Source organism: Oryctolagus cuniculus, chromosome 6 (assembly GCF_964237555.1).
Source record: "Oryctolagus cuniculus chromosome 6, mOryCun1.1, whole genome shotgun sequence".
NCBI classification, from domain to species: domain Eukaryota; kingdom Metazoa; phylum Chordata; class Mammalia; order Lagomorpha; family Leporidae; genus Oryctolagus; species Oryctolagus cuniculus.
The window spans coordinates 136,564,631-136,708,809 of NC_091437.1; the positions used below are offsets into that span (position 1 = coordinate 136,564,631).

General features: G+C 37.5%; 1 long non-coding RNA gene across 2 annotated transcripts; it reads left to right on the forward strand.

Annotated features, from left to right (window-relative positions):
* The first annotated feature begins 3,973 nt into the window (after positions 1-3,973).
* LOC103348115 (uncharacterized) lies at positions 3,974-120,384 on the forward strand. Of its 2 annotated transcripts, XR_011389506.1 has the most exons (4): positions 3,974-4,338; positions 33,491-33,550; positions 106,567-106,631; positions 119,395-120,384. It is a non-coding gene; the product is annotated as an uncharacterized lncRNA (long non-coding RNA). The 2 variants fall into 2 exon arrangements; XR_011389507.1 differs by lacking the exon at positions 106,567-106,631 and having other exon boundaries at positions 119,377-120,384.
* The last annotated feature ends 23,795 nt before the right edge of the window (positions 120,385-144,179 follow it).

The following is a 144,179-nucleotide window of genomic DNA, read 5'->3' on the forward strand; positions in this document are numbered from 1 at the left end:
TGAGAGTAACTTGATCAGTGGATTATAACATTTAAATAGAAATGCAAAACAACAAAAAGAACAAATATAGTCTTAGAGAAAATGAACATATTTGCTGAACTCTCTATTGCTTTTCTACTGAAAGTTTTGTACTTAGCTTTGCAACATCAGTATTGTGGGGAGCAATTCGGACTAGACTAAGTTACTGGAATTAAGACTTACTCTATGCATCTGCTCTCCCACAATATGGCGCTGGGAGAGAAGAAAACAGCTTTTACACAGCTGCCTCCAGTTCAACCAATAAACTGTAGGACTTGCTCCTGATTGGAGAGCAGCGTACTCGGCGTGTGGGCAGCCGAGTTGGGATTGGCGGAGGAGGACTATAAAGGAAGAGAGAGACGGCATGCACCAGGAACATCTAAGGGGAACATCTGAGGGAACACCTGTGCAGCCCCCGAGAGAGCCGGCCGGCGGAGTGCCGCTCCCCTGCGGAAGTGGGGAATGTGGCAGGGGGAACCGCCCTTCCACGGAGGTGGAAGGGACAGTAGCCAACTCGGGAAGAACCAGCAGCAAACCCGGGGAGGGCCGAGCAGACAGGAGAACAGCGCAGGGTCCTGTGTCGTTCCTCCACGAAGAGGGGGAGCGACATAATGGTGCCGTGACTCGGATATGAAGCCTAGGCAGGGTTTAGTGTCGTTCCTCCACGAAGAGGGGGAGCGACATAATGGTGCCATGACTCGGATATGAAGCCTAGGCAGGGTTTAGTGTCGTTCCTCCACGAAGAGGGGGAGCGACAAGTATCATCTTTAAGTTTTTTAGAAATGTAGATTTCTAGATATTTAATCAGAATCTTCATTTTAATAGGAACTCTGGGTAGATTGTGTATGCACTAAATTTAAGAAACAGGGCTTTATCAGATATTTGGAGTTTTATAAACTTGAATAATTAAGACCACATGATACTTGTACAAGGTTAGATAAATGACCAATAGAACAGAGGAAACAGGGCACAGAAGTAGACATATGCAGATGCCAGTGCATGATTTATGACAAAGGAAGAGGGGAAGGGGTATCCCACATCTTGTGACTGGTCAATCCAGGAACACAGACTCCTGAATCCCTCTCAACATTGGATAGCTCTGGGGCTGGCGCTGTGGCGTAGTGGGTAAAGCCTGCAGTGCCAGCATCCCATATGGGCGTTGGTTCAAGTTCCGGCTGCTATACTTCCAATCCAGCTCTCTGCTATGGCCTGGGAAAGCAGTAAAAGGTGGCCCAAGTCCTTGGTCCCTTGTACCCATGTGAGAGACCTGGAAGAAGCTCCTGGCTCCTGGCTTCAGATCAGCACAGTTCCAACCATTGCGGCCAATTGGGGAGTGAACCAGCAGATTGAAGTACTCTTTCTTTCTCTTTCTCTCTCTCTGCCTCTCCTTCTCTTTCTGTGTGTAACTCTGACTTTCAAATAAATAAATAAATCTTTTAAAAGTACTGGATAGCCCTGCAGGACTACCAAATGCAGAGAATTTGTATTTAAGGACTTAGTGTCAAGGGATCTCAGTTCAGTTTTTCTCTGTGGCTAACTCTTATTATCAATTTGAAACTGAAAAAACATTATATCTGTCCCTGAAAGATGCCAATAAAATTGGTGGTATTGATATTGCTTGTGGGTCTAAAAGAGAAGAGTTTTCTTAAGTCCAACACCATGGTCTCCTTTGCTCAACTCAATGTTAACTGATGTCTGTTGAAAGCATCATGAAAATTTGAGTGAAACTCTTCCAATGGACAAAGTGGGTTTCCTGTAAAGAATGTTTCTATCAAAGATGTTCATTGTGGCAACTTGGCTAACTGACGGCAAAAACAACCCATGGATGAAAACAGCTGGCTTTGCTTCCTAGGTGATTGTTCTGAATCGTCTCAGCCAAATTCAGTTCTGGCTATGTCACACAGCTCATAATGCTTTCAAGTTTGCTGAGCTGAAGTGAAAATTGATCACCATCTGATATGGAGCTAGATGATAGCTCCAAATTCTTGAAATCTGCTCTTGCTGCCATTATCAGAGTGGTAACTGGCAAGCCCATTTGTGTTGAGAACGTCTCTGAATATCTTCTTCTGGGTGGATTTGCTGTTTGTGATATGAGACAGAGAGTTACTGAGACTGTCATCAAAGTGTGAACAAGAAGGCTGTAGGAGTTGGCAAGGTCACCAGTCTGCCCTGAAAGCTCGGAAGGCTAACTTATGGTTATACGTAACACCTGTCATCTGTTTTTTTTTATTTTATTTTATTTTATTTTATTTATTTATTTATTTATTTTTTTGACAGGCAGAGTGGACAGTGAGAGAGAGAGACAGAGAGAAAGGTCTTCCTTTGCCATTGGTTCACCCTCCAATGGCCGCCGCGGCTGGTGCGCTGCGGCCGGCGCACCGCACTGATCCGATGGCAGGAGCCAGGAGCCAGGTGATTTTCCTGGTCTCCCATGGGGTGCAGGGCCCAAGCACCTGGGCCATCCTCCACTGCACTCCCGGGCCACAGCAGAGAGCTGGCCTGGAAGAGGGGCAACCGGGACAGAATTCGGCGCCCCAACCGGAACTAGAACCCGGTGTGCCGGCGCCACAAGGCGGAGGATTTTTAGCCTAGTGAGCCGCGGCGCCGGCCTACCTGTCATCTGTTTTTATCAGTGCTGGAAATAATTTTTTCAGAATTATTTGGATCAATTAACCTTTTAGGTTTAAGGCTAAAAAGGGATTAATGAGAATAATGCATCATGAAATCTCAGAAGTAAAGGAGAATGTTTTCTGAGGCATTATGTGTGAGGACACTGTGGAAGTTTAAAATTATTAGTTTTTAAAATAAGTAGTTTTGAAATAAAAACTTGGCCAAAAATCTGTTTGAACTTTGAGACCAATAGAAACAATGTTTTATCAGAGGGAAAAAAAATCTTGCTTTCAATACACCAACTCCTACTCTCACCTCAGCTTGCAGACTGAATGGCTCCTGCCTCCTCCCTTCCCTGGCTCAGGAAAGATGATTCCAATGCTGGTTCTCCCTTCCAGCTGAGCGCAGCTACTTACCTATCCAGATGTGGATGTAACACAAAATATTGAGAAAAAGCACATTTGTTTCAGTGACTTATTTATAATTAAGTGATGATCACATATTGTTAACAATTTTTGAAAATTCATTTAAATTTCTGTCCTGCAAAGAGAAAAACAATATGAAAGCAATATTTAAAGCCTCTCCATTTTCCCTATTTTTGCTCATTTATTTGTACAATCTTTAATGGGTACCTGAGATTCGAATATATGTAAGAGCCAAAAATCATTCAGCTGTTCCCCAATATCTTTACCTTCTAACATTTACATTCAGGGCCTTCAAAAAGGAATTAAAATTTCAGCTACCCTGGCCGGCGCCGTGGCTCAGTAGGCTAATCCTCTGCCTGCGGCGCCAGCACCCCGGGTTCTAGTCCCGGTCGGGGCGCCGGATTCTGTCCCTGTTGCTCTTCTTCCAGTCCAGCTCTCTGCTGTGGCCTGGGAATGCAGTGGAGTATGGCCCACGTCCTTGGGCCCTGCACCTGCATGGGAGACCAGGAGGAAGCACCTGGTTCCTGGCTTCGGATCAGCGCGGTGTGCCAGCCGCAGCGGCCATTGCAGGGTGAACCAACGGAAAAAGGGAAGACCTTTCTCTCTGTCTCTCTCCCTCTCACTGTCCACTCTGCCTGTCAAAAAAAAAAAAATAAATAAATAAAATAAAATAAAAAAAAATTTCAGCTACCCTGAGATGCAGTGCTAGAGACAGTAAATGGCATTTTCCTGAATGGGAGCTGTCCAGTATCTTCAATCTTTTCCCCATCTGCCTGTTTATTCTCTACATCTCTGTCTTGAAGAAAGTGCCCCAGCTGTTACTGTGGTGCACCTTCCTTCTCCTCAATACAAAAAAAATTATATCACCTATGATGCCTATGATGTCATAATTACAATTTCATTACCTCATCCTGCTGGGATGAACAGAGGAAGGAGAATTTCTTCAGGTTCACAAAGTGTTCTGGGTAGAGATAATTAACCAAGTGGGAAGAATCAGCAATCACTTCTAAATCCTGGATGTATAAAGCTTGAGACAAGCCTGAGGCTGGAAGAGGTACTCCTGGGACTCACAGAAGGACACTCAGAGCCTTGGCCTACACTTCAAGCTGTGCATAGGTTGTCTGCCGATTAAAGAGACTTTCCTTCAGAGAGGGGACTCTAGAGGACAGGGAGAAGAGCAACTGCGAGGAGACTTGGCTAACAGGAGGAGTATGAATAGCCAGGAAAGCAAACAAACAAAAATATAGCTTCTGAGAGCAACTACCCCTGTCCATCCAAAAAGGAGGTAAATCTTATGTGTAAACTTGATCTCTCAGGTTTGGTTTTCTAAGAACCATAAGCAGTTGGATGCAGGAGTCATGTAAAGTAGCCAACTGAAAACTGGAGTTTGGAGCTGGATTGCTTGCTGGCTGATTGGCACTGAAGACCCCCTCATCAGTGGTGGTTGTATCACTGACAGACTATGTGTGGCTTGTGGCAGTGGTGTAATTACTAAAAATCCATTACTGTTGAATGGAGATGAAACACAAGCAGAAAGGAATATGAAAAGTGTGATGGTTCAAGATTTTGGAATTTACATAAGAATTAGCAACAATAATTTTATGGAATCTAATGGATGTTGCTGAGTTCAGTGGATGTTTCAGAAGGGCTGGGAATGATTAATTTCCAATCAAAAACTATGAAGGCCAGATGGCATCCTTGGCAGCATAGAAAGGCATGCTCATTCCCTGAATCTGGAACATAGAGAGCACCTGGGATCAGGATTAAGATTTAATTATGAGGGAGCAGAGCTCCTGCGAAGGTTGTACTTGCAATCGCAGTAACATGTTACACTGAAGTCGGGGGCTTGATAAGAAGGGCTCTGAGGTTTAGTGCAGTTCTCTTTGCCAATACAACAGCACACCCTCAAATCTCAGATTCACCTGGCAGCTTTGCACCTGCAGAATGTTTCAATTCTGTTTTAAAGCATAAGAATCACCACTTCCTTGAAGAAATTGCAGATATCACTTTTCTTAAATGAAACATGTGCTCCCTTCATTGCTGACACCCTCATCTCTTCTAGAACACAATTTTAACGGTTATCATTATGCGAGAATTAGTTTCCTGTGGCTGTTGTAACAAAACAAACTTGGTGGCTTAAGACAATAGACATTTATTCTCTCACAGTTCTTGAGGTTAAAAGTCTTAAATCAGTATCAATGAACTGAAATCAAACTGTAGGACTTCTGTGGGCTACTAGTGTTTTTCCACTTTCGGTTTTACACTGCTATCTCACCTTGCTTTCCACTTGTCTGCCTGTGTTAATGCACCTTCTCCCTCCATTGTTTAAAGATGTATGCGATTATATTTGAGACCCATCAAATCTTTAGTCAATATCTTTAACATAATCATATAAACAAAAATCCTTTTGCCTCATAAGTTAGCATTTATATGTACCATGGGTTAGGGTTTCCTATATTTATGTGGCCATTATTTAGCTTACCACAGGCAATAATTCACAATACTATCCTATATGGAGAGGGATAGATACATTTTCTTTTCTAAAAAATGGAATGGGGGGCCGGTGCTGCAGCGTAGACGGTAAAGCCACCTCCTGCAGTGCTGACATCCCATATGGGCTCTGGTTTGAGTCCTGGCTGTTCCATTTCTGATCTGGCTCTCTGCTCTGGCTTGGGAAAGCAGAAGATGGCCCAAGTTCTTGGGCTCCTGCAGCCACGTGGGAGACCCAGAAGATACTCCAGGCTCCTGGTTTTGGATCAGCCCAGCTCTGGCCATTTTGGGGAGTGAATCAATGGATGGATGACCTCTTTCTCTTTCTCTCTCCCTCTCTGCCTCTGTAATTCTGTCTTTCAAATAAATAAATCTTTTAAAAAAGTAGAATAACATATGCCAGGAATGCACTTTGGATCCTAGTTAAGAAGTACTTGCAGGAGAAAAGATGAGATTGAATCCTGAAAATGCTGAATCAAGAATGATGGGATGTAAGCTTACTTAAGTAGAATTTTCTATTACATAATACATTTCCATGATAGAGCAAAAACCTGATGAACTATGCTTTGACTGTCCCATGAGTACTTCAGATGTCTTTTGTGTCCAGGGGCCAGATCAGTAACGAAGTCTCTATCTAAGCAAGGGTGATTACATCTGATCAGCGGTCAGAGGTAGTACTACACTTAGATCACGACAGCAGTGTGCAAGGTGTAGAATTAAGGTGACTCACATCAACATCCCTTAGTATTTTCTTGACTACTTGTAAGTGCAAATGCATATGCACAGTATTCTTAAGCATGAGAAAAGTATCGTCACTAAGACCTCAGATCAGTAAGGAGCAGGGTTTGCGTTCCATCACCATAGAAGAAATCAAAACACAAAGGTGTTAGAAGGGAGTCAAAATTTAGAATAAATGATAAAGGAAGATGATGAGGACAAGATGTGACCCTGGAGACAACTGCAGAGCTGAGTTTACATGTCCCTAACCTTTCTCTTCTAATTCCACTTTGGAAGAACTGCTCCCATAGATATGTGGTGAAGTGTATGTTTGCAGTACCAAGAGCTTTGAATCAGAGCAAAGATATTTTCATGTTTCTGAAGGCCCAGGGCTTTCAGAGTAAAATATGCAGGCAATCTAGGTTAATAGACAGTCGAACAGCAGCCCTAAGAATAAAATATGTCTGAGACATATATCAGTTTATCTCTTCTGAGCTATGTGCTTACATTTCAAAGAAAGATAAAATCCCTAGACATGAGTTTATATTCCAAAGGATTGCAAAATGCTAGGGACTTCTCTCAGAGCAGATTTGTTTACATTAGGGAAATGAGATTTCTCTCTCTTTCTTAAAAGGAGAAGGTGGCAGCTGTATAGCAGATCCTGCATAAGCCCTCAGATTTTTCACTCTAGGCTTCTTCTCTGTAGTACCGGCCCTGAATGTGCAGCTGACAACTGATTGCTTTGCCCCAGGGAGATGAGATAAGGTTAAATGATATTGCTAGTGCAATAAGTCATTCTGATCTCTGATCCAGAAACCTCATGCTTTATTTCAGAAGAAAATCAGCAAATATAGATATAGAAATTTGCCAGGGGTAGATTTTACCAGCCAATGAGATACACTGCTCAGATGTGTTTTCAAGAGGATCTAGTGTGAACAGGGCAGTTGGAAGTCACCCTCTGGCTGCTGCATGATTACTTAACAAGCAGTGCTCATGACAATGGCGTATTCTCTGTTGATTGCCTGGAGGTAATGAGTAAGCATGACAGAAACAGATTTGGGTGGATCCAGCCCAGTATTTTACTCCAGGATGGGACATTCTTTCCTCTGAGGTTTTACATCTGTTTGATTGAGATTTTTTTTCATAATTTCATGACAGTCTGAGACTCTTCCCACAGAATCCTTACTTTCTCACAAATAAAATTGAATAATGGTTCACTCTGCATATAGATGAGATCCTAAACAATATACATTTATGTTCTTGCCCCACTCTCTTCCTTCTACCATCATAAGGTCTGAAGAAGTGGACTATAATGTTGGTCCATTGCAACAATATCACTGCCTTTATTCTCCCAGTGAGAAAGAAGTGATGACCAATAGGTTAAAAGTTTTGATAAGACATATGTACTTAAATGTGTGGAAAGTAAGAAAAAGTTTCAAGGGCATTCATATTTAGTAAAATATTAGAGTCTGCTGTGTATCTCACTTCCCATGTTGGATCATTCTCTCTCTTTTTGATTCTATCAGCTAGTATTCACAGACACTATTCTTGTTTATGTGATCCGTTTGGCTCTTAGTCCTATCATTATGATCAATTGTGAACAGAAATTGATCACTGGGACTAGTGAGATGGCATTGGTACATGCCACCTTGATGAGATTGAATTGGAATCCCCTGGTATGTTTCTAACTCTACCGTTTGGGGCAAGTCAGCTTGAGCATGTCCCGAATTGCACATCTCTTCTTTTCAAATAATTAAATTCTTTATATCTTTTCATATCCCAGTGATCAAACAAGGAATACAAGGGTTTTTTGGTTTATTTTTTTCTTTACCAAATTCATGTGAAATTATGATGTGTAGCCAACATGAATTTGTTTAGAAAATAATGCATATCCAAGATCATTGGCTTTCTACCGTAGAAATTGGAATGTGGGGAAATCTTCACAATAAATGTTATATCCAGTGCCTTCATGTCCATAAATGGCCTTAGTTCACTTTACATTTGAGACATAGAAATAATCTCTAGGTGTCACCTAGACAACTAAATCATAATTAGGAGTTTAGAGCACTCTTACTTGCAAAATTCATATCATTGTTCTAATTTTGCTCATTAGCCCTAGTACTTGGTGTTATTTTTCTTGAAGCTTAGAATTTTGAGAATTTTAGGATATTTGATGAATCCCATTGAGAATGTCCAAATATCAATGTCCTGTGTTCTATGAACTCTATTTAGTCAAGAATGGTCTTTTTGCTTCAGTTGTATGAGTTCCAAAAGCACAATTAAGTTAACAAGAGAACATTTGTTACTTCAATTTTGCCAACTCAAATTTAATATTTTTATTTTCTCCAAAAAATATAGTAGACTTACTATCTTATTGTAATCCCACCATTTACTTTATTTTGATGAAAATACCTGAACTCTGGCATACAGTGTGGGACCCTTCCAGATTTTTCTCATATTTATATTAATCTGAAGACAAAGACTAATTCTTGTTTCCCTAACCCTTGAAGAGGTCCCACCATCTGCTTCAGAGTTTATGTGACAAAAATACTTAAATTTGAAAAGAGGAAGATAAGTAGGGTGGGACTTTAAAACCAGAGAGAACATCATTCTTAGGATTTACAGCTTTTTATCTTGGGGTTATCTCTTTTGACTGCTTTCCTAGAGCTTTGTACTGTCCAGATTGATAGTCTGTCAGGCATTTGACTTGGATATAGTTAATTCTCAGAGTTTAACTTTTTGTGCTATTGAATCAATCTCTTTTTACTTTTTATTAATCTCTACTAGGACTTCTATGGATTTGAGGAACTAGTTTTCCAAAGAAAAATACAGTGATCAGTCAATTTGTCTCTGTCCAGACTATGTAACGCATTAGAAAGAGCGGGAATTGGTCGCTCAGCATCTTTCTCGTTAGTCATTTCTCTAGGAATTTCTACCATATTAACTCTGTCTCTGTGAAAACCTGTTTTAATGTAGAATATAGATCTCATAAAGTAGATTTAAGATGCTAATTTCTATAGAGTTCAAGAAAAAAAAATCAAGTGCTTCAGAATATCAGCCCCTAAATGATCTATGTAGTAGACTAAAGTACAATTTCCTTCTTCCTATATTTTTATTCCATAATTTTTGATTTTTCAGGAAAATATTAGTACTCTATACTTGAAAATTATAAACTGTGTTATCTTTTATCAGTCAAAAAAGGAATAGAACAGAAAATAAAAATAAAGATACAAATGGCATTCAGATGTATATGACTATACTTTAAGCTATTACCAGGGCATATTGTCACAGAGGTCCCTAACAGCTTCAGCCCTAACTGAAGGAGAAGAATTTCCATAATGACTCTCATTTGTTGATGGTGGGAATGCAAAATGGCACAGTGACTTTTTTTAAAAAGATTTATTTATTTATTTGAATTTCAGGGTTGCACAGAGAGAGAGAGGAAAGGCAGAGAGAGAGAGGTCTTCCATCCGATGGTTCACTCACCAGTTGGCTGCAATGGCTGGAGCTGCACCAATCTGAAGCCAGGAGCCAGGAGCTTCTTCCAGGTCTCCCACATGGCAGCAGGTGTCCAAGGACTTGGGCCATCTTCTACTGCTTTCCTAGTCTATAGCAGAGAGCACCCTTCACTGACAAAACTTTCTACCAGTTAGGATGGGGAAAACAGCACTTCCAAGGACTTAAATACATTTTCACAAAGCAGTGTAAAAAGATGCATTTGTTGCTGAGAGGCATTACATTTATAATCAGCAGAATCATGAAATACCAAAACTCATTATTCTGATAATTAAACTTCTAACTAATTTTTCCAGAGCACCATAACCTACACAACCATAACTTACAGATATGCTTGTCATAAGTAGCATAGACAAATCATGCATGTCCTGCTAAAGCCATTCCAGAGAAGAAAATGTTCTATTAATAAAAGCTATCAAGAGATTTAATTAGCATATTTACTAGGAGATTTGACTAATCCATTTTTCCCAGGTGTCTTTAGGGGAGGGAACAGATTACAGACCAGCTGCTAATCCATTTATTTTCAATTGATCATTGGGTAACAGCAATAGTGTCAACCATATACAGTTTGAATAATGCAGACACTTTTGAATTAGCTATGGACATTATGATCAGATTTTGACATTTAAGATAAAAAAACTTGAAAAATATCTAATGGGAGAGAGGCAGAGTATCATTGCAGAATATGTGGGAAAGTAGATGGTAAGAAGATTCTTTAATACTAATTCCTAGAGAGTGGAAACTTGGTGCAGTGGTTAAGGAACTAATTCAGATAACTATATTCCAAACGTGAGTTCCTAGTTTAAGTACCTGCTTTTCTGTTTCCAATCCAGCTTCCTGCTAAAGGGCACCTTGCAATGCACCAGAGGATGGTTCACATTCTTGGGTCCCTGCCACACAAGTGGGAGATATGCACTGAGGTCCTGGTTTCTGGCTTCACTCTGCCCAATTCTAGCTATTGTGGGCCTTTGGAGTATGAATCTGTGAGCAGAGACCTATTTTCTACCTGCTTTGTGTTTTTGTTTCTATGCCTTTCAAATATAATAAAAATAAATTAATAAAATAAAAACATTTAAACATATTATGTATTTCCCATAATCAATATTTACTTTTATTTTCATTATTACATCAAAATATAATTTTCTGCTCATTTTCCAAGGTATACATTTTCTACAGTTTTAAATGCTTTTGGCATTGACCAAATTATTTTTTAAATGTAAATAATTCCAGTTTTATAAATCATCACATTATATTTTGTATATGATACTAAGCACTGTCACTGCTCCCTGTATATTTTCCTAAGTAATTATAGGCAATCAGTACAAATATTTATTTTTGATATCTAAGGAACTATGGTTATTAATGCCAATATGCAGAAATATTGAAATCTAGGTCTTAGTGACACAATGACCCAAGATATCATAAAACAAATTTGGCTTTACAAATTTTACCAATTGTGGTGCAAATCTTTGCTTTTGATTGACCAAAATACTTATGTAAATTTAAATAATGTCAAATATATTCCCCCAGTAAATAACTGAAATATTTTCCTAATATAATAAAAATATAATTTGCAATACAAATCAGAGTATATGCAAATGTACATGTATTTGATTTTATTTTGCTGTGAGCAACCAAGAAATAGCATTTTTTGCAGAAACTCAAACATAATATCTATTTCTCTGTCTAAAGAACAAAATTTGAAAATCTCAGCTGATTTATTTTTAAGTTTGATTAATTTAAAAGTCAGAGTTATAGAGAGAGAGGGAGAGACAGACAGACAGAGATCTTCCATCCACTAGTTTGCTCCCCAGATAGCCGCAATGTCCAAGCTAGACCAGAACAAAGCTGGAAACCAGGATCTTCATTTGGGGTCTCCCACGTGGGTGGCAAGAATCCAAACACTTGGTGCCTTCTTCCTCTGTTTTTCCCAGGCCATTAACAGGGATCTGTATTAGAAGTGGAACAGCCTGGACATGAATCAGGGTCCTTGCGGGATAAAGGTGATAGCGATTTGGCTATTAATATTTCCATCTTAATAAGCCGTGTGGGCTCCTGCAAGGTATTCAGAGAAGAATTCTGAATACTGACAAATAAACCAGGCAACATGGTAAGTTTTAAGCTTTATATTTATAGAGAGAAATGCAAAGAAGAGTGAGGGCGTTAATCTGAACGAGAAGGAAAATCTATATATTAAGGTGGAATCCATACCAAGTAGAAAGCAGGCTTAAAGCCACATGCAGCAAGTGTTTGGTTTTGGGCAGATACAAACAGCTTATCACAGGCAGCAAAGCGAAGGCAGAGAATGATTTTAGGATGCTCCTCATCTTTTATATGATTTTCAAAGGGGAGTGATTACATGGTCTGGTGGGCAGGTGGGTGCCCACGTGTGGTCAGATAGGGACATGAGATCACACAGGGGGTGTGGTGAAGGCGTGGTCTTCCAGTTCACAAATCTGATCAATTTTATCCTAAATGCCTGCCTACATCAAAGGCATCCCAGGAGATGGCTTCACTCATTATACCACAATGCTACCCTCATCTGGTTTATTTTAAAATTCTTTGTGTTTATAATAGAAAGAAGCCAAAAATGATTATTTCTTGATGTTGATGAATAAAGAAGAAGGATGAACCAAGCATAACTGCTGATTTCATATGTAATATACAATTATGATTTTTAATGTGATTTGTAATTAAAGAAGACAAAATTATATAAAAGACCTCCAAATGCAATGATGTGCTGGCTCTCGGAAGGTTCACGCATGCTCATTTTGACATATGAGTTATGCTTTCTTGACTTTGTCATTGGCAATCACTCAGTGGAGTCATTCTTTACCTAGAGGTCAACAGCCTATGGTTTTGGTCACAATAGTAAGATATTAGAAGTAGCAATCCAAAGATGTCTACTTTCCTTAAACATTTGCAGGAATATTACTAAAATGAGGCCTACTATAGAATGGAACTTATTACAAACTCTGCAATTACTGTGAATTGTTGCACTGCATATATCTCATTTAGGTCAACTTCTGCCACATAGTAAATCACAACTTCAGTATGTTAAATGGTGCTTAGTACCTTGACAATGTTAATTAACTTCCATAGAATTTAACTTATTCCTAGTGGCTGACTTACTGTGAGAATGTTGCTGATTATGGAGTATTGCAAAAATCTATTACTATTAATAATAAAAGTAATTATGTGATAATTATTTCATGATTTGACATTAGCTTGTGTGTTCTAAATATATAACACACAGATTAAGGCTTCCTGAACAGCAGGCTGACATTTAGTGCCTAGAAAGAGGTAATTTACTGACTAATACCTGATGCCTTAAGACTTCCATATCTCATGGAGATAAACTCTCTATCCTTGGAATATTTTTCTTTCATCCATGTTTATCATGGAGTTACAGCTAGTATTATAAAAGTAAAACATATAATTATAGCTCAAAACTTCAGTTTATCTTTTTTTTGAACATTTGGTTTTTATATTTCAGGCAAAACACACATCTTGCTATTATATTGTATTGCAAATTCATTGTTTTAGATAGGTTTTAGCCTAAATTGCTAAATAAAGTTTTACCTCTTGTTATCTCTATTATACAAGATATAGAAAAAAAATGAAAACTTTCTAAAGACCCCAATTGTTTTTGTCTTGTCTACTTTTTGATTTTGTCTTTTACAGAATAAGGATTTAAAGATTGACACCTATCTATAGCTTTGCCTCCTGCTAGACTATCCTCGCATTATTTAATATTTAATATATTCTCATCTGAAATATCATGCCTTAAGTATTTTAGAAAGCACAATTCAGGTTTTTTTTTTATTATCACAGTTGCATACTAAGTTTTTTAATAGGGGAGTGTATATTTGTTATATTAAAAGAAGAATTTGTTTCTGCACTTCTATATCAGAATGGCAGTGGCATCCTTTTTCACCTAAATCCTAAACTGTGCCACAGACCCTGAATAATCTTTGCTGTGGCCAATAGCTCAATGACACAATATTGAATAGTCTAGGGGCTACTGTGGCGCAGTAGGTTAATCCTCACCTGCGGCATCAACCAGCATCCCAATATGGGTGCTGGTTCTAGCCAACCCAGCTCTCTGCTATGGCCTGGGAAAGCAGTAGAAGATTGCCCAAGTGCTTGGGCTTCTGCACACACGTGGGAGAACCAGAAAATGCTCCTGGCTCCTGGTTTCGGGTTGGTGCAGCTCTGGCTGTTGCAGCCATTTGGGGTATGAACCAGTAGAAGGAAGACCTTTCTTTTTGTTTCTCCCTCTCACTGTCTGTAACTCTATCTCTCAAATAAATGAATAAATAAAATCTTTTAAAAAATTGAGTAGTCTAAACTTGTTCTTTGTCAAGATATTTTCAGCATGTATACTCCTTTTTTTATGTCTAAGTATAAAGTTCTGTTTGGGATTAGAAATCTTAAAATTTGATTGCTTTCTCACTTATCAAATTTCATTTTTTTCATAGTTATATATCATGAATGTCTGTTAAAAATCTGTAGTTAGTTCTATGCTAATTTAAAATCAATTTCTAAAAGAGTGAACCAATACTAGGCATTTTACGGACTACAAAATTTATAAATATATTTGAAAAAGAGACTTTACAAAAAATTCACTGTCAGGCAATGCTGGCAAACACTAAAAATTTAATTACAGCACAGTGTTATGAGTGAAATAACAGAGAAACTATGAGATGGTATAGATATTTATGATCAATCTGGTAAGATACTAAAAGTTAAGAAACTATGTATGATCTTAGGTCTTCATCAATGTAAGACTACACACTGTATTTGATGAACATATTGAAATTCAGGATTATTTCTTACATAAAATAATTAGAATGACTAGTTGACTTGAATCATAATAGCATTGCTATTCTGCCCTTTTTTCAAAAAAAAAAAAACATATCTAAATGTTTCAAAATTGCCGTTGAGTCCAAACATTCCTTATCAAGCTATCCATGAATTTAATCTTACAGTTTACAGTTAATTTTAACTATAATTTTTCAATTTACATTATCATACTCATCTTAAAATTGATTCTCTAGCATTTGTTTTGCCTTAAACTCCAGAAAAATGGCATCAGTTTCAGAATATAGTGAAGAAATTTTCTTCGTATTTGGTTTTCTTTGTTAAAAAGCTTGCTCCTTTCCTCTAACCTCTGTTCTGTGGTTTCAGAAAACTGTTCCATATTTTCCTATTGTCCCTGTGGTTGGTGATGGATTTTATTTTCTTTTTTTTATATTTATTTGTTTATTTATTTTCTATGAGAGAGTGCCTGAATTTTCTGGAGCCACAGCTGAAAGGTAACAATAGAACCTGGTGGAAGAGGCTATTCTTGGAAAGAAAGATATATGAATTTTCATAGAACATATGTACCACCATCTAGAGAACATGTGTTTAAAGCCTTTAGTACATGAGCCACTTCTTACCTATTATGTTCCATAAAAATAATGCCATGGTTTGTGTTCTTAGAAACTCGTGTTGAAATTTAATCCTATTAAGAGATATTAAGAGGTTGGATTAGGTAAGATCTTTAAGAAATGATTAGGGTTTTGTTATCAAATTGAGTTAATTTATTCACATGATGAACAGATTAAGGCATTATCTTACACATGTATCTACTGTCGAAATCAGCATGTTAAAGCCTCTCTGGTGCTTCCTGTTTCTTACCATGCAATGGCCTGTGCCACTTTGGGAACTCTGTTAGCAAGAAGGCCATCACCAGATTTGGCCTTTCACTTTGAACTAGCACCATGAATCAAACATAAACCTCTTTTCTTTAAACCTTACCGAGTCTTGATATTGTGATTTTAGAAGCAGAAAGCAGACTGGTATAAGGAATCAAATGATTTTCTGTAGGATGGCAGACAGCCCAGATCTCATTGTAATATGGAATAAATGGGAATATTAACAGCTTTGATTAAAACAGTAAATGAATGTTGAATAAGTTGACTGTCTCACACTATAAGTGGTTTTTATGTCCTTTTTATAGAGATGGAAAATATTCACCAAACAGCCTCACATCATGTGTAGGATGCCTTATTAATCTCCTGTATATAGATTATCACATCCAGCCCTGTGGCTGTGAGCAGGCTACTTGCCTAGGAAGGGTTGTGCCAGTCTATAATCTTCAGTTTTCATCCAGCTTGTGCAAGAACAAGATCAGTTAGCTGAGTAGAGATATGACTAGGACCATAGTTCCTACATCCTTCAGGTGCTCATATCATCAGTGATGACTCTAATCTACTACCCTACCTAGTGTACAGCACTGTTTTTAGTGTATTTCATTGGCCTGGGCTGAAGACAGTTTCAGTTTGTGTATATTAATATTTTTTTTATGTTGCTGTCACTTTTATCCCTTCTGACCCATGCTGTTCATGAGACGCTCCAAGAATTTGGATATAGTAATTTATCTCTTCTTGTTCTGCTAAGTGAGTGCTATCTCCTGGACTTTATTTCTTTTGGGGAACAACATTCTCTTAGGTAATAATGAGATGGCAACTCTTCCTCTGTCAATGATTCTGCTGCCATCTCGCTCACACATGCTGATAACCTTGGTGAAAATTGTGTCTTCCAGGTCTTCAGCGGAACATAGCTCCTAGAGGCTCTTCTGGTCTCTCCTACAACATCCATTTATGCATACCCACTCTGTTGAGCCTCTGTATTCCCCCTTGAATGCTGGGGTAACTCTGTCATCTTCACTTCAGCAGGCAGAAGTCATTTATTCTTTTTTGGCTCTAACAACTCATGGCAGCAGTGATTTGTTTCTACTTCTTGTGTTCCTTTGCAAGGATGTTAACTCCAATATCCCAAAAAAATGCCAAGTCAATACATTCTTGCTTATCCAGTCTTACTGAAAATTTAATCTCATGCACATTGCTCTGGCCTATCCATAAATTTGCTAACAATTCTGTAACACCCACAACAGCATGACTGTTTCTTCCGCAGGTATGTCCTGTTTATGCTGGAATTTAACCCTACTTAATGGGCTTGCAGTCAAGAGAAGGAGTAGGGGCAATTCATGAATACAGCTACTGCTATATCCTATTAGGAAAGGATAAGGCATCTACAAACACAGAAAGAACATCCTGAGAGCATTCTTCCTAATAATCTCTATCTTATGCTTAAAAGTTCCGGGTTGTCCAAATCCAGGTTATGATTTTATCATAGTAGATTTGCCTTGACTATATACTTAGGTGATGGGGAAACTGAAAATATATTGCAACAACTCTTCAATCTGTTAATTATTTACATTTAGCTTTTGATTTCAGGAAAAAGACAGCTTGTTAGTAAGCTTCAAGAGAGTCCTCCTGGAGCTCACACTGAGTATATACATGTGTGGTAACCATAGACTTCCCTACTGAACCTCAGCAGGGTGATGGTGCAGCTTAACAATTACTCACTAGCACTGCTGTGTGTTGATGTAGTGCCCTACATTATCTCCCCAATGCTGAAGCATTGGACTTCAATGCCTTTTCCTTCCACCAAGACATTTTCGGCATTACTTGGATTGCTTTCTAAGAAGCAGACTCTCATACTGGATAAGACCAACAAAAGATTTATTGAAGAAAATTCTTCTGACAGTAAAAATGGGTAGTCAAAAGACACTGAGAGAACTTTCAGACCATGGGAAATGTTTAATCCTCTTAAGGAGAACAGTAAAGAATTGGGTTGGGTCCAGCGCCAGGGCTCACTAGGCTAATCCTCCGCCTGCGGCACCGGCACCCAGGGTTTTAGTCCCAGTCAGGGCGCCAGATTCTGTCCCAGTTGCTCCTCTTCCAGTCCAGCTGTCTGCTGTGGGCGGGAAGTGCAGTGGAGGATGGCCCAGGTCCTTGGACCCTGCACCCTCATGGGATAACAGGAGGAAGCACCTGGCTACTGGCTTGGGTCAGCATAGCTCTGGCCCATAGCAGCCATCTGGGGGGTGAACCAATGGAAAAAGGAAGACCTTTCTCTTTTCTCTGTCTCTCTCTCTCTGACTGTCTAACTCTGCCTGTAAAAAAAAAAAAAAAAAAAAAAAAAAAAAAAAAAAAAAAATTGGGTTGGAAGACTCTCAAATTCCTCTAGCACAAATCTAAGAAATATTCACCCAAATGGATGAAAAGTCCGGTCACCAAAGTCTCCCATCAAAAAAGGTTTGCATTTTGTACCTTCAGGTCTGTATTTGTGCATCTTCTTACACTCAATTATTAGCTTCATGCAGCTTGTGCAGAGTGTGGCTTCAGCATTAACATGTTAACATGTTAACAGAGCACAGAGACATCTTATCAATTTCCTTCCCAAAAGCAGGGAATTGGAGTTGACATTTTAATTCCTGCCACATCATTTCATAATAATCCTCAAATATGTGAATTAAATAAACACATAGTAATTGAAATGTTCAGGTTATTGTTTATTGTTTGAGCATTACATTTTTCCTTGTCCTCCTGTCCTTATTTTGAAATGACAAACAACATTATGCTAACAAACTATTATTTCTTGAGAAAGCATAGTCTATCAGCTCCCCAGTTGAATATAAATTTGATTCAAAAGGAATCCACTGACAAAGTTCTACCCTCAAACATAATTGAGATGACATAAATCTGAATTGGTGCACCTTGTTTTCTTGCACTATTGTCAGGTATATAATACTACTAACAACAACACTCTATATTTCACATGATGCAGTAAACTTGGGGTTAGATGCGCACACATAGAAATAATATTTTTGCCATTTTCCATCTATGGAACCTGAGATGAAATTTATTTCTCCAAATCCCAATTTAATATAAAATATCTAACAGAAGGATTTTTAGGGGGAGAGGAGGATTTTATGGGATCAAATGCAGAATCTTACAGGTACTCAGTTTATATTACTTTATTGATCAGTAGATAGCAATATTTACTAAAAACTTAGTCATTATATGGAAGCTAACCAAAGACACTTTTTTCATGGACTTTGGTTTATATGAAAAATTACATTAAGACACCACACACATCACATTTGATTTGATAATAGTTCTGCTACAGAAGACTGCAGTACATTTTATTAAAACTATAACAATACTCTTAATATAATAAACATCAATTTAGCACTAAATTTCAAGTCTGTCTGTGCATCAGCATCATTGTGTGTCAGTTAAAGCTATCCAGAATGTTGAATTCCAGCTCAGAAAATTTAAAGGGAACCTCTTAGATTGAATTCTGAAGTCATGCTCAATTAATCTTTATAGCACAGTTCTACATTAGGGTGTGATAATCATTCTTTTAGCATACTGAGTAAATGAAAAAAAGGATACTGTCATTAAAATTTATAAAGTATTAATTTTCATTTCAGTAAGGCCCAACTTTCATTTTTTGATTATCAAGCCAAAACAACATATTATTTCTGCATAAAAATAAGGAAGACACTTTAGTAGTTATCTAATGGCACGTAACAAATTATTTAAAGAATTACAGATTACAGACATTAAACAGCAACAACCTTTCTCTCACATTTTCTGACAGCAAAGAACCGGAGTGCAGCTTGAGTAGGTGTCATTGACACAAGAGCTTTCAGAAGTCTTCAGACCCAGGCGTCAGTTATATCAAAGTTTAACTTGTGTAGGCTTTGATTCCAAATTCAGTCATATGGCTGTTGCAGGCCTGGGTTTCCATTGGGTGTTGCTTGAACATATCAATTCTTTTTCCCATGGGCCTCTCTATAGTTCAGTTCACAACTGGTTTTCCGCAGAGAAAGCAAGTAAGAGATTAAGAAACTGATTGAAGCTAGAAACTACAATTATTCTAAAACGTAGTTGATGGTTATCTTCTTAGAAATCGACCTATGAAATCAGTTTTCTATCTATTAATAAAAATAAGAAAAGCCCAAAAATGTTTAAAAATAGTTACAGAGTGACATTTCATAACTTCACTTAGAAATGTGTACATAAACCCAGCCTATAGTCAATAGGAAAGTATTACACAAGCATCTAGAACAGCAGGAGTTGAAAATTACTGGGGATCCTTTTAGAGGCTGCCTACCAATGCAACTGCCTTAGATTCGACTCATTTACTCAGTTTAAATTTTATTCATTTATCAAGGTCTACTAATGAACTACATGTATGAAATACTTGAAATTTATATTATGTAAATAAAAATAATAATAATAATAAAAAGAAACAAGCTCATTGTGATTTTATGCAACCAAAATAAATATGATTTTTATTTTGATTGTTCTAGGCATAGTAATTATGTTGTCATGAAAAGTGTGACATGGATGAGGCTTCTGGACTTGTAGTTAAGACACTGGTTAAAACACACATTCTCCACATTAGGGTTCCTGTGTTCAATATCCAGTTTCGTCTGGTGATCACAGTTCTCGTATGTGGAGCCTGAGAGGCAGTTGTGAGAGTTCAAGTAATTGAAACCTCATCTACATGAGGGACCTGTTTTGAGTTCCTCTCAGTTTTGACCTTCTCAGTTGTCAAAGGCATTTAGGGAGTGAACCAGTAGATGGAATGTCCTCTCTCTCTCTCTGTCTCAAATACATTTCTAAAAAGACAAATATGTTGTGCCTGATTAATTGATCTCCCCATAAATTGTGAACCTAATTATTTCCATTGTTTGACTACAAGCCAGAGACTTGATTATTTTGGATCTATTTTCAAGAAGCCTGCATTATTGAACACAATTCCTACTGTACTCTTTAGTTATATCACTAAAATATACATGGGGAAAATTCAGTTTTAATATAAACTATGTTATCCCTAACTAATATGCCGTTCATCCTTAACTCAGTTGAAATAAATCGGGTGTATCAAATAAGGCAATCTATTGCTTTAACAAAAAAAATGCTTGAAATATATATGAGAAAATTTTATCTTTCATAAAGTCCATAAATGCTTCTGTTTGGTGAGTAGCTTGTCCAAGTAATGAATCATAAACACTGAATTCCATAAATGTGCAGTTTTACTGTCTTCTAAATTTCAATTTCGAGGTCATTGTGATCAAATACTACAAGCCAGATGGAAGAAAAGGAACATGGAGGAGTATGGCTAGCAATTGTATATTGGTCAGTATTAAACTTCTTCATGTATCCTCCATTCATGTGTTATTGGCTAGAACTCTCAAAAGGAGTAATTTCAAATAATTTTAATATATTTTTAAATCACTATCACTACCTACAAGTTAAATCGTATTATTTTCTTAAGAAAAAAAAGAAGCAAGATTATATACCAGTCAGTAGAAATTTTAAAGGAATTTAAGTCAAATCAATATGACATTTGCTAAAATTGTATTTTAAAATCACAAATGTACAAATTTGAGGAATAAAGATTGATGTGTGTGTGTGTGTGTGTGTGTGTGTGTGTGTGGAGTCCCACGTTGTTAGTCATTAAGGAGTAAACTCTATCACCACTGGTAGATTAGATAAAAAATAGTTGGTCATGTTTGGTGACTACCTTATTAACAACTATTTTGTGGAAGAGTGTTGATGAATGGTAAATCTAAAGCCTTAAAGGTAATGTAAAAGAATATATGCATCTATTATTCACTCCACACAGACACTTAATTCTAAAGAGAGAAGAGTAACACTGAAGAAGCCTAGAAATTCCTATCTTACACTGAGTGATCAAGTTAACCCCATTCATAATTGGAAAGATAAATGTCATCGGTTCCCTAGTAGGTTATGCAATGCCTGCCAAATATGCAAAATCTGAATCTATTTATAAGGAAGCTGTCTCATTTGATCCCATGGGATTTTAATTTATGAAAATGACTGAGTGAGTGTTGAGGAACAGAAGCCAATGCACTGGAAGCAGATTTTTGCTGCTGATATATTTTTGGAGAAGACGGATGGAAAAGTATCAAATTTTGCAAAGTCACAGAAGCAAGAGGAAAGGCAAACCTGGATCAAAATTGTTATTGGTACTTTCACAAGAAAGGCAGAGATTTCTAAAAGATGTAGAATTGGCTAGTTCAAATAATTCTGATGGAGATGGGTTACAGGAATAGTTTGTAGTTCCCTGGTATATGGTCTATCTTGATTTAAGGCAAAAGGCATGGTTAGTGTGTGAGAGATTGATAAGGATCTAGATTGGAGTAAGATTTCCCAAGGTTGGTTTACAAATGGAAGGTGTGCTCCAAGCTGTTTCCTTGCCCATATCTAAGAATTATGTAGTCCTGGAAGAAGACACTCTATCAAGTAAGAGAGTATAAATGCCCGAGTATAAAGAAAATATGGTACCTCTATGCAATGGCATACTACTTAGCCATAAAAAGGATGAAATAACATTTGCAATACCATGGGAGAGACCAGACATCATTATGTTAAGTGAAATAAGCTATGAACTAGGAGTCAAGTGCCACTTAGTCTCACACATATGTGGAATCTAAAGAAGCTAGGATGCAGGTTCATCCACATTTCCCACATGAGTGAAGGACCCAAGCACTTTAGATATATTCCACTGCTTTCCCAGGCACATTAGCAGGGAGCTGGATCGGAAGTGAAACAGCCAGGATTCAAAATGGCACCCATATGGAAGCCAGTATAGCAGGTGGTGGATTTCCCTGCTGTACCACAATGCTGGCACCATAGAAGTGTTAAAGTTTTGAAGAAATGAATATGCATACCCTGAATGGATACTATATGATGTACCATTGTATTGAGACATCGCATGGCACCCCATAGATAACTTTTTTTAAAAAGATTTATTTATTTATTTGAAAGACAGACTTACACAGAGAGAGGAGGGGCTGGGAGAGAGGAAGAGAGAGAGGTCTTCCATCTAATGGTTCATTCCCCAATTGGACGCAATGACCTGAGCTGCGCCAATCTGAAGCTATCAGCCTCTTCTGGGCCTCTCACGTGGGTGCAGGAGCCTAGGGACTTGGGCCATCTTCTACTGCTATCCCAAGCCATAGCAGAGAGCTGTATTGGAAGTGGAGCAGCCGGGTCTCAAACCGGCACCCATATGGGATGCCAGCGCTTCAGGCATTAACCTGCTGCAACACAGCGCCGGCCCCAGATAACTTTTAAAAATTAAAAAAATACAGAAAACAAGGAAAGTAATGTTAGGACAACAGAGTTTGCAATGAATGGAGATCAAATAGACAAATAACAAATTCAAATAAACTCAATTGGAACAGAAGCACTAGTCAAATTCAAGATACAGGATGTTGTACAAGATAAATTCCCTGTATCCTGCAAAAAGGTCAAGTCATTAAAAACAAAATAAAATGGGGGCACTATTTTAACTTGCAAGACACTAGTATTTTCTTTCTGGCACATGGAGTGGATTTGCCTTTATGAACATTCAGGTGAAGATAAGCAGAGCTTCAGCTCCTTCATTCGATTACACCTCTACTTAGACATGCTATTATTCTAGAGAGAAAACGTGGAGATAGATGGCATTGGGAATGAACAAATAAATGTATTTAATAAGACCTATGTATTGTACTCCCACTTGTGTCAGATGAAATGAAACATGCTTGGTTTTGTTTTGGAAATGTGTTCCAGAGTAAGGGCTTGTCAATCTAGCTCAGGCAGATGGATTGTGAAGCAATGACAGTAATTTTTATGGCCACTTGTTTCACTGGTGTGAAAGCGGAGGAAGGCCCTTCATAGTAGACAGCTACCAAAGATAACTTGGTTGTCAATCCTCTGTTTAGGAAGGATTGTCTATAAGACTTCCCGTTCCTAAAAGGGTTAGAATTGATTCCCCTGATGAAAAACCTTGATATGCCTTAGCTCCTGAGGCATGAGGAACACAGCAGTCACCTCTTGCTGCAAATCAAGGTGGGACGACAGAAACAGTGACAATATTTTAGATGTGGACAAGAAAATCATACTTCATGTGTTTGTCACATTAATCATATATGCTCTACAGGCATACATGTTTACAACAGTAAACATGACCTCTTTGACCATGAGACAAAGATTCCAACCTTAAAATAAATGTGACAGAATGTCATCATTGAAGGTTACATTAATAGCATTTGTCTTAGTGGTAGTTATGATGATGTTCAATTATGATAGCAAAATGGGAATTAAAAAGAATAACTTTCTGATAAATCTGGACTGCTGACTTTGATAAATTAATCGGTGTCAACAGAACTGGATTCATACCACACAATATCTAGGACCAAATATGCCTAAAAATTTAAAGAATCTGCAATGTAACTGTATGGAAAAAAATGATCTGTGAACTGTTCTATCTCTAAAATAAATTAGCATTTAATCAACAATGAACCAAGATTTTCAGAGTGAAAAATCCTGTATTTGGGGTGAATTTGTAGCACAGTTTTGGAAGCCTCTTGATCAAAATAAGTTAAAATTTATCAGTGTTAAGAACTTTGTCATTTAATTTCATGATGTTAAAATATTCAAATGTTTTTTTGAAATAAATTTGATGAATATGTTCTAATTATATACGTTGAACATAGTTTTAATACTATTTTATGGTTACTTGGCATTGAAGTCAGTAATATTATTATTATTGAAAACTTTTAAAGATAAAGTCCATTAAAGAAAAATTAGAGACTGCCATATGAAATTCAGTACAGATTTGTTTTATAACCATAAATGCATTAGGCTGGAAACCAAAACAATAATGCAATTTACCTAAATGGTAAAGATATCTTATGAATTTTCCCCTTTTATGACTTAACTTTCATTGAATCAAGATCTCTCTGCTTTGCACTCCTCCTTTCTCTGTCATTTGCTATCTTCTCACCTTCCTCATGTTTCCTGCAGGCTCAGTATTGTCAGGAGTTGATAAATTGGTGCTTTCACTTATAGCAGCTCCTTTGCCCTCTAAATCCCCAATCTCTCCACTCCTGTCTCTGAGCCTCCACAACAAGGTTTCCTAGGATATTCTGTCAGCACTATTCAGCCAGACTGAACAAGACAGGTCTGCTACTTAAAAACTTGTGAGCATATAGAAGACTTTAAAATTAATTTCCTTTTCTTTCCATTTTTTCAAACAGTTCCCTTCAATTCTTCTAAGTGTAGTTGCAATGTACGGCTTTTAAAGTTTACTTAATATTTATATAATATTGCTTAATGATGGATTTTTTCCTCAACAATGCAGCTCAGCGTGTTTCATAATGACATTATTTGGGTAATGATATTTTGCCAGCACAAATGGATAAACATGAAAATACAAAGATATTTTAATTGGTTGATTCATTTACTTAATTGAAGAACACATGCAGTGACTATTTGAGAAAAAGAAAAAAAATCACAAACATGACTGTTTAGAAAATTAAATAGAAATTGTAATGTATAAATATTGCTAATCCTTTAGTTTTGGTAATAGTTGGACTAAATATTAATGGTTCACTTTTGTGAAGTAAATAATTTATCTTAATCAAGCAAAACTGGTTTAGTATTCTTATCTAAGACACTACATAAAATATTTAATTATGAATTTACTTGTACTAGAACACAAAGCCCTATACCATTAAACATATGAGTTTTGATTGGGAAAAGTTTAAACAATGAATTAGAGATGCCACAACTTATTCTTGTTTTAAAATGTCCTCACTCAAATCAAGTTGTATCTGAAAGACAAAGCCTTCAATTCAATCTTGGTGAGAGGAGAAAAATACTTATGATAAAATTGAATTTTCTTTAGGCACGTCATGGTTGTGATAAATTGTCTATCCTCCGAAGTTGTTTTCTTCCTTCTATTTCAATATAAGAAAATTTTTCTGGATATTTATCATAAGTTTTCATAATTAATATTTATTTGTTCAGTGAGCATTTACCATTGTTTCTTGTACAAAGACACTATAATCTGCTTTGCAGTCAACTTCCAAAGAAATTTTAAAATTCCAGTTTATACTTATTAACTAATCAACTAGTAAATGTTTAAAAAATATAGTCCTCTAGAAATGTGGCTATATCCTCCATTATCTGTAAAATACTGCTTGGTGTTCTTACTTTTGATTCTGTCTATGACTTTTTGTTTGTTTGTTTGTTTATCAGCAGGGACTTCCATGAATTTATCAAATCTCTGAGTTACTGGAGTGCTAAAATTCAAATACATGAACTGGTAAAAATTACATTGAAAAAGTTTGTGTGTAGCTACCATATGATCAGTATTTACCATTTAGTTCAATTAAAGCTCCAATATTTATTTTCCGTGAAATACAATTGCCACTGAAAATTTGAGCTGACATAGGTTAGCTATCAAATGTGTAGCTTTTTTTTTTTTTTTTTTAGAGAGAGATTTGTTTTATTTATTTGAAAGGCAGAGTTACATAGAGAAAGAAAGGGAGAGACACAGAGAGAGGTCTCCCATTCAATATTTCTTTCTCCAAATGGCTGCAACAGTTGGGCAAGGCTGAAGCCAGGAGCCAGGAGCTTCATCTGGGTCTCTCATGTAGGTGCAGGGCCAAGCACTTGGGCCACCCTCTGCTGCTTTCCCACATGCATTAGCAGGGAGCTGCACAGGAAGTGGAGCAGCTGAGTCTCGAACCGGTGCCCATATGGAATGCCGGCTCTGCAGGCAGGCGCTTACCTGCCACACCACATCACCAGCCCCCATACATGCATACTTTTGAGTAATAGCAAAAATACAGATAAAATGATTCTTACGAATTGAAATATGGAAAATAACTTTGGTGTAATTTAAGATTTCTAAAATGTCAATGCATGTGCCTGAGATATCCATTTTCCTCATATTATATACATCTAATTTCCAATAGTTATTAAGGTTCATTCACAACAATGTAATGGAGGATTATTTTCTAAAGATTAACTGAATATACTTCAGGATGATTCAAAGTGTTTTGGAAGAAAAAATAATCAGAGAAATCTTTTGAAATTGATGGATTTGTTTAATGCACAGGTAACCATTTCAAATCACATTTATGCTATAGGAAATCTTGAAGATATTTTCTGTATAATTTAAAACAAATAAAATATCAGTGATATTCCCTTGTTTTTTTATTTCTAAAACATTTTATGGATGATTTTTTTCAATTCAGGTGAAATACTTTTTTCTTCCTTGTGTGAGACAAACAATTTAAAGCAAATTATTTCCCTCGGTCTGCTATGCAGAGTTCCTGTTCAATCATTATTGGTCCTCAGAGTATCCTTTCAGCTCTCTCCTTTGTCCACTGAGTATTTGCCAGTATGAACCACAGCCTCCACACCAAGATTCCACGACCATTTCAAACCTCCGAGGTAACTGAATGAGATCACTGCCATTTGTTGCTCCCACAACACTCAGTAATTTCTGTTATTTTAGTATGCTGTAAATGTCAACTGGTTTAGATGCCCTTGAGACAATATATCTTATGATTCCTTTATTCTGGGTGTAAACAACCAATAAATCTCTAATCTGCTTTCTATGTGTAAAGGAGCTTTAAAGGAAAAACTGCGATTGGATTAGTCTTACTTTACTTCAAGGAACTACCATTATGTTTACAAGGTGCTTTCTTAAACTTTATCAAGTCACACATTACATCTGTCAGTTGCTAAATATGGGCAGATGTATATATTTAAAAACCACAAAGACATTAACGTGTCAAACAAGCACATGAACACATACTTCTCAGTGAAACTGTGGACATTTAACTTCTGGTTTACTCTATTGATGCTTTGAAGAGGAATGCAGCAAAAAAGTTAAAAATAATTTCAAAAAAGATGTATAAATTAGAGGAAGTGACATTTTGTTAATGGAAATCTAGGTGACCTTTGTAATCCTTCTATTATAAAAATATTTTCCTTGAAATATATAATTGATGTTTGCAGTCAACCTGTCTCATGTTTTAAATTCACCAAATTAATTCATTTTCTTTGATAATATGTGCAGCTAGTTCTACTCATATATCAAGAAGATTCAGCTTCACCAAGGCATCAACTTAAATAGCATAAATCAGTTGTACCTAACCAAAAAAAAAAAAAAACCCTTGGATTATATACTATTTTTGTCAAATTTTATTTGTTTTAAAATATTTATTGGAGCTAGTGCTGTGGCATAGCTGGAGGGGCCACTGCCTGTGGTGGGTTTCAGCATCCCATATGGGCACCAGTTCCAGTCCAGGCTGCTCCACTTCCCATCCAGCTCTCTGCTGTGGCCTGGGAAAGCAGCAGAAGATGGCCCAAGTCCTTGGAACCCTGCACCCACATGGGAGACCCAGAAGAAGCTCCTGGCTCCTGGCTTCGGATGGGTGCAGTTCCGGCCATTGTGGTCAATTGAGGAGTGAACCAGGGGTGGACGACCTCTCTCTCTGTCTCTACCTCTCTGTAACTTTACCTTTCAAATAGATAAATGAATCTTAAAAAAAAAAGAAAGAAAATATTTATTTACTTGAAAGTCAGAATTGCAGAGAGGGAAAGAAAGAGAGAAAGAGGGGGAGAGAGGTATCTTCTGCCTAATAGGTCATTTCCCAAATGCACACAGCCGCTGGGGTTGGGACACGTGGAAAACACATTAGCAGGAAGCTGCATCCAAGCAGAGCAGCTGGCACTCAAACCAGCACTCCAATATAGGATGCTGGAATATCAAGGCACCAGTTAACCCACTGCACTGCAATGCTGGCTGTGTTTTTCTTTCTACAATTTGGCAGCCAAAGAAACAACCTCAGATATGCGAAATGATCAGGCTAATTTCACATATCTGTGAAACTGCATACATGAACAAGTTAACCCCAGTATAGGCCCTGGCCAGAATTTTGTTGTAATTTCTTGGATTTTTAACATCAGAGAAAGCTGGAGTAGAATCGGAATCTAATAAAGCTTGAATCAGTTCAGCTTTCCTCAGCAGAACTCCAGGTATGGACCTTGTGGCCCTCAGATATCATGTGTGATATTCTATGTAAGCTAATTAGAGGAATGAAGGAAATGTGTGCTTTCAGGTTGTTGAAGTAATTATAAAAAACCTGAAGCAATTAACCAGGATAGAAACCCAAGGATCACCCCATCAACCTAACTTACCTTGTACTTTTGATAAAACAGACTCTATCTAGTAAGTATCCACTCATCCTGGCAGAGGTAAAAGATTGCAGGGTTACAGTTTTCACTGATTACTGATGTAGCTACTCAACAGTGTGATATCATTCCATTGGTGAAAACAATTCATGTAGTCAGGTGTGGGCAAATAATCCTCAAGAGATAAGGCATGGTTGTTGGGATGCATATGTGAAATTTAACACCTCATCTGTTTCTTCCATTTCTTTTTTTAAAGCCACTGTCCACCCACTCATCTAGAATTATTGTTGCAGGTTTGCACAAACTGTCTATCCATATATTACTATATTTTAACTCATGGAATGTTTATCTTTTATTTTATTTTTCTTATCAGCTGGGTTAGATTGAGATGATATGTGTCCAAATGAGGCAACCAAAAGTTATAGCACCTGCTTTCCTCTCTCTACATTTTATATTTCACATTTTGAGAGACTAGGCACATAAGAAGGGGAGGATATGGAGGAGCAAGTGACTATATTAAAGATACCTCTGAATCTCAGATTTTCTGTGAATAAATTAGTCATTCTTGACCCACTATATTGTGATTATAGGACTTGTTGATTACAATTGCATATCCTTGCTTGAACTGAGTACTTCAACCACTCTTTTTTTTTTTTTTAATTTTTTGACAGCAGAGTGGACAGTGAGCGAGAGAGACAGAGAGAAAGGTCTTCCTTTGCCATTGGTTCACCCTCTAATGGCCGCCACGGCCAGCATGCTGCAGCCGGTGCATCTCGCTGATTCGAAGCCAGGAGCCAGGTGCTTCTCTGGTTTCCCATGGGGTGCAGGGCCCAAGCACTTGGGCTATCCTCCACTGTCCTCCCAGGCCACAGCAGAGAGCTGGCCTGGAAGAGGGGCGACCAGGACAGAATCCAGCGCCCCGACCAGAACTAGAACTCAGTATGCCAGTGCCGCAAGGTGGAGGATTAGCCTAGTGAGCCACGGTGCCAGGCTCAACCACTCTTTACTATAAGCTTTTATCATTAAAGTTATTTCAAAAACCAGCAATGATATATAGATCTTACTTTGATGCCAATACACTGTGCTAGAAGGACATATAGAGTTCAGTTTCTCATTTTAACTTATTTTTAAGATTTATTTATTCATTTGAAAATCATCAGAGTTAAAAAGAGAAGGTGAGAGAGAAAGAGACAGATCTTCTATCCACTGGTTTACTCCTTAAATGGACACAAGGCTAGACTTGGGCTTTATTTGGGTCTGTCATATGGCATTAGGGGCCCAAGCACTTGGGCCATCCTCTGCTGCTTTCTCAGGCACATTAGTAGGGGGTTGGAGGGGGAGCGGAGTACCCAGGACTCCAATTGTGCCTGTATAGGATACCAGTGTCTACCTACTACACCACAATGTAGACCATTTAAATTCTTAACAAGGCTCACTGATGTTACATAAACAGTACAATGAATTCACAATAGAAGTAATCAATATAACTAATGATCAAATTCCAGAAGTTTTTTGCCATCAATAATTTACTAAAATAACTGTCCTTGAATTGTGAAGAAATTTCTGTGTCTACAGAGTAATTAAAATGTCAATAGAAATTCTTTTCATCATGAAGAAATAAAGGCAAAACATATGGTAGGTGCCTGTATACATTTGTCTTGAAATTTGTTTTTAATAAATAATCTCTATATCTTAACTTACATTTCTACTTTGTGCATATTTGACTATTTTGAACAATTAAGCACACACACATATAACAAACACAAAGATTCATACATCTTTTCTTTCAGAATACATATCTAAATCTCATTTCCTGACCATATGAATTTAAGTCTCCCTTTTTTTCTCTTGGGGAGATAAATACGGCAGATACTCTTAGTGATTTATTTCTTGTATATATATTTATTTATATGAAGGGAATACATTTCACACTATTCATAGTTGCAGTTTTATGAATGTATTGATACTTCATTCACAACATACCCTCCTCCCTCACTCACTCCCAATATATATCCTTCTTCCTTCCTTATTTTTCTTTTAATTTTTGCAATGACATATTTTGAATTTACTTTATAATCACCAGCTTAATCCTCCACTAAATAAAGAATTCAACCAGTAGTGAAGAGAAAAAACCACTGTCCTTAGTAATATATAGAGGTCTGTAAACAGCAATAAAATCTCAAAATATCAATTTCACACAAATACATTACATTTTTGTACTTTTTTATACAATTTACCACAAATCAGAGAAAACTTTGGTATTTGACTTTTCGGTACTGGTTTATTTCATTAAGCATAATGGTCTCCAATTGCACCCATTTTGTTGCAGAAGACAGAATTTCATTCTTTTTGTTCCTAAATAGTACTCCATCATGTGTATATGCCACAATTTGTTTATGCAGCCAACACTTGATGGCATTTGCGTTGAGTCCATATCATAGCTGTCATGAATTGAGCTTCTATAAACATGGGGATAGGGATAACTCTTTCATATATTGATTTCATTTCCTTTGGGTAAATTCCAGGAGTGGGATGGTTGGGTCATATGGTAGATGTATTGTCAGATTTCTGAGGAATCTCCATACTGTCTTCCAGAGTATTGTACTAGTTTACATTCCCACCAACAGTGTATTAGGGTACCTTTTCCCTCATATTCTTGCCAGCATTTGTCATGTTTCTTTTATGTTTGGATGATAACCCTTCTAAGTGGAGTAATATGAAACCTCATTGTGCTTTTATTTTGCATTTCCCTGATGGCTAATTATCTTGAGCATTTTTTCATGTGCCTATTCATCATTTCTGTTTCATCCTTTGAAAAATTCTTGTTAATAGTGATTTATTTAATATGCAGCCTCCCTTGTTCTTTCTTCCTAATAGAATCCAAAAATCATTTAATTGACTCAAGGTATGTTTATCCTACTTCTACCTACTCCTATTTCCAGTCATAAATTCTTTTGTTTTTAGTTTTTTTATTTCTTAAAATATCTTATTTGTTTATTTGAGAGGTAGAGTTACAGACAGAGAGAGGGAGAGACAAAGAGAGGATTCTTCCATCCCCTGGTTCACTCCCAGATAACCACAACAGCTGGAGCTGAGGAGATCTGAAGCCAGGAGCCAGGAGCTTCCTCAGGTCTCCCATGTGGGTGCAGGGGTCCAAGCACTTGGTTATCTTCTACTGTCTTCCCAGGCCACAGCAGAGAACTGTATAAGAAAGAGGAACAGCTGGGACACGAACTGGCGCCCATATGGGATTCTGGTGTTGCAGGAGGCTTAACCCACCATGCCACAGCACCAGCCCCAAGTCATAAATTCTTATTACTCAAAATGAATTATGATCTTCCTCAGCCTAGTACTTATGACTGACTTAAGAGTATGATTGACACCTATGTGTGCTTATCAGACACAAGACACTATCATCTGAAGGTAATATGAGTAAAATTTCTTTGTTATACTGAATAATTTGAACATTGTTTCATTTCAGCACACTGGATCTGATGTGTAATACATCTACAAACTAGTTGATAACCAACTAATGATAAAGACAACATTGGAATTAACAAAACTATGTCAATCAGAGAGAAAAAGAGGGAACAATAAATAATTATACATAGATCATGCTTTAACCAAGCATGTTTTATGTGAATTTTAAAATGTTTGACTGTTCCAATTACTTTTAGTCAGGATTCTAGGATGCTTGCATTATGACATCACAAGTAACAGTTATAAGTGAACTTATTAAAATACACTGAAAGTAAATAGATTATTTTGTGAGCAAAAAACATTGATCTTGTAATGAGAAAGCCCACCTTTACTAGTGTTGTTAGTCGCTTAAATTCTGCCAAATCTTAAATCTCTCTAAGTTAAAATACAAGAACTCCATTATAGGAGTTTTATAAGCATAATATTTACAATATCTGAGGAAGTAAATATACTATGGTTCCTGGCACATGTTTGAAACAAAATAAATTCCTGTTTTTAGGTGAAAAATGACATTTTATTATAATAAAGAAATGTTCCTAAGTTACATCAATTTTTTTCTTTTAGGAGAAAAATACATTGCATGTTTTAATGTAAGAGATGAAATGCAAGCACTAGTAAGAAAAACTAAAAAAAAGGCTAATGAGTTTGTTATAGTTTTAACTATTCAGCACGTTCTTTACTTATTAGACAATGAGTAAATGAACAAATTCAAGGAATTTCTTAACTTGAATACTAAATAATAAAAATATCTTGATGACTTTGAATTGCAGAAGAAAATATATTATGAATTAATGTATAATACTGAGCTCTTCTTATCTTGCTGGCATTTTCATTCCTTTTGTAAGATATAATTGACTATGTTAAGACTTAACTTGTAAGAGACTTATATTTAAATATAAACTGTCAGATACTCTAAAGTAAGACAGTTACTAAAAGGGATGTTCAATATATTATATACTCTTTTATCCATGAACTTTTAATGAGATTTCCTTGGGGCAAGAGAGACACATACTCTAACTTTGTAAGGAATGCCTGAATATGTGAATATGTACTTTCCATTACTGTGCAAGAGAATAATATTATAACCATTTATATTCCTAAAATTAAAAAAAAATGGAATCCTGAAAGTATTGTAATTCTGACAGAGGAATTATACTCTAGCATAATACCCATGTCTCATTTTATTTCTTTATAAATTAATGATATTTTCTTAGAACTACAAAGACCCTGAACTTTAGTAAGAATTGAGCAGAATTACTGCAGTAATTTATATACTCATTAAATACTTATCTTGCATTTCTTTCTTTTATGTTGTAGTTTGCTTTTGTTTTCTATACCTTCAGTGGCGTGAGGTAGAACGAGCTCCTTTGATTGAAGGTAAGGCTTGATATACCCATTCTGTATCAGAACGTGGCTGGCTTCCTATTTTTTCCTGTTCTTCCTCTGCTGATAAGAGAAACACCTTAAAAAGTCCAGGACAGAGGCTCTCACAATTAGTGTACATAGGAACCACATGACTAATTTGCTCAATACTGAGATACACATGACCTGCCTCTACATACTTTGATTCAATAACTGTGAATATATATTTTATGTATGAAATGCCCTGGTGTAAATTTTATGATTTCCAGAATGTTTTGCATTTTTGTGATTATTGTTGTTTTAATAAAATAATCACAACTTTTTTGAGAACAAAAGTATTTATTCTGACATGTACAATGAACAAACTTTATAAAAATAATTAGAAGCTATTACTAGTATGTAAATTATTTTATTTAATTAATAATTATATCATTCATCATATATTTAAAATCAACAATGTAAAGCTAAGTTACAAATAAAAATGGTAGTGCAAAGTAACAAAAAGTTTGAAATTGTTAGAATTTTTCATTAAACATATACACACTCAGCATGCATGTTTTTATTATTTGGTTATGGGTTTTCAGTTAGAAAGTAGATTTCATAAAATAAATAATTGAGGGGGGCTGGTGCTGTGTCTCAGCAGGTTAACTCCCTGGTATGAAGCGCTGGCATCCCTATAGGTGCTGGTTTGAGATCCAACTGCTGCTCTACTTCTGATCTAGCTCTCTGCTATAGCCTGGAAAAGCAGTAGAAGATGGCCCAATTCCTTAGGCCCCTGCATCCACTTGGGAGACCTGGAAGAAGTTCCTGTCTCCTGACTTTGGATCGGTGCAGCTCCAGCCATTGAGGCCAACTGGGGAGTGAACTATAGGATGGAAGAATTCTCTCTCTCTCTCTCTCTCTTTCTCTCTCTCTCTCTCTCTCTCTCTCTTTCTCTCTCTCTGCTTCTCCTCTTTCTGTGTAACTCTTTCAAATAAATAAATAAATCTAAAAAAAAAAAGGAAGAATTGGTAGTAGGTTAATGGCTGTGCTAATTTTGATTTCTAAACAAATGAATGTCCAGATTGTCTCTACTGTAAACTCGGGCTGTAATTTGAAAGAGTGTTTTCCTCCTTCCTGTACCACTAAGAATCTTCATTCAAAAGGTAATCTATAGGATATTTTTAAAAATATTTATTTTATTTATTTGAAAGACAGAGTTACAGAGAGAGGTAGAGACAGGACAGAGAGAGAGGTCTTCCATCCGCTGGTTCACTCCCCAGATGGCTGCAACGGCCGGAGCTGTGCCAATCCAAAGCCAGGAACTAGGAACCTCTTCCGGTCTCTGACACAGGTGCAGGGGCCCAAGGACTCAGGCCATCCTCCACTGCTCTCCCAGGCCATAGCGGAGAGCTGAATCAGAAGAGGAGCAGCTGGGACTAGAACCGACACCCATACGGGATGCTGGAACTGCAGTCCAGGACTTTGACCCACTGTACCATAGTGCCGGCCCCCATAGGATATTTAAAATACTCTATTCAATAAGGTCTATTTAGATGGGATGTACATCAATGTAGTTCTGATATCCTACAGAGTAAAAATTGTAGATAAATGTAATGAAAGAGATTTTTCATTAACCTCTTATATCGCAAATTTTCTACTGTTGAGTGAGTAGTAGTTAATGTTGCTATGTTAAAGGCAATAAGAAATCTTATAATTTCCTTAACAAATTGGAAAAAGTAATTACATTTGAATGGTAACAAAATTAATATATAGGATGTATTTGTAAAAAATGTATAGTGAACATTTGTATAGTTCAAAACCAAAAAATTACATTGTTTGCAAGTAGCATTTAGTTTAATATGCATAATACAATCATAAAAAGAATTATTCAGTAGTTGGTAGGGCTTAATGTGAACATATTATTTAGTACACATTTTTCAAAGAAACTGAATATTCATAGTGCATAATTGTGTATGCAATCATTCATTAGTGATAATCTCTACATTTTAATTATCTGAAATAATCACAATACAAAGCCCTGCAGATTCAAGGTTTTAGGCTGAATGCAGAAAATAATCATAGGACACCTTGAACACATATTTTGATTCATACAGACATGGGTACTTACGGGAGTGTCAATCAGAAAGTAATTACAATGAAATTCTTTCAAAGATAAACACTTTAAAACCATTGTGGTGGTAAATTTATTCACAAACACTATTTGTTTCTATAACATACGTTACACAAATTTATATTTGTACATGCCACAGATTGCTAGGCAGTGAATTTTTAAAGGCTACTGAACTATTGATTCTTTCTTATTACTAGAGACATCATTTCATGAAGTATCACTCCATACAAAGGCACCAGCCTTCCCCTACAAACTGAAGAGTGACACTTTTTTTTAACAAATAAAGCACAACCAGTTCATAGCGCCACAGTTTAGATGAAAATACTGAATGGCAGTAACAATAAAAGTAGAGTTTTGGCCGGTGCCGCAGCTCACTAGGCTAATCCTCCGCCTGCGGCACCGGCACCCTGGGTTCTAGTTCCAGTTGGGGCGCCAGTTCTGTCCCAGTTGCCCTCTTCCAGTCCAGCTCTCTGTTGTGACCCGGGAGTGCAGTGGAGGATGGCCCAGGTCCTTGGACCCTGCACCCACATGGGAAACCAGGAGGAAGCATGTGGTTCCTGGCTTTGGATAGGTGCAGCACGCGGGCCGCAGTGCACCGGCCATAGCGGCCACTTTGGGGGTGAACCAACAGAAAAAGGCAGAACTTTCTCTCTCTCTCTCACTGTCTAACTCTGCCTGTTAAAATAAATTAAAAAAATAAAAGTAGAGTTTTAGGAACTATTACAGAAGAAACTAAATAGACTAAGAACACAACAGAGGCAAGAAAGGCCTTCACATAAATAAACAACATAGCACGTGCCCTATTATAGACAGGGCATCATCTGCTTATGGCAATAGATATCTAGTTAGAGGTTAACTAACAAAACAGAAAATACAATGGGAGTATGGTGAGGAAAAGGCCATAGGATCCAGAACTCTAGAGAGCTCAAAGTTTTCAAAAACCTTAAGAGGTACATAAAGTTAATTGAAAATATATCTTAGTAAAAAAATAAGAATTGGAATTGGAGAGGGAGGAAGAAGAAGGATGGGAGTACAGGTGGAATGTGTGGGGTAGGTTGAGAAGATTCCTAAATTTGTATATATGAAATGCATGAAGTTCACATACCTTAAATAAAAGATTTCTAGGCAAAAGAAAATTTAAAAAAAAATACAATTAAAAAAATAAAAAGATTGCACTATGTCTTGCCATTCTCTCCTAGCCTGTAGAGTTTCTGATGAGAAGCCAGCTGTGAGTCTAATTGGAGATCCTCTCAAAGTAAACTGGAATTTCTCTTGTGCACATTTTAGATTTTTTCTTTATGTTTTACTCTAGAAAGTTTAAGTGCACTGTGTAATAGTGAAGATGTTTTCTGGTAATGTCTATTAGGAGTTCTATGTTCTTCCTGTACTTAGATGTCCCTTTTTTACTCCAAATTCGGGAATTTTTTTGTAATTATTTCACTAAATAGGCCTTCTAATCCATTCTGTCTTTCTACACCTTTAGGAGCTCAACATTCTTATGTTGGGTTGTTTAACAGTATCCCATAAATATCCAACACTGTTTTTAATTTTTCTGAGTCATTATTCTTATTTTTAGTCTGACTATAAAATTTCCAGAGGTTTGTCTTCTAACTCAGATATTCTTTCTTCTGCCTCACTGAGTCTGTATTAAAGTTTTGCACTTTTTTTTATTTGTTGTATTGAATTCTTCATTTCTAATATTTCATTTTGACTTCTCTTAAAATCTCAATTTCCTGGGAAAAGTGTTCACTCTTGTCATGTATGGATTTCTTTAACTTGTGGATTTACTTCTGATTGCTTCTGAGTAATCCTAGGATTAATCTTCTGAAATCCCCAATCTGGCATTTCATCAATATCTTCATCTTCACATTCTAGTATTGAAGTGTGTTCCTTTGGGGGTGTAATGTTGTCTTCATTATTCTTATTTCTTGAGTTTCTGCGTTTTATTTTTAGGCATTTATGAAGATACCTGGTTTTTTGTCCTCTATGGATTTATCTTTGGATTTTGTCTTTTTGGCTTAGTGGACTGTCTGCTCTTTTAGTGAATACCCATAGGTATATGCTGGGTGTTGCACTGTTCAGTGCTTTGGCGGGGTGAGGGGAGGTGTTCCAGAGTGACACCCAAGTTGGGCATGGTAGATCTTTTTCTTTTTCTTTTTTTTTTTTTAATCAGAGGGGAGGGCTTCATCAGCTTCATCATCACCTCCTCTTTTCCAACGTGATTATTGCCCTGTGCTAGCCCCAGTGGGTACAATATTCACCCTTGCTGCCACAAGAACCACACAAAGTATCTATGCAATCCTCAGCATGAGCATGGATCCCACTTCAATGACCCAACTCAGGCAATCAGGGAGCCCTGAGTGTGTAGAGTTGCTCACAGTGACTGCCTAGCGATCGCACCACACCCTGCACCCTTTCATGCAGCCACAGTGCTTCTACTGTATTATCACACAAGGTTCCCACTGTCACCAGGCACCAAGGATCCACTCCACCCTGCCAGTCTGTCCAATCCCAGAGTCAGCTGCCATTGGGTTCTCCACCTAGGCAGTTGTAGCACTAAGGCCTCTGATATGTTGGGAGGCTGGGCACTATATGTGTGCTCAGCCCTCCCAGCCAGATTCAGGAGTCTGCTCTTGGCTGGTTGCTGTGGGGGGGGGACACAAGCTGGCACAGCTATTATGTATGTCCAAAATGGTAACTGCTGCCTCTCAGCCAGTTGTAGGATACTATTGTTGGAGGAACAGGGAGAGGGAAATGTGACCCTTTTTTTTTTCTCTTCATTGGCAGGTACCCCGTCCCCTCCAGGGTTCTGGACCAGACTCACACCAGGCTCTCCCTGCAGCTATGTGGCTTGAATTCTGCAGTCTGCTCTCTCCTCACTCTCCATAGCTGGTGTCTGGGCATTCAGCTTCTAGGGTCTTGTGTTGCATCCATGGGCATGCAATGTGTCCACACCTTCCACAGAGAGCCACAACATTCCTCTTCCTTCCATGGAGTTTCCACTTCAATTTTCTCCCTAATTGCTCCCTGAGATTGCACTCTCTCCACTTGTTTTACCTATATTCCCCTTGCTTAGAGCAGTAAGTTCCCTCTCTATTCTGCCATCTTGCAATCTCCACCAAAATGTTGTCTTTAAAAGCATTTACTGTGCATTAATGACATTGTTTTATATGCCATAATATTCGGACAGACTGGGAATTAGTAAAGGAATTAAATGAATCACAAATATTGTTGAGTCAAACTCAGCACCAAAACCATGTCAAAAGAACACTGTGTGAAAGTTGTAGAATAATTATTATTATGTATGCTGTTTTAAGTTCAATAAATTTCTGTTGGAAAATAGAATGGATATAGCATGCATTATCATTTGCTATCTAGTCACATTATTTAGGAAAATTTTTTATAAATATTTAAAAACAAGAATAATGGACCCTAATATTTCTTCACTCTATTGTTACAATCACATGCTTTCTTATGAGTATAAATCAGGGGCTGGTGTCATGGCACACCAGGTTGAAGCACCACTTGTGACACCTGCATCCCACAGTGTAGTTCTGATTCAAGTCCTTGGTACTCAGCTTCAGATCCAGCTTCCTGCTAATGTGCCAGGGAAGGCAATGTAAAATGACCCACATACTTGGGACCCTGCCACCCATGTGGGAGACCCAGTCAGTATTCCTGGTTTCTGACCTTGGTTTGATCTGGACCTGGCTATTGCTGTCATATGTAAAGTTAATCAATGTATGGAAGATATCTCTCTATTTTTAATTTTTTTTTTTGACAAGCAGAGTGGACAGTGAAAGAGACCGAGAGAAAGGTCTTCCTTTTCCCTTGGTTCACCCCCCAGTGGCTGCTGCAGCCAGCACACTGCAGCAGGCACACCACGCTGATCTGAAGCCAGGAGCCAGGTACTTCTCCTGGTCTTCCATGTGGGTGCAGGGTCCAAGCACTTGGGCCATCATTCACTGCACTCCTGGGACACAGCAGAGAGCTGGACTGGAAGAGGGACAACTGGGACAGAATCCGGCACCTCGACTGGGATTAGAATCCGGTGTGCTGGCACTGCAGGTGGAGGATCAGCCTAGTGAGCCATGGTGGCAGCCAATCTCTCTCTCTTTAAAACATTTTAAAGCAGTATAAATCAAATGTTTGAATTTCCCTTCCTGATCACATAAACAAGACTAGGGTCTGCTAATATTAACTGATAGAATAAAAAAGGGAGAGAATGATCCCACAGGGGAATCAGGATACACAGCAGACTCATAGAATCGCAGATGTTCTAAACAGCACTCTGGCCTCAGAATCAGCCCTTAAGACATTCGCATCTGGCTGAAGAGCCCATGAGAGTATTTTAGGCATGGAAAGCCAAGACACTCTGACACTCTGGCAAAAAAAAAAAAAAAATACTAAATGAAAGATCTCTGTGAGTGAGATCTCAGTAGAAAGAACAGGCCATCAAAGAACGAAGTACCTTTCTCTGAAGGGAGGAGTGAACCTCCGTTTTGACTAACAGCCTTTGTATACACAGGCAATGCCATGGCTGAGAAAGAACTTCTCAGATCAATCCCATTCACAATAGCTACAAAAACAATCAAATACCTTGGAATAAACTGAACCAAGGACGTTCAAGATCTCTACGATGAAAATTACAAAACCTTAAAGGAGGAAATAGAAGAGGATACCAAGAAATGGAAAAATCTTCCATGCTCATGGATTGGAAGAATCAATATCATCAAAATGTCCATTCTCCCAAAAGCAATTTATAGATTCAATGCAATACCAATCAAGATACCGAAGACCTTCTTCTCAGATCTGGAAAAAATGATGCTGAAATTTATATGGAGGCACAAGAGACCTCGAATAGCTAAAGCAATCTTGTACAACAAAAACAAAGCCGGAGGCATCACAATACCAGATTTCAGGACATGCTACAGGGCAGTTGTAATCAAAACAGCATGGTACTGGTACAGAAACAGATGGATAGACCAATGGAACAGAATAGAAACACCAGGAATCAATTCAAACATCTACAGCCAACTCATATTTGATCAAGGATCCAAAACCAATTCCTGGATTAAGGACAGTCTATTCAATAAATGGTGCTGGGAAAATTGGATTTCCACGTGCAGAATCATGAAGCAAGACCCCTACCTTTCACCTTACACAAAAATCCACTCAACATGGATTAAAGTCTTAAATCTACGACCTGACACCATCAAATTATTAGAGAGCATTGGAAAAACCCTGCAAGATATAGGTACCGGCAATGACTTCTTGGAAAACACCCCAGAAGCACAGGCAGTCAAAGTCAAAATTAACATTTGGGATTGCATCAAATTGAGAAGTTTCTGTACTGCAAAAGAAACAGTCAGGAAAGTGAAGAGACAACTGACAAAATGGGAAAATATATTTGCAAACTATGCAACTGATAAAGGGTTGATCACCAGAATCTACAAAGAGATCAAGAAACTCCACAACATCAAAACAAACAACCCACTTAAGAGATGGGCCAAGGACCTCAATAGACATTTTTCAAAAGAGGAAATCAAAATGGCCAACAGACACATGAAAAAATGTTCAAGGTCATTAGTAATCAGGGAAATGCAAATCAAAACCACAATGAGGTTTCACCTCACGCCAGTTAGAATGGCACACATTCAGAAATCTACCAACAATAGATGCTGGAGAGGATGTGGGGGAAAAGGGACACTAACCCACTGTTGGTGGGAATGCAAATTGGTTAAGCCTCTACGGAAGTCAGTTTGGAGATTCCTCAGAAACCTGAGTATAACCCTACCATTCAACCCAGCCATCCCACTCCTTGGAATTTACCCAAAGGAAACGAAATTGGCAAACAAACAAGCTGTCTGCACATTAATGTTTATTGCAGCTCAATTCACAATAGCTAAGACCTGGAACCACCCAAATGCCTATCAACAGTAGACTGGATAAAGAAATTATGGGACATGTGCTCTATAGAATAATATACAGCAGTCAAAAACAACGAAACCCGGTCATTTGAAACAAGATGGAAAAATTTGGAACACATCATGCTGAGTGAATTAAGCCAGTCCCAAAGGGACAAATATCATATGTTCTCCCTGATCGATGACAACTGACTGAACACCAAAGGGGGAACTTGTTGAAATGAAATGGACACTATGAGAAACAGTCACTTGATCAGCTCCTGTCCTGACGGTTGATGTACAATGTAATACTTTATCCATTTTACTATTTTTTTTGTTCTAGTACCGTTGGTTGAACTCTGTAATTAACACACAATTATTCTTAGGTGTTTAAATTTTAAGTGAAAAGTGATCCCTATTAGGAATTTGGAAAACATTATGCTGAGTGTAATAAGCCAATCCCAAAGGTACAAATACCACTTGTTCTCCTTGATAGGTGACAACTAACTGAGCACCAAAAAGGAAACCTGTTAAAGTGAAATGAACACTAGGAGAAAAGCTGACTTGATCAGCCCTCACCCTGACTGTTCATGAGCAACTTGATATGTTATCCCTCTTAGTATTTTTTGTTTGTTCTACTTAATACTTTTGGTTGAATACTGTAATGAATACACAATTATTCTTAAGTGCTGAAACTTAACTGAAAAGTGATTGCTGTTAAATACAACAGTGGGAATAAGAGAGGGAAGAGATGTGCAATTCAGGACATGCTCAAGCTTACTTACCTCAAATGGTAGAGTTAGAAACATACCAGGGGATTCCAATTCAATCCCATCAAGGTGGCATGTACCAATGCCAGCTCACTAGTCCCAGTGAACAATTTCTGTTCACAATTGATCATAATGATAGGACTAAGAACCAAAGGGATCACATAAACAAGAATAGTGTCTGCAAATACTAGCTGATAGAATCAAAAAGGGAGAGAACGATCCAACATGGGAAGTGAGATACACAGCCGAATCATAGAATGGCAGATGTCCTAAACAGCACTGTGGCCTCAGAATCAGCCCTTAAGGCATGCGGATCTGGCTGAAAAGGCCATGAGAGTATTTCAGGCATGGAAAGCCAAGACACTCTGGGAAAAAAAAAAAAAAAAAAAAAAAAAAAAAAAAAAAAAAACAAAACCCTAAATGAAAGATCTCCACGAGTGAGATCCCAGTGAAAGAACGGGTCATCAAAAATGAGGTACCTTTCTCTGAAGAGAGGAAAGAACTTCCACTTTGACCATGGCCTTGTCTAAAAATAATCAGAATCAGTGAACTCAGGGGGCTTCCATAGTCTTGGCAGCTCATGACAAGAGCCTAGGATGATTACTGATGCCATAAACAAGAGTGTCAATTTTGTTAAGTCAACCACAGGATTCATTGTCACTACTTACTCCTCATGTAGGATCTTTGTTCTTACTGTGCTTTACATTGAGATTTAATGCTATAACTAGTACTCAAACAGTATTTTTCACTTTATGTTTCTGTGTGGGAGCAAACTGTTGAAATCCTTACTTAATGTATGCTAAACTGATCTTCTGTATATAAAGAGAATTGAAAATGAATCCTCATGTGAATGGAAGGGGAGAGGGAGTAGGAAAGGAAAGGGTTGCGGGTGGGAGGTTCGTTATGGGGGGGAATCCGTTGTAATCCATATTCTGTACTTTGGAATTTTATATTCATTAAATAAAAGTTTTTTTTTAAAAAAAAAAAAAGTCGGCAAACTCAAAAGGCTTCCATAGCCTTGGCAACTCATGACAAGAGCCTAGGAAGATTATTGACGCCATAAACAAGAGTGTCAATTTGTTAAGTCAACAACAGGAGTCACTGTGCACTTACTCCTCATGTAGGATCTCTGTCCTTAATGTGTTGTTCAATGTGAATTCATGCTATAACTACTACTCAAACGGTATTTTACCCTTATGATCTGTGTGGGTCCAAACTGTTGAAATCTTTACTTAATATATACTAAATCAATCTACTGTATATAAAGATAATTGAAAATGAATCGATTTGAAAGGAATGGGAGAGGGAGAGGGAGTTGGGAGAATTGTTGGTGGGAAGTTATGCAGGGAAAAATGCCATTGTAATCTATAAGATGTACTTTTGAAATTTATATTTGTTAAATAAATGTTTAAAAAAAGAATTCCCCTTCCTGCTTCAAACAGGTTGTATACATCATATAATGTAAAAAATTAGTATATGTTTTAAATTTATGATCGAAAGGGATATGTCTGGGGCATCGCTGTGGCATAGTGGGAAAATCTGTCACCTGCAGTGCTGACATCACATATGGGCACTGGTTGGAGTCCCAGTTGTTCCACTTCCAATCCAACTCTGTTCTATGGTCTGGGAAAGTGGTAGAGAATGGTCCAACTCCTTGTGCGTCTGCACCTTTGTGGGAGACCCAGAAGAAGCTTTTGGCTTTGGATAAGCCCAGCTTCAGCTATTGCAGCCATTTTGGGAATGAAGCAGATGGAAGACTCTCTCTCTCTCTCTCTCTGCCTCTGCCTCTCTGTAACTCTGCCTTTCAAATAAATAAATAAATAAATCTTTTTTAAAAAAGAGGGATATGTCTTCTCTTAAGTATCATGAATAAACAGAAAAGCCAAGTGTAAACAGAAGTGTTCCAAAATCCTATCTTAAAAAAATAATTCTTATAAACCACGTGATAGATAAAATATTTTAATCATTTTCTCTGTGCTCTATACATTTCAAGCTACTACTTTTTCTCCTCTTTTCTCATAACAAATTTGAATTCATACTGCATGCATTCTTATTTGCTATTTTATGTAGCAAAATATTTCCAAAATCTGTTTGTAACATGTTTTGATAGAAGTTTGTAAAGAATACTAATTTTGCATAATTGGTTCAATCTGTTTCCTAATACTTATTATTTATATTTTTTCTTTTATGAACCAGTAGATATAGCACTGCAACAGAAATGTTTTATATATTTAAAGATTTATTTACTATTTTTGATAGTTAACGTTACAGAGAGAGAGGGAGAGACAGAAACAGAGAGAGCTTCCATCTGCTGGTTCACTCTCCAGATGGCCTCAATGAGCAGCTTTGGGCCAGACTAAAACCAGGAGCCAGGGGCTTCATCTGGGTCTCCCAGTGGGTAGCAATGGCCCAAACACTGGGCCATCTTCTCCTGCTTATCTCAGGTCATCAGAAGGGAGCCAGATTGGAAGTGGAGCAGCTGGATGAACTGTTGCCCACAGGAGACTTCACCTGCCACACCACAAAGCTGGAATCCAGCAATCTTTAAAATGTAACTGACTTGCTAACATTTATTCCCAGAGATTGTGTTACTTTGTTAACACATAGAATTGCAATGATTTTGATGCTTGCTACAAAACATCATTTTAATTTCCAAATGACTTCAGTTAAAATTCTAAAATTAAAAATAAAAGAAAAATGTGTTTCCATTTCTATAAAAGTGTGGGTAATTTGCATTTAAGTGACCTTATCTGGCCAGAATAAGACACTTATTTGTTAAATTTTACTTTAAAAAGCCACATCAAACATCTTCTAGTAACACTGCAACTCTTTAATGAAAGTGAACTAGAGTGAATTGGAAAGACTTGGATGGAACCTATTTCTGCATAACTATCGTCCAATAGCAATTACCTGAGCAATTCATGCAGATAGAGTGCTTTTATTTACATCACTAATAAAGGGAATTTCATGTGTTATATTAAAATTATATCATAGTAAGTATAATAACTTTATACATTTCTGAGTGCATAAAAGTTAAATATATATATATGACTTCCAAAATGCTTGCTCTCACATAGAATAACTTGATAATATATTTACAACACCTTTGACTTATTAAAATATGTGGGTACAGTATGGTGGAATTTCTAATTATTTTATTGTCTGAAATTTGTAATCTTTAATATGTGCTTTATACTCTTCATAAAAGTATTTATAATAAAAAAGTGTGATCAGATGTAATCTTATTAAAAAAAAAAGGCTATTGTAACAGCCAAAGCAATAGGTTAAATGCTTATATTGATTTTATTTTCAATAATTTTGGAAAAGTCACTAAAATTATTGTACCAGGGACCAGCACTGTGTCATGGAGAGTAAAGCTGCCACCCGAAGTGCAGGCATCCCATATGGGCACCATTTCGAATCTTGGCTGCTCCACTTCTGATCCAGCTCTCTGCTATGGCCTGGAAAAGCAGTAGAAGATGGCCCACGACCTTGGTCCCCTGCATGGTATGAAGACCAGGAAGAAGCTCCTGGCTCCTGGCTTCAGATTGGTGCAGCTCACGTCATCGCAGCCATTTGAGGAGTGAATCAGTGGATGGAAGACCTCTCTCTCTCTGCCTCTCTGTAACTTTGCCTTTCAAATAAATAAATAATCTTTAAAAATTATTATATCAGTAGCTATTATATATTTACATTAGTTCTTAGTTGTACAGTTATTGAAGCATCACGATGAATTCAATAGAAAGTGCTCCTCATAGATTTCCCCTATTTCTTCCTTACTCATGCATTCATTTCTACGATAGAGCTCAATTACAAGATGAAGAAACTTTAAGGACAAGTCCCAAGTATCCATATTTTTATTTTCCAGAAACAAACACATTTTGAGTAAATAAAAAGGACAATTAAGAGCATTTTAATGAGTTAATGAGTATTTGGAATCAATATTTTTAAAAAAAATTTCAAAATTTATTTAAAAGGAAAAGAACAAGAGAAAGAGCTCTCATTCAGTGATTCACTGCTGGGGGCAGATGGGACAGTGCCAGGAGTTGGGATCTTAATCCAGATTTCCTACTTGGGGAACAAGAATCCAACTAATTGTTATAACACAGCTGCCTCCCAGCATCCATATTAGCAAGAAACCAGAGTAAGGAACCAAAAGCAGAAGTAAAATCCACACGTGGAGTTCCTAACTAGTATCTTGACCACAGCCAAACACCCGCCCCTTCAAAAAAATTTTATGCTATTTTTCAATTCTTATGAAAAAGACTGTATTGGGGTTTTCACACCAATTATATTGAAGCTACAAACTACATCTAGAAAAATTAACGGCTTTCATTAAACTTTTTATCAGTTCATGAATGAGTCGTCATTGAATTTTTCTTAGCAATGCACTATAATTTTCAAATGTCTTGGATGTCTTCCATCAAACTTTATCCTACATGTACTTGATTATTGATTGTATTGTAAACTGAATATTTTAATTTTAATTTTATGTTTTTCCCCCTCTGGCAGGAAGAAATAAAGTAAATATTAGTTACTGAATTTTTTCTTGAAAACTTGGACAGTTCACCAAATACATTGACAGATTTTCATAAACATTCTTGAAAGTTTCTTTGCAAACTATGTTGCTATTAGTAAACATAGTGTTGTTTCTGTCTTTTCAATTTTTTGGTGATGGTTTTTTTCTTTATTTCTGTGGCCAGGCTTTCCTGGGGTAACATTAAAAAAAAAGTGCTGCAATCCTGCATTTAAAAATTGCAAATACTTTCCATTAAATATGGTGTAGGTTATAGGTCTCTAGACATTTGATAAAGGACTGTTACTCCAAACACATAAAAATTAAAATTCAATTATGAGAAAATGAATAGTGTGACCTAAAATGTGCAAATAACCTGAACAATCACTTTTGTAATTAACATTACATAAATGACAAATAGATACAATATGTGCTCTCAGGAAAATGGAAAATAAAATATAAGATGCGATTACATGGCAGTTAGAATAACTAGAATCCACAACACTAGCATCAGTGTCATTGGTATTGGGAACTCTCATTGATTGGTATTGAAAATGCAGAATGCTAAATATATTGTGGAAGACAATAAGGCAGTTTCTTAGAAACTGAACACACTCTTACTGTATACTATAGTCATTGTGCTCCTTGAGATTCAGACAAATGAATATCTGCATGATATGAATGTTCACATAAAAAACCATATACAGCTGTCTACTGCAGTTTTATTCAATGTTAACAAAACAAAAATGTCTTTCATCAGGTGAATGGATACATAAACTGGATATATCCCTATAATGTAATTTTACTCAGCATTAAAAAGAAATGAGGTTTGGGCATTCTGGCATCAGAGAATATACTGCCACTTTAGACTCTTGCATTCTTGTTGGGAGTGCTTGTTTGAGACATAGCTATACTGTGCTTCAAATCCAGCTTCCTACTAATGCACATCATTGGAGGCAGAAGATGATGGTTCAAGTGTTCGGGACCCCACCAGCTACCCAGAAGCAGAGTTAGACAGTGAGAGAGAGAGAGAGAGAGAGAGAGAGAGAGAAAGGTCTTCCTTTTCCGTTGGTTCACCCCCCGAAGTGGCCACTACGGCCGGCACGCTGTGGCTGGCGCTGTGCTGATCTGAAGCCAGGAGCCAGGTGCTTCCTCCTGGTCTCCCATGCCGGTGCATGGCCCAGAAACTTGGGCCATCCTCTTCTTCACTCCCGGGCCACAGCAGAGAGATGGACTGGAAGAGGAGCAACCAGGACAGAACAGGCACCCTAACTGGGACTAGAACCCTGGGGTGCCAGCGCTGCAGGTGGAGGATTAGCCTAGTGAGCTGAGGCGCTGTCCACTATGACTCCTTTCTGAGTCCTGGCTATTACAGATATTTGCAGAGGGAATCAGCAGATCAAAGCGCCCCCGCCCCCCCCACACACATAAATAAGTAGACATTTAAAAAAAAAAAAAAGAAATGAGCTATCAACCATGAAAAGACATAGAAAAAACAGCAGATATGACCACATAAAATAAACCTATCTGAACAATGCTTTGTGTATTATGTGACTTTAATTTTATGGCATTCTGAAAAGGTAAAACTATTGATACATTAAAATTAAGAAAATTAGATCTTCCCAGAGATTAAAGGATGGGAGTCATAGAAGTAGAGAACAAAAGATTTTTAGGGCAGTGAAACTACTCTGTATGATTCTGTAATTTATTTATCCAAACTCAAAATATAAAACACCAAGAGTGAATGCAAATGGAAACCATGGACTTCGGGTGATAATGATGTAGTAATGTGCATTCATTGATTATAACTAATGAATCACTGTAGTGGAGGATATAAAAAAATAGGTGAGTCAGCAAGTCTTGCAGGACAAGAGTTACAAGAGCACTCTTAATTTTTCACTTAATTTCGCTGTAAAGTAAATTTGCCTTAAAAATCAAAGTCATGCTTTTTACAAATCCATCTAATTTTAACTTTTCTTGAAGGTTTTTAAAATGGTATTTTTGGTAAATATTAGCTTTTATTAAATATCTTACTATTTCACTGGCATTTTACTTTATGACCTGATGTGTTTATGAGCAGATACCTTAAATATGTAAGAGTATTAATTATGACCTTATACGTTACAGAAATATCTCCCAGCCTAAAATACTTTCTATATTAGTTCATGAGACTTTTCATAGTGAATATTTTCCTTATATGATGGGAATTTTTACGTGAGGAATTACTTCAAATAATTGGGAGAGAGAGAAGAAACTTTTGGTTTTCCTTTTATTCTATGTTCCCAAACCATGACCCATAGAAACCACAAGCAAAGAATTTTATTTTAGACACCAAATTTAGCGAGAGGTGTTAAGTTTGCAGGCATTTGAGGAGGACACTTAAATTGGAGCACATTTTAAATAGATGAAGTCATCTATGTAACAAGGGTTGCTGCTCTAGGGCAAAATGCATAATGTCAATTTTCAAATTCTTCAGTATCATGGGATTTTGAGCTACAGGCTTGAAATGTACAATTCTTGTCAGAAGGCCCTAAACTCATAAGAAGGGAGACATTTGATGGATTTTTTTTCCAGCCCTTTTCATTTCCAGAGCAGGTAATTATATAAATTTGTGACAATCACTGTGGTGCTTTAGGGATGAAAGCCTAGGCACAACTAGAATATTTAAGCATCATGTTACTATCATAAAGAAGGCTGGCACTGCTTTCAGGTAAAAAATCTTCTCATTAAAGAATTAAAATTGTGAAACCAGATCAGCAGTGGCTTGACTTGAATTAAATTTATTTCATTTGCTTTGCTTATGTTTCATAAATGGAATTAGGCATACTTAATTATGAACATGACATTTTGTCCCATTTGTCTGGTTCAAATTCTGTGTTCATTGTTTTGTAGCTTGAATCATAGATAGTTATTTCTCTACAGCTGAATCCCCAAGTATTTATAACAGATTTATTAATAATACTTTCCTCAAAGATATGCTGTTAAAATAAATTATTTAAATTATATAAGATTCTTGGAACAGGGTTCAACCTAATAAATATTCAAAAATTAGCTATTGTTAATATTATTTTATTGCTGGTTGTTAAAAATATAAGATAATATTAAATTTTATCACTTATTTTGAAAGATAGCAATTTATTTTTTAAAATACAAGGTATATAAATTATAGTATCTCTCATACGCTTTCTAAGTAACCAGGCCATTGATTGTATTTGGTGCAGTGGTTAACACCTTACTTGAAAAGCCTGTAGAATGTCTGGGTTCAAATCCCAGCTCTACTTCCGATTCCAGCTTAGTGCCCATACATACCATGGAAAGCTTCAGATTCAATTAATTGGATTCCTGTGATGACAAGTTTATGGCTTCAACTTGGCCCAGCCCCAATTTATACAGGCCTTTGGGGAATAAAGCAACAGGTGGGTGATCTTTCATTCTCTGTCTCTGTGTCTTTCTGTGTATCTCTCTGTGTTCCTCCAAATAAATTAAATAATTCATAAAAATTTTAATGAATAAATAGATGAAATTCATAGAAATTGATATCTCCAGTACAATTAGAGGGAAATTTACTTAAATGAAACCACTTAAGAACATCATTTGCTAGATGACTGTACAACATATCAAAACTTATGGGATACAGCAAAACAAATGTTAAGAAGGAAGCTTATTGCAATTAGTACCTACATCAAGAAATTGGAAAGAGATTAAATAAATGAGCTATTTATGCATCTCAAGGACCTAGAAGAACAACAAACCAAACCCAAAGTTAGTAGATGAAAAGAAATAATTTAGATTAGAGAAAAAATAATCAAAATTGAAGCAAAAGTGTACAAAAGACCAGTGAAATGAAGAACTATTTTTTAAATAAAATTGACACACCATTAGCCCAACTAATCAACAAAAAAGAACCAGATCAATAAAATAAGAAGTGAAAAAGTGAAAGTTACAAATTACACCACAGAAATAAACATAACCATCAGAAATTAATACGAACAGATATATGCCAAAAGATTGGAAAATCTAGAAAAAATGGATAGATTCCTGGACACATACAATGTACCTAAAATGAATCAAGAAGACACAAAACCTAAACAGATCAATAACCAAGATGGGAATTGAATCAATAATAAAGACCCTCCTAACAAAGAACAGCCCAGAACCAGGTGGCCTCACTGTTGAATTCAACAGCCTTTAAAAAATAACTAATTACAAGTTTTTCAAACTATTCAAAACAATTGAAAGGAAGGAAAGCTTCTATGAGCCCAGCATCATGTTAATTCCAAAACCAGAAAAAAGATACAACAAAGAGAGAACTATAGACCAATATCACTGATGAACATAGATGCAAAAATCTTCAACAAAATACTAACTAATTGAATTCAACAATATATTGGAAAGATAATTCACCCAGATCAAGCAGGATTTATCCCTGGTGTGGAGAAATGGTTCAATATATGCAGTGTAATCAATGTGATACATCATGTTGACAAATTGAAGAATGAAAACCATATGACTATCTCAATAATTGCATAGAAATCATTTGATAAAATATAGCATCTTTCCATAATAAAAAAATTAAGCATGTTTTGGGTATAGAAGAAACATTCCTCAATACAATCAAGGCATAATATGACAAACCCATTTTGAATGGAGAAAACTTTGAAGTATTTTCACTAAGATCCAGAGCCAGACAAAGATGTCTACTTTAACCACTGCTATTCAATATAATTCTGGAAGTTTTGAGCACATATTTTAGGGGAAAAATATAAAAGGAATATAAACTGGAAAGGAGGAAGTCAAATCATCCCTGTTTAAAGATAACATGTATGTATATATAGGGAAACCAAAGAACTCCACCAAGATCATGGGAATTCGTACGAGACTTTGGTACGTTTGTAGGATAAAAAATCAACACACAAAAATCAACAGCCTTTGTATACACAGACAATGCTATGGTTGAGAAAGAACTTGTTAAGTCAGTATCATTCACAATAGCTACAAAAATTTAAATACCTTGGAATAAGTTAAACCAAGGAGAAAGATCTCTACAATGAAATTACAAAACATTAAAGAAAGAAATAGAAGAAGACACAAAAAAGATGGAAAAATCTTCCATGTTCATGGACTGGAAGAATTAATATCATCAAAATGTACATACCACACAAAGCAATTTACAGATTTAATGTAATCCAAATGAAAATACCAATGACATTCTTCAGATCTAGAAAACAATATGATAAAATTCCCATGGAAACACAAGAGACCCTAGAAAGTTAAAGCAATCTTAAACAACAGAAATAAAGAAGGAAGCATCACAATACAAGATATCAAGACATACTACAGGGAAGTTATCACCAAAACAGCCTGGTACTGGCACAAAAATAGACACGTAGATCAATGGAACAGAATAGAAAACCAAGACATTAATCCATGCAGCTACAACCAATTAATCATTGACAAACAAGATGAAATCCATTCCTGGAAAAAGGAGTCTATTCAACAAATGGTGCTGGGAAAACTGGATCTTCATGAGCAGAAGTATGAAACAAGACCCCTAACTTATACCTTCCACAAAAGTCAACTCAAAATGGATCAATGATATATGACCTGATCCCATCCAAATATTAGAGCAGAACATTGGGGAAACTGTAAGATATTGGCATAGACAAAGACTCCTTTGAAAAGACCCCAGAAGCACAAGTGCTTTTTAAAGATCATAAAAAATGAAAGCAACATAAAATATTTTAAAATAAATTGAAAGAACTTGCAAAAAAAGATAATAGACAGCAGTAGTTAACATGTGTAAAGTAATGTTTTTAAAATATTATCAAATCAAGACATTGGGCATTTGCATAATCTTGTATGTTTCTCATACACCTTTTTAATCTTTCTCTCCCACACATCAGGACCCAATTTGCTTTGAATTTACATGAGTCAAATCACACCTTATGATTTTTCTTCTGTTTTTACTGTTGATGGAGGTGATCTGCTTCTTACACTCAATATCATTATTTTTATTTGTTTATATTTTTTGAAAGTTGAGATGAGAATGTGATCAAGGGTAAAAGTGAGAGAGAGAGAGAGAGAGAGAGAGAGAGAGAAACAGAGACAGAAAGAAATTATTTGCTGATTCACTCCCCAAATGACCTCAGCAATTCAGACTGGGCCAGGCTGAAACCAGAAACCTGAACTCAATCTGAGTCTCCCATGTGGGTTGCAGGACCCAAAAATTCAAGCCATCACCTACTGCATCCCAGGATGTGCATCAGTAGGAATCATGATTGGAAAGGAAGAAGGGAGATAAACCCAGACTCTGACATATGGGAAGCCAGTATTCCAAGAAATATTTGAACATATGCATTAAATACTTATATCATCATCACAACTATTTTATAATTCATACATTCACTGTGGGTATGAATGATACGTTTCTTTTAGTCACAGAATGTATATACATCACATATGTACATCACAATTTGCTAATATTGTAGAATTACCTTGAATTACCATTAGCTGTACATAAGATTCCCTTATTACCCAATTGTTAAATTATTCATTTATATTTCATTTTATTTTAGAGGAAATAACGAGAGAGACAGAGAGACAGATGGAGAGAGGTCTTCTCTTATATGGTTCATTTTCTAAATGCTCACCAAGAGTCTTGGATGTGTCCTGTGAGGCTGGAGCCCATCTCTATATTCTATGTGGGTGGCAAGACCACAAGTGTTTGATCCATAATTTATCTATTGCCTCCCACAATGCACATTAACAGAAGTCAAAAACAGAGTAACTTGACTGAATGAGGCACTCCGATATGGGATGCAGGTGTACCAAATGCCCATAACCCCCTATTATACTTGATAACTGTAGGATCTAGGGAGATGTCACCTCTGTATTCCATTCATGAGTAACTTCTTTCTTCTACAATTTCCTTATTAACTGAACTATGGGTTTATCAATTCTACTGATCCATTTAAAGAAAAAGATTTGAGTATATTTTATTTTCTCTATTGACTTTCTTTTTTACTTCATTGAATGATTATCTCATCTTTATCTCCATCACTTTATTTCTTCAATTTTGATGAATTTTATTTATATTCTACATTTCTTTGTAGTAAATTGAGGTCATGGAAAATCAATTTTCCCCTATATGTAGTATTTACTGCCATAGTTTCACACTTTACCATTTTTAGTGGCATTTTACACATTTTATTTATTTATTTGTTTGTTTTTAGAAATCTGTTATTTAATGAGTACAAATTTCATAAGTAACATCTTTAGGAATATAGTGATTCTTCCCACTATACCCACCTTCCCACCCCTACTCCAACTATGCTTCCTCCTTCCTCTCCCATTCCAAGTTCCATTCTCCATCAAGATTCATTTTCAATACTATTAAGTAGAACAAAAAATGCTAAAAAGGATAAAGTATTAATTTGTTCATCAACATTCAGGAAAGGGCTGATCAAGTCACTGTTTCTCATAGTGCCCATTTCTCTTTAACAGGTTTCCTTTTTGGTGCTCGGTTAGCTGTCACCGATCAGGGAGCACATACGCTATTTTTCCCTTTGGGACTGGCTTATTTCACTCAACATGATGTTTTTCAAATTTAATTAACATACAATTATTCTTAGGTGTTTAAATTTAATTGAAAAGTAATCCCTGTTAAATATAAGAGTGGGAATAAGAGAGGGAGGAGATGTACAATTTGGGAAATGCTCAATCTGATTTGCCCCAAATGGTAGAGTTAGAAACGTGCTAGGGGATGCCAATTCAATCTCACCAAAGTGGCATGTACCAATGCCATCTCACTAGTCAAAGTGATCAATTTCAGTTCACAATTGATCATAATGATAAGATTAAGAGTCAAAGGGATCACATAAACAAGATTAGTGTTGCTAATACTAACTAATGGAATTAAAAAGGAGAGAATGATCCAACATGGGAAGCGGGATACACAGCAGACTCATAGAATGGCAGATGTCCTGAACAGCACTCTGGCCTCAGAATCAGCCCTTAAGGCATTCGGATATGGCTGAAGAGCCCATGAGAGTATTTTAGGCATGGAAAGCCAAGACACTTTGGAAAAAGAAAAAAAAAAAAAAGGCCTAAATGGAAGATCTCTGCGAGTGATATCCCAGTGGAAAGAATGGGGCCATAAAAGAAGGAGGTACCTTTCTCTGAAGGGAGGAGAGAACTTCCACTTTGACTATGACCTTGTCTAAATAAGATAAAAGTCTGCAAACTCAAAAGTCTTCCATAGCCTTGGCAACTCATGACAAGAGCCTAGGGAGATTATTGAGGCCATAAACAAGAGTGTCAATTTGTTAAGTCAACAACAGGATTCATTGTGCACTACTTACTCCTCATGTAGGATCTCTGTTCTTAATGTGTTGTCCAATGTGAATTAATGCTATAACTAGTACTCAAACAGTACTTCACACTTTGTGTTTCTGTGTGGATGCAAACTGTTGAAATCTTTACTTAGTGTATACTAAATTGATCTTCTGTATATAAAGATAATTGAAAATGAATCTTGATGTGAATGGAATGGGAGAGGGAGCAGGAGATGGGAGGGGTGTGGGTGGGAGGGAGGTTATGGGGGGGGGGAAAGCCACTGTAACCCAAAAGCTGTATTTTGGAAATTTATATTTGTTAAATAAAAGTTAAAAAAACAGATTCATTTTCAATTACCTTCATATACAGATGACCAACTCTATACTAAATAAAGATTTCAACAATTTGTGCACACAAACACACACACAAAATATAAAAAAAACTGAAAACAGTGTTTACAGTTAATTATCATAGTACAACACATTGAGCATAGGGGTTCTGCATGGGGAATAAGTGCACAGTGACTCCTGTTGTTACTTTAACAATTATGGAAGCCTTTTGAATCCACAGTCTCCGTCAGTATTTAGAAAAGGCCAAATGCAAGCTGAAAGTTCTCTCCTCCCTTCAGAGAAAAGTTTACCCTTCTTTGATGGCCCCTTCTTTCCACTGGGGTCTCAATCACAGAGATGATTCATGTAGGACATTATTTTTAAAGAGTGCCTTGGCTTTCCATGCCTGAAATTCTCTCATGGGCTTTCCAGCCAGACCAGAATGCCTTAAAGGCTGATATCGACGTTAGAGTGCTATTTAGAGTGATTGTCTTTCTGTGAGTCTGCTCTGTGAACTGCTTCCCATGTTGGAGCTTTCTCTCCTTTTTAATTCTATATATTGTTATTACCAGTCTCTAGATCTTATTTTTATGATCTCTTTAACACTTAATCCTATCTATATGATCCATTTAACACTTAATATGATCACTGTAACACTTAAGATCGCATTATTACCACCCAGCTTAATGGGATTTGGAGTCCCATGGCAGGTTTATAGCTATACCCTTAGAAGTAAGTCCATAGAAAGTATCCAGAACTATACAGCTCTACAGTTACAAACTTCCCCCTCCCTCTCTTATTCCTATTCTTATATTTTACTGGGTTCTATTTTCAATTCAAATTATATTCATATGATTAATTCTATTTTAGGGAAAGAGTTCAACCAATAGTATTAAGAAGCAAAGAAACAAAATAACAACAACAAAACTGTTCCTCAACAGTCAAGACAATGGTTGTTCTAGTCATTGCTTTTCAAAGTGTCAATTTCACTTTTAGAAGTTTCCTTTCAGGTGCCCTGTTAGTTGTCACAGATCAGCAAGAACATATGGTATTTGTTCCTTTGAGGCTAGCTTATTTCACTAAGTACGATATTTTCCAGATTCATCTATTTTGTTGCAGATTTCGTTTTTTTCTTACTGCTATGTAGTATTCCATAGAGTACATATCCCATAATTTCTTTATCCAGTCATCAGTTGATGGGCATTTGGGTTGTTTCCATGTCCTATCTATTGTGAATTGAGCTTCAATAAACATGGGGATGCAAATAACTCTTTCATTTGCTGATTTAATTGTTGTATGTTGGACTATATTCATATTTCTGAAGTATCTGCAAACTGTCTTCTGTAGTGGTTTTACCAGTTTACATTCCCACCAACAGTATATTATGGTATCTTTTTGCCTACATCCTCTCCAGCATTTGTTCTTTGTTTATTTCAGTATGAAAGCCATTCTAACTGGGGTGAGGTGAAATGTCATCATGGCTTTGATTTGCATTTCCCTGATGGCTAGTAACCCTTAGCATTTTTTCATGTGTTTCTTTGCCATTTTAATTTCCTCTTTTGAAAAATGTCTGTTTAAGTCCTTTGCCCATTTTTAACTGGGTTGTTTGTTTTGTTGTTGTGGAGTTTCTTGATCTCTTTGTAGATCCTGGTTATTAATCCTTTATCCAGTGCATAGCTTGCAAATAATTTCTCCCATTCTGTCGGTTACCTCTTCATTTTCCAGACTGTTTCTTTTGCAGTACAGAATCTTCTCAATTTGATGCAATCCCATTTGTTAATTTGGGCTTTTTATTGCTTGTGCCTTTGGGGTCTTTTCCGGGTCTTTGTGCACTCCTGTGCCAATGTCTTGCTTGGTTTTCCCAATACTTTCTAATAATTTGATGGTATCAGGTCATAGATCTAAGCCTTTAATTCACTTTGAGTGGTTTTTTTGTGAAGGTGTAACTGGCGGCCCAGTATTCCCACCACCATTGCTCCAGGGATTGTTTTTAGCTCCTTAGTCAAGTATAAGTTGATTATAGATGCTTAGATTGATTTCTGGCATTCTATGCTGTTCCATTGGTCTATCCATCTGTTTTTGTACCACTACCAGATTGTTTTGATTATAACTATCTTGTAGTATGTCTTGAAATCTCATATTATGATTCCTCCAGCTTTGTTTTTGTTGTATAAAATTGCTTTAGCTATTCAAGGTCTCCTGTGTTTCCAAATAAATTTCAGCATCATTTTTTTTAGAGATGATAAAAATGTCTGGCATTTTCAGTGTTACTGCATTGTTTTTGTAAATTGCTCTCAAAGGAATGGACATTTTGATTATATTGATCCTTCTACTCTGTGAACATGGAAGATTTTGCATTCTTTGTATCTTCTATTTCTTTCTTTAATGTTTTATAATTCTTTGACTTTTTGATTAAATTTATTACAAGATATTTGATTTTTTGTAGCTATTGTGAATGAGATTGATCTTTCTCATCCTTGGCATTGTCTGTATATACAAAGGCTGTAGTCAAAAATACATTATGTATAACTGAAGCCCTTTTAAATTGATTAAAAATGACTCTTCTGCTCAGAACATGGTATGTATTTGTAAATCTTTGCATACTTCAGAAACAGATTTTTTGTTGTTGTTAGATAAACTGTTCTGTACAAGTCAGTTGGGTCAAGTTGGTTCATAATTTATTTAATTCTTGTATATTCTCATGGATATTTGTGTTACTTATCAGTTAGTAAAAGGAGTATTGAAATCCATGACCATAATTGTGGATTTTCATCCTTTACCTTTAACTTATTTGTGGCTTTGCATTTATATTGTTTTCTCTTGACCTTGCTGTATTATCAAATTTGAAAAATCTCTAAATTTTAATTATGAAATTAGAGCATTAACATTTTTTGACAGGCAGAGTTAGACAGTGAGAGAGAGAGAGAGAAAAGTCTTCCTTCCATTGGTTCACCACCCCAAATGACCACTAGGCACACTGCGCCTATCCAAAGCCAGGAGCCAGGTGCTTCCTCCTGATCTCCCACAGGGGTTCAGGGGCCTAGGCACTTGGACCATCCTCCACTGCCTTCCCGGACCACAGCAGAGAACTGGACTGGAAGAGGAGCAACCGGGACAGAACCCGGTGCCCCATCTGGGACTGGAACCCAGGGTACCAGTGCTACAGGCGGAGGATTAGCCTAGTGAGCTGTGGTGCTGGCCAGAACATTAATATTTAATATGGTTGTTTACATTAGATAAATGTACCATCTTCTATTTTCTTGCTAATCATTCAAATGGATGATAAGATTGCTGCTCAATAAGCTACTGAGCAGTAGTTCAAATTCACATAAATGGTATTTTATGATATTCTAAAACCCATGGTTAATTACTTCCTGACCTAAATAAGTAGAATTATCCAGGAAATCTGTATTATTATTTCATTTAGTTTTACTTATTGTCATATGTAATCTTTGCCCCCAAGGTGATTATATCCAGTAGATCAGAATAACACAGAATTAAAGAGTAACCAATTATACAAAGTCATTTCCTGCTTTGTTCAACTCCACCAATGACTTACTCTTTGTCAACGCTCCCAATTCTCTGTACCAAAAAATTTACTAGTTCTTTTTCATCAATACTCAATATGTACATATAAAGGAGAAGCAAAGAGCATCATCCACATAAGATAACTTGAATCTGGAGCTAGATCAGACGTGGAGTAACCATTCCTCAAACCATCCCACATATGAGATGCCTATGTTTTAGGCATTGGCTTAATATGCTAGGCACAATGCCAGCTCCAAAATGTGTAAGCTGTTAAGTGAAGATTTAATGCCCAGTTAAAAATGGGAACTCTCATCCATCAGAAATTGATAATAAAGTATATACAATTAGTTCACTTAATTTTTTATTTTACTGTTTTGATTTGGCAAACTTAAAATAATAATTTGTGTGTTTATAAAGCACAAACCTGAGTATATCTGTTGATAAATTCATATAGCCTACACATCAAATAATACATAACAGACAAATTAAATCATGAGGCAAATGAGACTAAATTATGTGTCATAGAATTGTAGTCTCATGAACACACACTTAGAAATATTTAGCAATCCAATACAGGACACATATTGTAAAGTAATTAAAACAGCTAATTGGCAACATTGTACTTTTATGGCACTCTTGGAATTTGCAATTATTAAATATATATATTTATTCATTTATTTATTTGAGAGGCAGAGAAACACACACACATACACACACACACACACAGAGGGAGAGAGAGAGAGAGAAGCAAACAAAAAGAGCTCCCATTTGCTAGATTATTGCCCATAATACCCATGGTTGGCCAGGCTGAATTCAGAAAGGGGGAATTCAATCCATGTCTCCTACATGGAAAACCAAGAACCCAAACCCTTGAGTTATCACCTACTATTTTCTAAGGGGTGTATTAGCAGGAAGATGAAATCAGGAATCAGGACTTGAGCCAGGCGCTCCAATATAGGATCCAGGTGTCCCAACTGCTAGCTCACCTGGTAGGCCAACATCCTTCACAGAACTTGTGTCTTGAAATGCATAATTTATTACAATTATATTATTATAATTATTAATATAATTATATATGTGTAATTGTATCATTATAATTATTATGATTTATTTACTCTTTCCAAATAAGTATTAATTTTCATATATAATACTCTTTTCAATAATTATGCTCCCTATATTGTTTAAAAGTACTCTAAAAACTGATTCTAGCTTAAATGTGTGGCTAAACTATGCTGACATGGAAGAATATTAGCAAAGTGTCTTTGGCAGTCAGTGCAAAATCAGGTTCTCAACGACTTTTAGGCTATAAGAAGTCAAATTGTGGGGCCGGCACTGTGGTGTAGCGGGTAAAGCCACCGCCTGCAGTGTCAGCATCCTATATGAGTGCCAGTTCAGGTCCCGACTGCTCCACTTCCAATCCAGCTCTCTGCTATGGTCTGGGAAAACAGTGGAGGACGTCCAAGTCCTTGGGCCTCTCTGCCTGCATGGGAGACCCTGATGAAGCTCCTGGCTCCTGGCTCCTGGCTTCAAATTAGCGCAGCTCTGGCTGTTACAGCCAGTTGGAGTGTGAACCAGCAGATGGAAGGCCTCTCTCTCTCTCATTCTCTCTCTCTCTCTCTCTCTCTCTCTCTCTCTGCCTCTCCTTCTCATTGTGTAACTCTGACTTTCAAATAAGTAAATAAATGAATAAATATTTAAAAAAGAAGTCAAATTGTATACTTAATGTACTAGGCTTCTATTTAAAGAAAAAAAAAGTTGAACTATTTCCTGGGTGAAGAGTACAAGTGAGTAGCAAACATGGAATTATAGGATTTAGAAACGTTTTAATAATCCAGCTTAAAATGATGACTGCGTGTCCAAGACTTTCATACAAGGACAAAGATTCTGAATATACTGAAACATTTGGGTGAATTCGTAAAACAAAGTGCTGTAAGTATCAGAAGTTTTATATACTGTGTATGTGTTACGTACAATGATTGCTTGAGACAAGTAAAAAAAAGGGTTATTTAGATATTACACAGAGTTATGTGTTCTGAACCTCTGAGTAACTGGTTGTTTCATTTACTGATGTTAATAAGACTAAGGCTAAAATAGATGTTTGGGATTTGTAAGAGGAAAAGGTCCAAATAGTTCAGTGTCGCTCCCCCTCTTCGTGGAGGAACGACACAGGACCCTGCGCTGTTCTTTCGTCTGCTCGGCCCTCCCCGGGTTTGCTGCTGGTTCTTCCCGGGTTGGCTACTGTCCCTTCCACCTCCGTGGAAGGGCAGTTCCCCCTGGCCACATTCCCCACTTCCGCAGGGGAGCGGCACACCGCCGGCCGGCTCTTCTCGGGGGCTGCACAGGTGTTCCCCTTAGATGTTCCCCTTAGATGTTCCCCGTGAATGCCGTCTCTCTCCTCCTTTATAGTCCTCCTCCGCCAATCCTAACTCGGCTGCCCACACGCCGAGTACGCTGCTCTTCTCCAATCAGTAGCAATTCCTACAGTTTATTGGCTGAACTGGAGGCAGCTGTGCGGAAGCTGTTTACTTCTCTCCCAGCGCCATATTGTGGGAGAGCAGATGCACAGAACAAGTCCTAATTCCAGTAACTCAGTCTAGTCCGGATTGCTCCCCACAGATCCCCCTTTCTTTTTATTTTTGGCGTTGATACGCGCCTGTCTTCGGTGTCCCGCGGCACACACTCTGCTCTGCTTGCTAGAGTTGCCACAGGTTCTTACAAGTCCTATCAATCAGGCAAACCGAATCCGGGTCCTCTCTTCGCCATGTTGTGAGGAGGTTTTTAGGCGCTGATGCGTGCCTGTGTTCGGTGACCTGCGGCTCATACTCTGGTCGAGCCGCCTGCTGGCGCTTACCGCCTTAATCAGGCAGACCGAATCCAAGCCTTCTCATTGCCGTATTGTGGGGGAGACTTATTAGTGTTGGTTCGTGCCTATCTTCGGTGACCTGCAGCTCATACTCTGGTCGAGCTGCTTGCTGGTGCTTACCACCTTAATCAGGCAGACCGAATCCAAGCCTCCTAATTGTTGTATTGTGGGGAGGCCTTACTGATGTTAATTCGTGCCTGTCTTCGGTGACCTGCGGCGCATAAGCTGCTAGCCGCCACAGGTGCTCATCGCCTCACTTAATCAGGCAGACCGAATCCAAGCTCTCTCATTGCCATGTTGAGGGGAGGCCTTTCTATTTCTCTATTTCTCTATCTCCGGGCATTCCTATTTCTCCCATTTTACTTCTATCTTCCAGCATCCTATTTCTCTCATTTTACTTATAAACTTCTGTTTCTCTTATCCCTGCGGCTTCCTGGTGCCTCGCCCTGCCGGCAGGCTCCGCCCCGAGGCTGCTTCTCGGCGCCTCCCCGGCTCTGAGCCGCTTCAGCCCGCGCCTCTCTCATCTGCGCGGCTCGGCTTTGCGCGCACACTCCGCGGTCTCCGCGCTAGCCCCGCGTTCCCTATGTACTTGAGCCCCGCACGCTCTGTCTGCGCGCGGCAGCCTCCGCGAGTCACACAGCTTAGCTTACGTGTCCGCCACTAGCATTCAATCTAAGTTCCCCGGGCTAGCCTGGCGAATTCAACCCAGCTTACGTCTCCGCCCCACGGTTTGGCTTCCCGTCCTTTGCTCCCCGGGCTAATCAGACGGATCCCAATCTGGCTTACGTTTCAGCTTCTGGTTTCAACTTTTCGCCCCCTATTCCCGGGCTAACTTGAGAATCCCAAAGTGGCTTTCGTGTCCGCCTTGGCCTGCCCGCCGCGGCTTCAATTTCCCTAACATTTTTCTCTACCCGGTATGTTTCCCCAAACTTTCCTCCAACGATATTCCTCCCTCATTTCTCCTGACCTCTCCCCACAGTCCGCGTCCGAGTCTGTTTGTTCTAGCTTTCACTTTCGTTTTCGACCTTAGAGATTTCTCCCAGCTTCCCCCCGTAGTCCATAGTCCGTATCTGAGTCTATGCCTAGGCTTTCAATAGCTCCTTCCGGCACCTTTTTCGTCTGGCTTTTCCCTAGGCTGTTTGCTAGTCTCTCTCTCCGGTATTTTCCCAGTTCTTCCCGTTTCTTCCCTCCTAAGTTTGCTATCCGTCCTAGGTTTCCTATCCGTCCTAGGTTTCCTATCCGAGTCACGGCACCATTATGTCGCTCCCCCTCTTCGTGGAGGAACGACACAGGACCCTGCGCTGTTCTTTCGTCTGCTCGGCCCTCCCCGGGTTTGCTGCTGGTTCTTCCCGGGTTGGCTACTGTCCCTTCCACCTCCGTGGAAGGGCAGTTCCCCCTGGCCACATTCCCCACTTCCGCAGGGGAGCGGCACACCGCCGGCCGGCTCTTCTCGGGGGCTGCACAGGTGTTCCCCTTAGATGTTCCCCTTAGATGTTCCCCGTGAATGCCGTCTCTCTCCTCCTTTATAGTCCTCCTCCGCCAATCCTAACTCGGCTGCCCACACGCCGAGTACGCTGCTCTCCTCCAATCAGTAGCAAGTCCTACAGTTTATTGGCTGAACTGGAGGCAGCTGTGCGGAAGCTGTTTACTTCTCTCCCAGCGCCATATTGTGGGAGAGCAGATGCACAGAACAAGTCCTAATTCCAGTAACTCAGTCTAGTCCGGATTGCTCCCCACAGTTCAGAGACTTAGAAAGGCAAAAATAAAAGTTCACCAATAAAAGGACTGTGTTCAAAAATATCAAATTGTGTTGATATATTGGGACTGATAAAGAAACAAACATATTCACTAGATATAAAAATAAAAAGTACCTTCTCAAGAACACATTTAATATTCTGGAGAGGTTAGAGCTCTTTCCTGGAGTGGAGTAGGTTGAAGAGGAAGGTGGGAGGGGGTGGCTGGGAGGAGGTGGTCCTCTGTAAAAAATGCTAACAAATGTGTATTGAAGGTGAGCAGAAATTTGAGAACATGTTGTATGAAACGCGGTCTTTATAAAGAAGTGAGTGGAATATCTTTTCTAGTTTATTATGAAATTCATTTCCCTTGAGTATAATACAAATTTTAAAATGTAGTGATACAGAAGAACAATCCTATCAAATGGCTAATTAATGAATGTTTTAGTTTGAATTCCCCAGCTACCAACCCTGGGATAAAAATTCAATTATAGGCAGTTTACTTTGCAGAAACACAAGTAAGACTGTGGGAAATAGAAACTGGAAAAAGGCAGCCAATAAAATTGTGTTATCAAGCCAGTTAGCACCACAAGAAACAGTGTGGGACACACATTTGTTTTTCCATGTGAGAAACAAGAGTTGGGATACATTTATTTAAGAGCTGCTCCCACTTGTGGATTCTTGGCTCTGAAGGCATTCGGTATCTTTCCCTGGAGAAAGCCCTTAGGCAGAGATAGATAGTGGCAGCTGAAAGTTGCTCAGGACACCAGAATTGTTAAGGCCTAAGGGTTATAGATGGAGCACCTGCAACATCATCCAAGTCAAAAATAGATATAAATTATAGAACTGAATGCTATAAAGCTCCCTTCAAGTACAGATTTCTACTTAACAATGCAAATGTTACGGTTTTTTTATATTTCTCTACTATCTCATTGGAATATTTTTAAATAATTTCTGTAGTAATCAAAACAAATGAAAAGTGTCACATTTCAATTTTCCCCTCAATTGAATGTTTAGACAGTGTGGATTACAGAATTAAAAACTTGGTTATTCCTATAAACTGAAAAATAATTTGACACTCATTTTGGATTTAGTTATGGCATGACATGTAGAATTTATTAAACAAGATGTGTCATTTTGCCTAATAGAATTAGTTGATGTTGGGGCTACAGCTGACAAAAACTGGAAGAGTCAGGAAACCTTCCTTTGTTACCATTCAAGTTAATTTTTGGAAAAGAAAATCTTTTTAGAATAGAGTGACTGCAATTATTCAGTACTCGTTAATGCTGAAATTGAAGAAATATTTAAGCTGTAACTATTTTATAAGCCTAGTATTTAGAGAAGAAATACAGTGATTAAATTCATGAGGTTTATGAATAATTTTGCCCTTTGTAAAACAATCAACTAACTCAATTTAGAGAAATATAAACAGAGTGAAAGCTGTAGTTTTAAATATTAATTCCTCCAATTTGTAAGGTAACAGTGCTTCTTTAAATGCTTATATCACAGTCCCAGTTGGTGGTTGATGATTCTGACAAGCTGTGTTGCTATCTCCTTAACAAAGCCCAGAGCTCTCAAGCTATTATACAACAGTGATTTTCTGATGTACTTGATATGAGTATAAGGTTTTATTTTAATAATGTTATCTTGAAACCCTAACACCTCTCTATTCTTAGAAAAGAAAATGACAGCCATTAGATCCACTGAGAATCACATTGTTTAAAATGGTAAATATCACTACCTGTTGGAGGGAAAAGATACATTTAAATGACTGATCATTTAAGGAATCATTTCTATTAATTTCAGAAAATTTTACTTTTTTAGATAAATCTTACTCAACTAGCCAGATTCCTAATATGAGTGGTAAATAACTAGCATTTGGTGATATAGCTTGTAGATATTCCACAAGTATCTTTGATGTTATAAGCTATTTTAATGTGTAGTCTTTCTCTTCCATTATTTAAAGTTTTGTTAAATATTTAAAATAGTTTGATGAAATAATAAATTCTACACCCCTGACCAAGATAGTAGTCATGAAGAAAGAAGAAAAAATAATCCACTGCTTAAAAAAGGTCAAGAATACAGAGTTCATCCACATGTTTTCAGGATGAGTCATGGCTGTCAGCTGAGACTGGATTCGAAAATTCAATGATTCAGAGCTGGTCAATAAAAAGAAATGACCATGAAAAGGCCGTGGGGGTGGCCACTTGCACATTGTTAAATGTTCATGCCATGTTGGAACAAGGGAGTGACCTTCTGAGTCAGAAAGCCCCAAAGGACTTCAGCAGTCTGGAATCTTTTATGGTGATATGGCCTATCATTTTTTTTTTTTTTTGACTAGAAGATGTTGGATGGATTTTCAAATAGTATGAACAGAAAACATGCTCCAAACAGCTAAAAGTTTGTTAATTCCTTTCAAATAGCTAGGTGTTTAAGAATTTGAGATTTGTGCTTCAAATCAAACCTTTAAGCTAATGGTTATAATTTTCTATGAAGAAATGAGCAGCATAGGGACCAATAAAGAGGTCCACTCTTGGCCCATGCATATAGCCATCCATCCTGTGACTCCATATCATTTAATTCTCTGAACTATATTGTACTCTTTAATATTTGTGTCTCGAGCCATTGATAAAACATTCTCAATACGAGGAATCCTATAAGAATACAATGTAGGATTTCATACCACCATCAATATCTGGACTATTTGGTGGGCAAAAAAATAGGAAAATAGAACGGGATAGTTTTATTTGTTCAGACTGGTAAATAGTATGACATTATGACCCTTCAGGACATGTCCATGGCCTTCTCCAAAATCTGGTGTGTGTTACCTAACTACCTATTTTAAGATATATTTACATTAGCAGGTACATAACTCTCTCATTCAAAAGTCAATAGATAATCTACAGCTATGTATGTTTATCTAATGTGTGGGGAGATTCACTGAACAGATTCAGTCCTTAGACTATTTGTTTCATTTGTGTGTATAATTCCTTAGACACAAATGTGTTTCTTGTTTTTGTAATAATTTATTTATTCAAGAGGCAGAGAGACCGCAAAGCAGAGACAGACACGCGGTCAGACAGATGCAGATGGAGAGAAAAAGTTCCCATCCACTGACTTAGATCTCAAAAACCTGTAGTTACCTGGGCTGAGTCAGGCAAAAGCCAGGAACCAGGATGCAGGAGTCAGGAACTCAAAGTAGGCCTTACATGTGGGTGGCAGGGACCCAAACCCTTAGGCTATAACCTGCAGCCTCCCAGAGTCTATGTTGACAGGAAACTAGAGTAGCAAGCCAGAGACAAGAATTGAACCGAAGCACTCTAATAATTGATGCTGGTGATCAAAAAGAGACTTTGTCCCTAGGCCAAATGTCTGGCTCAGGTTGTGATTGATTGTCTCATATATACCCTGGGATAAACTAGAGTCAATTTTAGAGGTATATGAGTATGTTTGAAAAACTTCATGGAAAATTGAATTAAATTTATTTTCGTGCAATTTTTAAAAATGGATTTACCGAAAAGCAATGTGACAGAGAGAAGAGGGGAGATAGAAACTGAGATCTTCGATCAGCTGGTTCACTTCCCAAATGGCTGCCACAGCTGCACTTGTGATAGTCTGAAGCTGGATGCAAGAGCCAGGAATTTCATCCAGGTCTCCCACATGTGTGGCGAGTGTCCAGACATTTTGTCCATGATCCACTACACCAAAGGTGCATTAACAGGGAGCTGCATCGGAGGCAGAGTAGTGAGGACTCAGACCTGTGGTCTGATTCTGCTGTCCTAAGAAGCAGCTTAACTTGCTGTATCTAAATGCTGGCCCTAGCTACAAAAAGACTTGTATGCATGGAGTCTTTGTTAATAAAAATGCCATCCAAAAATTTCAAAATGTTTTGGAACAAATACATTTATGTTTTAATTCATGAATTAATTGAATGTCGTGAATTTTGTGAATACTCTCTTAATATTTATAGTTTTATGTGTCAGAAGACCTTGCATTGTAAAATCTAAAGGCCAAGCCTTATTCATTTGATTTTTCTATGTAAATGTTTACTTGGTTATTATGTTTTAAAGGAGACTTGCTAAAGAGATGGAATGGGGATACAACCGCACTACCCTAAAAGAAAAGCTGTCATTTTAATTTATATATATTCTTCAAATTCAGGCAAGGAGTTTTCTTATCAAGCATGTTCTCAGACAGGAAAACACAGCAATAACATTACACAGAAAACCACAATTCACATTTCCAGGGGTAGACATCTTTTTTTTTTTTTTAACTTTTATTTAATGAATATAAATTTCCAAAGTACGATTTATGGATTACAATGGCTTCCCCCACATACCCTCCCTCCCACCCACAACCCTCCCCTTTCCCACTCCCTCTCCCCTTCCATTCACATCAAGATTCATTTTCGATTATCTTAATATACAGAAGATCAGCTTAGTATACATTAAGTAAGGATTTCAACAGTTTGCTCTCACAGAGAAACATAAAGTGAAAAATAATAGATGATTTTTTTTAAATGATGATGAAATCAGATCAGACCTATTGTCATGTTTAATCCCAGAGAGAGTCAAGTTGGGAGTTGATAATTTCTTTTTTTTTTTTTTTTTTTTTACAGAGGATCAGTTTAGTATACATTAAGTAAAGAATTCAACAGTTTGCACCCCCATAGAAACACAAAGTGAAATACATTGTTTGAGTACTCGTTATAGCATTAAATCTCAATACACAGCACATTAAGGACAGAGATCCTACATGAGGAGTAAGTGCACAGTGACTCCTGTTGTTGACTTTACCAATTGACACTCCTGTCTATGGCATCAGTAGTCTCCCTATGCTCCAGTCATGAGTTTCCAAGGCTATGGAAGCCCTCTGAGTTCTCCGATTCTTATCTTGTTTAGACAATGTCATAGTCAAAGTGGAGGTTCTCTCCTCCCTTCAGAGAACGGTACCTCCTTCTTTGAAGACCTGTTCTTTCCACTGGGATCTCACTCGCAGAGATCTTTTGCCAGAGTGTCTTGGCTTTCCATGCCTGAAATACTCTCATGGGCTTTTCAGCCAGATCCGAATGCCTTTAGGGCTGATTCTTAGGCCAGAGTGCTATTTAGGACATCTGCCATTCTATGAGTCTGCTGAGTATCTCACTTCCCATGTTGGATCACTCTCCCCTTTATTTATTCTATCGGTTAGTATTAGCAGGTACTAGACTTGTTTATGTGCTCCCTTTGACTCTTAGTCCTTTCATTATGATCAATTGTGAACTGAAATTGATCGCTTGGAATAGTGAGATGGCATTGGTACATGCCACCTCGATGGGATTGAATTGGAATCCCCTGGTATGTTTCTAACTCTACCATTTGGGGCAAGTCAGCTTGAGCATGTCCCAAATTATACATCTCTTCCCTCTCTTATTCCTACTCTTATGTTTAACAGGGATCACATTTCAGTTAAATTTTAACACTTAAGAATAACTGTGTATTAATTACAGAATTAAACCAGTCATATTAAGTAGAACAGACAAAAAAACTACTAAGAGAGATAATGTATTAAGTTGTTCATTAACAGTCAGGGCTTTGCTGATCAAGTCACCGTTTCCCATAGTGTCCGTTTCACTTCAGGAGGTTTCCTTTTTGGTGTTCAGTCAATTGTCACCGATCAGGGAGAAGACATGGTATTTGTCCCTTTGGGACTGGCTTATTTCACTCAGCATGATGTGTTCCAGATTCCTCCATTTTGTTGCAAATGACAGGATTTCGTTGTTTCTTACTGCGGTATAGTATTCTAAAGAGTACATATCCCATAATTTCTTTATCCAGTCTACTGTTGATGGGAATTTAGGTCGGTTCCAGGTCTTAGCTATTGTGATTTGTGCTGCAATAAACATTAGGTTGCAGACCGCTTTTTTGTTTGCCAATTTAAATTCCTTTGGGTAAATCCCAAGGAGTGGGATGGCTGGGTTGTATGGTAGGGTTATATTCAGGTTTCTGAGGAATCTCCAGACTGACTTCCATAGTGGCTTGACCAGTTTGCATTCCCACCAACAGTGGGTTAGTGTCCCTTTTTCCCCACATCCTCGCCAGCATCTATTGTTGGTAGATTTCTGAATGTGAGCCATTCTAACCGGGGTGAGGTGAAACCTCATTGTGGTTTTGATTTGCATTTCCCTGATTACTAATGACCTTGAACATTTTTTCATGTGCCTGCTGGCCATTTGGATTTCCTCTTTTGAAAAATGTCTATTGAGGTCCTTGGCCCATCTCTTAATTGGGTTGTTGGTTTTGTTTTTGTGGAGTTTCTTGATCTCTTTGTAGATTCTGGTTATTAACCCTTTATCTGTTGCATAGTTTGCAAATATTTTTTCCCATTCTGTCAGTTGTCTCTTCACTCTCCTGACTGTTTCTTTTGCAGTACAGAAACTTCTCAATTTGATGCAATCCCAATAGTTAATTTTGGCTTTGACTGCCTGTGCCTCCCGGGTCTTTTCCAGAAACTCTTTGCCTGTGCCAATATCTTGAAGGGTTTCTCCAATGTTCTCTAGTAACTTGATGGTGTCAGGTCGTAAATTTAGGTCTTTAACCCATGTTGAGTGGATTTTTGTGTAAGGCGTAAGGTAGGGGTCTTGCTTCATGCTTCTGCACGTGGAAATCCAGTTTTCCCAGCACCATTTATTGAATAGACTGTCCTTGCTCCAGGAATTGGTTTTAGATCCTTGATCAAATATAAGTTGGCTGTAGATGTTTGGGTTGATTTCTGGTGTTTCAATTCTGTTCCATTGGTCTATCCATCTGTTTCTGTACCAGTACCATGCTGTTTTGATTACAACTGCCCTGTAGTATGTCCTGAAATCTGGTATTGTGATGCCTCTAGCTTTGTTTTTGTTGTACAAGATTGCTTTAGCTATTCGAAATCTCCTGTGCCTCCATATAAATTTCAGCACCAATTTTTCCAGATCTGAGAAGAAAGTCTTCGGTATCTTGATTGGTATTGCATTGAATTTATAAATTGCTTTTGGGAGAATGGACATTTTGATGATATTGATTCTTCCAATCCATGAGCATGGAAGATTTTTCCATTTCTTGGTATCCTCTTCTATTTCTTTCTTTATGGTTTTGTAATTTTCATCGTAGAGATCTTTAACGTCCTTGGTTAAGTTTATTCCAAGGTATTTGATTGTTTTTGTAGCTATTGTGAATGGGATTGATCTTAGAAGTTCTTCCTCAGCCATGGCATTGTCTGTGTATACAAAGGCTGTTGATTTTTGTGCATTGATTTTATACCCTGCCTCTTTGCCAAACTCTTCTATGAGTTCCAATAGTCTCTTAGTAGAGTTCTTTGGGTCCCCTAAATAAAGAATCATGTCATCTGCAAAGAGGGATAGCTTGAGTTCTTCCTTCCCAATTTGTATCCCTTTAATTTCTTTTTCTTGCCTAATAGCTCTGGTTAGAACCTCCAGAACTATACTGAATAGCAGTGGTGAGAGTGGGCATCCCTGTCTGGTACCAGATCTCAGTGGAAATGCTTCCAACTTTTCCCCATTCAATAGGATGTTGGCTGTGGGTTTTTCATAGATTGCTTTGATTGTATTGAAGAATGGTCCTTCCAAACCCAGTTTGCTTAGAGTTTTCATCATGAACGGGTGTTGTATTTTATCAAATGCTTTCTCGGCATCTATTGAGATAATCATATGGTTTTTCTTCTGCAGTCTGTTAATGTGGTGTATCACATTGATTGTCTTGCGCACATTAAACCATCCCTGCATACCAGGGATAAATCCCACTTGGTCTGGGTGGATGATCTTTCTGATGTGTTGTTGCATTCTATTGGCCAGAATTTTATTGAGGATTTTTGCATCTATGTTCATCAGGGATATTGGTCTGTAATTCTCTTTCAGTGCTGCATCTTTTTCCGGCTTAGGAATTAAGGTGATGCTGGCTTCATAGAAAGAATTTGGGAGGATTCCCTCTTCTTCGATTGTTCTGAATAGTTTGAGAAGAATTGGAGTTAGTTCTTCTTTAAATGTCTGGTAGAATTCAGCAGTGAATCCATCTGGTCCTGGGCTTTTCTTTGTTGGGAGGGCCTTTATTACTGTTTCAATTTCTGTCTCAGTTATGGGTCTGTTTAGGTTTTCGATGTCTTCCTGGTTCAATTTAGGTAGGTTGCATGTGTCCAGGAATCTATCCATTTCTGCTAGGTTTCCCTGTTTGCTGGCATACAAGTCCTTGTAGTAATTTCTGATGATTCTTTTTATTTCTGTGGTGTCTGTTGTTACGTTTCCTTTTTCATCTCTGATTTTATTGATTTGGGTCTTTTCTCTTCTTTTTTTAGTTAGTTGGGCCAATGGAGTGTCAATGTTGTTTATTTTTTCAAAAAACCAGCTCCTCGTTTGGCTGATTTTTTGTAATGTTTTTCTTGATTCAATCCTGTTGATTTCTTCTCTGATTTTAATTATTTCTCTTCTCCTACTAGATTTGGGTCTGGTTTGCTGTAGGTTTTCTAGATCCTTGAGGTGAATTGAAAGCTCATCTATTTGGTGCCTTTCCAATTTCTTGATGTAGGCACCTATTGATATAAACTTTCCTCTTAACACTGATTTTGCTGCGTCCCATAAGTTTTGGTATGTTGTACTGTTATCCTCATTTGCTTCCAGAAAGTTTTTGATTTCTCTTTTGATTTCTTGAATGACCCATTGTTCATTCAGGAGCATGTTGTTCAATCTCCATGTGTTTGCGTATGCTCTAGGGATTCCTGAGTTGCTAATTTCCAACTTCCTTCCTTTATGGTCTGAGAAGCTGCATGGTATGATTCTAATTATTTTGAATTTGCTGAGACTTGCTTTATGGCCTAGTATGTGGTCAATCCTAGAGAAGGTTCCATGAACTGCTGAGAAGAATGTAAAATCTTTAGCTGTAGGATTGAAAGTTCTGTATATATCTGTTAGATCCATTTGGGCTATAGTGTCGTTTAAATCTACTGTATCCTTGTTGATCTTCTGTCCTATTGATCTGTCTATTTCTGAGAGTGGAGTATTGAAGTCCCCCAGTACTATTGTATTGGGGTCTAAGTCTCCCTTTAAGTCCATTAACAAATCTTTTAGATAAACCGGTGCCCTGTAGTTAGGTGCATATACATTGATAATTGTTATATCTTCCTGTTGAATTGATCCCTTAATCATTATGTAGTGTCCCTCTTTGTCTCTCTTAACGGTTTTTGTGGTAAAGTTTATGTTGTCTGATATTAAGATGGCTACGCCTGCTCTTTTTTCATTTCTGTTGGCATGGTATATCTTTTTCCAGCCTTTCACTTTCAGTCTGTATGGATCTTTGTTGGAAAGATGTGTTTCTTGTAAGCAGCAAATAGATGGGTTTTGTTCCTTAACCCAATCAGCCAATCGGTGTCTTTTAACTGGACAGTTCAGGCCATTCACGTTCAATGTGACTAATGATAAGTGGTAACTTCGCCCTGCCATTTGCCAAAGATAAGTTCTAATATATGCTTTGAATTCCCTGTGATCTTTTGCTGTGAGGTTTCCTTCCTTGGTTTCCTTCCTTTACCTTCTTTCATATTGATGACCGTGTTTCTTTGTTTCTGTGTGTAACACATCTTTAAGCATCTTTTGCAGGGCTGGACGAGTGGCAACAAATTCTTTCAATTTCTGTTTGCTATGAAAAGTCTTTATTTCACCTTCATTCACAAATGATAGCTTTGCAGGATATAATATTCTGGGCTGGCAGTTTTTCTCTCTTAGTACCTGGGCTATATCTCGCCATTCCCTCCTAGCTTGTAGAGTTTCTGATGAGAAGTCAGCTGTGAGTCTGATTAGAGATCCTCTGAGAGTAATCTGACGTTTCTCTCTTGCACATTTTAGGATCTTTTCTTTATGTTTCACTGTGGAGAGTTTAATTACAACGTGCGTGGTGAGGATCTCTTTTGGTCGTGTTTATTAGGGGTTCTGTGGGCTTCCTGTACTAGGATTTCTCTGTCCTTCTCCAAACCTGGGAAATTTTCTGCTAATATCTCACTAAAAAGGCCTTCTAATCCTTTCTCCCTCTCCATGCCTTCAGGAACTCCTAGAACCCGAATGTTGGGTTTTTTAATAGCATCCTGAAGATTCCCGACAATATGTTTTAGATTCCTAATTTCCTCTTCTTTTCTTTGGTCTGACTGTATCCTTTCCTGTTCTCTGTCTTCTAAGTCCGATATTCTCTCTTCTGCTTCACCCATTCTGTTTGTAAGGCTCTCTATTGTGTTTTTCATTTGATCTATTGAATTCTTCACTTCAGTCACTATCCCAGTTTCCTGTTGTACTAGTTGTTTCGTTTCATTTTGATTCCTCCTTAATATTTCATTTTCACGAGAGAGATTTTCTATCTTGTCCATTAAGGATTTCTGTAGTTCAAGAATTTGTTTTTGAGAACTTCTTAATGTTCTTATCAATTTTTTGAGATCTGCTTCTTGCATTTCTTCTAACTCATCATCTTCATAATCTTGAATTGGGGTGTCTTTTTCATTTGTGGGCGTCATGGTGACTTCCTTGTTTTTATTACCTCGGTTTTTGCATTTGTTATTTGGCATATTGGAGATATTTGGTTTCTTCACTGTGGTGTTTTTTCTTGTTATACTATGACTCTAGATTAAGTGGACTGTCTGTTTTTGATGGAGCCTTAGAGGCTTGAGATGGGTGTGGCCTGAGAGCTCTGTTTGGTGTGCCAAAGGTGACACTCCCAGGTTAGGCGTGGTAAACCTCTCTCTCTCTCTTTCTTTCTTTCTTTTTTTTTTTTTTGATTCAAAAGGGAAGTTATTCTGCACAGCTGAATGAAGTTGGAGGTAGTTAGCAGGCAAATGATATACCCACAGGAGCCAGAGATCAGAAGCTCTTTCCCAAGGACCACACAGGGAATCTGTTCAGCCCTCAGAGTGGGCTCAAATTCTCCTTCAGTCTCCCACTGGGTTGCCAAAGTTACGGAATTGTAGCGTCTCTGGAGAGTGCTCACGTGAATTCCGTGAGTTCTCTCCCCCACCGTCTCTTTTTTCACAGTCTCAGTTCAGTAGCACCACAAATTTACTAGGTCCTAATCTCCTGTTAATTCGCCCTGCCCAGAGTCAGGTTTTTCTGCTAGGCTCAGGGCCTGTGCAGACCTGAGGTCGCTCTGCTTATGACATATGTCCAAGATGGCGCCTGCTCTTTGTCTTGCTCGCCCTTGAGAGGTGAGCGGAGAGAGAGAAACCCGTGTCCGTACCAGTCACCTTTTTTTTTTCTCTCCCCCCCCCAGGGGGTCGTTCCCTCTAGTCTCCTCTTTCCACTTGCCTGCCGGTGTCTCTGGCTATTGAGGTTCGGCTCACCTCGCGTTCCAGCGCTGGTGTGTTGAGTCTGCCGCTGGTGTCCCGAACTGTGGGCTCCCACGCTCTCCACGCAGGTCCGCTCCCCTTCCAGCGCCGATGTGTGGACTCGGAGCCCTGGACGTCCCAAGTCTCCCCGCTGTTGTCTGTGTGGCACGCACTCCCCTTCGAGCACTGGCGCGTAGAGCCTGAGGCTTGCGCAGCTCGGTCCCGCGGCTCGGCTTCCATGGCTCGGTCCCGCGGCTCGGCTTCCGCGCGATGGGCGACCTTGTTCTCCCAGTAGGTCCTCCGATTCACGCCCACTGGATCCAGAAAAGTTTCCTCTGCCATATTTTCCTGGTTCTTTTTTCTGAGGCTACCGTAACTCCCCTTTTATTAAACTAAATTTTCCCAGACTATCGGTGCGCACCCTCACTATTCCGCCATCTTGGCTCCACCCTACCAGGAGTAGACATCTTAAGGGACAATGATAATGAATAAACAAAAGAGAAAGAACATTGTGGGAATATGGATAATTATGTCAGACAAACCTAGTTACCACCAAGGAAAATTATAGGACACTCTTAAGGAGATAAATATCCTCTGAACTAAAGATAAAAGAGTTAGAAAATGTAGGGTTATAAATATAAAGGTGTTGAGGCATTTACCATGGCATGAAAATGGCAATTCATTCATAAAACACAAAATACACATGCAAATGCACCTGTAGACACAATCTCCTTTAGAGTAGGTTAAATGGGATGCAGAAATTAATTGGAATCTTGGATTTATATGGCACACAATCTATTTTGAGTGTTTAAAATAGGTACTATTTCATATTTCATATTTCATACTATATTACTAAAAATACTAAGAACTTATCTATAAAATTAATCTGCAAACAAAAAAAGAAAATTGAGTTCCCTGACATTTTCTAAAAGTTATCTAAAGTTTTGAATGACAATATTTTTTAACTTTATTGAAAATATACACTGTTTTATAGGGAAATTCTTTAATTCAAATTTTTTAAAAAAATGAAGAATTTTGTCATTTAATCTTGAAGCTCCTACTATACACGCTAGTGACTAGGTCAAATTGTAGGTAGTTATATAGATAAAGATAGATGATGAAATACCAGAAATTTCATTAACTTCAACTTTAAAGAAAAATGTAAGAGTTGAAAATAATTGTGTACTTTGTATTTTACTTAATTTTCAATTCCAATAATACAGTTGACAGGATATGTTAAATTATATTTCTGCCTGCTGATATCTCCTAGGAAACCAGTATCTTAGATGAGATAATTAAAACAATGTTCTCTTGTGATTATTCATCTTTATTTTATATTCCGTTTCTTCATTATTACTGCTAGGATGGTTACAAGTGTTAAATAATATTAATCATATTCATTTAACAAATAATTGTTTAATGAGGTGATTAGTACACACATTTTTATACTGTACATATATGCACATGTATGCTAAATAATAGTATTAGTTAACATATTTGCTAGAAACTTTCTGCACAGAAATGATTATTACTCTATTATAAAATAATGAGTTGCAAAGGGAAAAATTTAGAATTGAAGACATCAGTTGAGAATCAAGTAGACTGACAATGTCAGTCAATAAATCAGTATTTCTACTTTGGTCTTCAATACCCAATTTATAATTGTCATTTAAAAATAATTAGTGTGTTAATATGTATGGGGGTTTTAAAATAATATTCATGGTTTTAATTTGAATATGTGTATGGGTGTGCATAAGCATGTGTATGTATAACAGCATATTGTGGCTCTCACTTTTTTTTTAAACAAGCACTAGTAATTTACATGGAAGCAGAAATGTAAAATAGACAAAGACCAGAAATATATAAACTTCTATTATTTAGATTTAAATTTTTCTAAACACCTTCCAAGATCTTTAGTAGAGCTGTACACTGTTAATGTCCAGGAAAATGTTGTATGCTCAGTAGAGATATATTGCTCTTCTGGAATATTTTGCATGTATGCTTGGTTGAAATAATAGATACAGAGCAGGTAGACATGGAGTCCTGACTCAGTACACAAGAAGTTACTGGAACATACAGGACATGTAACAGAGAGTAACCATTGTCATCATCATAGAAGTGATCAATTTGGGATGCTCTTACTTTCTTCTATAGCATCCAAAACAGTTTTGCTTCTCAAAAACATTAATTTAGAATACTTACAAATCAAAAGAGGTTATGTTCATGTATACTACATTGAAAACATTAAAGATATATATATATAGGACAATCATAAATACATTTATTTAGGAGAATAAGATATGCATATTGCATTTATATACTTAGAAATTATGTATTAATGATATTGAGTATACTAAGAATCATGCTAAATGTTGTATTATAGAAATTATAGAAATGCATATAGAAATATAGAATTGAGCTTGTTATTGACTGAAGTTTATGTTGTTGAGTAAGAAGGATGTTATGGCTTTCAACTCATAAACAGGTACAATTCATGTTTAATGACAGAAAACATTGCTTGTAGATAAGGGGATAACTAAGAATAATGAAGAAAAATGCTATTTGAAATACCCTTTCCAGGTAGAATATGATTATTGCAGGTGGAGATTATTTGCAATATAATATTCTAGATGAAGAAAGGGAAAAAGGTACAGTGTTAGGAATATTGATTAATTAAATGTTAAAAGTAATTAATATTTGTAAAATTGTATATCAGGCATTGTACAGAATAACAAGAACAAAGTGTGAGTGATGATCTATACAGTCACATGCTGTGAAGTCATTTTTGCAAGGGTTGTGTGGTGGATTGCATGCATGATGTCGGTCCTATAAGATTATACTGCCCACTGAGATTATAGACATTTTAGTGTAATTTCATGCTATAATGCTTGCACAATGATGAGATCACCTAATGACAGTGTGTTTCTCACAATGTTTTCCTGTTACCATGTAGTGTATGTTATCGTCACCAATGCCTGCTTTCCTAACTATTATTTTAAAATAATTAATGCATTGATATTACAAATTTTTAAAGAATATTTATGATCTTAATTTGAATGTGTGTGTGAGTATGTGTATGTATGCATTTGTGAGATATCTTGTTTAGGTTAACGCATTTTTTTTAAAAGAGGCAGTACTAATTCAATGGAAGCAGAAATTAAAAAGGTTTATGTATGGATTCAAGAAGCTCATACATATAGAATTTAGACATAACACATATTTTCCCTGAACTTTATGAGGGCTCTCTTGTGTGTATGTGTGTGTGTGTACATGTATGGATACATATCAACACATATTGCACAGTGTTGGAATAGAGTCTTATATGATCAACTATTTACAGAATGAACGAGGTTGATTGTTAGGATTTTGAAGTATAAAATGAACAAGGTGTAAAAAGTAAAATCTGACCCAGGCCTTTACAATTTGGACAGATATTTAAATTGAGATTAAAAAAAAAAAGACAAGTATCAGTTCACTGGAGGAAAAGAAAAGGGTGTTATTAGGGAACACAATGAGAAAGGGACTATAATTTTGAATAACTTTAAAAAGCCAGGATATAACAGGAATGAGGAGACAACTGTTGAGATATGACTTTAAATTTGGCAGAAGCCAAAACATACAGCATCTTACAAGCAATGATAGAGTGATCTTTCCCTCAAGAACAATATGAGTCTAGAGGAAGCTTAAAGATGTCAGGTTGTATACACCTGAATCTCTGAAAAACTTCACTCTGACTATGGAGCTGGGAAACAGAAAAGTCCAACACAGTCAATCAATTAGTGACTATGGAAATATTTTAGGTGAAAAGAACTAATAGAAAACATGCTTGAAAATTGCAATCTTACCTCAACTTTAATGAAATAAATTGTATCTTGAATAAAATACTATAGATTTTATGCATAAATTTAAAGCTAGAATATTGAAGGAAAAATTTAAACTAAAATTTTGAGTCTAACATGATGGTGATAGTCAATAGATACAAGAAGTTCAAGATAAATAAATAACTAGGTAGTGTTATCTTTATTCTATAGAAAATAATAACTGCTTTCTGAGCAGTTTTTGTTTGCTTGTTTGTTTGTGATAAGCCCTGAAGACTGTCATCTGAGTATTTGTAGATTAACTTAAAAGAGTATTGGGGCTGGCACTGTGGCTCAATAGGCTATTCCTCCGCCTTGCGGCGCCGGCACACGGGGTTCTAGTCCCGGTCGGGGCACAGGATTCTCTCCCAGTTGCCCCTCTTCCAGGCCAGCTCTCTGCAGTGCAGTGGAGGATGGCCCAAGTCTTTGGGCCCTGCACCCGCATGGGAGACCAGGGGAAGCACCTGGCTCCTGGCTTCGGATCAGCGCGATGTGCCGGTTGCAGCGCGCCGGCCGCGGCGGCCATTGGAGGGTGAACCAACGGCAAAAAAAGAAGACTTTTCTCTCTGTCTCTCTCTCTCTCACTATCCACTCTGCCTGAAAAAAAAAAAAAAAAAAGAGTATCGGACCAAACTGGAAGGGCCATTAATAGAAACAAAAATATGGCATCAACATGTATAATTGATCTATAACATCCCAGTCTGTCCCTCATGCCATTATAAAATTTAAGATACAAAAATGAAAAAAATGTGTAACATAAGAATAGATGTAAATAATTTTAAACACACACACACACACACACATACACAATTACATATACATGCAACAACCTTACACTCCCTCTTTAGTTCTTGTGATTTTGCCAAAATATTTGAGCTAGGAGCTAAATGTTAAATGTCTTTAAAATTTGTTTTTGTTGCATAATAAACATGAAAGTTGATCAGGTTTTTTGTTTGTTTGTTTGTTTGTTTGACAGGCAGAGTGGACAGTGAGAGAGACACAGAGAAAGGTCATCCTTTGCCGCTGGTTCACCCTCCAATGGCCGCCGCAGCCGGCATGCTGCGGTCGGCGCGCCACACTGATCTGATGGCAGGAGCCAGGTACTTATCCTGGTCTCCCATGGGGTGCAGGGCCCAAGCACCTGGGCCATCCTCCACTGCACTCCCTGGCCACAGCAGAGAGCTGGCGTGGAAGAGGAGCAACCGGGACAGAATCTGGCGCCCCAACCGGGACTAGAACCCGGTGTGCCGGCGCCACAAGGTGGAGGATTAGCCTAGTAAGCCGCCGCGCCAGCTTAGTTTTTTTAACTAGAGAATTCAGAGATTAAATTCAGTAATGAGAGATTATAAACAAAAATAATTTTTATTTTATATTTTCGTTACTGTTTTTTCAAGTAACAAATTATGGAATGCAAGTCCTGTGTGTTTTTGTCCTCCCTTTTTAAATGCACAAATGCAAATACTTGTAGTAAATATTTTCAATTATGAATTGTACTTAAATAATGCAACAAATGATGTATGTTATAAGAACGATCATTAAAATAGCTGTTAAATAAAGTAAAATAATGTCATGAAAGGAAGCAGAAAATACAGTAGCAATAACATAGAGTCGGATGATATCAAAATTAATACATGGAAAGCAAAATAGGAAAATAGGGTATCGGGAAAATATTTCAGTCAAGGTCTGCGGTGCATTGTCAAATGTTTTATTTATAGATGGGGAGAGATGAAAGCGACATCATGGGTTCAATATGTACACATTATTGTATACTAGGATGCTACAATGTTCTCAGTAGAAGATAAACTACTGAGAACTTTCTTTGATCAACAAATATTAAATTATAGAAGTTTTAGTGCTCTATTGAAAAAAAAGGTCACTACAGATAATAACAAGGCATTGCATATTTTATTTAAAACATGATACAATACTGGATTTTGTATGTATTCTACCAAAAAGAATTGATACATACTTGAGGAGCTAAAGGTGGGTATCCTGATTTGAATATTACACAATGTATACACAGATAAAGATATCACACCTTGCTCCATTAATATGTATAATTTTATGCACTAGTTAAAACAAAAATTAAACTAAATTATCAAATAAACAAAAGAAAGGCACTGTAGTTTGCCTTGATATGTTTTGCATCAAGGATGTATTAGCAATTTGGCAAGACCAATGCTAAAAATAACTTCCAGATTTGGAGTACCAGTTGTTCTTACTCTCCTATGAACTTCTGATTGCCAGGTTCTGATGTTGCCACTTCATGGATTTTGAGCAAATTATCTGATTTTCTACAAGACATATTAGTTTGTATGTCATAGAACTTGTTCAGGTTTAGTTAATTTCCAGAATTAAACAAACAACAGTATAGAACTCCGATGTCTCCCACTGCTTTTCCTACCCCTCCCTGATCCACCACATTCTGGTGGAGACGACACCTGCAGATGGAAAGGAAGGAAATAGTGTTCCTCTCAAGCAAAATTTTGTCTAGGAATTGTATACTGGTTTCTAAGAGATAAATTACATATAATTGCAAAACAAGAATTGAGCCATTCTAATCAAGACTTCATGATAGGGTATATTTAAAATTTATACTGACAGAGGCTTGTCATCCATCTATGATCACTGTTTGTAAATTATTTTCTAGTATCCCGGTAAGTATTGATTACCCAAATGGCATGTCTGCCACTTTGAGGCACATGCACTTATGACCAAAGACTTTGTACTTTCTAAAAATTAAAATGTTGAGGAAGGGATGCAATTATTATCAAACATGACAAAAGGAAAATAAATTGAAACAAATATGAGAACAGAAATGGTTGTGGTTAATATAAATCATGTGCAATATTGTTTTGAGTATAAGTAAAATAGAATACTTCAGTTCTTGCCTGTACTAGATATTATGGATCACAAAAATATTTCATTCCATATATTTTTAAAATAAACAAAATATATGGATTGAAACAATACAATAGGATAGGAAGCAAGTAACCATGATTACAAGGAGAATGGAAACAAACCAAATGAGGCTCATGATTTCCTCCTGCTCACTATCTTCAGAGATATTCCAGACTGGGAGAAAGGGGAACTCCAACTGAACCTGGTTGTCTTGGTAGGTGGAAGACACAGAGAAGTGAATCTGGGAACCAAGATACCTAGAAATTGCAGGGCAGAAAACCAGAGAGAGGCAACCTGCAAAGAAAGAACGTGGCATGTCTGGAAAAGATCAGAGCTATTTCTCTGAGCCCTTTGCTGAGAACTGATTTTCACAGGGAGCTGTGTAGCAGGAATCTAGGCAGAGAGGCAGGACACCAAGGCTTTATTCCCTATGCCAGTAGTCCCAGAGGATTTGTATCCAGAGTCTGAGCCCCAGACAAAACAGGGTATCATTTTATATACCCTGGCACACACAATTGTAAGTTGTCTTTTTTTTTTTTTACATATTTGCTTACACATATTTGATTGGATAGTTTAAAGCTATAGCACTGCTTATACAACCATTACCCAAAGTTGCATTTGCGTGCATTAGGTTTGCTTTAGTTGACCTAGGTGCAATTGTATTTCTCAGAAAGATCCAATCATTTCCCAACTTCCAGAAAGCCCCTGCTGCCCCTACCATTTTTGTCTTTAGCCCCAGTTTTTGTTTCCATGTAAGGGGAGGGGGGTCCCTGCCACAGCTGTAGTGAGGAAACTACCTGAATATGTATAAAGCCAAATGAGAAAGTAGTAGGCAGCATAATTTTCAGGAATAACATAATCACAGTAATAACACAGGTTTTGAAGAATTAGTATTCCCACAGGATAGAAATTAAACACATAGGACATTGAACACATTTCCCTGAAAGGAATCACCTCAATAGTTGAGCCAAGTTGACCTTAGTATAAAAACTCTTTCTAAACCTGCTAAAATCAGTCTCAAAAACAGGCCAGCAACAGTAAAAAATACTTGCAAGTAATTTCATCATGTGTCATAATAAAGCACAAAAATACTTAGTTATACAGGAAAATACAGCACATCCAAATATTACAATCTCAAAGTGCACTATTTGCTTAAAAAATAGGACATTTAGGGTCGGTGCTGTGGTGTAGTGGGCTAAAGCTCCACCTGTGATGTCAGCATTGCTTATGTGCACTGGTTCATAAGTGTCCTGGTGTCCTGGCTGCTCCGCTTCTGACCCAGTTCTTTTCTATGGCCTGGGCAAGCAGTAGAAGATAGTCCCAGATGCTGGGCCCCTGTACCCACATGGGAGAAACAGAAGAAGCTCCTGACTCCTGGCTTTAGATTGGCTCAGCTCAGGCCGTTGCTGTCAATGGGGAGTGAAGCAGTGGATGGAAGATCTTTCTCTGTCTCCCCCTCTTCCTGCCTATAATTCTACCTTCTCAAATAAATAAAATCTAAAAAAAAAAAAAAAAAAGGACATTAAAAGAAGCAGAGAAACACTGTTCAAAACCAGAAATAATTCAGTCAATAGAAACAAAAAAAGAACTACATGAACATGATTGAAATACACTTAAAACCGGCACCGCGGCTCACTAGGCTAATCCTCCACCATGCGGTGCCAGCACACCGGGTTCTAGCCCTGGTCGGGGCGCCGTATTCTGTCCCGGTTGCTCCTCTTCCAGGCCAGCTCTCTGCTGTGGTCCGGGAGTGCAGTGGAGGATGGCCCAAGTGCTTGGGCCCTGCACCCCATGGGAGACCAGGAGAAGCACCTGGCTCCTGCCTTTGGATCAGCGCGGTGCGCCAGCGGCAGCGCACCGGCCGCGGCGGCCATTGGAGGGTGAACCAAAGGAAGACCTTTCTCTCTGTCTCTCTCTCACTGTCCACTCTGCCTGTAAAAAAAAAAAAAAAAAAAACTCATAAGCAAAGTTAGATTGTTAGAGATGAAAACTATAATATCCAAGATGAAATATAGATTATATGAGATAAATAGCAAGTTAAATACTGTAGCAGACTTGAGAACATATCAGTAGAAACTATAAATAGCTACAAAAACAATCAAATACCTTGGAATAAACTTAACCAAAGACGTTAAAGATCTCTACGATGAAAATTACAAAACCTTAAAGAAAGAAATAGAAGAGGATACCAAGAAATGGAAAAATCTTCCATGCTCATGGATTGGAAGAATCAACATCATCAAAATGTCCATTCTCCCAAAAGCAATTTACAGATTCAATGCAATACCAATCAAGATACCGAAGACCTTCTTCTCAGATCTGGAAAAAATGGTGCTGAAATTTATATGGAGGCACAAGAGACCTCGAATAGCTAAAGCAATCTTGGACAACAAAAACAAAGCCGGAGGCATCACAATACCAGATTTCAGGACATACTACAGGGCAGTTGTAATCAAAACAGCATGGTACTGGTACAGAAACAGATGGATAGACCAATGGAACAGAATTGAAACACCAGAAATCAACCCAAACATCTACAGCCAACTTATATTTGAACAAGGATCTAAAACTAATTCCTGGAGCAAGGACAGTCTATTCAATAAATGGTGCTGGGAAAATTGGATTTCCACGTGCAGAATCATGAAGCAAGACCCCTACCTTACACCTTACACAAAAATCCACTCCACATGGATTAAAGACCTAAATCTACGACCTGACACCATCAAGTTACTAGAGAACATTGGAGAAACCCTTCAAGATATTGGCACAGGCAAAGAATTTCTGGAAAAGACCCGGGAGGCACAGGCAGTCAAAGCCAAAATCAACTATTGGGATTGCATCAAATTGAGAAGTTTCTGTACTGCAAAAGAAACAGTGAGGAGAGTGAAAAGACAACCGACAGAATGGGAAGAAATATTTGCAAACTATGCAACAGATAAAGGGTTAATAACCAGAATCTACAAAGAGATCAAGAAACTCCACAAAAACAAAACCAACAACCCACTTAAGAGATGGGCCAAGGACCTCAATAGACATTTTTCAAAAGAGGAAATCCAAATGGCCAACAGGCACATGAAAAAATGTTCAAGGTCATTAGCAATCAGGGAAATGCAAATCAAAACCACAATGAGGTTTCACCTCACCCCGGTTAGAATGGCTCACATGCAGAAATCTACCAACAACAGATGCTGGCGAGGATGTGGGGAAAAAGGGACACTAACCCACTGTTGGTGGGAATGCAAACTGGTCAAGCCACTATGGAAGTCAGTCTGGAGATTCCTCAGAAACCTCAAGATAACCCTACCGTTCGACCCAGCCATCCCACTCCTTGGAATTTACCCAAAGGAATTTAAATTGGCAAACAAAAAAGAGGTCTGCACCCTAATGTTTATTGCAGCTCAATTCACAATAGCTAAGACCTGGAACCAACCTAAATGCCCATCAACGATAGACTGGATTAAGAAATTATGGGATATGTACTCTTTAGAATACTATACTGCAGTAAGAAACAATGAAATCCTGTCATTTGCAACAAAATGGAGGAATCTGGAACACATCATGCTGAGTGAAATAAGCCAGTCCCAAAGGGACAAATACCATATGTTCTCCCTGATCGGTGACGACTGACTGAACACCAAGAGGGAAACCTGTTGGAGTGAGGTGGACACTATGGGAAATGGTGGCTTGATCAGCATAGCCCTGACTGTTAATGAACAACTAAATACATTATCCCTCTTAGTAGTTTTTTTTATCTGTTCTACTTAATATGACTGGTTTAGATCTGTAATTGATGCACAGTTATTCTTAAGTGTTGAAAATTAACTGAAATGTGATCCCTGTTGAACATGGTGGTGGGAATGGGAGAGGGAAGAGATGTATAATTTGGGACATGCTCAGGCTGACTTGCCCCAAGTGGTGGAGTTGGAAGCATACCAGGGGATTCCAATTCAATCCCATCGAGGTGGCATGTACCAATGCCATCTCACTGTTCCAGGTGATCAGTTTCAGTTCACAGCTGGTCATGGTGAAGGGACTGGGAGTCAAAGGGAGCACATAGACAAGTCTAGTACCTGCTAACGCTAACTGATGGAGTAAATAAAGGGGAGAGTGATCCAACATGGGAAGTGAGAATCTCAGCAGACTCATAGAATGGCAGATGTCCTAAATAGCACTCTGGCCTCAGAATCAGCCCTAAAGGCATTCGGAGCTGACTGAAAAGCCCATGAGAGTATTTCAGGCATGGAAAGCCAAGACACTCTGGCAAAAGATCTCTGCGAGTGAGATCCCAGTGGAAAGAACAGGTCATCAAAGAAGGAGGTACCTTTCTCTGAAGGGAGGAGAGAACCTCCACTTTGACTATGACCTTGTCTAAACAAGATAAGAGTCGGAGAACTCAGAGGGCTTCCATAGCCTTGGAAACTCATGACTGGAGCATAGGGAGATTACTGATGCCATAGACAGGAGTGTCAATTGGTAAAGTCAACAACAGGAGTCACTGTGCACTTACTCCTCATGTAGGATCTCTATCCTTAATGTGCTGTACATTGAGATTTAATGCTATAACGAGTACTCAAACAATATATTTCACTTTGTGTTTCTATGGGGGTGCAAACTGTTGAAATCCTTACTTAATGCATACTAAACTGATCCTCTGTAAAAAAAAAAAAAAAAAAAAAAAAAAAGAAATTATCAATTCCCAACTTGACTCTCACTGGGATTAAACATGACAATAGGTCTGCTCTGATTTCATCATCATTTAAAAAAAATCATCTATTATTTTTCACTTTATGTTTCTGTGTGGGAGCAAACTGTTGAAATCCATACTTAATGTATACTAAGCTGATCTTCTGTATATTAAGATAATCGAAAATGAATCTTGATGTGAATGGAAGGGGAGAGGGAGTGGGAAAGGGGAGGGTTGTGGGTGGGAGGGACGGTATGGGGGGAAAGCCATTGTAATCCATAAATCGTACTTTGGAAATTTATATGCATTAAATAAAAGTTTAAAAAAAAAAAAGAAAAAAAAAAAAAAAAGTAGCAAGGCTTAAGAATAAAGCAAACTGGTCAGCCCAAGGGCAACCAGAAGAATCAGAAACTCACAGGTTCACAGATTAGCAGCATGAGAAGTCGCATTAGACAACTAGATTCTTTGTCCTAGAATTCAGTTGAACTAATTGGTAGTGTGGTTCATGAACTAATGAAAAACACTTTTTATTTCTGTGGTGTTAGGTTGACTTTTGCGGTGATAACACAAATTGAATATGATGGCAAGCAGTATCTGGAAAATTGGTAAACGAGCCACCAGAGGCCCATTTGTTATAAAGGCTAAGAAGCTTCTTAGGAAAACCCATACTGAAGAAAGAATCCAGGGATTATGAACCTGGCCCACCAAAATAACCACTAGACAGGAAAAGACATAGTGATTCTGAGTACAGTGTATTGTACATTATTTCTGCCTGCTCTCACATACATCTAAGTCTCCAAGAGAAAGAAAATGAAAGAAGTGTTTCATTATCATTTATAAAACATAAGGGCAGTGGATTAGGAGGACCTTTATGACAAAGTGTAACACTAAAGGGAAGAGTATTACTTTTGATAGTCTACACCAACTCACAAACATCCATATACTCACCTGCCACTCACAGTACCAGGAAGCTTCAGTGAGTGAGCAGTGCCCACTGAAAGGAAGTAGAGGCCATGGGCTCCAGTGCAGATGCCTTGCCAGTCATTCAGAGGAGGTTCACCACATGGTTGTTCCTGACTAGCAGGACAATAGCACTTCAGATAGTGGGCTGTTTTGTGAGCAAAGGCAAACATCCTTTGGGGAAACCCAAGAAAATGTAATCAGTAGGAAAAGAGATAAGAACAAAGAAAATTTTCATTTTATTTCTAAATATGATCTTAGATTTACCCACTAATTGGTGAAGAACATGGAAATTTTGTCTATATAAGGAGTGGTATTCCTTCTTCTCAAACTGCAGTCTATATGAAAATAATTTCTTAAGTAAAAATCTGGATATATTTGTATTATCATTAAAAACATTGAGCATAGTTATTTTCTATCAAATGCAAAAAGTCTGGGACAATAAAATAGCATTATAAGTTTAAAAAAAAAAAAAAAAAAAAAAAAAAAAAAGAAACTATACAAATAAAACAAGAAGAGAGAAAAAGAATAGAGAATGAAGCACAGAGCAGTCATGACCTGTGGACAATTTCAGAGGATGTAAGCAAGGAAATGTAGACATCATGGCCAAAAGTTTGCAAATTTGATGAAAGCTCTTGTTTCAAATGTTCTAAAATTTTCAAACTCATGAAAAAGATTTATAGGAAATCTTATGAAGAAACTAAATAGTTCAATTGTTGAGATAACATGAAAAATAGAGTATTAAAATCAGAGAGAAAAGAAACAGACTTACTTAGGACCCAAGATAATAGCTGACATGCCATCAGAAAGGAGACAGAAAGCATTAAAGTGCTGAGAGTTAGAGATAGCTGTGGGGCAAAATTGCAGGTCAAAAATTATATACTCAACAAAAATGTCCATCAAAATTAAAGTAAAAATGAAGATTTTCTCAGCCACATTCAGATAACAAAATTCATCACACAGGAGCCAGCATTGTAGTTCAGTGAGTTAAGTCGCTGCCTGTAACACTAATATCCCATATGAGTGTTGGTTCTTGTAATGGCTACTCCACTTCTAATACAGTTCACTGCTAATTTGCCTGGGAAATCAGTGGAAGACGGCCCAAGTGTTTGGGTCCCTGCCATCCATGTGTGGGAGTCCTGGATCGAGATCCAGTTTCCCAGATCCAGTTTCCTTGCTTCTACCTGGCCCAGAGCTGGCTATTTTGGCCATTTGTTGAGTAAACCAGCAGATAGTTTCTCTCTCTCTCTCTCTTTCTCTCTCTCTCTCTCTCCCTCCCTTCCTCTTTCCCTCCCTCCCTCCTTCCCTCTAAAATAAATAAATAAACCTTAAAAACACATATAGATGAGTACTACAAAAATGTTGAAGGGGGCCCTTGTAAGTAGAAGAAAAACAATATTGAATGCAAATTTGGTTTCTTCATGGAGAAATAAGGACTAGCAGAAGTAGCAACTGTATGGATAAGGAATATGTTTTATACTCCTTAAAAGATAACAATAAAATAAAACAGAATAAAGCAAATATGTAACAATATTTGCAGTTTATAAGGTATAAAATTATACATTTCATAAAACTAACAATAAAATTAAAATCATACACCAAAACAGCACAACACTTGTGATGTGTTAAAAGATCATATACTGTTTGTGTATTATGTGAAGTGTGATCAGAGTGTTTGATGGTAGACTTTAACAAATTACAGATGTATAGGCAGGCATTTAACCTAGCATTTAAGCTACTGGTCAGGATGCCCATATTCTATATCAGAATAACTGGATTCCATTCCTCTCTCTGTTCCTGACTCCAGCTTCCCGCTAATGATAACCATGAGGGACAGTAACAATGGCTCAAGAAATTGGGCTCCTGCCGTGCATGTGGGTAACTTGGATTAAGTTCGCAGATACTGCCTTCTGTCTCAGTTCAGCCTCGGTAGTTACAGGCATTTGGAGAGTTAACAAGCAGATAGAAGTGCTGTGTGTGTGTTTCTTTGTCTCTATGTCACTCAAATAAATACATTTTAAAAGAGAATACACATTAAACAAAATCATCAAGATATCAAGTATAAGATAATTTAATAGTCAATTCTAATGACACAGTTGAATAAAAACCAGGCATAGGCTGAGTTGTGGCATAGCAAATAAATTTACCACCTGAGATGCCAGATCACATATGGGCACTGTTTTTTGTCACCACTGATCCACTTCTGATCCAGCTTTCTGCTAATGGCCTGAGAAAAGCTGTGGAAGACAGCCTGAGTTTGAACTACTGACAGCCACTTGGGAAACCTAGAAAAAAACTCTCAGATTCTGCTTTTGTAGCCAGCTAGGGAGTGAACCAGAGGATAGAAGATCTCTCTCCCTTTCTCTGTCTGTCTCTCTGATCTCTCTCCTCTCTCTCTCTGTAACTGTGGATTTCAAACAAAGTAATATTAAATAAAAAAGAAAAAGAAAAATCATGAAATATGCAAAGATTTCACTATTTAAATTAGTCTTATATGACTTTTGTGAAGGTAGGAAGCTCTAATAACTTTGTAAACCTATAATGAATACATATAACTCCTTTTTTTTGCAATTTCACTTTATGAAATGAATAAATAAGCATGGGAATCTATTACCTTGTTTCAGCAGGGCATATGATTTAAAGCTACCATATTTGAAACTGCAAGTTTGTGAATATCCATCATTCTATTCCTCTCAGAAGTAGAGAAAATATCTTTTCACTATGTGAGTGTTATGTAAACAAATCTATTATGTTTAAACCTTAATTTCCTAATTTATTCCCCGTACAAAAATGGAATTGAAGCTAGTCTTGAAAGATGACTCTGGGTGGCGCCATTGCTCAATAGGCTAATCCTCCGCCTGCGGTGCCAGCACACCTGCTTCTAGTCCAGGTCGGGGCGCCGGATTCTGTCCTGGTTGCTCCTCTTTCAGTCCGGCTCTCTGCTATGGCCCGGGAGTACAGTGGAGGATGGCCCAAGTGCTTGGGCCCTGCACCCAAATGGGAGACCAGGAGAAGCACCTGGCTCCTGCCTTCGGATCAGCTCAGTGCACCAGTTGCAGTGCCCTGGCCGCAGCAGCCATTGGGGGGGTAAACCAACGGAAAAGGAAGACCTTTCTCTCTGTCTCTCTCTCTCTCACTGTCCATTCTGCCTGTCAGAAAGAAAGAAAGAAAGAAAGATGACTCTGGGTTCTTTTCATAATTCCCCTGATGGATACTTTCTCCATTAACAGTTATGTCTTATGAAGGGTTGTTATCCCTTGCTGGGACCTATTACATTTTATTCTTTGTCATCATTCATCCTACTAGGAACCCATTTAATATGATGACTATCAGAAATTGGGGAAAAACTGTGTGCAAACTAGCAAAGTAGATTTAAATTAAACATTTCAGACATATGACAGGTGACATAAATAATGAGAGAAACACTTATTAATCACATCTTAAGACAAAGTAAATGAAAGATTTATGAAGTCCATGAAGGATGAGTTGGAGAATAAGATTTCTGCTGGAAATTAGTTAAAAGAGAATGAATTACAGGGACATTGTTTCTGGCAATAAAGCATATATTTTCCTGAAACTTCTACACAGAATTTTAAAAATATTGAAGAAATTGTCAGTGAAAGATCTTTCTTAATTTGGGAATTATTAGACTTTACTGAAAATATATTGCTAGGAAACCAACAAATTCTGAGTTGTAAGTATTTCTAGACTCTGACAACAAACTTATAAGAAAACCCGAGTATATGGGTTTCTATGTGATAAACCATGGGCACCCTCAACTATGACAATGCATACTGTCAACTTACCACAAAGTATGTCAGTGTCTATTATGGTATTTTTTAGATATCTAAAAGATAAAGCAACATGAATGATCACAGTTCAGCATTTCTTCAGTACACTAGAAATATTTCCAAGTAAATACTTCTTTACAATATTCCATAGAACTATGTAGTTTCTAATGTGAAACTAAGGTTGAGAAGCACTAGACAAGTTGAGTATTTGATCTTATGATGCAAGTCATTGTCATTATGACCTTATATAACATTATGTTATGTTTTTGCTGGTTTATCACTTGGATTTTTGAGAATATGAAGACTACTATTGCTTTGCCTAAAGTATTAACTCCTTCTGAAGATATTGATTAAAAATTTTTTTTAGAGCTTATGGTATTAGGTTCAACTCTTCACTTTTTTATTTACTGGCCTTGTTTTTTTGGATAAGAAAACCTCTGATAAAAAACTGTTTCTAATGTGAAAAGTTATAAAATACTTTAGTGAATACATAATAGTTTTTGTTTGTTTGGTTTGTTATATTGGTAGCAGTCATTGAGGTTGTAAGGATTGTGACACTGTGCACAGAATTGTGACAGGTGGTGTTTTGGTAGCTGTATTCATTGTCAAATTGAAGTTCAAAGGACAGGATACATAAAATGAACTAGTTATTCTATTATTAATTCATTGATCCCTTTTTGTCATTGAGGTACATTCAATGATCAGCAAGGATCAAATTAATTTAAATGTTTAGCTAACTAATAATTTGAAAGCAGAGAGTCAGAGATGTGTATAGAGAATGCCCAACTACTTGTTAACTCTTCAAATAATCCAATCACTTGAGTTGAGCTGTGGCTGAACTGGGAAGAAGAAACCCAATCCAGATCTCCCATGTATTAGTGGAATGCTGGAATCAAAAGCTAGAGCAAGGTATTAAACTCAGGTACTCCAACATTGCACGTAGGAATCTTAATCAGGGTTAGAGACAGAACACAGATTCTTTATTAAGAAAAAAAGATTCATTTTACCTTTACAAAGGTGTAGGGGTAGATAGAAATAGAAAGAGAGAGAGTTCTTCCATTGGCTGCTTCACTCTCCAAGTGACTGCAATATCCAGGGCTGAGTAAGGCTGAAGCCAGGAACCTAGAGTTTCATCCAGATCTTCTACATGGGTGCACAGGCCTGAGGACTTGAGTAGTCCTCCCTTGGTTTCCCAGATGCATTAGCAGGGAGCTAGATAAGAAGTTAGACAGCTGGGACTTAACCCGCCATCCATATAGGATGGCAGCTTTGCAGGCAGTGACATATCCTACTACACCACAACCAGCCCCTAATAAATTCTTAATACAGACATAGAAAGGTACAAGGGGCCCTATGGAAAAATTACACATTCTCCAGATGAGTTTGCATCACTCAAAGGTCCTGACTACTTGGAATGTGTTTGAACACTCTATTAACTTCCATATATAAAATGAATTACTCTAGCTCTGACTTCTCAGTGGCTCACACACACACACACAAAAAAAATGCTTCAATTTCACCTTGTTATCATATCTGTGCAAAATGGGATCCTGAGACCTCCTAGAATTCTGGAAAGCAAAATATCTCCTATAATATCTATTGCAGAGATCAAGGAAAACTAGGAAAAAAGCCATTAAATTATTCCAAACTATCAATGATAGATCAAGGCCAGGAGGAAAATCCTTCCAGCTTTCTTGAAAGACTAAAAGAGGCTCTGACAAAACAAATCTGTTTATCTCTGGACTTGATCAGCCCCAGATATTAGAAGAAAGTTCCAGAAGCAAATCAGAGTATCAAAAGTTACCCTAGAAAATCTCCTGAGGGTCATCACCTTAGGATCAGGAAGACACTCAACAGTGGGACAGGAAAGAGGAAAAGTAACCCCACCAATTGCTGCTCTACAGACAGACACACCTAGTGATGCCTTTTGTACATCTCTGTAATTAAATACTATGGTTGCAGTCAGCCAAGGCACTTCAAGAAGGGATTTCCCCGCAGGCAGAAGAAACTGCTGTATTCTTGTCCTATTTGTGATAGGGACCATTGGAAGATGGACGGTCCCTGGAGGTGAAGGCCTGGTCCTTCGTCACAAAAGGTCCAACAGGACTGAAAGGACTTTGGGCTCTTCTCTAAGGTTGCTACTTCCAGACTACCATCGCCATCTTGGGGCCCTGGGAGATCTTCATGATCAAAGGAAGGGAAACAGATCTCCTAGACACTGCAACCACTTATTATGTCCTATTTTCAATTCAACCTACTGTCCTCCCTTAGTATGACCATGAAGAGTATCTCATGAAAACCTTTGACTAGGTACTTCTCTGAGAGCCTTAATAGTATGTGGGGAAAGATGCTTTTTACACATATCTTCTTAATCATGACAGAGAACCCAACTCCTCTTCTTAGGAAAGACTCGGCTTGGATGAGAACCACCATCCTTACGTCTTCAGGACAGACTCTATGTGTTCCCTTTGTTGAGACAGAAATTAATTCAGAAGTTTGAGCAATCCAAGGAAAACACAGCTGAACTACAATTGAGTAGCCAATTTGGATCTATCTTAAAGGTCCCTCTTCTTTTCCTCATAAAAGATAACACCACCTAAAACCAGAAACCAGAAAGGGCTTTGGAGTCATACTAGACAACCTGAAAAACAAAGATCTCCATGGCCTTGCAGTAGTCATTGTAACACCCCAATACATGGAATCCAAAAACCTAATTGGGAGTGGAGGTTAGTACAGGATCTCCATGTCCTTAATGAGGCTGTAGTTCTTATCCATGTAATAGTCCTCAAACCCTACATTTTGTCATCCCAAATCCCACAGGGGACTATGTCTATTTGCTTCTTCATGCTCATGAAGCCATTTGGAAATGAGAGACATTTTCTTATTTCTAATATGTCTTCTATTAAATATGACCAGAAGATACTCCCATGAAAGATAGCGGTGGTACACTGCAAAGGCCACCCAAGGAGGACAGATGAAGTAACCAAAAGAAACCAACTGGCAGACCTTGTGGGCAAATCAGCTGCGCAAAAGTCTCCCCTTTCAGAAACAATAGAGGCTCCTACAGATTTGGAGGATTCCCTGTGAGAGATAAGGCCCCAATATCCCCCTCACAAGACAGAATGAGTGCTCCCCAAGATGTATACACTCCAAAATTTAAGATGCCTGCAGTTAGAGGAGAAAAAGCTTCATCTGCCTATTTTCTGTAAGTGAGAGGTTCTTAAAACTCTCCATCAGACCTTCCTCTTGGAAAGGGACAAAGTTTATCAATTGACTGAGAGGCTATTTACAGGGAAAGATCTCTTAAAAATTGTCAAGAAGGCAATCAGTGTCTGTGAGATTTGCCTGAAAACAACCCGCTTAACAACAACAACAAAAAAAAAATCCTGCACCCCAGAACACAGAGAAGAGGAGGCTATCCAAGGGAGGACTGAAAAACAGACTTCACCAATACTCCAAAGACAAAATTATATTTAATACCTCCTGGTATGGATGTGGACACCTTCAACAACTGGATAGAAGCCTTCCTTTTCAGAATTCAAAAGGTAACAGAAGCAGTAAAACAATTGATTTCAGAAGTAACCCATCAATTTGGGCTTTGTAAAAGTGAGAATGACCCTTCCTTCAAGGCAGCCATCACTCTCAAAGAGTGTCTAAGTTGCTATATAGAGAGTACTATCTCCAGAGTACCTGAAAAGTTCAATCTTCAGTAAAGTACAAAAGATGAATGATATCATCAAAAGACACCTCAGAAATTATCTCAGAAAACTCATCTCCACTCTCCCCTGTACTCCTCTTCTGCCCATGGTCTTTTCTGCCTATGCACACACCTCTTCTAAATTAGGTTTGAGCACCTTTGAGATGCCTTATGAGCAATCTTTCCTAACTAATGATATCTTGTTAGATGATGAGTCCTTACCTATAAGGTCCATCACAGAGCTCAAACAAATTCCAAGAAATGCTGCAATAGCACTCTGAGGCCAAGCTCAGGCAGCAAGGGCCACAAGTATACTCTTCTGGAGACCTGGTACTGGTGAAATCCTGTCCTTTCCTTTCTTCTCCCCTAGGTGCGGTGTGGGAAGGACTCTACATGGTGATCCTCTCCACTCACCCTGCAGGAAATTTGTCAGGATTGGACTCCTGGTTTCATCAATCCAGAATACAATTCTAGTCTCCTAAGCTGGTCAAGGATTCTACATAAAGATAAAACATTGAGAAGGATATGCAGGATGATGATTTTACCTATGAGGCCACTGAGGGTCACAAGCTATTTTTCAAGAAGTAAAAGAACTAGTCTGCATTGAAGCAACCACTTTACGTCTTCATCTAATTCCTCAGGGACTCATCTCATTCATAGAGACTATTCTCCATACTCCCATTTAATGACAGTCTCAAAACCACTGTGTGGAACTATTGGGACTGTTTTCTTTTTCCTTATTTATCAGCCTTGCTCTCCCAAAACAGGTTCTCTGGTATCATTTCTAAAAAGGGAACAAGGTAAGTACCTCCCTCTACCATTCCCTTATTAGCTATAGCCACTTCCAACACTCATAGTTGTGTCATGTTCATCATAGTACTCTTTTTCCTCTCTTCTCCATTGCTGTGGTACATGTTGAAGATCCAACTCAGTGAGGTTGGAGCAAGAATTCATTGAGTCAGACCAGAAATGCTTTAGAGGAAGTAGGAAACACTGATTATTAAGTATACTATCTATAACCTAACTCCCTGCAAGACTTGAGGACATGTAAGACACCTGATGCCTTGGAAATGGAATCTACTCCTTCTTTTTTTTTTTTTTTTTTTTTTTTTGACAGGCAGAGTGGATAGTGAGAGAGAGAGAGAGAGAGAGAAAGGTCTTCCTTTTTGCCATTGGTTCACCCTCCAATGGCCGCCGCGGCCAGCGCACTGCGACCTGGCGCACTGTGCTGATCCGAAGGCAGGAGCCAGGTGCTTCTCCTGGTTTCCCATGGGGTGCAAGGCCCAAGCACTTGGGCCATCCTCCACTGCACTCCCTGGCCACAGCAGAGAGCTGGCCTGGAATAGAGGCAACCGGGACAGAATCCAGCACCCCGACCTGGACTAGAACCCGGTGTGCTGGCGCCGCTAGGTGGAGGATTAGCTTATTGAGCCGCGGCGCCAGCCGACACCTGATGCCTTGGAAGAAATGGACAATTTAAGCTCTCAAGACTCTGTGCTAGGACTGGGCCTGGCACAGCCCCAGTAATTGTGATTATTTGGGTAGTGAATCAGCAGATTGAAGATCTCTCTCTCTCTCTCTCTCTTTCTCTCTTTGCCCGCCCCCCTCTGTAGCTCTGCCTTTCAAATAAATAAAATTGATCCTTAAAAAAGACTCCATGCCACTCCATGAGTTTTTGGCAATCTGTGCTATGAATAATAGTTATAAATTTTCCACCTGAGAACCAGTGTCTTGGACAAAACTCTATGGGTAGTCAGGCCTCCAAAATGCCCCAGATTTTATCCTAACATCATCACACCTCTATCCGCATGTAATAAAGCTATTATATAACTAAGATTACTGAAAATTATAATGATGTAAGTGTCAATTTCCCTACCTGCATGGGAGATACATTGAACCATATGTTTCCTGCTCTATACTCATACAGTCAAATCCCAGTCCCATCCTTCAAGGACTGGTATAACATAAGCAAAAGCCTTGCCATGAAGTCATCTTTATAGGCATACTTACAGATTATAAACGAATCTTCATATGTTGGGAGGAACTCTGTACTCCAGGCTTATCCATAATGAAGTTTACATCAAAAGCTTCAAGGAACAACTGAGTGAGAGTCCCTCCATTAGCTGCTTGTGTCTTCCCTGGCTACATGCTTGCCTATAGATATAAAATTTTTATTTTTATCCATTTTCAAAAAGCCATGTCTTGCCGGCGCCGCGGCTCACTAGGCTAATCCTCCGCCTAGCGGCGCCGGCACACTGGGTTCTAGTCCCGGTCGGGGCACCGGATTCTGTCCCGGTTGCCCTTCTTCCAGGCCAGCCCTCTGCTGTGGCCAGGGAGTGCAGTGGAGGATGGCCCAGGTGCTTGGGCCCTGCACCCCATGGGAGACCAGGAAAAGCACCTGGCTCCTGGCTCCTGCCATCGGATCAGTGCGGTGCGCCGGCCGCAGCGCACCGGCCGCGGCAGCCATTGGAGGGTGAACCAACAGCAAAGGAAGACCTTTCTCTCTGTCTCTCTCTCTCACTGTCCACTCTGCCTGTCAAAAAAAAAAAAGATTAGAAAACAGAAGGAAGTCAGAAGGAGGAGCCAACTCAAGGCTATAAGTTGGATGCCTAATGATTTCCCATTAAAACCCTTGTTAAAAAAAAAAAAAAAAAAAAAAAAAAAAAAAAAGCCATGTCTTGATATCTACCAAATGCCTTAGTAAACCCTTATCCAAGGAGAATCCGTCACATTGACTCCCAATCCTAGAGTGGCCATCACCTCTAGCACTTTACTTTTCCTCCAGATAAATCTCACAATTTAAATAGAAACAAAAAGCAATCATGGGCAATTTCATGTGCTCAACCTTAAATGTTGACTCTTTTACCATTCCTTTGTTTGGTCACTTAAAACAAGAATTCATCTTGACACACTTAACTGGGATCATCAAGCAATTGACTAATGAAAAGCTTCAAGCATTTTAAATCTACAAGAATCTCTAGAATCTTTGGAAATGTCAAAATGGATAATAGGATGGCCATAGATTATCTCCTTGCCTAAGAAGTGGGCATTTGTGTAGTACTGCATGACCATTTTAACATATTGTTCTACATATGTAAATAACTCTAGACAAGTTGAAACTCAGATCATATAGGAGACATAACCTAGGTGAGGGAGCTCCAACAGTACTACTACCAAATAAATTTTGAAGAAGGGAATCTTGCTTATGGTCACTCCTATCCCCTCTACTATATGTCTTCCTTATTATATTCTTTATCTAACTTTTAGGCCCATGAATCTTAAACTGATGTGTAGAATCAATCAAGTTTCAGATGGTCATGCAAATGGAGCATCCAACTCAGGTTTCATTCTACATAGGAACTGCAGATAGACCTCTGGAGGAGCCCTGGCTGCTGTCCCTCTATGTCATTCCTTTTGAGCCTGAATCAGCCGAAATGGTCCTTTCCCCTTTCTTTAATGGCAGTTTGGGTCACTGCTTCAGTGTGGAGATTGATAAAGATAGGACACAGATTTTTAATACAGGAAGGTAGAGAGGGACAAGGAGCCCTAAGGAAGAAAAATACAAAAACTGGACAAGTTTGTATCAGTCAAAAGTCCTGACCACCACAGACTTGGTTGAGCATTTTATCAACTTTCCTATGTAAAACAAGGTATTCCAGCTCTGACCTCTGAGCACCTCACAATAAGCACTCAGCTTCACATTGTTAGCATATCTATGAAAAAAATGTGATTCTGGCAGCTACTTCCTGAGTGGCCCATATCCAGTTCTAGAGGTTTTCACCTAATTAGCATATAGTCACCAATCAGAAAAATTGCATATTAAAACATAAAAAACCCTACATAGGATCTCTTCATTGGCAATTGCTTTTCAGATCTTTTCCAGCTGTCAGGAGCTTTCTCTTACACTTTTCTTTTTTGCTCAATAAAATTCCTTCATGTGACTCATTCCTCTTTCTCCAGGTGTCTTATTCTTTGCAATCATGAGACAAAGATCTTTGTGGAGAACAAGGGCTCTAACATAAAAGAGCTGTAACATTTCTAAAGAATTTGGCAGAGAAAAATCTGCGACACCAGCATCTTAACCAGTAGACCAAATGCCCGTCTGTAAAAAGAGTTTTAATGCAGTAAAAATTAAGTACATTTTTCCTTTTCATAATATGCTCTTCTTAGTGCAAAACTAGTGGTGTATAAACTTGGCAGCTCCTTAGCAAAATTCAAATCATTGCTACCCATGATTACTAGTAGTAATTGTGGTTCAAAACATCACCCACTCGACAGGATGCAAAAAATTTCTTAAAGAATGAGATGAGAGAGTTAAATAATTAATTTTTGACACCATGAAACTTAAGTTAACCTATTTTATTATTCTCTGTAAAATTTTGGGAAATATAGAAAATCTCTTGCATCATGGAATGCCATTTTAACTTAACAGAACAAGTGATAGACTATTGTATTAAAAATTGGGCATTTGGGAAACACATTCTCAAAAATGTTTGAAGTGAGCCTGTTACTTCAATGAAATAAAAATCTGAGTGTTTGGTGTCAATATAAAATTTGTACTTTCACAAAAAGAGAACTTTGAAAAGCATATTGAGCACTGAATGCTAAGCATCTTTTCAGTAAAAATAAATACCTTTTTCTTATATAAATGATGATGTTAACAAATGTGACTGTTATATTGTATGACAAAAAGATTCTGGAAGAATGAAATAAAAATATAAATTTACTTTAGCCCCACATTTTTGAAACCCATGCATAGTGGTTTTATCATATGAAATTTCTAAAATATCCTTTAAAGACCCCTCTTATGTAAAAGAGAACTTTTACCAAAAAAATACATATTTAATTCAATTTTCATGAACTTTTAGAAGGCATCACTTGGAAGATTTGAAATATCATTAATGCAATATATTTCCAAACTGCTGATTCATTTCATCATGAAATCTTTCATATGTAAGATATTGATTCAGAATTCAAAATGGATTAATGGATTTTGATATGACTGAGTATGAATATTTATAAATATGATTTTGGATTTCAAATGGAAACCATCCTTGACAAAACTAAAATATATTGAGTTTTGATGTGGTTTTAAACTAGAATAATTACAATAACATTAAATGCAGATAAAAGTATTACTGTTTTCAATCTATACATCTGTGTGAAGCTGAATTTTTTTCATCTACTTCAATCAAAACAACATATAACATAATATTCAGTGCAGAAGCTGCTGTTAAAATCCATCTACAGTGTATTAAGCCATACATTAATGGAATTTTCCTGGTGAGGATGTGAAGAGAAGGTAACACTTGTACACTGTTGATAGAAATGTAATTTGGTGCAACCATTATATTCAACCAAAGTGATATGTCTCAGAACTTTAAAAATAGAACTACCACATGATCCAGAAATCCCTTTCTTGCATGTAGACCTATGGACATAAAATCAGTCCTTCACAGATGCATCTGTACTCTCATGTCCATTGAAGAATTATTTGTTATAGTTAGTATATTGAAGCATTCTAAGTATATGCCTACAGAAGAATAGGTAAGAAATAACATGGAATAGTATTCCACCTTAAGAAAAGAGGATCCTGCCATTTGTGATAGCATGGATGGAACTGGAGGATAGTATGCTTAGTGAAATAAGACAGACACAGAAAGAAAAAGTGCTGCATGATACATACATAGAAAGAGAGAGTAAAATAGTGGTTACCAAGTAAGGAGAGAAAGGGAAATTGGGAGATATGGGTTAGAGGGTACACTGTTGCATTATGCAGAATGAATAAGTCTTGAGGTCTATTGTACAATATGAGGACTACAGCTAACAGTACTGCATGATGGAAAGATGCTAAAAGAAAGGTTTAAGGGCTTTTTCACAAAAGGAATTGTGATATGATGTGATGGATATGTCAATTTACTTGGCTGCAGTAACCATTTCATGTATATGTATATCAAAACACAACATTGTGCATCTTGAATTATAAAAGACGAAGCAAAATGGTTTTATAAAGTGTAGATGAATACTATTCTTATAATTAACATATCATTTTAGAGAATACACTTTCATACAAATGTTATGTTGATACTTAACAGATTTATTTTGTTTAAATTAGTGCACATTTTAAATTTTGTCAGTTTAAATTTTTATTTTTCAAAGATCAATAGATATAATACATATAAAGTTATATGAAGATAGATATTTGGCACAGCACCAAAGTTCCTGCTTGCAATGCTTGTATATTGTATCAGAGTGCTTACATATGGGTACCAGCTCTGACTTCAGTTCTAGTTTCCTGCTGATGCATAGCTTGAGAGACAGCAATAATGATTCAGGTAACTTGGTTCCTGCCGCCCACATGAAAGACCTGGAGTGATTTAGGTTCCGGGTATTGGCCTAGCCCAGTCCTTGCTATTGTGACACATTGGAAAGTGAACCTGCAGATGGAAGATTTTCTCTCTCTCTCTCTCTCTCTCTCTCCTTCTTCCCCCCTCTCCTTTTCAAATAAAAATGAAAATAAATAACAATTCAAAAAAAATTGGGTTCCCTTCAATTTTAAGATGGTATATAAGTTCCAAATTTGAGATGGCATATAAGTTTCACAACTATGCAAAGCACTGATGAAGAAAGGTTTTTCTAAGCCTTTGAATGAGGACACATTCTCCAGGATTCACACATCTGCAGAATAAAATGAAAGACTACTCATTTCTATTGTAGGCTTTGCTCTTGTACCAACAGTACAATTGGTTCTCAAACGTTTTATGTACTTAGAAGAGTTTACCACTATAAACATGAGTGACTTGGTGTTTAAGCCACCTATAATATTAAAATAACTGTCTTTTTTTAAAAAAGATATCACTCTAGTAAGGTGTTTGACATCATAAAAACTATTCAGACTGGGGAGACACTCTGCTCCAAAGGCTAGACAAATCTTAGTGATATCAAGAACTCTAAGAGCATACGTCTTATCTGAAAATTAACAAATTCAGAGCTGTACCTCCTCTGTGTTCTATACAAAACCCAGGAAAATGTATCCTTTTGTGTTAATCCAAGATACAGGCTCCAGGAAACTAAAGACTAACCTTTTAATGTAGAGCTCAGTGTAATAACTTACACTAGCCAATATTTAAACTCTTCACCTTGTCCTACCTTGTTTTTCCTGTGGAAATTCCAATAAAGGATGTGACATGGGCTTTCCACTCACTTCTACCCCTTCTGCCTCCTAACTAGTGCCAGTGCCTTATCATGTGGCCCTGCCCTGCCCTTTCTTCTCTTTTTAACAAAATATGTTTTCTTGTGTCCCTTTTTCACTTCTCATGGCCACATGTGACTTATTATCAACTTAAAAGTATAAATATATACCAATTGCTTCAAAAACTGAACCACTACTTCTGGGAAAGAGGAAGAGACACACTTTTCCATATTTCTCCCAATAAGTAAAAATGAAATTTTTGGACATCAGATACAGACAATTCACAGGAAGACTCTGAATGCTGGAAAAAAGAAAACTCATCTGGAATATTAATATACAAGAACTCACACAGTTCCTTTTTCTCTCTCATATATCCCTTTAATATGAAGACCCTTATTAATACGGAATAGGATTTCAGTGAAAAGGAAACAACACAATTTTTTTCCTCACATGTGTAGGTCAGAAGCGTGCGACAGGGAAACAGTAACAAGTACATACTAAAAAAGTTTTAGTATAGAAAAAGTCTATTTTTCTAAGTCAAATCACCAGAAAGGAATAGCTATGAAAGTCAATGGCCATTCTAGGTTTATCATGGACTCCAGAGAATACTGTTATTGCCTTCCTACCAGTTCATGCTGTGTTCTGAACCTGGATTTTCACCCTCAAGAGCAATGATGCGGCATGCCACACTGAAATAGGCTCACTTCAGTGAGAGTTGACAAGGGGGCCAGGTTTGTCATTCCTTCATGATGGTAAGGAAACTCAGCAATTTTTCAAAAGAGAATTAGGGGCCGGCGCCGTGGCTCAATAGGCTAATCCTCCACCTTGCAGCGCCGGCACACCGGGTTCTAGTCCCGGTCGGGGCGCCGGATTCTGTCCCGGTTGCCCCTCTTCCAGGCCAGCTCTCTGCTATGGCCAGGGAGTGCAGTGGAGGATGGCCCAGGTGCTTGGGCCCTGCACCCCATGGGAGACCAGGAAAAGCACCTGGATCCTGGCTCCTGCCATCGGATCAGCGCGGTGCGCCGGCTGCAGCGGCGGCCATTGGAGGGTGAACCAACGGCAAAAGGAAGACCTTTCTCTCTGTCTCTCTCTCTCACTGTCCACTCTGCCTGTCAAAAAAAAAAAAAAAAAAAAAAAAAAAAAAGAATTAGGGTTTGGTAGACTTCCACCTCACTTGGCAATGAGACCAGGTTCCAGGAATTTCACCATTTGCCCACATAGGTAATGATCCATAGGTAATGAGGCAATTCTTCCATATCACATCAATGGACTCCACATGGTGTGAGAGATAGACACTCCCGCATTTTTAGACTGAAAAATATCAATGTAAACCTCTTGGGGAGAGGAATCTGCTACCACTACCTAGCACTCTTGAAAAAATGCTCCCTCGGAACCAAGGCTGTGAAATAGTGAGTTAAGCCTCCTTCTGCAGTGCTGGCATCTCATATGGGTGCTGGTTTGAGTCCTGGCTTCTTCATCTCTGCTCCAACTAACTGCCATTGGCCTAGGCAGGCAATGGAAGATGGCCCAAGTGCTTGGGCCTCTGCAGCCACATGGGAGACCCTGAAGATTCTCCTGGCTCCTGATTTTGGATCTGCCCAGCTATAGCCATTGCAGCCATCTGGGGAGTGAACCAGTGGATGGAAGACCTCTCTCTCTTTATCTCTCCCTCTCTCTGTCTGTAACTCTGCCTCTCAAATAAAAAAGTAAATAAATCTTTTTAAAAAGGAAAAGAAAAAATAAAAATGCTTCTGCTAGGTGTCAAACATGATTGAGGTGCAACCCAGAATTCTCCTCCAACTTGGCAATAAAGAAGTAATATCTACCCAGATATGTGTCAAAGGAGGCTAATAAAACAGAATTTATATTTTTGAAGCTTTGTTTATTTATTTGAAAGGCAGAGAAAGATACAGAGAGAAAATGAGAGAGACAGAGAGAGAGAGAGAGAGAGAGAGAATATCTCTCATCCACTCATTCATTCTCCAATTGGCTACAATGGCCAGAGCTGTGCCAGCCGGAAGCCAGGAGCTTCTTCTGGGGTCTCCCATGTGAATACAGGGGCCTAAGTACTTGGGCCATCTTCCACTGCTTTCTCAGGTGCATTAACAGGGGACTGGATCAGAAGTGGTGCCAGTGGGACTTGAACCACCTGTAGGAGGAGGGTTAACCTTCTATGCCACAGTGCTGGCCCCATATGATGCAATTTAAATGAGATTCAGTATCCATAAGTTACTACTCAAATAGTCAAGCTTCAACTAAAAAAGAAGATACTGATTATACCAAGATCCAGGAAGATCTTGAATGGAGAGAAGAAGGATTATAGACAGATATCAACCTCAAATTATCTAGTCAGTATTTTAAAGTAGCTATCATAAAAAAGGCTTAAATAAACACCTGTAGATATGCTTATAAGAGAGGAAAAAATAGAAATTGTCAATAAGTTATAATTATCCACAAAAATATAAACAAAGAATGGAAACATAAAAGATAAAAAATTTAAAAAAATTAAAAAGTTCAGTGGATTGACTAGGCAATAAAACAGAGTAGACAGGAAAAATCAATAACCTTGAAAACCGAAGGATAGAAACTACCCAATATGAACGACATGGAGAAAATAGATATAAAAAATAAACAGGTGTCAAGTACCGAGGGGATTATAAGAAAAGATCTTATATTTATGCCATCAGATTCCTAGAAAACTAGGAGAAAAATGAAGAGACTGAAAAAAGTATCCAAAAAATAATAGCTGAAAAGTTATCGAATTTTGCAGATAACATATCCTTCAGGAAGCTGTGTAAACTTTAAACATTGTAAATGAATGAACTCCAGGCCAAAGCACAGCAAGAAATAGCACTATCTACCTGGAGAAATAAATCAGTAAGCTAAAAGACAGCTACAGTAAGTTATATAAAAAAGTAAAGTACAAAAAGAGAGAACTTAGAACAACAGAAATAAAGAATATGGTAAACAATTATGAGCAAAAATACTTCTGAAATATTTTAAAATATGTTTAAGAATTGAGGCTAAATTATGATACTGATAAAATTCTAAATATATACAGGTGGTATTAAGAATTTATAATTATAGCTTAAATGAGGGAATGTAAAGAAAAGTAGAGGGAATTAAGATTTCTACATTTCTACTCTAACCAGGAAAATGCTGACACACAAGACTGATTCCTTAGCTATGCATCAAGCATAATACCTAGAACAGCTACCAATAATGTAACAAAAGATACAGGGGCAGATGATTGCCATAGCATTTAAGGTGACATTTGTCTTGAAATCTCATGTTAATTTTTTTCACAACAACAAAATAAAATGAAATAAAACTAAGTCAAATTAAACTAAAATAAATTGTACTTTAAAAACTCTTCCTCAAAATGTGTTAATATGTTTAACCACAGGTGGTTGAACAGCTAATATAATTATATTATGAGTCAATGTAGAAGACAGACTTGGCAAAGTTCCATATTCATTTTTATAACAACTATCAAAATATTATGAATGCAAAGAAACTCGTCAACATGGTAGAAAAGCAAGCAAAATTATAGCTAGCATTTTTACATAAATTGAAAGACAATAATTTCTCTTTAACGTTGGGAATAAATGTACATTTTCTTTATTCGTTCACCTGATGATAGGCAGCTTGCAGCTACAAAAATGAAATTCTATCATTTACATGAAAATGATTGCAACTGAAGTACATCATGTTGACTGAAGTAATCTAGACACAGAAGGACAAATATAGCAAGTTCTGCCTTAAATGTGAAAGATAAAATCTTTTTAAAAAGAAAGAAAACACCCCCAACAACTAAGAAATGCCTGTGTTATATCAGTTTTTCTGCAAATACAGTGTCTTATCAAACTTTTAAAAATGTTTGTCAAGCAAATTTTTAAGAATTTTTTACTACTGTATTTTTTGAAAATTGGGAATAAAGTAAGAATGTTCACTTCCGATTCACATGATAGAGAATATGCACATCTTGCAGAATGTAGAGGATCTGCATAAGTGTTCTCGGAGGGGCCACAGCTCCCTGGAATAGGGCATGGTGGCAGTCCTCTCCCTGCCTATGCAGGCTGGGTGATGACACACCCTCCCCAGGGCATGTGGAAGCAGAAGGCAGCAAGGTGGGTAATCTGTCACTCATGATGAATATGGTTTTGGGACCTGAAGATTGTAACTAGCTTTCCAGATCCTTGTGACATAGGTCAAGACATACTGCATAATAGGGATCAGCTTTACTCTCCCTCGTCACAGAATGTAGGGTTTGGTTTTTCCTGTTCCTAGGGTAAGCATCGGTGAATGTAACCGTTCCTACATGCTTGCTATTTGTAGAACTGTCCATACCCTCAATGAAAAGTGCTGACCTAGAGCTCTCTGGTGGCTTTTCTGATGAAAGCTCTTGTGTTTCATCTCTTCATTTGAAAAACCCAACAGCACAACACAATGAAGTTGTAACCAGCACAAAAAGACCAAAAAGAAATATAAGACATACAAATCAGAATGATGAAATCTATTTCTATTTTCAGATAACATATGTTTCACATAGAAAATACCCAGGAACCTGCAAAGAAAACAGAAAGTCCTGGCTTCGGTAAGTGATTTCAGTGAGGTCACAGGACACAAGAAAACATACAGAAATAAATTATATTTCTAAATATTAGCAATGAATTTCTGATCACCAAAATGCAAAGTGGCATATCTATCAAGTAGAATATTATTCAACTGTCAAAAATAATACAGTGATGATGCATGCTGGAATGTGGATGAACCTTGACAGCATTATTCAAGGGAAAGAAGTCAGGCACAAAAGGTCACCTATTCTACATTCCTTTTATATAAAATATCCAGAACAAGCAAATCCATAGAGACAGAAAGCAGATTAGTAATGGCCAGGAGCTGGGAAGAGAGGAAGGAGTGAGCAGTAGCTACTTAATATGCATATGCTTTATTTTGGTGAGGTGACAATTTTTTGAATGAAATAGTGAAAATTACACAACATTGTGAGTGCTTTAAATGGTATTAGTGATACATTTTAGGTTAAGTGCATTTTCTATAGGTGCTCTTTAAAATGTCTTGAACAGTATAAAGGATTAATCTGTTTAGAAAATGGTGAAAATATAGGAAGATACATTTCACTGATTTGGATATGCAGATGGAAAATAGAGTTATGGAAAAAATGCTATCAATAGCCATTAGGGAAATGAAGATTAAAACCACAATGTGAGGGAGAAGTTGTTCAGCCCAGCAGCTAAGATGTCAGTTAAGATGCTTCTGTCTATACATTGGAAAGCTGCTTTTTTTTTTCAACTTTTATTTAATGAATATAAATTTCCAAAGTACGACATATGGATTACAATTGCTTCCCCCCATAACGTCCCTCCCACCCACAACCCTCCCCTTTCCCATTCCCTCTCCCCTTCCATTCACATCAAGATTCATTTTCGATTATCTTAATATACAGAAGATCAGCTTAGTATACATTAAGTAAGGATTTCAACAGTTTGCTCCCACACAGAAACATAAAGTGAAAAATAATAGATGATTTTTTAAATGATGATGAAATCAGATCAGACCTATTGTCATGTTTAATCCCAGTGAGAGTCAAGTTGGGAATTGATAATTTCTTTTTTATTTTTTTTTACAGAAGATCAGTTTAGTATGCATTAAGTAAAGATTTCAACAGTTTGCACCCCCATAGAAATACAAAGTGAAATATATTGTTTGAGTACTCGTTATAGCATTAAATCTCAATGCACAGCACATTAAGGACAGAGATCCTACATGAGGAGTAAGTGCACAGTGACTCCTGTTGTTGACTTTACCAATTGACACTCCTGTCTATGGCATCAGTAATCTCCCTATGCACCAGTCATGAGTTTCCAAGGCTATGGAAGCCCTCTGAGTTCTCCGACTCTTATCTTGTTTAGACAAGGTCATAGTCAAAGTGGAGGTTCTCTCCTCCCTTCAGAGAAAGGTACCTCCTTCTTTGATGACCTGTTCTTTCCACTGGGATCTCACTCACAGAGATCTTTTGCCAGAGTGTCTTGGCTTTCCATGCCTGAAATACTCTCATGGGCTTTTCAGCCAGATCCAAATGCCTTTAGGGCTGATTCTGAGGCCAGAGTGCTATTTAGGACATCTGCCATTCTATGAGTCTGCTGAGTATCTCACTTCCCATGTTGGATCACTCTCCCCTTTATTTATTCTATCGGTTAGTGTTAGCAGGTACTAGACTTGTTTATGTGCTCCCTTTGACTCTTAGTCCTTTCATTATCATCAGTTGTGAACTGAAATTGATCACTTGGAATAGTGAGATGGCATTGGTACATGCCACCTTGATGGGATTGAATTGGAATCCCCTGGTATGTTTCTAACTCTACCATTTGGAGCAAGTCAGCTTGAGCATGTCCCAAATTATACATCTCTTCCCTCTCTTATTCCCACTCTTATGTTTAACAGGGATCACATTTCAGTTAATTTTCAACACTTAAGAATAACTGTGTGATAATTACAGAATTAAACCAGTCATATTAAGTAGAACAGACAAAAAAACTACTAAGAGGGATAATGTATTAAGTTGTTCATTAACAGTCAGGGTTATGCTGATCAAGTCACCGTTTCCCATAGTGTCCATTTCACTTCAACAGGTGTCCTTTTTGGTGTTCAGTGAGTTGTCACCAATCAGGTAGAACATATGGTATTTGTCCCTTTGGGACTGGCTTATTTCACTCACCATGATGTGTACCGAAGACCTTCTTCTCAGATCTGGAAAAAATGGTGCTGAAATTCATATGGAGGCACAAGAGACCTCGAATAGCTAAAGCAATCTTGTACAACAAAAACAAAGCCGGAGGCATCACAATACCAGATTTCAGGACATACTACAGGGCAGTTGTAATCAAAACAGCATGGTACTGGTACAGAAACAGATGGATAGACCAATGGAACAGAATAGAAACACCAGGAATCAATTCAAACATCTACAGCCAACTTATATTTGGTCAAGGATCTAAAACTAATTCCTGGAGCAAGGACAGTCTATTCAATAAATGGTGCTGGGAAAATTGGATTTCCACGTGCAGAATCATGAAGCAAGACCCCTACCTTACACCTTACACAAAAATCCACTCAACATGGATTAAAGACCTAAATCTACGACCTGACACCATCAAGTTACTAGAGAACATTGGAGAAACCCTTCAAGATATTGGCACCGGCAAAGAATTTCTGGAAAAGACCCGGGAGGCACAGGCAGTCAAAGCCAAAATCAACTATTGGGATTGCATCAAATTGAGAAGTTTCTGTACTGCAAAAGAAACAGTCAGGAGAGTGAAGAGACAACCGACAGAATGGGAAAAATATTTGCAAACTATGCAACAGATAAAGGGTTAATAACCAGAATCTACAAAGAGATCAAGAAACTCCACAAAAACAAAACCAACAACCCACTTAAGAGATGGGCCAAGGACCTCAGTAGACATTTTTCAAAAGAGGAAATGCAAATGGCCAACAGGCACATGAAAAAATGTTCAAGGTCATTAGCAATCAGGGAAATGCAAATCAAAACCACAATGAGGTTCCACCTCACCCCAGTTAGAATGGCTCACATACAGAAATCTACCAACAACAGATGCTGGCGAGGATGTGGGGAAAAAGGGACACTAACCCACTGTTGGTGGGAATGCAAACTGGTCAAGCCACTATGGAAGTCAGTCTGGAGATTCCTCAGAAACCTGAATATAACCCTACCATTCGACCCAGCCATCCCACTCCTTGGGATTTACCCAAAGGAATTTAAATTGGCAAACAAAAAAGCGGTCTGCACCCTAATGTTTATTGCAGCACAAATCACAATAGCTAAGACCTGGAACCAACCTAAATGCCCATCAACGGTAGACTGGATAAAGAAATTATGGGATATGTACTCTTTAGAATACTGTACCGCAGTAAGAAACAACGAAAGCTGCTTTTGATACTGGGTAGCACAGTGATGGTTCAAGTGATTGGTTCCTGCAATCCCATTTCCAGCCCCAGCCAGGGGCTGTTGTGAGCACCTGGAAAGTGAACCAGTAGATAGGATTATTCTCTCTTCCTGTCTTTTTCTGTTTCTCTCTTCCATTCAAATAACTAAATATATAATTTAAACAAATACGATAAGACTACACACCTACCAGAATAGAAGAAATATGATACAAATATTAACAAAACTGGGCCTGCCTTGTGGTATAGCACATAAAGCTGCTGCCTGTATTGCCAGCATCCATATGGGTGCCAGTTCAAGTCCCAGCTGCTCCGATTCTGATCTAGCTCTCTGTTATGGCCTGGGAAGGCAGTAGAAGATGACTCAAGTGCTTAGGCCCCCGCACCCGCATGGGAGACCCGGAAGAAGCTCCTGGCTCCTGGCTTCAGATTGGTCCAGCTCCAGCCATTGTGGACATATGGAGAACCAGTGGATGAGGACATCTCTCCCTCTCTCTCTCTGTCTCTGTCTGTCTGTCTCTCTCTCTCTCTCTCTCTCTGCTTCTCTCTAACTCTTTCAAATAAGTAAATAAATCTTTAGTAGTGACAAAGCCAAACACTGATGAAAATCTAGACAATTAATGACACAGACATTGCAGGCAGGAAGACAGTGTGACAGATTGACTCTGGAAAATACTTTGGCTCTTAAAAAAAACTAAACATGCAGTTTTCCGTCAAGATAACAATTTTCATTTATGGATTCTTATTCCATAAAATGATTTTTGTTAAAACAAAGAAACTAATGTTTATAGCAACCTTGTTTGTAGCATTCCAAATCTATAATTATTTTAGATGATTTTAAAGAGTTTAGTAACAAAAAAGAGTTTAATCACTAAATTAATGGGCATTCATTCATACCATAATATGCTAGTCAATACACGCAACCATGATAACTAGATGCATTTGTAAGTTATTAGGGGAAATCAATATCTAAGTCAAATTAAAGCAACAATGACAAATTGACAACAATGACAAATAGCATTATTATGAATATTTAATCAAGACAATTGAAAACAGCACAATTATAGGTAGTAATACATATAAAGGAGAAATTGTCATATTTTGAATATGTAATACTTTTGTTTACATTGCCTTGATTTATCTATCATATCTTGTGTTATGAGGACCTTTGTTTTTTTCTGTTTAGCTGGAACTAACTCAAACATGCTGTGTTTCAGTATCCATTGATTCTTACTCTCTCACCACAGACCACAGAGTTAGGGACATAAACAAGGCCCATCTCTTTACAGTGTTCATCCCTTGTTAAATATGATTATTTCAGGGATGGAAATTTTCAAAGATGGATATCAGGGATTATCACACACAATAATGAGAAAGTGTGAGAGAGAGAGGTGAGAGGGGAGAGAGAGAGTAAGAGAGAAAGAGATTGCTGGTTCAACTACTAGAAACCAGTGGGCAGAGCACTTAGAGCTCTGATAGCAGGAGCAAGAGAAGAAAGGTGTCCTAAGCTAAGGAGAGAAAAGAGAAAGAATTTGCTCGCTTTTCCTCTGCCTATTTGTCCTGCTGCAGGCAAATCTGCCCTCACTCAGTCCTCTGACTCACATGCCCTTCTCCAGAAATACCTCAGAGACCCACTTAGAAATAATTCTTTAAGCGTCTTTTAATCCAACCAAGTTTACATATAAAATTCACTACCACAGTTGAAGTCATTGTGGCAGTTGAAATCATTGCTGCTATACGGAGACAGCCTTACTGAACATGGAGCACAATGAAAATAGCAACAATGAAAACAAAAACAGACAAGCTAGTGAGCACATAACCGAACTACTTGACTCCTTAAATATTCAGATAGCTATGCCTTACTCCAGTACAATTTCTCCAAGTGGTAGTTATCTAAGACAATAAAATCCCTTTGGATTTTAATTTACGTTGAGTGTTTTTTTGTCATTTGCAAAAGAAAGACACTGACAGAGCTGATGTGATGATAACAAAGAAATGAATATGAATTAGAAACCATATTTTAATAATGAGATTAACTTTGTCACATTTTCCAAACATACTTAAGCACTGGATGTTGTAAAGTTTTAATAATGTCCTGTAGAACATAGAGTTAACATCTTCAAATTTATGACTCCAAAATATCATATAACCATGCATGTATAAAACAATCTCAGCAAGAAAATAATCAAAACTGAAATAAAGAACGAACTGTAAGCTGTTGAGCACTGTGATGACTGTTTCAATAAATGGGAGAATGAATCATGTGTTAGAATGAAATGGAATTGTATTTAACAAGATTTCAAAATTATAAATAATATAAATTTTAATAACTCTCTGGAAAGATAACATGGAGGCCAATATTTCTTATAAATACATAACATATGTTTTGAAAATACTGGATGGTCAAAAATGTGGTTTTAGTTCTAGAATTTATAGCTCAATGAATAGAATAAATTAACCATGTAGTAAATGCTGCATACTTAATAATTACATAAATATCAAGAGTTAATGCATATATAACATTTAGCATACTCCAGGCAATGGCTAAAGCACTAGTGCAGTGTTATGAGTATTATCTGTGCACAAAAAGCCTGTAGGGCAAGTAACATATGTTTCACTGAGGAGCATGTGGCACACAAAGAAGAGAAGCAGCTTCCCTGTGGTTATAGAATTTATAAATGCTCTGTCCAAACTGATCCAAAAAGAAAAAGGAAGAGTCAGTATTGTGGTATGGTGGCTTAAGACGAGCTTGTGATGCCTGCATTCCATATCCGAGTGCTGATTCGGAGCCTCTGCTCCTCTGCAGTGGAAGATGGTGCAGGCTGTGCCCTGCCAGTCCTAGAAATTCCCTACACCCAGCTTCAGCCTGGCCCAGCTTAGCTTCTGTGGATATTTGGATCCTGAACAAGCAAATGGAAGATCTCTCTGTCCCTGTGTCTATTTCTATCTGCTACTCATCCTTTCAGACAAATAAATCAATAATATTAAAAAGAAAAAAGAAAATGAATATGGTCATAGAAAACAAAAATAAAATAAAAATACACAAAAATTGCATGAAAACATTGACAATGCATGATAATATAATAACTCTCAATCCACTAAGTAATTCAATTTAAGTCAATATTAAGGACAGATAGCTAAAAAAAATTGAAAATTTAATACAAGTGTGGTAGTGCTTATATGAATCTATATGTGTAGTAACATGTAACAGACATAAATGAGATATTGCAAAGACTGCCATAACCCAAGTAAGATATGTGAGAAATTGCACTGGCTCATTCCAATGTCTCTACTCTTGATAGTGTACCATTGTTAAACCAAATACTATCACTAGAGAAAGTTACTTAATGTTACTATTGGAGTGATGAATACTTAGGACTTTTCTTACAGCATCTTATGAATCTACGGTTGTGATAAAGAAAAAATCTGAAAAAAATGAAAATGCTCAAATACATCTAGCAATTTTAGCACAACATAAATATATATATTGTCAAATTACTCTATATTATTTTCTTTTTTTATTTGACAGGTAGAGTTATAGACAGTGAGAGAGAGAGAGAGAAAGGTCTTCCTTCCGTTAGTTCACTCCCCCAATGGCCGCAATGGCGGGAGCTATGCCAATTCGAAGCCTGGAGCCAGGTGCCTCCTCCTGTTCTCCCATGTGGGTGAAGGGCCCAAGCACTTGGGTCATTCTCCACTGCCTTTCCGGGCCACAGCAGAGAGCTGGACTGGAAGAGGAGCAACCGGGACTAGAACCCGGCACCCGTATGGGATGCCGGCACCACAGGCAGAGGATTAACCTAATGTGCCACAGCGCCGGCCCCTTTTTGTGCAATTATAAAATCCATAGAATAAAAATGCATGTGCTTACTATTTGAAAAAATCTACTTATAAAGCTTTATGATATTAAAATAAAAATTATGTAAAACAAGAAGGAAAGGATCCTAATTGGAAAAATTGTTGATAATAGCAAAAGCTAGAACACTCATTCAACTTCTGAGATTAGGATATCACTTAAAATATTTATGAAAGTGTAATGAAATGAAAAATTATGCAACATTAAGTGGTGATGCTAATGTTCATTCATTGACATAAAGATTACTCTCAAAACTTAACCAGAAAATTTTTGCAACAAAATTGCAGATAGTATGACTCAATGTAACTATGTGTATACTAGTTGGAAAGATATTCAAATATAGGAATGTCATCAAAAGGAAAATTTGATTTTTCTCCTCAGTGGCATAAAAGATATCCTTCTTCAACTGTATTTTTTATTTATTTCCTGAACTCTTTACAGTGATAATATTCTTTTTTTTAAAAGTAGAGTATAAAATAGAGTAAAAAGTGCCATATTAGCAAGTCAAATAAAAGAGTAAGCAAAAAAAATCCACCTGTATTTTAAATTATATGAAGGTAAAAGATAAAATGTCCAAAATAATAAGGGAAATTATTCTGTGAAATCTCAATTTAACCAATAAGAGGAAAGAAAACAAGGGAGGGATGCAGGTAAAGGTAGCAAAGGAAGAAAGGAAAGAGAAAAATAGGGTTTAAAATATGTTTACCATAACATAGCAAAGCACAATTCTTTTTATTTGAGACTTGGAGTCACAGACAGAGAGAGGGGGGAGGCAGAGAAAGGTCTTTCATCTGCTGCTTCATTCCCCAAATGATCGCAATGGCAGGAGCTGGGCAGATCTGAAGCCGAAAGCCAGGAATTTCTTCCAGGTTTCCCATGTTGCTGCAGGGACCCAAGCACACGTTCCATCCTCTACTGCCTTCCCAGGCTATAGCAGAGAGCCTTATCTGCATAGGAACAACCAGGACATGAACCAGCACCCATATGGGATGTCAGCTCCAAAGGTGGAGGCTTAGCCTACTATGCCACAGCGCCAGCCCAAAGCACAATTCAGTTGAACAGTATTTTGTTGATAAGATTTAGTGTTCTCTCTATAGAAGTATAATATCAGCTTTAGGATTGCCAAAGCACAATGAGACTCAAGATACATAGAGTTTAACTTCAATTGTGTCTTTGTATGAGGATGATCTTTGTTGAACATTCTTTGATAGGAGCATAGTTGTATCATGTAGCATTAATTAAAATTCATATTGGAATTTTAGCAAGTTTATTTTTGAGGACTTAAATATTATTTCATTCAATATTTGGTAAACAGTTTATGGAAAGAAGAAGTATATTCATTTAGGAAAATATATAAATATTAAATATGTATTTTTGTTGAACATTTTAGAAATATTTTTCAATGCGGCGTATCTTTAATTAAATTCTGCAGGCTATAAAATTAAATCTCTATAATTGCAAATGTAGCACAATATGGATGAAATGACTTAGACCAAGTCTTCTGCATTTGCACTTCCAAAGGCTGCATAGCATTTGTATTTGGCTTTTATGTCAATCTGCTCAGTGTCAAGCTGTCACTATCACAGCTGCATATGTATTTTAGGGGAACTGGCAGAAAGCAGCATGCAAAATGCAGTATAAATTTAAAGGACAGGAATACTACAGCTAAATGCTGAATTATGTTTAAGCCATTTCCTAAATGACAGCTCTGTAGCACTTTCCTCATTCCAAAGCACTTTATGATTATTCCTAATATTCCTTTTCTTTAAGGCCTACAGCTTGAATATGTTTGCCTCAAACTAATCTTTAGGAAACTGAGGTACAGAGTAGATAAAAAGGATGGGTAAGTTCATCTCATGAGTGAACTCAGAGGTATGTTTAACAAGATTAAAGGAAAATATATTGCCAGAAAAATGAAAAGAGCCTTGATTTTGATAGTCTAACTGGATTGTCATAAATGGGGGATATAACACCTTTGATTACTTAAGGGGATCTTTTAGTTACAGGTAGGTAAATTTATTGTTTTATCCTTGTGACTAACTATGTATGAAGGCCTACTTAAGAAATGCCTATATTGAAAAACAGACGCATTCCATTGAGGAATTCCAATGAGAAATTTGGAAAAGCCTCATTTGAGTTGACTTAAAGTCCTTGGAAACTGGTAATTTTAAACTGCATCACTTTCCCCTGCATGGAATATAACTGCTGTGTCTTTACTGTATAAGCCCCTCTCTGTATTCTAGGAATGCCTTGTAAATCCAATTCCTTTTAGTAACAAACCATGACATATCTCGATCATTTTAATGAATATAAGGAGTGCTATCTCTTTCATAACTCTATAAAGTGCTATCGTTTCAAATAGATACAACTGTAATTTTGCAAAGTATTCAGACCTGAATTCTTTGTTTTTATCTACAATGCCAAATTAAAAACTGAAAACCTGTGAGTACAAACTGACCATTAACAAAAAGAACTCACCCAGGGGTGAGAATAAAAATCCTACTACTGATTTTTGCCTCCACAGTTCTGACTTCTTCCCAGCCAGCCTTACAGAATCTCCACCTCAGTTGTGTGGAGGACTGGACTGGAGGGTGCACCTTGAACTAGAGACCATTCACACAGGAATGATCGCCAGGCCAACCACCAAAATCGCATCTATACAGTCATCACAATCCCCACAGTCTCAGCTACTAGTTCTACAATGATAAGACACAAGTTACACTATTGTAACACTTTTCATTTTGAAATAAATATAGATTCACATAAAGTAACAACGTTATATGGGAGGAGCCCCCTTCAACTTTCACCAAGATTCTCCCAGCGTTAGCATTTTGCTTAACTTAATCAGAAGCAGTGTTGGTACTGAAACAATCCAAATAACTCACTTACACTTCACCAATTACATGTGCACTCATTTGTGAATTCATGTGTATACCTATGTGCATTTACAGTTTTATGCAATTTTATTTCATGTGCCACTTCTTTTAATCTTCCTGATCATGAAACTTAACTGTCTGATCCCAAATTACTCTATAATGTTTAACTAGCTATATATGCAAAATTCTTTATAAATCATTTTAAGTATATTATTTCATTCACTCAGCCAACCCAGAGGTTCCATTTTTATTGATGGGGGGGCAAGTTTCAAGAGTGTTATTAATGCAAAACCCTGAAACTAGCAATAGAAAGTGAATAAGCGAAGGCCCAACTCAAACTCTTTATTAACCACGAAGCTGCTGTAAGCAATATTATGGAAGTTCCCAGCCAATCAGAAAGTGAAGAATTCCTGGCTAGGTACCCAGGGACCAGGGCTCCTGGTCCCACAGTCTAGAGATGAGTCTCAGAGGACTTGAGAATAGTCAAGCAACTGACTTCTGTGAGGGACTTCTGCAATTGGCAACTTAATTTTCACCCAATTAACCAATCAAAACTGTTACTTATCAGTGTCTCCCCCCAGACTTCTGCCTTTACAGCCTACAAAAGTCCCTAGACAACCAGCTGTCGATTATGCCCTTCTTTTGGGACACTTCCTGGTTGCTGGGAGTTTTCTCTGCTTCTTTCAATAAACTATGTCTGCTTTATACACTCTCCCTTGTCCATGCTCCTAATTCATTGTGGTCATGAGACATAAAACCCAGTCATTTGAATGACGAAAAATCTGAATCATTTCTTGGGGGCTGAAACATTTCTTGGAAGGGTGACTAAAGACAGAGTATCTCTGCTTTTGTTCCGTGTTTCTTGTTCAGCACCATAGTCCACTGTCAATTAAAAACACAGGAATTCTGGCAGCCAGTTAAAAGCATTTGACATGGCTGCTGGTCTTAAAGACTCAGATCAATCCCCCTCCACCATTTGGTCCAAGGAATTGTGGTCTTATTCTACCTTATCATGGAAATTCTTCCAGTGCTTGAGACGGGAGTAAGGTCTCGGAGCAACTGAAAGTTTCTGGCCAGGCTGGCTCCCTGCTGTTGCCTTAAGGCTCCTTGATCATATCCAGACTCTTAACTTACCATAAGCGTATTGGATTAAAACCAGCATCTCTCTCGCTCTCTCTCTTTCTCCTCTCTCTTTCCCTCTCTCCCTCTCTTTGCTTCTCTCCCTCCCCCATTCCTGTTTACTACCCCTCCTCATTCATTTTTAAATGTCATGAAGGGGTGGGGGATGCCTCTGGCTATAGCAGGCTGGACATGTTCCCCACCTAAGCTACTAAAAGAGACCTTAATCCACTAAGTTTACATTTTTTGGTGAATTTTTCCTTTAGCTGTTGACAACAGGATCATCTGATCCTCTACCTCTTTGTTCCGTGACATATTTAACTATCCTAAATAATTGGACCATATGTTGATGTCATGAGCCAGTCTTTTAAATCAAGTTCTTCTAGGCTGTTGTAACTGACCTAGGTAACAAGAATTGTGTGTGTCTAAGAGAAGGGTCATGCATTTCTCTTGTTTTTACTGAGCCTTCACTGCTTGAGAGAATTGGTATTAAGGAGTTAGTATTATTTGCCCTATTTTTCATTATTTTGAAGCATTACTCTAACTCTGATTACATCCTACCCATAGTTTCGGTTCAGCTGCTCAGGTTATATGGATTATAAAATACATTGTAACCTTATAAAATTATGTGAAACATATGTGGTACTTTTATAAATGTCTGATGTTTTACAATCTATTGTCAATGAGACACTGTTCCAGAGTGGACCCATTCCTGCATTCTCCCTACAGAGTCATGGATATCAAAAAATATCTTGTCCATACAGACCCTAGTTTTTAAAAGCCTCCTACAGACTGTGAGGATGGAGGCTATATTCCTGTTACAGGGATACAAGACATGGGAAAGAAAGGTCAAGTATATGAAGTCAGGATGCCAGGAAATGGAAGGCAGGAATGGAGGCACAGGTACGAGCATCTGCTCCTCTTTTCTGTCCTCTCCCTGCTGTGGCTCCACTATGCTTTGTTCACACAGCCCAGGAACTTGAGGGATGCCTTAAGTTGGTAGAGGCAGAAACTTAGGAGTGCGTTTGGGTGGATAAAAAGACACTTGGTTCCTTTGTCCCTTAAACCTTGAAGAAAAATTATCTGGTAATTTTCACACCACGATGTGGGGAGACAGAAGCTGGGGGACAGAGATACTTGGCATCCAGCAGAAAGTATTAACCGGAACACTATCCTCCAATTAGACCTCTTCTGCTGCAGAGCAGGGGAACGGCCTGAGATCCTTTATGTTCCAGCATCTTTTGCCCTCTGAGATAAGCCCGACTTTTGTCAACTCTCTAAGGTAGACAATTACACTCAAAATCCCAGTCGTCCCTCTCTGTCTCTCCACCCACCATGGAGACTGTCACACAGTCTACACCAACCTCACCACCTACTACTTCTGTTTCCTCATCCCCCTCCCAATCTGAAACTACCTGTTAGCAAGTAGGCCACTCGACCACTCACTTCTATTTTACTAATCCAAGAGGTTCCCTCTAGTATTTTGTTGTCCTACTCATGCCCAGGTCTCTTTTTCCCTGCAGGATCCTAAACAGATAAAGAAGAATTTGGGGAAGACTTTCAGAGGATCCCAACAAATTGAGACTTTCCAGAGTCTGTCATAGCGCTATGATCTCACCTGGAAAGAAGTAATGTTGCTCCTAAATCAGACCCTGTTAAGGAGTGAAAAACAAGCTTCTCTCCAAATTACAGCACTTTAGAGGAAGGACGTCACATAGCATTTACATCCTTTTCTGATCTGGGAGGCCAAGAACCATTATATCCCACAGCAAAGAAAGCTGTTCCTCAGGAAGAGCCTTACCCACTGTGGAAACCAGAAGACCCTGTAGATAACTGTAAATGAAAACGTTTCATTTCATGCGTCCTGGAGAGACACCTTCTCAAGCCCCCCCCCCCCCCACTTTATCTAAGAGCCTGCATGGAGCCTCTAGGTGCTGAGTATGTAATATCATCTTCATTGTGCCTGGAGACCCAGTCGTCAGGAATGGTAGAACAGACATGATATCCTCCAGAGACACCTCAAGAAGCTCTCTCAGGATATTCACTTTCTCCGGATCTCCCTCCTGTGCATAGCCTTAGTGAACCATTTTGAAATGTTGCATAGCCATTTTTTCCTTAGCAGTGATCTCCTAATAGGCAGTGGGGCCTCACACATGAACAGATCCAACGCATCACTTTCCAGATTCCAACAGGCCCTGCAAGATGTTCTGAAGACAGAACCCAGGGAATTGGGAAGTCTTAAATAAAACCCAGGAGACACAATGTTCATCAAGGCCCTTCCAACTCAGTCTCTCTCTTTACATGAGGATTTGTAGAGACCCTATACTGTGTTTCTATCTACTCCCACCATGGTAAAATGTACATGGCAGACTCCTGGAACCACCATTTCCAAGGAAAACTCTGGTTTCTGAAACCAACTTCAGATTTTATCCCAGACAATGACTTCGATACCTCCAAGAAAGGTGACTACTCCAGCCAACTCTTTGAGGGACTCAAACGCCTTGTTATTTAAAAAAAAAAAAAAAAAAAAAAAAGTACATTTGTCATGTACATTTCTCTTGCTACCCTTAAGCAACTCTTAATAAATTTTCTGTGTTCTAATCTCTGTCTCACTCTGCATTTCCTGTGAAGCAAACTGAAATCTGTGTCAAAGTATATACTGAACTTCATCCTCTTATTTACATGTATTTCTTTGGTTTACTTTGTATTTCTATGACTTTTGAGTTTGGAATTCAATGTATTCTTTGTATTATTTTATTTAGGTGAAAACCTATGCATGGTCCACTATTAGATACAACTAGTTTCATGATCCTCTGGATCTCTGACATGGGTGCAGGGGCCCAAGTATTGTGCCATATGCCACCGCTTTTCCAGGCACATTAGCAGAGAGCTGGATCAGAAGTTGAGCAGCCATGACTGGAATCGACACCCATATAGGATGTCGGCACTGCAGGTGGCAGCTTTAGCTGCTATGCCACAGCACTGGGCCATAAATGGCAATTTTTTTTGTTGCATATCTATTTACCAAAAATAAAAAAGGTCATATAATTAAAGAAGAAAAAAAAATTGGAAATCAAAAGGCAGATAGACAATTGAAAGCAACTCATAAATGATCCACATTTTAGAATTTTCATAAATATCTATGATATGACTAAGATCAATATGTTTCAGTATCTATAGGAGATAAAAAGACTTTCAGAAGCGCTCTCCATTCTATATAAAAATAGGTTTATTTAGCACGTAAAATGCATAACTAATAATTCATGAATGCATTAAAATCAGGATAAATCATAAAACTACAGACCTAAAGGCTGCATTTTATACCTCAATAAAATTATTTTTAAAAATATTAGATTGGTACAACAGAAATCCTCTCTAACCTACTGGAAATAAAGATCAAAGAAAATGTCCAGAAAGGAGCACAGAGCCAAAAAACAAAGGTGCGATATACTAAAAAAGTTCACAAGACAAGTTAGAAATGGTAAGAATATCTAGATATAGGTAATAAAAGCATAGGAAGAAGGAAGAGAATGATAGCAAAACAATAATTGGACAAGTATCAGCCAAGTGTTTTCCAGAACTTATTGAAAATATAAAATCATTTGTAGACTATAATCTGGAATCACATATGATAAGAGTTAACATCACTTATTTCATGTGGTAAATAACAAATTATGAATAAATAAAATTTATAAAATTATTTTATAAATACAGAAAAAATTTAAAATGCATTACTCAAAATTCAAGATGAAAATTGGGGAAAAATTACAATACATTATTCTGACAAATTATTAAAAGGGCTGAAGAGTTGATGTGGTATTTTATAAAGTGGACTGTCAATCTGTCCAATAAGCATATTAAAATGATCTCAGTTTCATTTATCATCAGGAATATGCTAATCAAAACACAATGAAATATCACTAAATACCCACTGGAATAGATTTAATTAATCAAAAGGACTGATATCACCAAGATGGAATAGGTAGCAACTCAAACACTTATACATTCATGATTATTTTAAATTATTGCAATCCCTTTAGAAATTATTTGCATTATCTACTAAAGTTAAAAATACATACAATCCATTACTTAATAATTTTATCTGAGTGTATTTCTAACAAAAAATAATTCTTTGGTAACCTAAATACAAATACAAGTGTTCTTGTAAAAATTTTCTTCACAATATCAAACCCCTGAAACAAACAAGATGTTCAATGACAAAACTGATGCATAAAATAATATCTACAAAATGGAAAACTACACAGCAATGGCAATGTAGGAAGTACAAACAAAGGGATGAATATTTTATATATATGACATAAAGGGAACCATAAGCAATAGAATGCATACTTTATATTTCCTTTCATATAAAGGTCAAATCAGGAAAATTATTCTGTAATAATTGAGTTTAAAATAATAACTTTATGCTGACATTGCAGTGCTTCAGGAATATTGCTAATATTCCATGTCTTAATCAAATGGATTCCATGAATATGTTATATTGCTTAAAATATTTTAATCTGTACATTTTATGTAACTAATATGCAAACATAATAGAAATTTTGCTATGTTGTGTTTAATTTCATATCCTTTCCAGATAGCAAATCCTTTCCAGATGAGTCAATTCTTAACATCATTATCAGGAAACATGTCTTTGAAAAAGAAAACAGACTTCTAAACAAAGAGTAAGAAGAACACAGATTTATGCTATTTATTTGAGATAATGCAGGCTGACTGTATTTTCCTAACAATAAAATCTCCCTTAACTGCATCACTGTTTATATGGACATCTGTTTTAAAATGAAAATAAATGTGTAAATAGTCGACAGATGTGTAAGTGCTTCCTTGGATTAAAGACAAAGGTGTTAGGGTAATAGCAGATGGTTGAGCTTAGGACTGAGGCATGGAGAAAGTAAATAAGTATAAACCAGAAGATGATCTTTTCTGAGATTTTTCTTAAGTTTGCTTTATGAGAAATAAGTCCCATCTGGCCTTTAAATCTGAGAAGTTCAAATCCTAGAATGGCAATTACTTCATATCATGAGCTAAAGGATAATATAGTTTACTCTGTAAGTGTGGAAACAATCCTAGCTTGGTCAAGGGCAAGAAATGGAACAATATCAGAGTCACAGCAGTAATTTGATAGGGTCTGTGAGTGTTGTCATGAATATATTAGACAGCACCAACTCAAGACTGTGACCATGTTTGTCTAAAATGCTATGTTGCCAAATTTCCTATACAATTTTTTGCTTGGTTGCTCAGCTTCTCTCTCCTGGACTGTTAGATGACTCTTGCAGCTTTGATAGTTAAGTGCCACACTTCATTCCATATACATAATCACAAGAAAATCTACTGTTTATTTAAAGATTTATTTGAACATCAGATTTGCAGACAGGGAGAGAGAAGGAATGACAAAGAGAGATATCTTCCATCTTCTGGTTCACTCCAAAGATGGCTGAAATGGCCAGCGCTGGGCCAGTCCAAAGCCAGGATCTTCATCTGAGTGTCTCACCTGCATGGCAGTGACCCAAATACTTGGGCCATCTTCCGCTGCTTACTAACAGGGAACTGGATTGAAACTAGAGCAGCTGGGACATGAACTGGGTTCCAAATGAACACTACTGTAGCAGGCAGCATTTTACCTACTGGCCTTTCTCCAGGAATTGATTTCAGCTCATTTGCCAAACATTAGTTGGTTGTAGATGTGTTCCACTTTTGAGTCATCTCCCTGCTAATGACCTGTGAAAAACAGTGGAAGATGGCCAAAGTGCTTGGGCCCCTGAACACATGTGAAAGACATGGATGAAGCTCCTGGTTCCTAGCTTCAACCCAGCCCCATATGTCATCTAGGGTAGGATGTGGGTGAACCAGAGGATGGAATATCTGTGTATTTGTGTGTGTGTGTGTGTGTGTGTGTGGAGTGTGTGTGTTTGTCATCCTCTCTCTCTGTAACTCTGACTTTCAAATAAATACATTTTTTTAAAAAAATTCCATCACTGACAGATGAACCAACTATTCAGGGTTGACTCCTGATTAGTTTAGTAGAGAATTCTACTCTTGCTATGAGACTATGCTATCACCCTAGTCAAACAAGAATGGGCTTGGGTTATGTTAGCCATTAGTATTGCCTCTTTGTTAGCATTTCCAAAAAAATTTAAAAAAACAAGCAATCTGAACCCAGAATTACCAAATATTATCCTCAAAGGGCTTACTAATCTAGCAAAATGCTAGCAATAGAAATGGTCCTGGATGAGGACTATGAAGCCATAAATTCACACAACAAAAAGATAAAAAAATATTTTTAAAACAAAGTAAAAAGTTTATAATAATTATGTATAATATACGTTAAAAGAGAGGACAGCTTTTTAGTAGACACAGATATTGAAATAAACAATTTTGTATTTTTGCTGTATCTTTCATGATAAAATTCTCCATTTTTCATCTTTTTAATGACCTTTTCACTGAAATGCTGTAAAGTGGAAGTGAATTTTGACATTAGAAATGAAAGCAAGCTGCATAGTTATCTGAAGAAAAATAAACTAATAAATAGGAAACATTCTCTGAAAGTTTAATTAGTTAGCTGTTCTTAAATTTGATGTGGAAAAATAAGTATGGGACATATAAATGTATTGTGTATAAAATATTGAAAAAGGAAAGTAAATTAGGAGATCCTAGTCTACTAAACAATAAAATATAAATAAAATCCTTAAAAACATTAAAATATATTAGTTATGATACAAAGCATTTATACTGAATAAGTTCAATGTTGACTGAATAATTGTCTGACATAATGCCAATCCAACCCTTACCTCGGTGTATGGAAATCTTCATACTAAAATTTTCCATCAGCTGATCCATTCCCCCGGCCAGGAAAGTCAGGACTGGACCTGAATCAGAAGTGTAAGAGCTCAGACTCAAACCATTTCTGAACTAACTGCACCACAATGTTGACCTCTAGGAAATATTTTTTTTTTTTAAAAAAGGAGAAATAAAATTTCCAAAAATTAATTCTTCAGTTCTGGGGTGAGATGAAGTAAAAAAGCAAAAAGATAGCTGGACCTGACCAATCTCTTTGTAGACATGTTTATGACAGACCTTGTGAATAAGCTAAATGTTTTTTGCTAAGAGGATAAAGTCTATATGTGTGAAATGTTTTACACCGAATGGATTGGTTATCTAGAATACTTAAAAAATATCTTAGAGGTGCCTACTTTGGGGCATAGCAAGTTATGCTACTTCCCAAGATACTGGCATCCATATAGGTGCTTGCTCGTTTCTCTACTGCGCACTTTTGGTCCTGCCGCCTGCTACAGCTCCTGAAAAAAAGCACTGGAAAACTGTTCAAGTGTTTGGGCTCTGCCACCAAGCTGGAAAACCCAAAAGAATCTCCTGGCTCCTGGCTTCAGCCTGGCCCAGCACCAGATACTTCAGCCATTTAGGGTCTGAATCAATAGATGAAAGATCTCTCTCAACTCTGCCTTCAAATCATTAAGTCAATCTTTAAGAAAAATTTTAAAAAATTGGAATCTAAGTAGTTACAGGTCTTGGATCTTTGGAAAATATTATGAAAATTATATAAGTATCTGAGTTAAAATGGTGGTGTTCTATGACCTAAACTTCCTGTGTAAGTTAAGTGATTAATCCTCCCACAGAGAAACTCCATTTGTTAACATAGGATACAGCATGATTTACAGAGAAGAAAGAAGCTGTGGTGTTATCTTGGGGTTCCTAGACTTGCCTCTCTTATGCATGCCAGGGCATTTTTGTCTTCTACAAATTATTGGTAAATAATTCCATTGGCTAATCTTTGATATGAGAAAAGTCTGGTTTAGAAATCTCACCTTATATGTAAGCTCATGTGATCAAGAGTGTCTTTTGAACTCATAATGCATAAATGTTAACACACATTTTGGCATGCAATAAAGATGGTAAAATATCATGAAAGACAAATGCCAAAAGGATGAACAAGTGAAAGCTTCAGAAAGATTATAAGGACAGCATGTGAAAGCAAAGAGTAAAGTTTACCAATGTCATTTCGCATCAATGGGCTTAGTTCAGGTAACTAATTGGGCAGATGAGTATAAAGCTGAAGGGAATATTGGTGGCTACTTCTGTTTCTTCATTCTTGCTGCCAACTCTGGAAAAATCCAGACCTATAAAATCAGGATCACAGTCCATATAAAATTCATTTCTGTGTGCTCTGACTAGCTTCTCACATAGGCGCAGCTTATAAAATATTTATTGGGTGAATAAATAGGTGAATCTCTTTAGATAGCTTTTTTTTTTTTTTTAGATTTTTACACACTGTCACTCAGAATATATTTGTTCCTGTTCTTTTGAAATCTATGAGCAAACATATGAGGAGTAAGCCTGCCTTAAGCTGTTCTTTGACTCAACTTCGCTTAGTTAAAACTGTCACAGTGTTACATAAATGTTCCTTTAATCATGTATAGGATGTGGAGGTCATAGTTCTAAGACAGATTAATAGACCGTATTAAGAGCTGAGACAAGAACCCATTAATTGACATTGATTTTGGAAATCAACAATAATGTTCTTTCTTTGAGGTTTATTATTAAATAGTTTGATCAAAATCAACTTTTATTAAGATTACAAAGGAAATTCAAAAGGTTTAATTGATACTCTTAAAATTTTGCTATCTTCCATTTTCAGTGCATTCTTGCTATATTGCAATTAATGGGGCAAATCTGTCTTTCTCAGACAGTAACTCAAAAAGGTATTGCTGCTGAACCATGCTTAACAAGGGCATGGATGGAAAAGCAGGTACAGTAGAAGAGATATAAAAATCCTAATTAAACATTTAAATGATTTTTATAATTTATCACAATGATACTCAAATATTTAAAAAAAGTTACTGATTAAACACTTGAAAATAGATTTAAGTTGACAACTCTTGTTAAAGGTTTTAAAAGAAATGATCCAAAATAAGCAATCTGGATGATCATAAGTAATTTTATTTTCTATGAAAGTATTAATTCTTACATACAAAGTAGAATATTTTTAATACAGATATATTTATTAGATGGTCAGAGAGAAAGACAGAGAGAGCTCCCATTTACTTTCAACTCATCAAATGCCTGCAAGAAGTCTGGGCTGAGCAGGGCTAAAGCCAGGATCCAGGAATACAAGCCAGGTCTTCCACATGGGTGTCAGGAACCCAAGTACCGATATGAACTGCAAAATGCTTGCCAGGATGCTATGTTAAACATCCGCTTCAGGAGTACAATATGCTTTTTTTTTTGGTTTGGAGATTGGAGAGTTTTCCATTTTTTTTTCTTTATGAATTTTTAGTTGAGGGAAATTTCACAAAAGATTGCTATTTAATTATTTTCTGATTCACAATAACATCAAACCAATAATGGAATGGAACATTTCAAAATCAATGTATATTTGTTGTAATTTCAAAGCAATCTATTCAGAAAATACTAATGTTAAAAAAATGTGTAATTTATCCTTTCAAATTATTTCAGACTAAAATTAAAATTTAAATATAATGTTTAAGTTATTTACTGAACTGTTTTGTCAGTTCTAAGAGATTTTTGGTGAGTGTTTAGAAGTCATTTATCAAAGTTTGCTTCTGATTACCTAAACCTAGAGATGAACAAACCATAAACTAGGAAGTGCTCTGATATTACTTTCTAGATTTCATCAGCAATGAAAATTTAATTATCGGGGCTGGCGCTAAGGCATAATGGGTTAAGTCACCCCTGCAATGCTGGAATCCCAAATGTGCACCAGTTAGTGTCCCTGCTACTCCATTTCCCATCCAGTGCCCTGCTAATGCACCTGGAAAGGCAGCAGATTATGGCTCAAGTCATCATTGGAGACCTGGAAAAGCTTCTGGCTCCTGGCTTTGGCCTGAGCCAGCTAAAGCAGTTGAGACCACTGGGGGAGTGAATCAGCAAATGGAAGATTAATCTCTCTCTGTCTCTCTCTGTCTCGCTCTCTCTCTCTAACTCTGCCATTCAAATAAATAAATGTTTCAAAAAAAGAAAAAATAATTTGATTATTAAGTTTGATTCTAGGTATCAGAAAGGATTTGCCACAATGGCCAACCTGCTTGGAAGTCCTCATCCAAAATCCTGAAGTATCTGAATATGTTGCCTTCCCAGCCAACAAGGTGCTTTGCACCTTAAAATCTGGAGATTAAAAAAAATTATCTAGGAGAGTCTGATATGATAAATTCCAGGGACTTCTCAGTAAGATCAGACATTTATGCTTGAAACTACAGAAAATCTCCATAAAACATATGGATTATAGTGTGGGCCTGGGGTGTTTCTGAACAACCAAGAGAATGATCTTACTGTGTACTTATTTTAAAATATCATATAAAATCAGACTGACATTTGACTACCTTGCCCAGTAAAGAACACTGCAGAGTTTGTAGTAGAGTTTAAAAGAATGGAAACTGACATGATCGATTACACTTGGTAAGACAAAGGATAGCTGCCAAAGCGAAGGACTTGAACTTGAACAAACAAGAAATATGACGATCAATGACAAGTGGGTTTGAAGGAAAGCTGAGAATTCTCACATGGAAGCATATGAGATATTTAGATATAAAATTTCCAGTGATTTAAGAAATTTTTCTTGGACTCACAATATCTTTTTGGCAGTTTGTAATAAAACTGTTTAACTTAATTTTCATCTTTATTTGGATGTTGATACATATATTATGGATTTGACAATTGCTAAGGTAAATCATGAACAAAAATCTTTAGTTCCTAGCAGCCTGTGGTACAGAACAGTATTTATAGCTCCTGTTTCTCCAGGTTTAAGATTCTAAAAGTCTCAAAAAATATTCTTATATATATATACTACCTGATTGGGCTCTATGTAACACCTACATGCATCATTTTTCGTTTTTTTTCCTCTCTCTAGGAATGAACTATTTAACAATGTTCCAATATTTGTACTTGAAAAGTGTTAGACAAAAGAAACATAGAGTAAGGTAAAGGCAGTCAAGGACTGTAAATTTTCTTTAAAAATCTTAGATATTTGAGGCAATTAACATCATAAATTGTTCATCATAAATATATACAACTATAGTTTCTTAATGAACTGTAAAAATTAATATTCAATTTACCAAAACTTCTCAATTTTCCTAAAAATAAGGGGACACAATTTGCATAGAGTCTATGATTTTCATAATATATCTACAAGATACTTGGAGAAAATAAGTGCATGGCCATGTCTAATTCTTGTTTTTACATCATCAACACTACTACTCAACTCCCTGTAATCTCTGTTAATACATTTTATATTACAAACCAAAAATTTATCTTGAATCTAACTGAATTCATTGGAAGGGACTCACCTTGTCATCTTTCTGCAAAAGAGTACGGAATTATTTTTTCTCAAACACTTGGTTTATGACATGTTTATGTACACTTCATACATTTCTAGGCCCTTCACTAAGAACTCTGAGCAGGCAAGAAAAAAGACACATTGCTCTGTAAATCCCAATCTGGCTCACATGGGAAAACACAATATTCATGCATTTGGTGAATAAACAGAAAACATTTTTAAAAGAAGCCTTCTTGGGGCCAGCATTGTGTGCAGAGGGTTTTAGCCATTGCTTGTGATGCTGGCATTCCATATCAAAGCCTCAGTTTGAGAACTGGCTACTCTGCTTCTGATTCCACTCCCTGCTAATGCATTTGGGAAAGCAGGAAGGACTTGGGACTCTGCAATCTAGGGGGCCGACCTGGATGGACTTCCTGGCTCCCAGCTTCAGCTCTTGTTGTTACGGCCATTTAAAGACTGAACCAGCAGATGGAAGATCCTCTCTCTCTCTCTCTCACTCTCACTCTCTCTCTTTGTAACTCTACCTTTTTCTTTTTCTTTTTTTTTTTTTTTAAGATTTTATTTATTTGAGAGGTAGAGTTACAGACAATGAGAGGTAGAGACAGAGAGAAAAAGGTCTTCCATGTGCTGGTTGACTCCCCAAATGGCTGCAACAGCCAGAGCTAAACTGATCCCAAGCCAGGAGCCAGGAGTTTCTGGGTCTCCCATGCAGGTGCAGGGGCCCAAGCACTTGGATAATCCTCTACTGCTTTCCCAGGCCATAACAGAGAGTGAGATCGAAGGAGGAACAGCCGGGACTAGAACCAGCACCCATATGTTATGCCAGTGCCACAGGTAGAAGATTAACTCACTGCGCTATAGCACTGGCCCCTCTACTTTTCAAATAAATAAATAAATCTTAAGAAAAATATCCTTTCTTTCTTTTCACAACATGGGAGGTAGTGAAAAAGACATGGTGTCATTGTTGCACTTACACTGTGCCTGGACATGTATTTAGCACTGTTTGCATTGTCCCTACTGCTGACATTGTTATTATGATGAGATATTATACATAATTAAGTGTTTTGTTTTGACAAAAGTACCATATGTAAAATACTCCTATCCCAAATCAAACATCTTTTCAGGAAGCCACATAGTTTTTAGTTGTTGTGTCTCCTCAAGTTCTACTTGGCAGTGAACAATCCTCAGATTTTCCTTGTTTTTTATTAACAGTTTTGAGGAAAAATGTTCAGATATTCTGTAGACTATTTCTCTTTAAAGTTTTTTTTTTAATGTTTTTCTCATGATTAGACTGTTTTTCAGTTCTTGGAAATAAAATCACAAAAGTGTAATTTTCTGTTTTTGGTTTTTTTGTTTTTTTTTTTTGACAGGTAGAGTTATAGACAGTGAGAGAGAGACTGAGAGAAAAGTCGTCCTTCCATTGGTTCACTCCTCTAATAGCCACTATGGCCAGCACTGCACCGATCTGAAGCCAGGAGCCGGGTACTTCCTCCCTGTCTCCCATGCAGGTGTAAGGACCCAAGCACTTGAGCCATCCTCCACTGCCCTCCTGGGCCACACCAGAGAGCTGGACTGGAAGAGGAGCAAGTGGGATTAATACCTGGAGCCCCAACTGGGACTAGAACCCGGGATGCCGGTGCCACAGGCTGAGGATTAGCAAAGTGAGCTGTGGCACCGGCAAAAAGTGTAATTTTCATCACATCATACTAAGGGAACACACTTTCAATATGATTTATGTCTATTGATATTACATTTAGTTACCTGGTTAAGGTAGTGTTTTGAAAAAGTTACTATTTCTCCCTTTCTGTAATGGGTATGGAAAGCAGTCACTATTCACAGCCTACTCCATAATATGGAAAGTTATCCTTTACCTTCTTGGTGATAGAATATCAAGATAAAATATTTGGAACTCTACTGCATGGCAACTTTGTCTCTTAAATCCTCATTTATTTAAATTGAATATATTATTCATTTCTTTATATTCTATGAATTTGCAAGTATTTATTTTATACTGTCTTATAAAAGAATACCAATCTATTGTCTAGGTACCATCTAGCTGTATCAAATTTTTTCATTTTGGATGTAGGCTTTCTTTATGTTAGCTCCCGTATCCCTTTGAAGTACTTCTTCTGTTTGTGTGTGTGTGTGTGTGTGTGTGTTAGCATTTACTTGCTTAGGGGCACACTAAGAATGATCCAGAATCATCTTATTTCTTTTCTATGTTAGAACTACAGAGAAACTTTTCCCCAAGGAATCATAGTTCTTTTCATTGGAGAATGGTATAAGAAATCTTCATGTTAATACTAGGTGGGTTCAACTTTCTGTACTTACCAATATGAACTTAAAATTCGTCCATGTATTTTGGTGGCTGTTGACTCAATGTTTACTGTTGAGAAATATTTTAATTGGTCAGCAATTTATATTTCAAGATTTGTTTTCAGTCATTCTAATAGTGTGTAGTGTAGTTTCTTGTTACCAAATTATTAAAAATGAAAACAAAAGTTGTGAAAAGATTGTACCCTTGCATTGTTCTTAGTTCTAGTGGGAAAGATTCCAGGTTTTCAACATTAAATATGCTATTCACTTTTATTTTTGGTATATGTTCTTTATCAGGTGTGGACGTTACTCGCCATTCATAGTTTGCTGAAGAATTTTGCTGTAATTAGTTGTTGTATTTTTATAAAATTTTAAAGATATTTATTTATTTGAAAGGCAGACAGATATAGAGGAAGAAATATAGAGAGAGATCTCTCACCTTCGTTTTCACTCTGCAAATGACTACAGTAGCCACGTTTGGGCCAGGCCAGGGCTAGGTGCCAATAAGTATTATCTCAGTCTCCCACAGTACTTGGTCCATCTTCTGGTGCCTTCCCAGATGAACAAGGAGTTGGATCAGAAGCAGAGTGACTATGACTAGGACTGGCACAATAATATGGGATGCTGGTGTCACAAGTTGTGGCTTAACCTGCTGCACCAAAATGCCAGCCCCGGGGTATTAGATTTTTACAATGCATCTTTCCTTCATCAATTGTAATGATAAAACTTTTAATTGTACTCTGTTAATGTAGAGAATTGTGTGGGATAACTTTTGCAGATTGAATCAATCTCTTATACCTGGAAAAAATTCTCACTTAGCATGCTACATATAATAATTATTTTGAGACATTGTTGAATTTGTTTGGTTAACATTTTCTTAAGGATATTTGCAACTATGTTCATGAGAGACATCAGTCCATAATTTTTCTTCCTTGTGATACCTTTATCTCATATAATGAGTTGGAAAGTATTTTTTCTCTATTTCCTGGAAGACATAGTGGTGAGTTGATATTGCTTTTCTCTTAAGTGTTGGGTGTAATTTATCATTGAAAATATATGAGCATATTCTTTTATGGATGGTAGTCATATTTAATCAATTTCTAGAATAGATGTGGATTTATTCAGATTATCTTTTTCTGTGTCCCTTTTTTTCTTTCAATAGAGTAATTCATTTCAACTAATAGATCAAATATGTGGCCTAGAATTGTTCATACCATTCTTATTTCCCTGCTTGACTTTATATTGATAATTTATATCTTTCTGTATCCTTTTTTCTTAATTATTCTAAAGAGATTTAACAATATTTAAAAACTTTTCATAGAATGGAGATTTGGTTAAAGTAATATTCTCTAGCCTTTCCTTATTGTCCTATTCATTTATTTCTTTGCTAAATTTTCATAAAAGAGTATGTTTTGGAGTCAGAGAGAGATATAGAGAAAGAAAGAAAGAGACAGATACATTAAGTCTAACTGCATGCCATAGCTGGGACTGGATCACTCTACAGCCAGGAGCTCTAATACAATTCAAGTCCCCCACTCCCATATGGACAGAGGGAATCCAATTACTTGAGCCACCACTGCTGCCTCCCAAGTTCTGCATTGACAGGATACTGGAGTCAGGATTTGGACTTGGGATTGAACCCAGGTGCTCTGCTATGGGACACTAGCATCTTCACTGACATCTTAACCACAAGGTTAAATGCCTTCCCTGGTTTCACCAACATTTATTACTCCTTTTATTAACTGGGCATAGAACTGAATTCTTTTCTTTTTTACATTATTTTCCTAAAGTCAAATATTAGATGATTTTTACATTTTTGTTCTTTTATTAATATACACATTTATTGTTTTATGTTTCTAAGAAGTCACTTTCTTATGTGCTCTGAATTTTAATAACTTGATAATTTTTCATTTGGTTGAAATATGTATATATTTTAATTTCTTAGAGCAGCTGTTTGACCTAGTGATTAAGTGGCACTTGGGATGCTAACATTCCATACCAAGGTTGAAGTTTGTGCTCCTTTTTCCATTCCAGATTTTTAATGTGCACCCTGGGAATCAGCAAGTGATGGCTCAAGTAATTTTATCCCTGTTACCCCTGTGTGAGACTGAGAGTGAGTTCCTGGATCCTGATTGCTACATGGGCCCGTCCTTACTGCTGCAGGCATGGGAGACTGAACCGGCAGATGGAAGATTTCTGTCTCTATGTGTTTCTCTGCCTTTCAAATAAATAAATACTAGTAAAAGAAGAGAAATTACAAGACATTACTTACAACTTATTTGACCCATTCTTATTTAGAAATGTGTTATTTTATCACACAAATTCCTTTGGTGTATTTTTCTTGCTTTTCATCTTGCTTGATGCTCATTGATTTTCCTAGATCTATGGTTGGATGTGTAATTAATTTTGAATAAGTTACTGGCATTATTACTTCAAATATTTTTCTGTTCTTTTCTTTATCATTTTGATATTCAAAATATGTATGTCAGATCTCTTTAAATTATCCCGCAGTTCTTGAAAACTTTTTTTTTTCTTTCTCTTTCATTTCAGTTTGAGAAGTTTCTACCATCTTCAGTGTCCCTGATATTTTGCTTGGCCATTTCCGATCTACCAATGAGATAGTAATATTCATCTTTCATTTACATTATGGTATATTTTATGTCTAGTATCTCCTTTATATTTTTTCTTAGAGGTTCCATTTTCCCTGTTACAATATCCATCTGTTCTTGCATATTTTAAAAATTCTTTTCCATTAAAGATTTTCACATATTTCTCGCAGTGATATTATATTCCTCGTCTGGTAACTCCAACATCTGTGTGTAATATATGATTCTAGAACTTATGCTTGCTTTGTGTCTTCAGACTATGTTTTTTACTGCTTTTTTGGCATGCCTTGTAATTTTTCTTGAAAGCTGAACATGTTGTATCTGGCAATAGGAACTGGAAATAGGCTTTTCGAATGAGGACTCCATTTAATCTGGCAAGAACTGACTGTGTTTAATTTCTACTGTAGCAGAAGGTAGCATAGCTTCAGATTCCCCTGGTTCCCTTGTTTTTTCTACTTTCCTGGCTTTGCACGTCCATCCTGAGAGTCTGTGTCCTCTCATGTAACAAATATAACTATAATGGACCTCTGTTGGCATAGTGACAAAGTGTTAGAAAATGAAAAGGGAAATTCTGTATAATCTTAACATCTAAGTCATTCAGTGGGTCTGTGATCCTCCTTCTTCATTGACACAGCTTTTTAATTTTTTCCTCTCAGATAAGGCAGGAAGGCTAGATTGAATTATAGTTGAAAGAAAGCTGTAGTCTTAAGTGAAGGAAGGATATGGGATAGTCATTTTCACTGAATGTGAATCTTTGGATACTTTTATAGATGGATTGTAGGGCATATTTTCACCTCTCCCTGCAAGTTCCATGAATGCGTCTTCTTTGGACCTTTCATATGAGAATGTAGTAGGCCTCCTGGAGGTAAAACCTACAAAGGTGTGGTCCCCTTCCTCTAAGAAGGTGGCAGTGAGTGTTTTCTTATTCCCTATGAGTCTACTCAAGCCCCCAAAACTTTATCAAAACAAGGCAGTGGTATCCACTTTAGGTAAGCAGATCTTAATTGTGACTTTCTGAATCCCCTGCTCCAGATTCTGTAGGGAGTCTTTGCTCTACAACCTCAGTTCTCTAATGGGTCTATGAAAAGTCATTGACTTCAGCTTGCTCAGGTTTTTCTTGGGTAAGGATGAGTGCGATGTGTTGAAATTTTTTATATGTCTTAAGTTAAAACTGGAAGTAGAGGGGCTAGTGGTATGGCATGGCAGGTAAAGCCCAAACCTGTGGTTCCCACATCCCATAGAGGTACCAGTTCACAGCCCTGCTGCTCCACTTCTGGTCCAGCTCCCTGCTAATGTGCCTGGGAAAACAGAGGAAGATGGTTCAAGTACTTGGATCCCTGCAACCATGTTGGAGACCCAGAAGAAGCTCCTGGCTCCTGACTTTGGACCAGCCTGACTCTGGCTGTTGTGGCCATTTGGGGATGAATCAACAGATAGAAATACTCTCTCTCCCTCTGTATCTAACTATGACTTTCAAGTGAATAAATGAATCTAAAAAATACAAACCTGGAAGTAGAAAATTTGTTTTTTTATGTTGTTAATCTTGTTTAAATCATCAATTCTATAAATTTGGTGTTAGTGGTTTCATTTCTTTTTTAGTCATGTTATGATAGTTACACAGCCATATGTTAAAAATTTAAAAGATGATGGGCTTTAAAATATTAGTAATAGCCCGTGCCGCGGCTCAATAGACTAATCCTCCACCTAGCGGCGCCAGCACACCGGGTTCTAGTCCCAGTTGGGGCGCCGGATTCTTTCCCAGTTGCTCCTCTTCCAGGCCAGCTCTCTGCTGTGGCCCGGGAAGGCAGTGGAGGATGGCCCAAGTGCTTGGGCCCTGCACCCCATGGGAGACCAGGAGAAGCACCTGGCTCCTGCCTTCGGATAGGCGCGGTGCACCGGCCGCAGCGCGCCAGCCGTGGTGGCCATTGGAGGGTGAACCAACTGCAAAAGGAAGACATTTCTCTCTGTCTCTCTCTCTCACTATCCACTCTGCCTATCAAAAAAAAAATATTAGTAATAAAAAAGCTGTCTATAATTTTGAAAATTTTGAAATAAGATGTGTTGCTAAGCAAACACTCAAATCTAGGGAAAAAGCACTTATATTAATCTGTAAATGGGTATGAAAATAAAATAGCACAAATATTTTATTTCATTTTTCCATTTTATTTTTATGACTAATATTAATATTTATATGTATAATATTACTTGTTTGTAATAAAATATTGTTGTGTCTAGTATTTTAATGTTTCTCCAAAAGTCACAAGATAGTAAATTGATAGGATGAAGAGTCATTGCTTCTGTTTCAAGATGAATTTACATGAATTTAGAATTATTAAAAGATTTTAGTAAATTCAAATTAAGGTACTTCCCAACACTAGAGTGAAGAGTAATCTATGATCTTTTCCCTTAATTAGCTGGTTTATCTTTGCTTAAACTCAGTAATCTGCTTTGTTTCCCTTCCTCTAGAGTCATGAATATGATTTGATATATAAATGAATCATTCTCTTGCATAGTAGTAAATTGTACTTGAACACTATTAACTATTTCATGTAAGTGATCTTGTATTAGAAAGGAGACAGTAACTCCCCCATGTAGATTTGCTGTCATTATTAGAAATAAAATATGTGGAATATTTAATAGCAAAGCTGAAAATGATGGATTAAAACTAATGTGAATATACATAAGCATAATTACTTCTCTAATTTTTGTTGCAGCTGTAACAGAATAACACCAACTGAGTAATTTAAAAACTTTGCTTTTTTCTACTTATGGTTCTGGAAGCTGGAAATTCAATTTCAAGCAGTAGCATCTGATGAGGGGCTACTTGCTGCTTTATAACATGGTAAAAGGAGGAGATCCAATGAGAGAGAGAGAGAGAAATAGACAAAGACAAGATTGATTATAGAGAATTTGCCTGCATAAGAAACTCCTTCTTGGTAAAACCATCTCACATAGGAGCAGCATTAGTAATTTCTTGAAGGTGGATTCCACGTATGATCGAATCACATCTTAGAGATACCACCACTAAGTACTATTACAAAAGCAACTTCGTTTTCATATGGGTTTTGAAAGGGACAACAAAACCACAACAATGACACATATACAAAGTTCTTAATTTGATCTTCAGGGTGATCATTTGCGCTAGACAGAATAATTTTTTTCCACAGTGTGCATATACTAATCCCTAGAATATTTGAAAATGATACCTTACAATCATAAAAATTATGTTGTGGATATGATTAGCGTTTAGGAAATTGAGACGGCAAGATTATCCTGAAATTGGCAGTGAAACTAAGTCTAATCCCATTAGTAAGAAAAATACTGTATTTCTCAAATTTAGTTTCAGGTATAAGTTGTTATTTTTATTACAATTTAATCATACAAGCATTTGAAAATCATTGAGATTTCCTTTTCATGTTTGTACTTCAATTTTGATTTCTTCTAACCTATATTCTGTTAATGTCATCAATAAATGCTTAATTTTCCTAATTAAAAAAAAAAAAAAGAAAAATCAGAGAAGAAGTTTGGTTGTTTGAAAGGTGTCAGTGTGATGCAGCTCTGCAGGCTTTAGAGAGAACAACAAGCCAAGGAGAGTGAACTGCCTCTTACTGCCCTTGCTGAACTTGTTGCTGCATACCTTCCGGTGGGTGGCATTTGGGCTGCCAGCTCTCAGATTCCTTCCTGCATGCTTGCTCAACGTGTTACCTGGCCTCCTCTCTGCTTGGTATGGACCCAACTTAGCTTCTAGACTTCTCCTAAATAAAGCCCTCACTCTCCTGTGCATTTCTCTCACTGAATAAAATCCTTAAAAACTTACCATGTCATCTGGTCTATTTGAGCCAGTATTCAGAACACTTCTCTGAGTATGTGGCAAGAGCTCACAAGCCTATTAATATTGGAAATTATTAATAAGCAGGAAGGTATCGTAAATAGCAGACCCTTAATAATGGAGGGACTCCCCAAAAATTTTTAATAGCCGTTTGATTGGTTTAAAATGAAAAATCGGCAACATGGTAAGAACTGGCTTTCTGCAGATTCTAACTTTATCTTTTTGCACTACTCCCTCCCCAGTCTGCACTCTGCACTCACCCTGCATGCCCTTTCTGGGCTGCAGCAGGGGGAAGGGGCAGTTTTTGACTCTTGTGGAGGGCCTGGGTCAGAGAGTGCCCACTCCTCCAGCCCTGGCTGGTTGTGCTTTCTCACCACCTGCCTTGCTGTAGCGTGATGGGTGCATCCCCAGGGGAGGGGAAGGAGCTGAAGCAGCAAAGATGGGATTAGAAGCCAGGGACCCCTCCATTCACTGACTCTGGCCCACTTGGGTGTGTGAGGGGCTGGGCCTCTTCCAGAACAGCTGCCAACCTAGTTGCAGCCATACAAACACATTGGCTGCCCTAGCCAGCAACCCCTGGTGACTGGGCCTGCCTGCTCAACCAGACTGCAGTTACTTCCTGCTGGCGGGAAATTCCGTGGAGTCTGGGGGCCTTGCTCCTGTGCTCAGTGCAGTGGTGGCCACTGCCCTGCATGGTGCTGCAGCTCATGGCTCTAGCTAGCCCCGCCCTGCCCAAGAAACCTCAGCTGCTCCCTCAGCTCTAGCTGGCTTGCTCATTCAAAGGGGCAAATAGCAAAGCTTAGATGATTTCTTTGAGTCTTAGTGCTGGTAGTTTTCAGAAAATGCTGTTTCCTACTCTGAGAATGTGTTGTTAGTGGTAATGGATAAGAAGGATTTTCACAGAGGGCTAGTTTTAAGCTTTCAAGATGTTTGTATTGTGTTTTAAAGACAATTTACATATTTTCTAAGGTTGAAATTTAAGAAAGTCTTTATTTTATGGACTGGTTCCAAGGGTATTGAAATTTCTGCTTTGCCTCAGGCATCTTTGATTTTCAAAAAATGCATGCTTTCGGCCAGCGCAGGGGCTCACTAGGCTAATCCTCCACGTGCGGCGCTGGCACACTGGGTTCTAGTCCAGGTTGGGGGGCCAGATTCTGTCCTGGTTGCCCCTCTTCCAGGCAAGCCCTCTGCTATGGCCCGGGAAGGCAGTGGAAGATGGCCCAAGTGCTTGGGCCCTGCACCCCATGGGAGACCAAGAGAAGCACCTGGCTCCTGCCATCAGATCAGCGCGGTGCACCGGCTGCAGCACGCCGGCAGTGGCGGCCATTGGAGGGTGAACCAGTGGCAAAGGAAGACCTTTCTCTCTGTCTCTCTCTCTCTCTCTCACTGTCCACTCAGCCTGTAAAAAAAAAAAAAAAAATGCATGCTTTCAATTGTTAATTTCAAGCTGGGGAACTGGTTTGGTTGCCTAGGAATGTGTTAGCATCAGGGAGGTGAAGCATTAAACATGGCAGATTCTCCACTTCCATGCTCTTCCATGTGACTGGTTCCTTGTGCTCCGTATGAACCCAGATTTACCTCTCTCTCTCTTAGATAAAGCTCTCGCTCTCCTATGCATCTTTCTCACTAAATACAAGCTTAAAATGTACCATGCTGCCTCATTTATTTATTCTGGTATTTAGAATTCTTCTCTAAATATTAGGCAAGAACCCTCTCAGGCTTATTAATATAATATTATATATATATAATATATATATAATATATACAATTATATATATATATAATATTATATATATAATATAATATTAACATAATATTTTGATAGCATATGTGGCACCCCAGGGGATTTCTGGGGAAATTTAGGGGGCACATTTTGATATATATTTTAGAGGGTCATCTCTGATATCATATCCATGTCATATGCTTAAGGAAAATTAAGCTCATGAAGAGCTGTGTTTGTTTTTGTCTTCTCAGGTCCTACAGAGAAACTGTAAAGCTGCATAGTCCTGCATGCTTTCCTGTGGACTTACGTCTAAGGGTATAGTTTAAAACTTTGTCATGGGATCCCTATATATATTATCACTTGAAAACTTAGTCTCATCTATATGATCACTTTAAAAAATTAAGATGCTACTTTTGCCATCTAGTCCAAGGGGATTTGGGATCCCATGACAAAGTTTTAAACTATATAGATAGGATTAATTGTTAAAGTGATCATATAAATAGGATAAAGTGTTTGCTACTAATAATAAATGAATGAATAGGAGTGAATCTTCCAACATGAGAAGCAGACCATACAACAGACTCAGAATGGCAATTGCTTTGAGTAATACTCTGACCTCAGAGTCAGCCCATGGGGCATTTTGGTCTGGCTGAAAAGCCCACTACAGCATATCAGGCATGGAAAGCCAAGACACTGTGTCAAAATTTGTCCTACATGAAGGACCTTGATGGGTGAGGCCCCAGTGGAAACAAGTGGTCATCAAAGAAGGAGGTACTTTTCTCTGGAGAGAGGAGAGAACTTGCACTTTGTTTATGGCCTTGTCTAAATACTGACAGAGTTTGTGGAATCAAAAGGCTTCTATAGCCTTGGCAGCTCATGTCAAGAGTCTCGGGTGATCACTGATATCATACATAAGAGTGTTAATTGTTAAATTAGCAACAGGAGTCACTGTGCAGGAAATTAATACATGATGCATTATTGGTGCTTTGGAATAATAAATTAATACACTATTAAAATTAGTATCTTCTATCATTATTCAGGTCCATTCTAGTAAATGTTAATAAAGGAGATAGATATTGACTTTTTTGTAAGATCATGATTCAAGGCAAAATAAAACCTTACATAAATTCAGTATCTCTGTGTCTGCTATTATCCATGTAAAATGAGTCAAATTAATTTCTTCAAAAGTAATACCACACCACAGCATATTGTTTCTAATGGGGTATATATCTACTTTCAAAAGAGGAAGAATATGAATCAATATTTATTGAACAATAGCTGTGTGAATATAACAAGGTCATAAAATAGATTATGATGCCTCAGAATGAATAATTGATTATATTTATAAAAATAACTTTCTTTTCTCTCTGACTCTTCACATTGAAGTTTATAAAATATTTACATTTATAAAATATAAAAATATAACTATAAAATATTAACTAAAATTAATATTGAAAAATAATGATTCAATACATTTTAGGTCACTTTATCAAAGCTGCATAAATTAGCTATATATATATATATATTCATCATTAGTAATGCTGAATTTGTACTATTTTCTTTAAAATATACTTTGTAATTATTTTACTATTCCTATAATACATAAATTTCCTGTTTGGCTCTCATGATAATGTAATTTTATGAGTCTATTTTATGCCACTTTATTTAAATTTATTATTGAAATATGAGTATGTAGTCAGTTCAAAAGGAAGTATAAAAAGGGAAGTGGTTGAAAGTTATATTTTTATATAAAGCATATTGAATTCTCCAAAAGCAGGATCAATGCAAAACTTTCACTTCTCTCTAAACAGTTAAAATCTGAAATGGAACATACTTAGTAGCTTGGAACTGTAAGGAATATTTAGGAATACATCAAAATTGTAGCCAATGCAAATTTTAGTTAGGTTTTATTTGCATTATTTGAGCTAACCACATTTTAATTATTTCCATAATAGTAATTAAAAATGTCTTCTCTGCCAATGTATTGCTCTTAGGCAGAGATTTTCTCCAAATAAGCTCTCTGAGGTATTCACTCACATCTACTCATAGAGAGAAGTATTCAAATGTGTACTGGTATTATTAATACATAATTTTAATTGAATGTTTTACTAAATTAATTATTCAAAATATTTCCTTAATTTTAAAGCATCACAGAAAGCAGAAAAAATTTGCAAAATGGTCTGGATATGACAATAGCATTGCAAGGTACCGAAAAACATCACAGGTAAACAATGAACATGTAACTGTATGTGGAGAATTTTATTCTGTTTATTGAAATTCTCCTAAATCGTAAAAGATATAATGTCAAAAGTTTGCATTTATACCTTTCAGAAAGTTTTATGTATCTATTTAATCAGTTTGATTACAATGTGTACACTTATAAGCTTTGTGTGTACACCTTTAAGAAATTAATCTAATTGAGACTACAGTTTCGTATTTGCATATGCATTTGCAGAAATATCAAAAATCTGTAAATGTTATAACTGTCTTTGTATCACTAACTTATAGAACAAGACAAGGATGTTTATTCTAGTACTGGAGAACCAAGCCCTTGGACAAAGAAATGAAATAAAAGGCATCAAATTTAGGAAGAAGTCAAATTGTTTCCTGTTATTAGATGATATAATCTTAATCACACACACAAAAATCCACCAGTGGCAGCAGGGGAGGGGGGAACTGTTGGAAGCAATAAACAAATTCAGTAAAATTGTAGGACAGAAAATCAATATTTTTTGGCTTAAGGTATAGGAAGTTTATCCTTTCTGGAGTAAAATAACAGATAAATTATTCAGGGAGATGGGGAGTCTCCTCTTCTTTATCCATTGACCCAAACACCTTCCTTTTTGTACTAGTGGATATACTAGCTATCCCCTAGGACCTTTGCTTTAAAAGTGGGAGCTACTTTGTAGAATCATTGACACCTCTTGGGAGCATGCTAGAAATGCAGAATCATAGATCCCACAGTAGACCTACTGAATCACAGTTGGAATTTAAATCTGGGTATTTCATGGGGATTTGACCCTTTGAAAAGCATTGCTAGAGTAAACTTTCACCTGCATTGTGACCAGCTAGCCTGGTGTCAGGCATCAATCAAGGGACATAAACTTGAGGGGCATAGATCTAGCATTTAGATTTCAGCATGGAAATCATGCACAACCTTTGTGTCTACATACAGTGGACAAAGACTTATGCACTGAGTTATATCAAAATGCAAAGTGTATTGAGAATTGCAGGCTTTGCCTAGGTGGCCCTGAAGACAAGTACCAGGATCCTCTGCCATGCACACTTGACACCAGTAACATCCACAGAATCATTTTTCACTGAAAATTAAATACAATCAGTAAATATTTGCTAAATCCCTATTATTGTCAAGTACTATTCTGAGTAATAGTGAAAAACAAAACTCCTAACCTCACAGCTAACTTTCTGTAATCTAGTGGATTAGACTCTTAATAAAAGTTCAAATGTGGGGCAAATGTTTGGTATAGTGCTTAAGATGTTGCTTGGGAGGCCTGCATCCAGCATGTGAGTAACTGGGCATGAGTTGGAAGCTCCACTTCCAATTCCAGCTTTCTGCTAATGTGCACTATGGACACCTTAAGTATTTGAGTGCTTGCTCAGACTCACATGGAGTTCTGGTTCCGAGCTTCCAACTTGCCCACACTGGCTGTTGAGGGCATTTGTGAAATGAACTCACAACATGAATTTCTCTTTCTCTCTCTCTCTCTCTCACACACACACACACATACACACATACACACACACTTTCAAATGTTAAAACAAATGTCTAACACGGGTCAGCATTGTAATATAACAGGTAAAGCTTGCAATATCAGCATCCCATATCCTGAAATCCCATACAGATACCAGTGACAAAAATCAATATTTAAATCAATTGTATTCATATACAATAAAATGAACTACTTGTTAGAGAAATCAAGAAAACAACATCATTCACGATACCTATTAAAATATTTAAGAATTGGGTAGGTGTTCTGGCTCAGTGGGTTAAAGCTTCACTTGGGATACCTGCAAGCAATATCGTTTGCTTGAGATTGAGTGCCACCTCCACTTCCTGCTAGCACACACCTTAGAAATGTAGCAGATAAGGTACTTCACTCTCTACCATCCACATGGGAGGTAAAAGACCCAGATGATCTCTCTCCCTCTCTCTTTTCCCACTTCCTCTTCCTCTCTCACTTTCCCTTTGCCCCTGCCTCTCCTGATTCCTCTCTCTGTCCCTCTGTCATTTAAATGTTCAAATAAATAAATAAGCTTAAAATATTTGGGAATAAATTAAACCAAAGAGATGAAAAACTTGGGGCCGGCGCTGCGGCATAGCGGGTTAAATTAAGCCCTGGCCTGAAGCGCTGGCATCCTATATGGCAGCCGGTTCTAGTCCCGGCTGTTCCTCTTCCGATCCAGCTCTCTGCTGTGGCCCAGGAAAGCAGTAGAGGATGGCCCAGGTCCTTGGGCCCCTGCACCCACGTGGGAGACCAGGAAGAAGC